The 112,105-nt window shown below is 40.9% G+C and overlaps 20 protein-coding genes, 1 long non-coding RNA gene and 1 pseudogene across 28 annotated transcripts; 8 read left to right on the top strand and 14 right to left on the bottom strand.

The window, feature by feature from the left end:
- The first annotated feature begins 2,480 nt into the window (after window positions 1-2,480).
- LOC130696831 (uncharacterized) lies at window positions 2,481-3,303 on the top strand. Its single transcript, XR_009421891.1, has 3 exons — window positions 2,481-2,730; window positions 2,801-2,984; window positions 3,047-3,303. It is a non-coding gene; the product is annotated as an uncharacterized LOC130696831 (long non-coding RNA).
- Window positions 3,304-7,404: 4,101 nt separating this feature from the next.
- Window positions 7,405-20,181, bottom strand: LOC130696860 (protein Skeletor, isoforms D/E-like). 2 transcript variants are annotated; one of them, XM_057519987.2, is made up of 16 exons: window positions 19,915-20,181; window positions 19,668-19,835; window positions 15,267-15,419; window positions 14,854-14,926; window positions 14,581-14,692; window positions 14,347-14,509; window positions 13,988-14,247; window positions 12,285-12,384; window positions 11,813-12,193; window positions 11,385-11,726; window positions 11,107-11,300; window positions 10,808-11,032; window positions 9,228-10,726; window positions 8,429-9,142; window positions 8,273-8,323; window positions 7,405-8,184 (listed from the first exon to the last, which is right to left on the bottom strand). In XM_057519987.2, the coding sequence occupies exons 2-16, from the start codon at window positions 19,711-19,713 to the stop codon at window positions 7,740-7,742; spliced, it is 4,758 nt and encodes a 1,585-aa protein (XP_057375970.1). In that variant the 5' UTR covers window positions 19,714-19,835; window positions 19,915-20,181; the 3' UTR covers window positions 7,405-7,739. The 2 variants fall into 2 exon arrangements, with proteins under 2 accessions (XP_057375970.1, XP_059351768.1); XM_059495785.1 differs by lacking the exon at window positions 19,915-20,181 and having other exon boundaries at window positions 19,668-19,871.
- Window positions 20,182-22,379: 2,198 nt separating this feature from the next.
- On the bottom strand, window positions 22,380-27,499 carry LOC130696597 (E3 ubiquitin-protein ligase NEDD4-like). Of its 4 annotated transcripts, none has more exons than XM_059495890.1 (18): window positions 27,263-27,499; window positions 27,037-27,113; window positions 26,884-26,965; window positions 26,614-26,813; window positions 26,337-26,541; window positions 26,096-26,264; window positions 25,888-26,027; window positions 25,668-25,781; window positions 25,440-25,511; window positions 25,265-25,352; window positions 25,059-25,176; window positions 24,849-24,952; window positions 24,660-24,784; window positions 24,348-24,577; window positions 23,914-24,276; window positions 23,590-23,818; window positions 23,344-23,513; window positions 22,380-23,274 (listed from the first exon to the last, which is right to left on the bottom strand). In XM_059495890.1, the coding sequence occupies exons 1-18, from the start codon at window positions 27,317-27,319 to the stop codon at window positions 23,172-23,174; spliced, it is 2,646 nt and encodes an 881-aa protein (XP_059351873.1). In that variant the 5' UTR covers window positions 27,320-27,499; the 3' UTR covers window positions 22,380-23,171. The 4 variants fall into 4 exon arrangements, with proteins under 4 accessions (XP_059351873.1, XP_059351883.1, XP_059351891.1 ...); XM_059495900.1 differs by having other exon boundaries at window positions 25,440-25,505; XM_059495908.1 differs by lacking the exon at window positions 25,668-25,781.
- A 146-nt stretch (window positions 27,500-27,645) lies between these two features.
- Window positions 27,646-30,106, bottom strand: LOC130696739 (integral membrane protein DGCR2/IDD-like). 2 transcript variants are annotated; one of them, XM_059496108.1, is made up of 7 exons: window positions 29,769-30,106; window positions 29,488-29,695; window positions 29,143-29,374; window positions 28,978-29,071; window positions 28,750-28,910; window positions 28,481-28,690; window positions 27,646-28,414 (listed from the first exon to the last, which is right to left on the bottom strand). In XM_059496108.1, the coding sequence occupies exons 2-7, from the start codon at window positions 29,692-29,694 to the stop codon at window positions 28,194-28,196; spliced, it is 1,125 nt and encodes a 374-aa protein (XP_059352091.1). In that variant the 5' UTR covers window position 29,695; window positions 29,769-30,106; the 3' UTR covers window positions 27,646-28,193. The 2 variants fall into 2 exon arrangements, with proteins under 2 accessions (XP_059352091.1, XP_057375825.1); XM_057519842.2 differs by having other exon boundaries at window positions 27,646-28,417; window positions 29,769-30,103.
- A 755-nt stretch (window positions 30,107-30,861) lies between these two features.
- LOC130696822 (integral membrane protein DGCR2/IDD-like) lies at window positions 30,862-32,092 on the bottom strand. Its single transcript, XM_057519939.2, has 5 exons — window positions 31,807-32,092; window positions 31,562-31,659; window positions 31,430-31,496; window positions 31,275-31,361; window positions 30,862-31,204 (listed from the first exon to the last, which is right to left on the bottom strand). Exons 1-5 carry the CDS (start codon window positions 31,889-31,891, stop codon window positions 31,125-31,127), a joined length of 417 nt encoding a protein of 138 aa, XP_057375922.1. The 5' UTR covers window positions 31,892-32,092; the 3' UTR covers window positions 30,862-31,124.
- Window positions 32,093-32,290: 198 nt separating this feature from the next.
- Window positions 32,291-33,631, bottom strand: LOC130696756 (tubulin polyglutamylase complex subunit 2-like). Its single transcript, XM_057519867.2, has 5 exons — window positions 33,304-33,631; window positions 33,069-33,236; window positions 32,857-32,991; window positions 32,604-32,788; window positions 32,291-32,474 (listed from the first exon to the last, which is right to left on the bottom strand). Exons 1-5 carry the CDS (start codon window positions 33,386-33,388, stop codon window positions 32,343-32,345), a joined length of 705 nt encoding a protein of 234 aa, XP_057375850.1. The 5' UTR covers window positions 33,389-33,631; the 3' UTR covers window positions 32,291-32,342.
- A 204-nt stretch (window positions 33,632-33,835) lies between these two features.
- On the bottom strand, window positions 33,836-36,441 carry LOC130696720 (E3 ubiquitin-protein ligase RNF115-like). Its single transcript, XM_057519820.2, has 8 exons — window positions 36,270-36,441; window positions 35,971-36,093; window positions 35,766-35,877; window positions 35,456-35,645; window positions 35,230-35,390; window positions 34,982-35,145; window positions 34,765-34,913; window positions 33,836-34,627 (listed from the first exon to the last, which is right to left on the bottom strand). The coding sequence occupies exons 1-8, from the start codon at window positions 36,348-36,350 to the stop codon at window positions 34,324-34,326; spliced, it is 1,284 nt and encodes a 427-aa protein (XP_057375803.1). The 5' UTR covers window positions 36,351-36,441; the 3' UTR covers window positions 33,836-34,323.
- A 1,973-nt stretch (window positions 36,442-38,414) lies between these two features.
- Window positions 38,415-39,294, bottom strand: LOC130696780 (larval cuticle protein 65Ag1-like). The gene is made up of 3 exons (XM_057519902.1): window positions 39,197-39,294; window positions 38,961-39,112; window positions 38,415-38,868 (listed from the first exon to the last, which is right to left on the bottom strand). The coding sequence occupies exons 1-3, from the start codon at window positions 39,203-39,205 to the stop codon at window positions 38,511-38,513; spliced, it is 519 nt and encodes a 172-aa protein (XP_057375885.1). The 5' UTR covers window positions 39,206-39,294; the 3' UTR covers window positions 38,415-38,510.
- An 864-nt stretch (window positions 39,295-40,158) lies between these two features.
- Window positions 40,159-41,034, bottom strand: LOC130696790 (cuticle protein CP14.6-like). The gene is made up of 3 exons (XM_057519912.2): window positions 40,909-41,034; window positions 40,640-40,791; window positions 40,159-40,553 (listed from the first exon to the last, which is right to left on the bottom strand). Exons 1-3 carry the CDS (start codon window positions 40,915-40,917, stop codon window positions 40,196-40,198), a joined length of 519 nt encoding a protein of 172 aa, XP_057375895.1. The 5' UTR covers window positions 40,918-41,034; the 3' UTR covers window positions 40,159-40,195.
- Window positions 41,035-46,526: 5,492 nt separating this feature from the next.
- On the bottom strand, window positions 46,527-48,985 carry LOC130696748 (actinia tenebrosa protease inhibitors-like). Its single transcript, XM_057519855.2, has 6 exons — window positions 48,167-48,985; window positions 47,807-48,019; window positions 47,454-47,723; window positions 47,127-47,348; window positions 46,812-47,060; window positions 46,527-46,735 (listed from the first exon to the last, which is right to left on the bottom strand). Exons 1-6 carry the CDS (start codon window positions 48,222-48,224, stop codon window positions 46,704-46,706), a joined length of 1,044 nt encoding a protein of 347 aa, XP_057375838.1. The 5' UTR covers window positions 48,225-48,985; the 3' UTR covers window positions 46,527-46,703.
- Window positions 48,986-49,394: 409 nt separating this feature from the next.
- Window positions 49,395-53,437, bottom strand: LOC130696876 (E3 ubiquitin-protein ligase Bre1-like). Of its 2 annotated transcripts, none has more exons than XM_057520010.2 (13): window positions 53,313-53,437; window positions 52,942-53,152; window positions 52,700-52,886; window positions 52,450-52,638; window positions 52,272-52,393; window positions 51,979-52,212; window positions 51,790-51,915; window positions 51,549-51,722; window positions 51,255-51,478; window positions 50,749-51,165; window positions 50,206-50,674; window positions 49,947-50,139; window positions 49,395-49,866 (listed from the first exon to the last, which is right to left on the bottom strand). In XM_057520010.2, the coding sequence occupies exons 2-13, from the start codon at window positions 53,095-53,097 to the stop codon at window positions 49,493-49,495; spliced, it is 2,865 nt and encodes a 954-aa protein (XP_057375993.1). In that variant the 5' UTR covers window positions 53,098-53,152; window positions 53,313-53,437; the 3' UTR covers window positions 49,395-49,492. The 2 variants fall into 2 exon arrangements, with proteins under 2 accessions (XP_057375993.1, XP_059352491.1); XM_059496508.1 differs by having other exon boundaries at window positions 50,749-51,162.
- Window positions 53,438-54,145: 708 nt separating this feature from the next.
- Window positions 54,146-56,537, top strand: LOC130696631 (uncharacterized). Its single transcript, XM_057519735.2, has 2 exons — window positions 54,146-54,175; window positions 54,258-56,537. Exons 1-2 carry the CDS (start codon window positions 54,146-54,148, stop codon window positions 56,529-56,531), a joined length of 2,304 nt encoding a protein of 767 aa, XP_057375718.1. The 3' UTR covers window positions 56,532-56,537.
- Window positions 56,538-57,356: 819 nt separating this feature from the next.
- LOC130696804 (larval cuticle protein 1-like) lies at window positions 57,357-58,076 on the bottom strand. The gene is made up of 3 exons (XM_057519917.2): window positions 57,968-58,076; window positions 57,770-57,885; window positions 57,357-57,704 (listed from the first exon to the last, which is right to left on the bottom strand). Exons 1-3 carry the CDS (start codon window positions 58,055-58,057, stop codon window positions 57,449-57,451), a joined length of 462 nt encoding a protein of 153 aa, XP_057375900.1. The 5' UTR covers window positions 58,058-58,076; the 3' UTR covers window positions 57,357-57,448.
- A 1,336-nt stretch (window positions 58,077-59,412) lies between these two features.
- Window positions 59,413-60,233, top strand: LOC130696763 (larval cuticle protein 65Ag1-like). The gene is made up of 3 exons (XM_057519877.2): window positions 59,413-59,458; window positions 59,587-59,738; window positions 59,834-60,233. Exons 1-3 carry the CDS (start codon window positions 59,450-59,452, stop codon window positions 60,189-60,191), a joined length of 519 nt encoding a protein of 172 aa, XP_057375860.1. The 5' UTR covers window positions 59,413-59,449; the 3' UTR covers window positions 60,192-60,233.
- Window positions 60,234-61,000: 767 nt separating this feature from the next.
- On the top strand, window positions 61,001-62,011 carry LOC130696771 (larval cuticle protein 65Ag1-like). Its single transcript, XM_057519889.1, has 3 exons — window positions 61,001-61,158; window positions 61,245-61,396; window positions 61,489-62,011. Exons 1-3 carry the CDS (start codon window positions 61,150-61,152, stop codon window positions 61,844-61,846), a joined length of 519 nt encoding a protein of 172 aa, XP_057375872.1. The 5' UTR covers window positions 61,001-61,149; the 3' UTR covers window positions 61,847-62,011.
- A 362-nt stretch (window positions 62,012-62,373) lies between these two features.
- Window positions 62,374-63,147, bottom strand: LOC130696815 (larval cuticle protein 1-like; annotated as a pseudogene).
- A 1,209-nt stretch (window positions 63,148-64,356) lies between these two features.
- Window positions 64,357-66,862, top strand: LOC130696671 (F-box only protein 21-like). The gene is made up of 8 exons (XM_057519781.2): window positions 64,357-64,651; window positions 64,725-64,979; window positions 65,055-65,448; window positions 65,513-65,646; window positions 65,714-66,071; window positions 66,152-66,277; window positions 66,356-66,593; window positions 66,655-66,862. Exons 1-8 carry the CDS (start codon window positions 64,494-64,496, stop codon window positions 66,810-66,812), a joined length of 1,821 nt encoding a protein of 606 aa, XP_057375764.1. The 5' UTR covers window positions 64,357-64,493; the 3' UTR covers window positions 66,813-66,862.
- A 941-nt stretch (window positions 66,863-67,803) lies between these two features.
- LOC130696713 (tektin-1-like) lies at window positions 67,804-69,944 on the bottom strand. The gene is made up of 8 exons (XM_057519808.2): window positions 69,731-69,944; window positions 69,545-69,649; window positions 69,336-69,480; window positions 68,913-69,201; window positions 68,714-68,836; window positions 68,284-68,643; window positions 68,131-68,212; window positions 67,804-68,047 (listed from the first exon to the last, which is right to left on the bottom strand). The coding sequence occupies exons 1-8, from the start codon at window positions 69,803-69,805 to the stop codon at window positions 67,907-67,909; spliced, it is 1,320 nt and encodes a 439-aa protein (XP_057375791.1). The 5' UTR covers window positions 69,806-69,944; the 3' UTR covers window positions 67,804-67,906.
- Window positions 69,945-79,729: 9,785 nt separating this feature from the next.
- Window positions 79,730-83,160, top strand: LOC130696682 (protein dissatisfaction-like). Of its 2 annotated transcripts, none has more exons than XM_057519787.2 (9): window positions 79,730-80,022; window positions 80,132-80,212; window positions 80,398-80,559; window positions 81,134-81,780; window positions 81,853-82,002; window positions 82,072-82,338; window positions 82,463-82,544; window positions 82,654-82,738; window positions 82,814-83,160. In XM_057519787.2, the coding sequence occupies exons 1-9, from the start codon at window positions 79,923-79,925 to the stop codon at window positions 83,001-83,003; spliced, it is 1,764 nt and encodes a 587-aa protein (XP_057375770.1). In that variant the 5' UTR covers window positions 79,730-79,922; the 3' UTR covers window positions 83,004-83,160. The 2 variants fall into 2 exon arrangements, with proteins under 2 accessions (XP_057375770.1, XP_057375768.1); XM_057519785.2 differs by having other exon boundaries at window positions 79,731-80,022; window positions 81,131-81,780.
- A 4,150-nt stretch (window positions 83,161-87,310) lies between these two features.
- On the top strand, window positions 87,311-98,148 carry LOC130696608 (adhesive plaque matrix protein-like). Its single transcript, XM_057519703.2, has 5 exons — window positions 87,311-87,680; window positions 91,982-92,229; window positions 94,853-94,929; window positions 95,021-95,118; window positions 95,261-98,148. Exons 1-5 carry the CDS (start codon window positions 87,644-87,646, stop codon window positions 97,261-97,263), a joined length of 2,463 nt encoding a protein of 820 aa, XP_057375686.1. The 5' UTR covers window positions 87,311-87,643; the 3' UTR covers window positions 97,264-98,148.
- Window positions 98,149-100,178: 2,030 nt separating this feature from the next.
- Window positions 100,179-105,137, top strand: LOC130696640 (serine/arginine repetitive matrix protein 1-like). The gene is made up of 6 exons (XM_057519747.2): window positions 100,179-100,478; window positions 100,562-100,614; window positions 100,694-100,972; window positions 102,605-102,760; window positions 102,988-104,021; window positions 104,113-105,137. The coding sequence occupies exons 1-6, from the start codon at window positions 100,448-100,450 to the stop codon at window positions 104,849-104,851; spliced, it is 2,292 nt and encodes a 763-aa protein (XP_057375730.1). The 5' UTR covers window positions 100,179-100,447; the 3' UTR covers window positions 104,852-105,137.
- Window positions 105,138-108,303: 3,166 nt separating this feature from the next.
- On the bottom strand, window positions 108,304-111,708 carry LOC130696616 (protein Son-like). The gene is made up of 7 exons (XM_057519724.2): window positions 111,622-111,708; window positions 111,218-111,383; window positions 110,081-110,985; window positions 109,441-110,016; window positions 109,275-109,376; window positions 108,589-108,942; window positions 108,304-108,517 (listed from the first exon to the last, which is right to left on the bottom strand). The coding sequence occupies exons 2-7, from the start codon at window positions 111,366-111,368 to the stop codon at window positions 108,395-108,397; spliced, it is 2,211 nt and encodes a 736-aa protein (XP_057375707.1). The 5' UTR covers window positions 111,369-111,383; window positions 111,622-111,708; the 3' UTR covers window positions 108,304-108,394.
- Window positions 111,709-112,105: the final 397 nt, after the last annotated feature.

The following is a 112,105-nucleotide window of genomic DNA, read 5'->3' as shown; positions in this document are numbered from 1 at the left end:
ACAGTGGAAAGTGGAGCTCGGTTTGGGGTATTAGGCCCCTCTGGCAATTTAGTTTTAGGCGCAGGGGGTATTGCGCGCTTGCTGGCCGTTATTATAGTAGGCCATGATTTTAACCCAAAAAAAAATTTCGGCTGTTTTTTCCTTTTTTACAGCTATGGCCATCTATCGGCCAGATTCCTATTTAGTTTTTAAAATACAACTTTGCGTATTCTAGCCATATAAATATATAATTTTTTTAATTAATAACTTTATTTGATTAAAATATAACTACACAATAATTATTTTGTTATATTCTACTTACGTTACTTAATTATTATTACTATTAACTACCTGAAAACTGAACTTTACGAACTTTGAAAGGCCCTGTTATGTTAATTTACTATAGTTTACGACTGAAACTATGCAGATCTTGTGTACCTTGTAAAGAAGAACATAGTTCATTTTTTTAATTTTCGAAATTTTAACTTTCGGTATAACTTCCGGTTTGAAAATGCTTAATAACTCACTATCTGTTTGTCTGAATGAAAAAAGAACCACATTTTCGTAATCCTCGTGAAATTTGGGATCGAATCCATGTGTCAGTAGAAAATACCCGAAAATCGTCAAAAATCGCAAATTACCCTGAACTATAGTTCAGGAAAAATCGCGATTTTGGCCAAATTGGACTTTTCGCCAAAAACAGGTCAAAATACGTCAGACACACCTTAAATTTCACGAGGATCACGAAAATCATATTTGTTTTGTTGTGGGCCCAGTATTTCTGGAGATATAGGCTACTTCTGGTCACTTTCGGTATTTTATTTTTTTCAACTTGGAAAAAAGTAAAAAATGAACATTAATATTCCCAACATTTTAAGCATTTTGATCATAAATGAAATGGGGTGGCGGCTTTTTTCGTATTTGTTTTGCTATTTCACTATTGGTTGATCGCGCGAGTTGCATATACTTATAACACTACTTCGTTAACAGAGACTACTAGCATTATGTATCACACTAATGGGAAGGTATACCTGATAAGTATAGATCATAGCATGAAGATATACCTCGTGCTATTATTATCATGCGCGGCCATCCGATGTACAGTCAGGTTTAAAAATAAGCCCAACTTTTTCTTATTTTACGCTACGGGATATTGCGGAATACTACTAGCTCTGAGGTAGAGCGTCTGACCGCGGGAATTGAAAGTCAAGAGTTCGAATCACGTCTGGATCCTCTGTGCCAGAGAGTTGAGTTACGGTTCCCACTGTAGGCAATACTTCTTTGTACAAAAAATGTATAACTCTATTGTATTTATAGGTGACATTCCGAGACGGAAAATATTGGGAAACCGAGATATTCCGAGACGGAAAAAAAACATTGGGGCTCATAACAATATTATTACAACCGCAAATAGGTTTCCTTAAAAAAACATGGAAAAATAGTTAACTAATTTACAACACTCGTGGCTCTATGGTTGAGCGTCGACGTCGCACGACGGAAATCAAGGGTTTGATCCCTTTAAGAGTCAAGATGAAAATAAACAAATATATGTAAACCAAAATGGTAAATTTTATATATAATGGATGAATACAATCGAATATCATTAACGCACCAAAAGTTCAGAAACTCCATGAAGTGCAACCCAAACAAACCCACAACAATCTTATTACAAGTGCAAATAGGTTTCCTTCAAAAGATATGGAAAAATAGCTATACAATTGACAAGACTCGTGGCTGTATGGTTGAGCATCGGCGTCGCACGCCGGAAATCAAGGGTATAATTTCCTAAACAGTCAAAATGAAAATAAACAAATATATGTAAACCAAAATGGCAAATTTTATATATAATGCATGAATACAATCGAATATCATTAACGCACCAAAAGTTCTAGAAACTCCATGAAGTGCAACCCAAACAAACCGACAACAATATTATTACAAGTGCAAATAGGTTTCCTTCAAAACATATGGAAAAATAGTAATAAAGTTGGCAAGACTCGTGGCGCTATGGTTGAGCATCGGCGTCGCACGCCGGAAATCAAGGGTTCAATTCCCTAAAGAGTCAAAATGAAATTAAACAAATATATATAAGCCAAGAAATATGACCGGTAGATATCAGTAAAACAGAGACAATGCCAATATTTTTAAATGTTCGGTAGCGTGCGATTTATAGCAATCCGTTTTACTATATGGCAATCCGTTTTACACAAAAAAAAAAAAAATATTTCGCCAAAAAAAAAAAAAAAATCACACTTTTTTCTTTTTTTCCGACACGTAGCCATCTACCGCTCAGACTCGTTATTACTGGCGTAGGCAATTTCAGTCCATTGGATGCCATTCGCAGTTAGTTCAGTAGCGTGGATGGAGAGAATAACGCGTGGCTGGAGGAACATTTGAAAAATGGATAAGATAATACAACAAAAGGATGGTAAGTATAAACATTATTATATTGGTTTTCAATTATTAATTATTGTTTATTAGATCAAATTATGAAGCTGCAGGCCCAATTATTGGAACAACACAAAATATTAGATAACAGCAAAGCTAAGGATGGTAAGGGCTTATACGTAATGATTCTATTTATTTGCTTTTATTCATTTGTGTTTTGTAGCTCAAATTTTGAGTGTACAAGCTCAGCTATTGGAAAAGAACAAATTGGAATGGAAGAGTTTCCAAACAGTGAAGGAGGTTTTTCCAAACTCATCCCTAACTGAACATGAGGATGAATTGGCATTAGGCGAACACAGTCAGGTACATAAACTTTTCAAATAAGAATTCAAAATAAGTATAGAATTTTAACAAACAATTATTTATTGCTTAGTTATTCAATCTACCACCTGACAGTGTGTTAAAGTTAAATTCTGTTAGTGCTGCACTAAAAGAATTGTTAGTAATAAGTCCATGCAGCGAAGGAATTGAACAATTGTGGGACCGTATTTGGGCTGAAAATGGGTGTGGTACGGAAACCCAGAAATAGCACGAGTTCAACATAAAACATGAATTAGGTACTTTTCGGTTTTTTGTCTATCGAAACAGTATTTTTAATGCTATTATTTTGCATTCACAGAATTCTAGTGGGGGATCAAGTCAAGTCTAGATGTGTTACAGGATGGAAGAGTGAGCCTACAGTTGAAAAACACTGAAAGTGCATTACCATTAAGGTATGAGGTAAAGTAATAGAGTATGCAAATTGTCTAATGAGAAGTACCATCTTGTGTTAATGAATCCAGTACAACAGCAATCCTTTATAGTTCTGTTATAGCTAGAAGCCTCAAATAATTCTGCTTCTCTGTCTAAAGAACAACTTGTCCTTTACGTCCAGAGTGTTGGGGAAACTGGGTACTTAAATGGCACTAAAGATGTTTTAATTTTGCTGCTATTGCAGAGATGAACATCATACATGGACTCTTTAGGTATGAAAGGATTTTTCTTCAAATAATTTTGAATTTATGACGAAGAATTTCTCCTCCTTTTTGCCAACCAGGTCTTATCTACCAAAAAAAATTTTTATCCAATAGGAAAGGATTTTCATGTACTGGGAACACAACTATCAACAATGCAACATTCTACAGGTGCTAGTTTATCATTCAAGAGCCTTATACAATGAAGTTAATCTGCAATTTGTATGTCCTTTCCCAAGCTTCCACCAGAAGTTGAATCTATGATTCATGTAAGTTCCATGATCAACAATTGATGTGTTTAACGGTGTTGTTTTTCTTTTCTCAATATAGGTTAATAGTAACATTGGATCTGAAAAGATTCTTGGTTGGGGCAAGACACTGAATAAATTGTATTGATTGGATGGATGACATGACATTGCTATACTTAATTCGGATTCCCCAGACGGTATTTGATATTAAAAAAATTGAAGTGCATATCTGGGCTCCCTTCTTTTCTGAAGCCCCGTTTCCCCTTGACTCATAATAAGCCCGTAGGGGGTCATGCCCCTACTGTACGGTATATATAAAAACAACATATACCGAGGTTTGGAGGGCTCTGGCCGGAAAGGGGACGTGGGGTGCCGCTTCGTCCGATGATGTGTTCACGGAGGGTGACGTGGCTGCCCACAAATCCGAACTAAAGGTTAATCGCTCCTGTAAAAATGTTCCAAATCTTCAGCTCTTCTTCCGGCTTCTCTTAGCCAATCACCGGGTAATCTCCCCGGTGGGTCAACAAGGCAGTGTCTCCCCCTGCCTGGGTTGACGGCAACTTTTGAAAGGGCTATTGTGCCTTTTTAAAGTTGCAAAAATAATTGTAATGTGCAGAGAATTGTCAATAAAAATTTTTTTATAAAATATTTTTTGCAAACTTCGGTTCTTTCATTGTCTGTATTCGCTGTGTTTACACGTTACACTTTTTATATTTAGCTTGCATAATTCACCTTTATTGTTTTTGTCACCTTTGATGGTAAGCATTGTTTCCATTGGTTTATCGTTTATCTGTAAGTATTATTTATTACACTCTTTGAATTCTTCAACTTAGATTTAAGTAACAATCTGGATATTTTATGAAGTAATTTTGTATTATGTTTTACTCGTATGGGAACCGATCCCCAGACATTCAGCGTGCAACGCCGATGCTCTAACATTGAGCCACAAGATATATCTAAATATTTTATTATCGCATATCATATGTTATCGTCTAGGATGTTTATGCAGTCTTTCACAACTATATGTTTATCTTTCTATTGCTTCCATAAGGTTCTTAGCTCTGTGGTAGAGGTTTTATCTGCGATACCTGTTACCCTGGGTTCAAACCTCAGTAGATGTGTAAAAATGAAGTAGAATAATGTAGAAGAGTATATTACAGAATTGCATTTCAGTTTTATTCTAAGTGTAAATGCAAGTCCACAAGTGACTAGAAAAAAAAGCCAACTTAAAATCATATGATTTGTGGCTCATTGGTAGAGCATCGGCGAGGTATGCCGAACATCCAGGGTTCGATCCCTGGATAATAATAGAATGCTTACAGATAAACGATAAACCAATACCCGTCACCTTACCATCTAATGTGACAAAAACAAATAAAGCAAAGCCAAAAAAAAATTGATAAATGCAATGTGTGAACAAAGCTAACAAAGACAATGAAAGGAACGAATTTTGCAAAAAATATTTTATAAAAAAAAATTTATTGATAATTCTCTGCACATTACAATTATTTTTGCAACTTTAAAAAGGCACAATAGCCCTTTCAAAAGTTGCCGTCAACCCAGGCAGGGGGAGACACTGCCTTGTTGACCCACCGGGGAGATTACCCGGTGATTGGCTAAGAGAAGCCGGAAGAAGAGCTGAAGATTTGGAACATTTTTACAGGAGCGATTAACCTTTAGTTCGGATTTGTGGGCAGCCACGTCACCCTCCGTGAACACATCATCGGACGAAGCGGCACCCCACGTCCCCTTTCCGGCCAGAGCCCTCCAAACCTCGGTATATGTTGTTTTTATATATACCGTACAGTAGGGGCATGACCCCCTACGGGCTTATTATGAGTCAAGGGGAAACGGGGCTTCAGAAAAGAAGGGAGCCCAGATATGCACTTCAATTTTTTTAATATCAAATACCGTCTGGGGAATCCGAATTAAGTATAGCAATGTCATGTCATCCATCCAATCAATACAATTTATTCAGTGTCTTGCCCCAACCAAGAATCTTTTCAGATCCAATGTTACTATTAACCTATATTGAGAAAAGAAAAACAACACCGTTAAACACATCAATTGTTGATCATGGAACTTACATGACTCATAGATTCAACTTCTGGCAGAAGCTCGGGAAAGGCCATACAAATTGTAGATGAAAATCATTGTATAAGGCTCTTGAAGGATAAAATAACACCCCTAGAATGTTGCATTGTTGATAGTTGTGTTCCCAGTATGCTGAAAATCCTTTCCTATTGGATAAATTTTTTTTGTAGATTAGACATGGTTGGCAAAAAGGAGGAGAAAAGCTTCATCATAAATTCAAAAATTTTTCCAGAAAATCCTTTCATACCTAAAGAGTCCATGTATGATGTTCATCTCTGCAATAGCAGTGAAGTGAAAACATCTTTAGTGCCATTTAAGTACCCAGTTTCCCAACACTCTGAGTGTAAAGGACAAGTTGTTCTTTAGAAGAGAAGCAGAATTATTTGAGGCTTCTAGCTATAACAGAACTATAAAGGATTGCTGTTACACAGGATTCATTAACACAAGATGGTACTTCTCATTAGACAATTTGCATACTCTATTACTTTACCTCATACCTTAATGGTAATGCACTTTCAGTGTTTTTCAACTGTAGGCTCACTCTTCCATCCTGTAACACATCTAGACTTGACTTGATCCCCCACTAGAATTCTGTGAATGCAAAATAATAGCATTAAAAATACTGTTTCGATAGACAAAAAACCAAAAAGTACCTAATTCATGTTTTATGTTGAACTCGTGCTATTTCTGGGTTTCCGTACCACACCCATTTTCAGCCCAAATACGGTCCCACAATTGTTCAATTCCTTCGCTGCATGGACTTATTACTAACCATTCTTTTAGTGCAGCACTAACAGAATTTAACTTTAACACACTGTCAGGTGGTAGACTAATAACTAAACAATAAATAATGGTTTTTTAAAATTCTATACTTATTTTGAATTCTTATTTGAAAAGTTTAGGTACCTGACTGTGTTCGCCTAATGCCAATTCATCCTCATGTTCAGTTAGGGATGAGTTTGGAAAAACCTCCTTCACTGTTTGGAAACTCTTCCATTCCAATTTGTTCTTTTCCCCTAGCTGAGCTTGTACACTCAAAATTTGAGCTACAAAACACAAATGAATAAAAGCAAATAAATAGAATCATTACGTATAAGGCCTTACCATCCTTAGATTTGCTGTTATCTAATATTTTGTGTTGTTCCAATAATTGGGCCTGCAGCTTCATAATTTGATCTAATAAACAATAATTAATAATTGAAAACCAATATAATAATGTTTATACTTACCATCCTTTTGTTGTATTATCTTATCCATTTTTCATTTGTTCCTCCATTCACGCGTTATTCTCTCATCCACGCTACTGAACTAACTGCGAATGGCATCCAATGGACTGAAATTGCCTACGCCAGTAATAACGAGTCTGAGCGGTAGATGGCTACGTGTCGGAAAAAAAGAAAAAAGTCCGATTTTTTTTTTTTTTTCCGCCATTTTTTTTTTTTTTTTTTATGTAAAACGGATTGCCATACACTAGAAGCTTTGATGATAGGGCCAACCGCGACTACTTGTGGGCTGTGGCTGCCTACAGGTAGCTGTTTCTTATCAACGAGAATCACGAAAATTGACTTTGAATTTTACTCTAATTCCAAGAAAAATAATTAAGATCTAATTAAGAGTTGCCTGGCTACTATACGTACTGCCATTTGATTTTGTTTCTGGGTTGCAGTTGAAATAGAAACCTGAAAGTTCCCAATTGTGTGTATTGCCACTTAATGAATTCCATCAGAAATCAGGTAGTTTTGCAAGAAGGATGTGCACAAAAACACAAACTGCAAAACAAGACATCCCTTATAGCAGTTATCTAATACCAAATTTCGAACCAGGACAAAAGAATATAAATAAGCGAATAAATTAAAGTTGCAGATTATAAAAAAAACTCATTTTTTTTGGATCTGTTATGCAAAAAGTGAAACCCAACCATTTTTGTTTGCAATCCAAGCTGAGCTATTTGCTCTAATCAGTCGGTTGCTTATTGGCAATTATTTACAACAAGGAAGTTGGGAAGACGAAGATCTCATCAAAAATGATTCAAGTGAAATCTGGTAAAGCCAACAAACAAGAGCAGTGCCGAAGACAACGAGAACCAGGAAGCGAAAGTAGTTGAGCCGTTCTTTTCATTTTGCTGATCTTGGACATCCTCCTCGTCGTCCAATCCGCGGTGTTCAACCGGTAGCTGGCTAGAATCCAACTCCTGGGGTAGTTGATCTAAGTGTTGGTTATCATTTCGATGATCACTGTCGTCGACTTGTCGCTTTCTTCTCTCTGATTCGCTACCAACTGGTTTGACTCCCTCATGGTCAGCTTCAGCATCAGACAAAACATTGTGCGATTTTTCATCGGCGGATGCTACATCTCCATCCTCGGTCGTTGATACATCGGTTGAAAGCTCTGGTTCTGCTGTGCTATCTTCTTCGGCAGCTGTGTCAGTCGAAGCTTCACGGGACAACACCTCAGCGATTTTACTACAAAGATCAAAACCAAAAATGTCAACACCTTTTCGAATAACAAGTCAGTGAAAAAGAAAAAACTGATGTCTCTCATTGTTCTTACCTCAGCAGCATTTCTGATGGAGCTTCACCTGATAGCCAATCCTCGAAGTTGCTTCAAGGATTATAAAAAAAAAACGAATAGATTATAGTAATAATAAAACACATGCGTTGCTCGGTAAGAGACGTGAAGCTTATAAACCATAATGAATTTTCTTACCTCAATAAAGATTCAGAAGAGAATGATCGCGGTGTGTACTGTTCTGACGGGCCAAATAGAAATCTTTCTAATTGAGCTCTTTCAGCATCGCTGATGACGGGCTTTCCAGCAGTACCAAGAACCGAACCACCGCCTATAATCGAAGCTGAAAAAGGATCTAAAACGTTCAGTTTCTTATTCAGCGGTCGCTCGGAACGTCGCACGCCTTCAAAGTTAGGACGAGTGGCGGCTTGCACCTTCGAGATGATAATGGGCGGAACTGATCCTTGGAAGCTCACTTCAGGTGGGAATGGCAAATCTGCTTTACCATTTATCGCAACAGGGGGAGGACCTTTGTGTACGGCATGAGGAATGTCTGATTTGCTGTCGGACTGTGGCCGAGTGTTATCTTTGCGACGATCGCCACCGTTGCCGAGGAATCGTTGAAGAAGACCCGTTAAGCCTTGACTCGGCTTCGAATGCGGTTGTGAAGACGGCCGGTTTTGTGCTGGATTATTCCGGTTCCTTAATTTCTCCTCTTGTTGTTGGCGTTGCTGTAGAGATAGCGGTTGTTCACCTGCACGGCTTTGTCCGGCGCCAGGAAACGGTCTTTGAAAATGTGCACCTTGCTGAGGTTGCTGATGAGACGGCTGCTGTTCTCGGGTCCATCCAGCTTGTGGAACTGGATGTCTCTGAAGCACTGGACCATTCTGTGGTTGCCAACTAAATGAAGGCCTGTTACAAAAAGCACGATAATTAAAATCAATTCTATCGGTTTTGACAAGTTATTTGATCGCTCGAGGTCAAGGAACCCTCTTACCTGTTAACTGAAGGAGATCCGGCAGTAGCGATCGGTGTGGCCAAAGGAGGAACATTCTGTTCCTTACGGCGATTGCCACCAAAGTTGAAGAACGCAGCTAATCCAGAAGATTTCTTGCGGGCAGGAGGAGGAACAGGAGGTGAATGAGGACGTGCGTTCGCCTCCTGTCCGCTAAACTGAGGAGGACGGGGTTGCGGACGTTGTGCGGGAAGCGTTGGAGGCGTCGGGTGCGGTTTAAATTGCTGCGGACTGGGATGATTCACTTGATGATTGGCTTCGTGGTGCGGAGGGAACCTCGGAGCTGGCATAGACGGTCCTGGGACAACTGGAACAACAGCCTTTGGTAATGTAATCGGTACGGGTTCCTTCGGTCTGCGGTGATCTTGTTCGGATGCGACGAAAACTGGATCCAACGTGACTAGACTAGGTGATTCGCTGGTGACCCTCGGATCTTCAGCGCCGATGCCTTTCCCTTCCACGTTCTGAGGTTCGACGTCAAATCCTAGCGGAGGTATAGGTCCATCCACGTTACGTATAGGTTTGAATCCGCTCTCCAGGATGATAGTATTCGGGTTGAAAACACCTCCGGCTTGCGGATTGAACGAGTAAGACTGAACAGGTGGTGGATTAATTCTTGTAGGAATAACTTCCTTGGCATTGAAATTATTATTATGCTGTTCGTTTGACGGCGGGCTCCACGCTGGCCTTTCTGATTGCGCCGACCTATCTTGCTGCCTATCGGGAATCAACGGACGGGGTTCGGCAGGTTCTTGATTAGGCAATGGTTCTCTCTGGTGATGTTGCAAATTGGGTCGCTGGCGGAAATTGGACGTGTGTTGGATTAGCTTAGTCAGCTGCTTCACCGGCCCAGGGATGGGAATATTGATGTGGGGTTTCTGTTCTTCTGCCTTAACGGCGACCTGCGGTGCAATCTGGCGAGGTGGTTCGGTTGGTCTCACAACGGCAGGTGCTGGTTTAGTTGGTTTAACTGGAGGTAATGTTGGCGGTGCTGTAGGAGGCGCAGTTGGTGCTTGAGTTGAATAATATCGTTGCGGTACTGTGGGACGTGTTGGTGCTGTGGGACGCGGCGGCGGCGCTGTAGGACGCTGCGGCGGTACCGTAGTCCGTTGTGGAACAGGTCTGCCCTCATCTCTGCTGCCAAAACCTGAATCTCTGAAAAAATCTTCGAACTCAGATGGGAAGTGGCTACCGAACGCATTTTCCGGAAAGAATTCGCTTTCAGGTGCTCGATATTCCGGCGCGAAATCCATCGTGTTTGAAGGTTCGACGTTATCGATTTTTTTAATCTCGGGAATTCGAGGTACATCGTCCTCGTAGTAATCTGGATATTCTCTCTGTTCGTCTTCTGAAGGTCGTTTGGAAGCTGGACTGAACGCATCGGATGGTTGCCCTGAGGTTCCAGCTTTGCGATTGTTATGGTCCAGGTCGCAGCTGTCAACAACTCGGATTTTCCAGCCCAAATATCGGTGGACGTAAGACTGTAAGGAATGACGAAACATACAGGTTATCGATACGACATTCTCAGTGAAATAATAGTAAAAAAACAAAAACAAACAAACCTGATAGTAAACCGTGTCAGGTGTGTTTACGTCCGGCTTAAATTGCATAATGGCTGGTTCACCTTCTTCACAATGAAGTTTCAATGTTCTCTGATAAGCTCCGAACGAGGTGAACTTGTCGGCCGGTTGGGTAGGATCTTCGACCCATTCACACAGGCGGCCCTGGGCCGATGAAACGGGATTGCCATCACGGTCGTAAGTTACACCAGCAAATATTCTGATTTTCTGCAAACGGAGAGTATAATCAGTTTTGATTTTATTATTTGTGTCTTTGATGTTTCTAATGGCAAGTCGCTTACAGATCTCTCGTCGGGTGTTTTGAATTCATAACCACCTTCAGGATCATCTGTAATGTAGAATGGATGATAACGAGACGGGCGATCTGGGTCTTGGCCACCTTCTACCACAAATGTGTAAGTCTCGCCACGAACGACAGTCACTTCGGGAATGAGTAATCCGTTAATGAACCACGAAACTCCCCAGCCAAGATTGCCTGTCATCGTTAAATCAATGAAATATTCAACACGCTCATTTTGATAATGTGATCTATCTCACGATTCAGTTAACTGGTTTATACCTGTAATGGCGTTGTAACCTTGGCTGCCACCGTTCGGACCAAGATGAGCGTAATAGACGTGATTCTCAGGTTCGTTACATTCGATAGCTGGGATATACCAAGGTACTTTGTTAGACACGGCGGGTGGAGAAGGTTGGGAAGGTGGTTGAGGTGGTTGGTACTTGGCCAACAATTGGGTATTGGGTGCGACTGAATTGCCATCTAAAGAAGACCAGCGATTGTCTTCTGTGGTCGGTCGTCGTTGAACAGATGGAACGGTAACCGAACCAGACGTTGCTGACGGATCTTCCGGAGCCGGACAGTTCCAGAAAGGTGACCGTCCAAAATCGATTAATAAATCACCTGGAAATGAAAAAAACAAAAACAAAAAAAAACAAAATTAATGTAACGGTCAACACAAGACTATTAGCATACAAATGAATGCTTACCTTTATTCCTGAGTTTATGGTAAGTGGGTTCATTGTCTGAACTGAGTGGTCCAACAGCCCAAATGACGGCCTGGGTTCCATTGGTGATGATGCTTTTGTCCTGTTCATCCTGTGCCTTGAGGGGCCTTTGGTAAGTCAGCATGACGTAATCATTGACGAGTGCAGCATTGAGCAGTCGGATATTGTTGGTTCCACGAGCGGACTGGGTATCCTGACACACTCCCTTTCCGGCCGTACAAGCCGATTTCGATGTCATGTAATGATCGTGAACAAAGCCTTTGCCACTCTCACGATCCAACCAACCAACAGCCACGTCAGCACCGATCATCCTAGTTCTTTTTGAATCGCCACTGGGTCCGAACGCCACATATTGTCCGTCATCTATACGGAAATAGTCAAAACAAAATTTATTTTCATGAAAAAAGCCTAAAAAAAAAAAGAAATAAATCGAGAGCAACAGAAAGAGGTGTACCAATTTTGCCGACCAATTGCAGGACGATAGTCTCTCCGGCCACCGCCCAGCGGACCTCGAGCGCCAAGTCATCCCAGAGCACTTCACAATTGAGCTTCGCCTAAATTCACGTAAATCAAGACAAGGTCGACCAATGAACCAAAAAAAAAAGAGAAAAAATTTACAGTTAGAGGTGACCGGGTGAATTTCTTAAACAAAAAAGAAAAAGAAAATGAACACACAACAACAACAAAAATGTAAACGGAACCGATGGGCTGGGCGAGTTGTGGAACAGTTGGCAACGTAAATCTTGAAAAAAAAAAAAAAAAAGGAAAAGAACAGGTTGACGAAGAAACAAACAGGTTGGAAAAAAAGACCAGCTTTATTTCAGCTTCAAAGTGTGTCTTTCTTCTTTCTTTTACAAACACACACACACGCACACGTACAAAGTGGATAGCGAGTGAAGAAGGATGAGAATAATAACAAGCTAACGGAAACAAAGAAAAAACCTCTTCGCTAAACATTTCTCGATTATTATTATTTTTTTTTTAGTATTTTTTTTTATTTATATAAAGTACTTAATAACTCTATGCTGTTGGAAAACTGAGTAAAGCGTGTGAAGGTAAAAAAAAAAAAAAAAACTAATAGAGAAGATCGTAACGTTCGGGTGTTACTCTAAACGGCTCTGTTGAAGTGACGGACAGGAACGGAGCGTGAATAGAATGCGGGAAAAGATTGCAGTCGGTTGGCAGGTGCTACAATTTTTGTTGGTGCTGGACCTACTGGACGACGCGTATCGCGCTGCTGAAGAGGGCGTGCATTCTGTTGCGGTTGATTGGTGTACTGAGGCGCTCTTCGTCGAGCTAACGGAGCCGTTCGTGGCTTATTACCATCACCGATCAGCACTTTGTTGTAGATGTCGTCGTCCGGCTGGTGCATAACGTGCGTGTAAAAAAAAAAAAAAACGGGAGCAGAAAGAAGAAGACGAGAGAAATGATAGGTAGTAGAAGGAGGTGCGGACGACTCATCCGTTCGTTAGACAGAATTATTTGAAGGAAGTTATTTTCATTTGCCTTACCACATAAAGAATACGTTAGCGGTAAAATGGAATTTAATTTAAATAATGTCACACAATAACCGGTTCACGGAATGGTTCACCTTGTTAGGAATAGTAGTTCAGGATTGTAACACTTCGCTAAGCGGGGAGAGAAGAATAATGTCAAGCGTGACGTGTTATATAGACTCTATTAACAATCAAATAGAAAGGGACCGCTTACGATATCCAACGCATTAACGCAAAATAATAATTATTTATTTATTTATTATTTTTTTTAAATTATTGCCGTTGTTATTAGTGGTGCGGATACAGCCAAGCCACGAGTGCCGCTGGCAAGGCATTCAAAAACCTCTTCCGTGTTTAACTAGCGTAAATCCTTCACTACTGGCCCATTGCATTATTTTATGCAAGAAAAGAAAATGGGGACTTTTGAATGCCATTGTTTTCGGGGGTCTGTTATTTTTAGTAAGAGGAGGGGAGGTATAGCTGGTCTCGGTCTATTTTCTGCTAATTTAGCGGGCGGATGAACGAAAATCCGGTTTAGTGAGGAACATATGCATAGTAGGTTAACACGCACACACACATGCATGTGTAAATACCGTACGCCAGAACCCGCAAACGACTGACAGATTTTCTTTTTTCGTATTTAAAGCGGAAAGGATCTTACCTGAGGTGCGACGCCGAGCATTTTCAGCGATGGAGGCACATTGAGGTTCTTGGGGATGCGGATGTGGCCGAAATCGATGCCGTAAGCCCTACACCAGATACTCAGCCATTCAACGTCGAAAACGGTCAAATCGCCGGGCAGAGTCAGAACGAGCGTTTTAGTGTCGTAGCGACGAAGCGGGTCAGTTTTGCCGTTCTCATCGGGCACTTGCGCTCCCTCCTGGCTCGGCTTGGGGCCCGTACCCACCCAGAAAAAGGCATCTGAAATATGTTGCAACAAACGATTCGTTTTTACTCGACCACCGTGTTTTTTTTATAATTTATTATTAAAAACTTTGTTTCTTTTTTTCACGACCCTACCAGGAGCTTGTCCGTCGTACGTGAAATTGGGCAACAGGAAAGTCTGAGCGTCGACGACGTAGATACGATCTGAAGCGACTTGATGAATGCCGGAGAGCGGCGTCAGTCGTTGGGGACGCGGGTAATCAAAACCGGCTGGTACTTTAACTTCGCCAAAAGCCTCCTGTTATTATGGAAAAGGATTATGACGTAATTTTGAACTCTTGAGTAGATTCTTATGCTGAATGTACGCACCGAAAAGGATCGACTCCATACAGTCAACCAACGGATTTCTTTGATGGTTTTGCCTTCGGGTAACGTCAGCGTTAAGTCTTGGTCTTCATAAGCTCTAGAAAGGCTTTCCGTTCTATGAAAAGACAAAAAAAAAAGGGCAGATATGTAACGCTTAACCAAACATAACGTTGCGACCGTCTGTTGCGTCGCTGGTAAGAATTCAAGACGAAAAAAAAAAAAAAAAAAAAAAAAGGAGGAAACATAACTGATCTTTTTTGAAAAATGAAAACTTACGAGCCGTCTTCGTTGGGAACGACGAAGCCATCCGTTCCGACTCTGGATGAAGATCCGGCGTAGAATAGCGCATCTATTCGACAACGAGGAAAAAGAAAAAGTTCTGTTACGTCACGATGTTTCGTTAAAACGAATGCAAATTAAAAACGGGATTATTCAATAGGGAATTTTTTGAATGATAAACAGATAGCATGAGAGCTCTCCTTCTCCGCATTTTTTTTTTGTAATGGAATTAAGATTCAATCCCGTTGGCGATCACGACGACCTTTTGAACCGGGTTTGATGAAATTATACCGAGACCATGTTATTATTCTGATTGACCAGGACTTGATCGAGTCATCGCGTTTTTTTTTTTTTTAAGTAAAAAAAAAAAAAAAAAGAAGAAGAAAATCAAACGAAGCAGCACGAGTTACCTTGTCCTTTGCCGTCGTAGGAGAAGCCCTTGATGAAGAGGGTCCTGGCGTCTACGGCGTAGACATCGCCTCGGATTCCGTGATACTGCGATTCCAGCGAACCAATCAAGCGGCCATAATAAGTGTTGGCACCCGTGTCGGCTTTGCATACACCTAGAAATCGTGAAAAGAGAAATGAAACAAAAGAATTGTGAACATTCAAAAGGAACGAAATCTCGGAGCAGAATGAAAGAAGAAAAAAAAAAAAAATCAATGGCTCTAATTAGAGCGGTTTTTAATTCTTTGCGTGAGTACACGAAGTCGATCATTGGCTGAGTGTTTCAATTACAGTAATAACTACCGCAACTAGAGCCTCTTTCAAAAGACCCTAAAAATTCACGCCGACAAATGATATGCAACGCTATGCTTTCGTCGAAAGGAACTGAACAATTGGACAAAGTCTTGGATCAAAAGAAATGTCAAATAACGGCTTCCCACTGTTTGTGTTGAGAAGAATCTTGTAACGAACCATTGGTTAGGTAACCCAACCATTTGCCAATCATTCAAAAATGCCATTCTTTGCAAGGCGTTTTGATTGCTGTGAAATTGCTCCGATTTGCAGTGAATGACAGGCACGAAAGTAACTGGCGCTGATACATAAGCAATTTTAAAATCAACCAACCCACCCACCCCCGAATTCGTAGGAAAGTGGAAAGATGGCAGAATGATGAAAGATCATCAACTCGTTATTGTTCGGCCAATGCATCTAGGGCAGTAGCGCTTTGGGGCTGATGGACCAGTGCAACGTCTTTCTTTTTCTTTCACGGGATAACCCGGATGTACTCGGGAAAAAAAAAAAAAAGATAATAAATAATACCAAAAGGATAAGAAAAGCGCTGCCAGTTTGATTCGCACGAAACAGTTTTCCTAAAACGTAATAGATAAGTAGGTGACAATGACGGGAAAAATGGCAACAAGAAAGAAGGTTAATGCGCCACTTCTTGAATTTTTCCAATTCATCTTGCTCCGTGAAAGCCAGCAACGCTCATTTTAAATTCAATAAGGTGAAAATAGAGAAATTTTTAAGCTTAAAAAAATGATGACATTTATATCTTCAGAAAAAAAAAAGAAAGGAAAGAGAACCATCGCGCCATAGAAAGTTGCTACAAGCCGTTGCTTTGTTGTCTGGTGTCTAGCACCGCGTGTGGGCTCTCCCCACAGCGTGAGCGGGATCACGCGTTTCAGAACGAGGAGAGAGAAAGCTTACGTATATCTAATACGAGAACGGAAAGAAATCAAAATCGCGCCATCACATTTCCAATTCTCTCTCTCTCTCTTTTAAAGCGCATCGGGCGGCCGCGGTCCGTCGTCCCGCTGGCCTTAATCTCAAACCTTTCTCGCGGTCTTGCTTTTTGCTTGTTAAGTTGTAGATAAATTCTCTTGTTTTATGGCTACGCTATGCATCGATCGCATGTATGGATTCCCGATTTTCGCCCAGACTTTAAGTACCGCAACGGGTTCGTGCGCTCGGGACTGACCCAATTTCGATTGCTACAAAAACCCTGCTCAAGTTTTGTTTCTTTCTTTCGGTATAAAAATGTATATAACAGCGTACTATTGTCGTTGTGATGACCGACATATTCCAATTGGTCACTTTGCTGTTTCACGATCCGTGAGCCTGTAAATCCTGTTTCATCATCATCCGGTCCATCAATTTTTCATTGAATCCGTTCCGTTTCTCTTGGTCGGGTTTTCTTTTTCTTTTTTTTTTTTTTTTTTTTTGGCGGGCGGGAATTGGTTAAATTCACCGTTTCAGTTATTCGTTGACGACCAGCCGTTTGCTTTGGCATTACAGACCTGAATGAAGTTTGCGATCCATTGGAATACGGCGGTTCGGTAACTATACATATAAATGAAATAGTAAAATTTCATTTAATGTTGCAATAACGGTGAGCTGCGGCAACCCGTTGCGTTTTTCTTAATTTCTTTTTAAAAAATGTATTCCCGAAGCGGAATGTTCACTTGAACAGCGTGTACGATAAAGAAAGTGATAGCGTGTGAATTCCTCGACAGTTATTATCGTTACACGTTAGTTGTTCCTTTTTTTTTTTTTTGTCTCGTTTGCTCTTGTCCCCATGTTTTATTATCCGAAAAAAAAAAGAAGAAGAAAGAACACAGCTGACTTCCGTATTAAAGGCCAATTTCGCCGATAACATCTGTTTTTCGATCTCCGTATAGCGGCTTGAGATATCCCTTTACATAGAACAACCACTAGTATTGCCTGAGAATGGCGACGAGTGAGGAAGTACACAGAGCCTGTCCCTACTGTTTTTTTTTTTTTCTTTAATCTTTTCAAGAAAGATTATCACCGTTATGTTGCAACCGGTAGTTGCAACAACACAGCGCGACAGCAATTTTAACAGTTTGTCGTTTGGCAATAAGAAATGTGTGCGCGCACTCCCTTCTAATTCCTCGACACACGTTTTATTTGTTTCTTGCTGGGTTTTAATAATCAAAACAAGCACGGGAAATTGTTTTCTATTTACTTTTCTTTTGATTAAAAAGGGAAAAATAAAAAAAAAAACGTGCGAGAGAAAAGAGACGGACATTACAAAATCATATAGAAATGGAAAAAAAAAGGGCGAAGCTAAGCCAGCCGCGGGGTCGACAAAAAAAAAAGAGAAAGAGGAATCTAACTAAGCACCTAAACATAACGGCACTTTTAGTGTTACAGAGCAGAGGGGGGGGGGGGGATTGAATGTATAAATCTTTCGCCCTATTTTTCTTTCTATAGGATCTTTACACTTAGCGAAAGAAAAATGGTGTCGTCATTCCTCATTCTCATACCAACTACGGCAATTGCCAACGCAATTTCGTGAATAAAAAGAAACAAAGTTGTTTTCGTTTTATGATTGCGCAAGGTTGTGCTCCACTTCGCAATTTTCAAAGCCGCACAAAATAATTTTTTTTACCTATAAATCTTCTACTATAGAACTAAGAGAGTGGGGAGATTGAATACCAGGGCCATATCCAAGTAGGACTTAAAAATATTTTACGGCTTATGATTTGGTACAGGTAACCCCTTAGCATCACATCTCCCCTCCCCAACTAGATAACAACAACAACAAAAAATAGTGTTAAAGAAAAAAAAAAAAAAAAAAAAAAACCCTGAAGAAAACCTTAAAATCCGTTCCGGTCAGTGCTCCACCACCCTATTCCTTCCAGGTTCAACCATCGGCGCTATCCTTCTTCAGCAAATACCTTGTTATACCGTTAGGTTAACGAGAACGCTGTTTCTCTAAACCTTATAGCGTGCGCGTGTAACATCCCGCAGCACCTTCTGCTGGTATTTTTTCTTACGTTAAAAGAAACATCCCTTCTAAACTCTTCCCAGATGGTTTCTGAGTGGGGAGGGAGAGAGGAAGCTCTTCCCTACACTTTAACATGCTTCGTCTGATGCTTTGATAACGTACACAAATGTTAACTTCCTATGGAAAAAAAACAAAAAAAAAACAGGCAATATCGCTTTTGTTCGTACAGCCGGGACGGGCACCTGCAAGCTCACAGAGCAGAGAGCCGTTAACCTACATATTCAAGAGTCGTAATCAACGCAAGATTATTTCTTTCCTACTCCCAAAAAGCTTAATCAGTTTCTTTTTCTTTCTCAAACTCTCTCGATTGTAACACGGAAGACCACCTTCACTACCCCCCCCCCCTGTTGCGACGGATTTCCGTTAGGCCGTTGTCCACCGGCGGGCGAGCCACATCTCGTGTGAAACCGAAACTGAAAGGCCATCTGTTTGCGATGGGCAGTGGCTTTGCGAGCCCGTCTGTTTCCATCCAAACGTTAGATAGGGGCTTATAAAAAAAACAAAAATGCATGTCAGCAACCTTGCGCGTACTGCGTGAAAACAATTACGACGAAAAAGAATTTTACTTTTTCTTTTCCTCATTCGTCTTGTATTGTGTCTGATTTTGCTGTTATTCAAACCTTTCCCTCAACCATCTGACTTGGTGGTAGCTCAATACAATTAAGCCTTTTTTTTTTCTCGCATCTTTCCCCATCGAGTTTGTAACGAAGGCGGGTTACAGATCCATGCACACTTAGCAAAGTAATGCATTACATGTCTTTACTGTTACTTTTCACGTTCGTGCATTTAAACGACGTGCGCATATCGGCGATTGGACACGTCCCATCGCTTCCGTTATTTCGACGAGTCATCTCGTCCCGCACAATCTCTTTTTCAATACACAGTAAAGCTCTTAATTTTCCTATCCGATCGAAATGTTCAATTCTTAGAGCTACCGCTTAAAAAAAAAAAAAAAAATGAGGAACCGAAATATTTATTTAGCACACCATACGCTATTCGTGTGTGCTTAATAATTATTTGGTTTCAATAAAAGAGTGCATGTTTGACTCACCAGCGATGAGAAGGACCAGCATACAGGCAATCGAAGAGTTCCCCATTGTCGGACCGATCTCTGAGGATTTTCTTACTGGCCAAAAAAAGAATGTGGACGTCTTCTTGCTGTTGCTTTGTCGGCCGTGTTTCACTTTTTTCCAACGTTATCGTCTCAGATAATAAAGCACTATTGGTAAAATAAAAATATAAAACGTTTTTTTTTTTCAATATTTAAATTTTTGAATTTTCCTTTTGATTATTATTACGTTTTTTTTTTTTCTTTCTTTTTCTTGACTTGAGCTCCACTCGGCCCCACTGTCAAAAGTGGAATGACCGTACAGGAACCGTAGTGGCTTTTATATATGGCCCGCGCCCCGCTAGTTGGTGTGCAGGTACGTTCGTACCTTCTCTTCTGTCTACGCATCTGCTTTACCTGATTCTCTCCTTTCTTCTTCTTCTTTTTTTTCTGTCTCTGCTTCTTCGTTTTTCATTTTTCCCACTCACCAGTGGCACGTGACCAGGAACAGTTTTACTTCAAATTTTCTTCTTGTCTTCTCTTCCCTGAGTTCTTCTTCGCCTCTCCACAAGACATAACGCAGATTTTTCATTTTGGGTTTTTTACCGAAATGCCGGCGAAATCATTTTTTTTTTCGGCGAATGACGGGAAAAAAAAGCGGACGAGGTTCCAGTAACACCGGGATGTGAATTTTTTTTTCTTCTTCTCATAATCTTCTCTATTTTTTTTTTTTTTTCATTGCAGCCTCTACGTAATCCGTGCTCATTGCGTCCGCTATTATCTTCCGACTTTGATGGCCTCCACTTGGAACGCATAACAGTTTTCTCAAATAGGAAGAAGAAGACGAATAAAATGACGGCCACCGTCAGCCTGTTCGGCCCAGCCGAATTCCAAAACATCTGATGAAGCGGAAGCTCAACGGCTGGGATCACAATCTCGTTATTCTCGTTTTCTTTCTCGATCGGTTTTCACGACCACGGGGGGAACGAAGACGACGACTGGTCGCGACTACTGGTCTACTACCGTTACACGGTATGGCATCTTCTTTGATAGTCGTGATCACCCATTAGCAATGCTCTACTTTTCAGATCTGCAATTTCTCATTAAAATTTTTCTTGATTTGATTTTTTTTTCTCTGTGGTTCCAAAGGCAAAAAAAAAAAATAATCTCGAGGTAAGGTTTTTTTTTTTTTTGTCTGTACGCATCGTAGGGTGTAACAGTGATGGCTGGTTGCGTACGAGGACTCACGCACAGATCCCACATTGGCGTCTTGTGTAACAAGTTTGTTTCCATAACGGACAGGTTTCCAGTGCGCACACCATCTCTGGAAAAACATTTCCTGACAAACACACAAAAACACAATATTATAGTTTCTTGATATTTTTTTCATGATGTGTTTCACCTAGATGAGTAAAATATGCATCCGTTGGGTGGCAATAATGACGGCGTTCGACATTTGATCATTCCGACAATCGCCAAGCTTTGGAATTATAAAGGTCTTGTAAAAGAATGAAGAAGACCATTGCAACCTTTCTCCCTGTCAATGAGAAAGTAATCACTTATCTAGTTTAAAACAACGCTTTTGAGTATGTTTTATTACCATTTTTTACAGCCGATGCGATCACGAAAAGTCAATGCGATGCTTGATTGGGTGAAACAGACTGCGGAAACCGTGTTAAGTCCGACACGATGGAGCGTTTCGTTTCCGGTATCATTGCGGTCGCAGTTCCTTTGGAGTAATTTCAAAATGAGTTCCGACTCAATGCGTATCATTTATAGGTGTCAGGCATCCAGGCATGCAGCAGGAATCCAGCGCCAGCTTTATGCAGTGTACTTTTCAATTTTCTAGACTGGAAAATGCTGAAACTCAAGTTCTTTTTAATCAATTAATCAAACACATTCCATGTCATAATGAGTTTCAACAGTTGTGAAAAGATTCGAAATGATAAATCGTACGCACGTCTTACTCACGGAGGTAAACGAAAGCGTGAAGCGCAAATGTACGTTGATGTACACTATCGTGCAAATTGGATACGAAAATGTGCGTCTTTGCTGGACTCACCTACTTTTAAGGTAGAGACCTGGGCATCGCGCACGATTTGTCGTATCCTTGACTGATATTATGTACAATTGGATTTTAACTGACCCATCAACTACTCACCTCAAGTGTAACCTAGAAAATCTTTGACTGTAAACTTACATAATTAAGCATTCAAAGAAATAATTTTTCGGATACGCACACATGGTTTGAGACCTAAAATGAGAATGAACAAGCCCAGGGGAAGTGGTACAAATCAGACAATATAGAACTAGATCGTCTTCAATTACAAAAGCGAACTGAAAAAAAAAAGAAGAGAAAAGGTCCCAAACCCCATCGTTTTTAACGCAAGTGGCAGCCATATGGTACTTCAAAAGAAGATGGAAGCATATTAATGGCACGGTTTCGTTTAGCTGCTTGAATTTGGTATTCTTTATATTCAACCGTTTCTTTTTTGTGCTCCATTAGCCGTCAATAGAATCCTTTCCGAAGAAAGTAAATGGGCCGAGCGCCATTACATATTGAGTAAATAGCTCTCATGTATTGATTTGGGAAGATTTTTTTTTTTTTTTTTTTTTTTTAAATCTTCTTACGAACGCATAAAAAGTCGGAAAGGGCTGTTATTGCTGCAAAAACGTAAGGGAGAAAAAAACCCAAAGAAAAACAGAATGTAAAAATGATGTGAATATGAATCTTTTTAATTATTTTTGTTTGTTTCGTTGACCGGGAAGGAAGTAGATTTAAAAAATTATAATAATAATGAAGAGGGTATACTGTATAATAATATGTATCACACTGCGTAGAATAGCCGCGACAAACTAGGCCGGAAAGAAAAAAAAAACAAAAAAAAACAATGCACGCGGGCAAATGTCGGGGTTGCGTCGACGCGAGCGGGCCAAAATTAGGTGACGTGATTAATAATATTGCATCAATAGTACCAAACACGGGTTGGATGGAAAATAGAAAAAAAAGAATGGAAATGCTTCCTTCTTCGTTTCAACTCTTAGGTGATGCTCGAAATGGCAGAAGTCGAAACCCCAGAATGAAACTCCATACGCTCTGCTCATTGGACACACATGAGCACGCATGTCGGAGTTAAACGTTTTGTTTGTTTTTTTTTTTAAAGAGAAAGAGAGAGAGGCAGAAGAAGAGAAAAAGATAGGAAAAAAAAGAGAGATAGGGGGAAAAAAAAAATACCAACTGTACACTACCCAAGGAAGGGGGAAGGATGAGCCAGCCCTAGGAATCGGAAACAAACAGCATCGTGCGGGGCAAAAGGGGTAGAAATCGACTATACGATACGAACCATCGGTGGAATGAATGACCTTACACATCTTACAGTGAGAGGGAAGGAGAATATTAATTGAAACCAGAAAAAAAACTCTACAGGAAAAAAAAACAAAAAAAACAAAAAACAACCAAAAAAAAAATACGTGCAACCAATCCCTTTCCAATAGATGAGCGGCAGTTTAATCTACGCCAGCGAATCCTTCGGATCCTTCAATGGCTTTGATCAACTTCTCTCTTAACTGTTGGTAACTCTCATAGGGTGGCAAGTCCAAACGATTGAAACTGAATTGGAGAAACAGAAGCTTTCTCATTTCAATTTCATGTCAAAGAATAAATGGGTTTGGGACTTACCATGTGTGAGCACGAGGAAAATTGTTTGGCGTACCCCACTTCTCGATGGTAAATGGCTGTGGGCCGTTGCTTCCATACAACTCTTTAAATCCATTCATCGGAACGCGAGACGTCCCCGTAACGAATTGTAGGACACGAGAACGCATTTCGGGATTGAACGATAAAACCACCTGCAAAAGAAATGTCGAGAATTAGGCTTCTATGACGCTAATAAAATGAAGAACACGGCATATTAGCGACACTTACTCTCCAGAACCATTGCACAACCATGTGGTTGGCATTGTAATCTCCTTTGTAGTTAGTATGCTCCCTCCAGTCTTTGACATCGATTGTTCCAATGCCGCACATTAGTAGTTCGAGCTCGTTCTCATCAAAGATCTTGAGCATCGATAAAGGAATCAAATCCTTGAAACCGTCCAAGAAAGCGCGCATTTGAGCTTCAACGCGCGACACAAACCTCCATTGGATCACCAAGCTGTAAAATTAACCAGTAATACAACAATTAATAATTGGTAAGTGATTAAACATGGGATGGAAAGACAAATAATGATTTTAAAAACATCCACTTACTTAATATATTCATGTTTGTTGTCGTTCGTGACAGGAATGTTCGTCCCGTTGGGCTTTAGTTCGCGCTGAATAGTTTTGCCGAAGCTTTCTTCGTCGACAGCAAAATTTAGATCCAACTCACTCGGGTCGTTTTCTTTGATCCACACCAAAGAGTTGAAATATTCGGTGTCGACAGATTCCATGTCTTTCAGCTCGATGGGCTTTTCCAACATCATTTTGTAAAATGGGCGGATGAAAAAACCGTCAAGTAGTTTGCCATGGTAAACAGCCATGCCAGCAACCCGACCGATAAACTTAAAATAGGAAAGATGGTCTTCGCAGCACAATCCTGACATTGGATTGATCTGCAGTGTATAGTTATCCCTGCAGACATCAGGATACATGATGACGTCTCAATTAACATTCGAATGTGTTGCGAGGTATTCGAAACTTACATTGCAGAATATTCGAAGAGTCCGTAGTAAGGGTTAAACATTTCTTTAGAGAGGAGGAAGAACCATTCACGAGCCACGCCACCATAATCGAGTCCAACTTCACCATCAAATTCGACCCAGAGTTTCGTCTTGAGCAGCTCCGGTCGAGCGACAGTGTTGATGATCCGATAAGAGTCTTCGAGGATAGATACTCGATGTACTTTGATTTCAAACTTGTTGGGAATGTTAGCCTGAAGACGCAATAAAAGAAGATTACGAACCAAAAATCAAAAATTCAACAACCACATATTTTCTAAACAGTTGTTAATTTACTGGTTTCTTAAGTTGCGATTTGAAGAAGTCGTATTTTCGTTTATAGTCGCGCGAATAAGGAACTGCCGGCCCAGCAATATTTGGGTTTGACATACGCGGGTCTTCCCATTGGGTAATTCGTGTATCTGCGTGTCAGAAACGTTTTACGTCAGCCGTTCGAATACCACCTGACGGCCAGTTTCTACTTACTGTGATCGATGTAGAAGATTCTTCCATCGGAATGGATTCGTTCCTCCCAGCCTTCTGGAAGTGGCCCAAGCGCTTCTTCTTGGAAACTTTTGTTTCCAGGACTCCTGCACGAATTAAGGTTCATTAAACTTGTTATTACTATCCACTGTTTTTTTATTTTGTTTAAATGTTTTTTTTTTAGAAACCCTACGAAAAAACCATTGAACGTACTGGTTCTGACGAGGTAGTGTTGATGGCCTGCCTGATCTTGGATCCACCCAAGTGGTGGCTCGTTTGTTATGGTCGATGAAGAATAGTCTTCCATTTGGAGCCACCTGCACCGTCCAACCTTATGTTGCCGAACAACGTAAATGATGAGTATTGCTACTAGTTTTTACTATTACTGTTTTTCTCGTAATGTAAATCTTCCAATGTACCTGGGGGTAAGCCATCACTATTAGGCACAACTGCAGGTCTAGTTGGAGTGGATGACGTACCATTTGCAACCTGTTCTCCTTCAATGGTCTAAAAAGAATTGAAAAGCACGCCATGAGCAGGATCAACCCTTCTCCTGAAAGTGGGAAAAATAGGTAACTGGTTTTCTATGCTTACCGTTACGGAGTGACGAGGTGACGCCGGACTAGGTCTTGGACTTCCGTTAATTTGGACCTCTCTTAACTGAAACTTTAAAGAAAAAAAAAACAAATAAAAACAAAACAGGATCAAGTAAATAAAAAGCTCGTCACGCTCCATACGACTATGTCTATTAGATCGCCAATCTACGCCGCAATAATCTAGCTGTTTCTACGACTGTAGCAACGCACAGAGAAGTTGGTAAACCTGTTCATCGCCCTCTGCAGTTTCATCCCAATACTCATCGTATTCATCGTCATCATCTAGTTCATCGTCGTCATCAAAATAATCATCAAGTTCATCATCTTCATACTCATCCTCCTCAAAGTGTTCCATTATTTTTCGAAGAAGCATGCAGAAGAAGGGCCAGATTTTATAATTCCATGCAAATATAAATGGTCAACCAAGAAGAACGAGATTACTGTACCTGATCAGCAATACCGGCGGCTGCATCTAATCCAGCTTGAAGTGGATGGGCATCGTCCGATATGTGATAGCGACGTTGCATATCTGACCCAGCTGTTTCGAGGTTGCGTTCGCGTGCCAATTGCTGCTCTTGAATCACGGCTTTTATGAAGAAGAAAAATTCATGGTGATTTTCGTGACATAACAAGCTTTACATGCGTCTCGCTTACCCGGCTGGATAGACGGTCTCTCCCACTGAGTGGTGCGAGCAATATGATTTACGTAATAGGTTCGCCCGTTAGCATCTTGACGTTCTTCCCAACCAGAAGGTAGAGGGGTAGACTGCGTCGTGGAGTTAGCTACTTCTGCAGTGGAAGAACTTCCCTGAACGTAAATGGGCTGGATTGCATAAATGGATTAGATAGGCAGCCAAGTACCAGTAGACATATTGTATAAAGAAATCACATTTACCCTGGCGGGCTGCTCTACTTGTGCCTGACCAACACTGCTGCTCCCATCTGCCGAGTCTACCATTTCCCAACCGGGCTCGGGATCCTGGCTTTGCGGTTCCGTGGCAGCGGGTAAAGCGGTGGCTACTGTACTTTCCGAGACTTCATCTGGATCAGGCATGTATGCATGATATAGTTGGAGATGTCCTTTGACTTTAGAGCGAGCGCTTTGAAAATAAACACAAGAAGATAATGTAGGTGGGATGCAAAACGTAACAAGTACGTCAATGTAAACGAACCTTCGTGGTCGTAAAATGTAATATTTTCTGGGTATACTTGCTTCTGGAAGTTCTTTGGGAAGTCCAACTAATGGGAGTTCCACCATGCCCAGAAAGTCATCTCGAGTCAGCCGATTCTCATCAAACACTTCCATGACCAGCTTGTGCTCTGTGGGTTTGACCCGGAATATGAATTCTTCATCCCATTTTGGATTTAATGTCTGCAAGAATAAATTTTTAACCTTAAAATAAAACACTTGAAAGTCCTTCTTCATTGCAACATATATATACCCTCTTTTTCGTTTTTGTTAACACTGAATCAATGACTTGATCTCCATTAGTTGCTACCAAATCAATTCTCACATAAGGATCACTAAATTTCAAAGAAATTTCTGAGTCAACACAATTTGAAAAATAGAAGAATATTTCACATCCAAATTTTACCTTGCTCCAAATATGTCTTTTTTGCAAAGGTTGTGTCCAGCAATCACACGTAAACGAAGTAAACTTGTAGGTTCAGGCTGAAATAAACAAACAAAATTATGTACAAACTACCAAACAAATACAAATTCTTTGAAAACAAAAACGACAGTACACAAATCTGCATCCGACCAGATCTGTCCGGCGCAAAAAATTTCTTTTTTCAGAATCACTACATGTACTTACGTACCATTGCGTTATTAAGCCCACTATTAGGCTCATAACCATAGACACGAGTTTCGGCCATACAAACTTTTCATATCTTTTTACTTTACGATGATAAAACTTTTCGTAGCTTCGACAACTTTTCTGATTTTAATATTGCACCAATTTTACGAAAAATGTAATCTTCACGCCCAACACACAAAGCACAGAACAAGAACAGGAGAGCAGACAAACTGACTGACGACAAGTCGTCCGCGGAGAATTGATGAAAATCAGCTGGTCAAAGTCACGTGACTCATCGATTGCGACGAAGCGACAAAAAAGCTTCGGTTACAAGCGCTTACAAACCATCTTAAATGAAAACGAAAGTAAAAAAAAAAAAATAAAAATAAAAAAAACAAAACAATATACGCTTCAAGTCAATTTATTTATTTGTTCGAAAGTGGTCGACAGTAGACTACCATTACAAATTTGAAATTAGGGGCGTGATTAAATAGCACGAGAAATCTGCTCTACAAGCACCTACCGTCACCGGCGGGATTGCCACGAGGATTATTAATGACGTCTGTGCGCATCAATAGATGACTGCTATTTTCGAATCCCTATTCTACGTACTTCCTTTACATAATCGAAACGTTGTAACGAATATCAGTCAACAATGTTTCGGAAAAGAAAACCTTATAAATCATAATTAATGAAAAATTTTCAAGTAGATAATTACTTAAATGACAATCAAAGGTTAACTATGTGAAGGCAGTTGAAAAGAAAATACATGGAGAAGCCCCACAAAGTCAAGTAAAAAAGAGAAGCGAGTAAAAGGAGACACAACGAGAGCAGAATCAATATATCGAACAGTCGAACGAGATCTTCTAGACTGAATAGCTGATTTTCTTTTTGTTTTACTAAATTCTGCGTTAGGTAGATACTTGATGCTGCTATAAGATTAGTAGACAAAATCAATGGGAGCCAAGATGGACAATTGACGTGGCAGATGAAGAGGAAGAAGTGCTCAAAGTCCCAGGCTGGACGTGGCTCGAACTGCTTGTGCAACTGCTTGTGTCTGAGCAGTCCAGGGCAAGTTGTAGGCTGAATCGTTGGATGGCAACTTCGGCTGGGGAACGTTCTCTTGGTAGGTTCAAACTGTTCCTCCATTGAGCAGAAGGAAGCACGTCCTCGTCTTCTGTTAAGATTGTATAAAATTGAACGATTGTATCGTTTTCTAGGCTTAAAAAACTGATCTTACCTCTGACTGGTGAGAAGTTTTCTTCGATCTCGTTTATAGCTGGAGTGGAAATAGAGGCAAGTACTTCGGCATAGCTAGGCGGAGGAGTACCAGCTTCCAAAAAATCGCCGGAATCTAATGTATCATTGCTCCGTCGCACCAACGACACCTGACTGATCGGCACGTCGTTCATCAAATCATTTGACGGGGCCGATGGAACAGCCAAAAGACCTATAAATATATAGTGTTTAAATAATGTCACCGATTATGCTTTCTTTGCATTTGTTCACTTGTTGTTTCACGAATCGTTTCATGATCTTCAATTGTTAGACGGTTCATTGGATTTTCAGAGTATGGTGGCGGATAATCTGTGGCAGATGAACTAGGTAGCTTCCACATCACACACAATGGAGATTGATGCTCCCCAAGATTTATCAGTGGCTGGGGTTGCCTTTTTGAGAGTAATGAGTCATTAATTGGAGATGGATTCATGTGTAAGGCATGCCTAATTACACTACCTGCTCAAATGCCCAGTACTGCTTGTCAGGTCTCCATGGTCATAACTCACTATGCTACTAGATGGAATTGTGTCCCCTTCCATCTCATGGCAGGCTAATGTGGTAGACATAACATTTTGCTTTGAAAAATATTTTAAAAGTCTAGAAATCAATCATTTTAATTACCTGAGTGCCTCCGTGCGCGTCGTCTTTTTAAACGATAAAAAAGGAAAACTAGAAGAGCCAGGGAAAGTACAGCAGTGACTGCTGTGGCTACTAAACGCAATCCTAAGTCACCCCCAACCCAATTTTCATCACCCCAGGTAACATCAGTTGACCCTTCATCGTTTACTCCATCTGAGTTATCCAAGCAAATAAATTCACAACAAGAACTACCAATTCTGAAGGATTTGCAATCCTGGAAAATAGTTGTACAGAAGAGTTGAATATTAAAGAATGTTGTTAGGCAAAAGTTAGTCTTATATTATTTTATATAAAATTTCCAATTCTAATCGCCTTGGTCACAGATACCTTTGGAGCAGCACACAAAACAGCCTGGCACCATTTTGGTTTTCCTCCATCACACAGACAGACTGTACATGAATCAGGACCTGGAACATAATGATTCCCACCAGTGATTGTCCTTCCATTAATATCTTGGCAGCTTTCTCCAAAAATACCAATTTCATCTTCCTGTGAGCTATCAGGAGTGGCAACTAGGAACCTTTCACCAGGCATTCTAAAGTTGTTGTGTGTGAATATTTATTAAAACCACTAGTTTCCTCTATGAATTAATTGGCAAAGCAGTTTACCTGGGAATCGCGTCACGTCAAGTCACGAAAAAAATAGGATAACAATATTTTCCTGTTTGTCAATTTATCCAGTTTTCAAATAGCAGGTCGACTCGGGAACTTGACTTTGAAAAGCCAGATAGTAACAAAGCCATATAGAGTGTTAAGGTGCCCTATCTTGTAAATAAACGGCCTCGTGCGAAAGAAAAAATCCAAAAATTATTTTTGGCGGTGATAGCAAGCACTTCGATAAGAACACTTTATCGTACGACAGGTAGAATCCAGATAAACACGAGTATAACGCAGCGTTCAGCTAACTAAAACGACTGACACTGCCTATTAAGAAATGGAACTGGGTAGATAAACAAATGCAAGACCTGACGACTGACCTGCCACCTAGATGGTACAGATGCTAGATCTACACCACAGGAAGTCGTGGGTTGGTCATGAGTATGGCTCTATGGCAATGTTTTTTTACCCCATAAAGCCATCAAACTTTTTGTATACGAAGATGGAAAGGAATGCAAAGGCAATAAACACGTTTCTAGATCTAAAAATTCAAACCTTCCCTCGAAAAAGGCAAAACCAACTTTTTTACACACTTGTATTGTTTGTTTCTTTCTAAGATGCCTGTAGCCATGGTTCCGGCGTTAGTAGATCGATGTTTTCTTCTCCCTCATACTAATTAATTATGTCATACATATTGTGCTCTTATATAATAACTTTTTTTTTTACATTTTAGATATTCTTTTTTGACCAAGTATGAGGATTGCTGGTAGTGGGATCAGAATGATAGGATAGATATCACATACAAGTCATATGATTTTTTCATACAGACTAAAACCGTTTCCGTTTATTCATTTTGTTTGTTTGTTTGTTTTTAGTTCGGCGCCGTAAAGGTGCGTGCCAAGCTTGGCAAAATTTTATGGCTGCGTACTAGATGTAAACAATACGCACCAGACCATTTTCAGTGGTGTCTACATTTACTTTGCCTCCGACCTTTGAAGCCGATGTTCGAAGAAAGTTTATCCTTTCACGCTTTCAGTGGTGGGTGTATTATATTTTTGGGTCTCGTATTTCGTAACGCCTAAAATATTAAAGCAGTAACCCCAAATCTAGCTATACGAAGTTTATTGAAAACGGATATATAATAACGGAGCTACACACCATTTGACGCTCTTCATATCGTCGTTATTCCCTAAGGAACACAATACGCCCAACAGAAGGATACAGAGACCGTATTTTTCTAGAAACGTGATAAATAGTATAATAGGACAATCATAATGATTATAATAATTATCGAGTAATAGATTGGCTTAAAATATTCAAAATTAACGGGAACGAGATTCATGCAAACTTAATTATTTAACACATCGATTATATTTTCACTTTCTTGTCGTAGATGGACGAGTGGTCGACTAACGCGACATCTGCGTCGGACTTGTTCAGCGATATGCCTAAAGTTTTGCATAAATAGTTATTGTATGGATGAGATATGACAAAGTTGTTTTTTCACAGAACTGTCACCTGTTGCCATTTTACGGTTTTTCTTGTGTAGGTAATAAACAAATACACCAATCATCAAAAGGGAGAGTAAACAGAACCCACATATGACTAGATGCCAATAATAACATTAGTTCTTGTGTTTTCACATAAAGCTTAATGTTTTTCATCAAACTGACCTTCCACAACTCTATCCATGCATATGAATTCACAGCAGGATTTTCCTGTTGTGTAGAACAAGCAATCCTGGAAAATTTACCAAGATAAGAGATTAATTATTGAAAATTAGTGAAGGTAACAGAAAATGTTACCTCTGATGCTGCACAGCGAACAGCTTGACACCAAAGGTTCTTTCCATGTTCACAAAGACATAATACACAAGGATCTGAACCGGGAATGTAAGTGCTTCCTGTAGTTTCAGGAGAAAGATTTAGGAAAACATACATATCTATACATAGTATATATAAACAATAATAAAGTAAACAAACTACGAGACGCGCAAAAATACGCAAAGCCAAGCTTTAGGCGTAATGAATAAATACTCTTAGTTACGTACCTGACGGGATAGTCACGTTTTGGAAATCTAGGCAGTGATCGTCTACATGGTTTAAGTTTTTATGTCCGTCCATCACTGTAATCATCCTGTAAATCCGATTTTTTAGTTGCGTTAATTAAACAAACTGTCGAGGGAGACAACAATAACCTCCATTTTGCTGTGCTTACTGCCTATGCCATCTAACTGCGTGAATCTGTACTACGCAATCTAGAACAACGTGTTATCACTACGCAACACACACATATCTCGGGCTACGATGTTCATTGTAGCACAGTTCCTCCCTCCTTTCCCCCTACAAACCCAGTGGCCTACTGCGCACTTGCGGATATGGTCTAAACTAATGCCTAAATACTGGTGTCTGCGCAGACGGTCAATGGATTTTGATGTTAAATATTTATGCAACGGTTTTTTATGAAAACAACCAATCGTCCTGCTCCTCTTCATTAAGCGTAAATCAAATATACCGGTCTGCGATTGGGGAGAGTTATGGCGATATCCAGTTTATTGCTACGTCCTTCGTCCACGTTTACAAATAATTACCTTGGTGTTTTATTTGCTTTAAAAATGCTCTTATCGAGCACGTTGACTGGATAAGCGGTCTGATTTTCCGTTTCCTCTGATTTCCAGTTGGGATGGGAAAGGTATGGTGCGAAGTATGCATATAATTGCTGTAATAAAAATTAAAGTTAACATTAATAATACAATATTACAAATGGAATCGAAGAAAAGTAAAGCCTGAATGGAAACTACAAGCCCCACGTCTTGTTAATAGTAAAGTTCATGAAAGTCGTTGATACTTTGTTCCAGTATGACAGTTCCATTTTCAGGTGGACAAGAGGCCAGTCAGGCAAACCCATGTAGAGTAACATAAGACGGAGATACGCAGTTAGACTATCTGCTATTTGGTGCAATTGCCCTTGACTACTCAGGTAATGAACTGAGCTGTTCATCGTGCCTTTCGTTATCAGCAGAACGACACTTCCTATTTCAGTACAACAATCTCATAATCTGACATTTTCTTAATTTCTTTTTCGTTTCGAGCGGGTTTACCTTGAGAAAAATTGGTATCAATTACAAACAAACGCGTAATTCCATCATATTTATCAGGGCTTTTAAAAGGCTCATTGACCGGGCACAACTCCGTCAGTACGTTGATGTGCATTTTTCCTACAGGATAATTGTGATCTGAACAGAACGTTGATTACAGTAATTCAACAAAAAACGCATTTTTTTTTTCCAAATGAACTTTTCACTTTACCCACCAGCTATGCGAAATTTCCAAGTAAATTCAAATCCGTTGGAAGCTAAGTAAAAATTTTTAACCTCGTCGGGCAATAAAATGGAATGTAACTGCTCCCAATGTAGCAAAGCGAGTGTCTCGCAGCCATATTTCTCGTCCAATTTCAAATCGACTATCCCTTGTATTGACTCTATTGTAATGGGTAGAAAAACAGAGGTAAAAGATATTACAGATTTTGGTTTAAAGCGATTACTTACGCAAATGTGTACTCAAGTCCAATGTCAAATAGCGATAAAAATCACTTCGTAACTGATCGTTGAAATTTGCAACCGGATAAGCCATCCCACTAACAGAGGTATCAACAGTTTCAGGTGTCCATGGTAACCTAGTGTGAAACAAATGCGTAGCCTACAATGAATTGACAAATTCACAGTTGTATTTTTTTCCCCCGCTCCTTGCTTCAACGGAACACACTCATATAAACTGATCTGGTTAGAGACCGACACGACTCGATAATTTGTTTTCTCTTACTAATTTCAACAACGGAAGGGGTTAGATAAAAAGAAAGTTCAACGGAAATCGTGAGGCTCTACGCGTTATTAATTTCCCTTATTAATTAACCCCTCATTCCAATCACCACTACTTTTTATTTTCGGTAGCTTGATTTCTAAGAAAAATGGGAGAGTTAGCCTCGGCTGCATCAAAATTTACCCAGTGAAGCGATTTTTTCTTTAAAATAAAAAAATAAATAATAATAATAATAATAATAGAAAAAAAAATCGTAATAGGTAAAGGGGAAACGATAGTTAACTTCACCACTAATCAAAAAGATACACATTTTACATGGGCCAAGTCAAATAAATCGTGACTGAGTTAATTCAAAGAAAAACCTAGGTTCTTTCACTCGCAAATTTGACGAATTTTAACAGGGTGAAAATGCGCACAATCCACTAATTATGAAAACTGAAGAATAAACAATCCGGTGCCACGTAATCGCGACACAGCTCTAAACTGGAGATGACAGTTTTCTCTCCTTTCGTTTTCAGTAAACTGGAAATTCGTGTTGTATACGGAGTGTTTCTATATGCAAAACACATTCAGTCTGTAGTCTCATTTTACAATATGTTGGGCGCCGGTGTCACTGCCTTGACAAATGCAAGATTTATCCGTACAGCGTGCGAGTTTCTCCAAGGGGTTCAAAAAGTGAAGGGAATTTGGGTAGAGAAGAGCTATGGTCTTGTTGTTTCTTGTAGACGTCGCTTATTCCAATCACCGATTTAATCATATTCATCTTCAAATGGATTCGGGTGGCCACGGTCTCTTCCCGTTGGGCGATGGTGAGCCCGCTGATGAGCACTTGCACCGTTGCTGGAATCTTCGTCTTCGTCATTGCTTTCCTGACCTCCCGGTCGATCTCTGCTGCTGCGTAGATTGTATGAATGCTGTCGAGCAAAGGGCGAGAGAGGACTACTTGAATTTTCACGACCCTGCTGCTGTTGGGACGACGAAGCCGCTGTAGAGGATGAATGATACGAGGAATTGGACGACGACTGTCCTCCGCTAAGCGCATTGGTGATTGATCTAAAATGTTAAGCCATAACTTGGTTAACTTTTTTCAATTACGGGAAAACTGAGACATTACTAATAAATTTGTGGAACAATGTTATAAAGTAGAAAGCTCTCCAAGTAAAGTTGAAACTTAGACGTAGTTTTCGTACCCAATCAAGGAAGAAATGACAGATCCGGCTCCTGTTTGGGCGTGTCTGGCACTGTTCAACCACGAAATTCCGCTGGAACTGTTGGTGCTATTGCTGCTGTTAGATGACGTACTTGGTTCTGGGGCAGATGCACTTTCGCTTTCCGCTGACTTTAAAAATTGAAAAATTAAAAATTAAGACAGAGAGTTTCTTAGGGTTTTTTGTAAGATGAACCTACCCCTGAGTCATCGTTGAGAGCTTTCCTACATATTGGGCATGTTCCGTGTAATTGCAGCCATGGCACAATGCATTGTGTGTGATAATAATGCTCGCATACTAGTTTTCTGACTGGTTCAGCAAGTTTAAAATCTTCCCAACAAACTGAGCATTGCAAACTTTGTTCTGTGATCGTTGAATAAAACGTAAGTTTTCGTCCTGGTATATGTAATATGTACACAGCATATTTGGAAATTGCTTAGAACTAACCGATTTGTTGTTGGTCGATCTCAACAGTGGGGATCTGGGAGATTTTATCTTTGGCCATAGGTGGTGGACCAGTGCCATCCATTTGATTCAATAACTGCGTGATAATAGCATCCAAGCCTGCGCGGCCGAAGGCGTAATCGCCAGGATTGCCATACATGAACCTATGACAACGTTCAGGGATTAGCAATATTGGATCTTAGTCACACTCTTCATTCAAACTACTTACATAGGTGATCCTTGGGCTTGTAACGCTGCAGGGTCAAACTCAAATCCCGATAGGTTTATAATGAATTCCTGAATAATGTTTTCCAAGGGAGCCATTTGACGATCGCTGTTGGTCCTCCGTCGAGTTGACCGTACAGGCAGGTTAAAAGCGACATGCTGTCTTCTTCGTCGTGTGGCTGTACCATTACCAGCTAAACAAAATAAGTTGGTAAGATTAAAATAACAATTGTGGCTTTAACAGTAGTACAAACAAAGCAATAAAAACACAAAATGCAGCTACTACAAGTTCCAACTTGGAAATATTGGTATACCTCCAGAAGATGTGGACAAAGACTCTTCATCTTCCCTTTCACCATTACTGGCAGCTTGTGGTGTAGCATGGTGGGCATCACGTAAACTACCGAGGAAGTTATGAGTGAAGAGCTGAATAAAAGGAGAAACAATGAGTATGTACAGTATTTTTTGAATTATAAAATCAGATATAAAAATATGCAGTTGTTAAACAAAACAACTTACTTCTCCTATTGATGTGACCATTTCTGCATCACCTTCGTCACTAGATTCATCGCTGAAAGATTGTTGTGGTGGAAGTTCCATCTCCTCAATAAAACCACTGTTACATCTTGGGCATTTGAATCCCTAGTTAAGATCAGATTAAAATATACTCCTAGTATTCTTCTTTGGTACTATGCAATGCTTCACTTTCTTGACACGTCCCAAATTAGTCTCCCTTCCCCTTTTTTATAACCAAGGGAACAAGAGACCAGCTGGGAATACAATAAAACACAATTCGGTAATTGCCTATGTATTCTTACCGGAAGAACATGCGGAATTTCCACGTTACATCGATGGCAAAAGAACCGGTTGGATGAGTTTGGCTCTGAAACAGCCGCCATTCTTGCAGAAAATTGAAACAAATAGTCCTATCTAAGCGAACGACAAACGAACACCTAACAGACGGACTTGCACTCGAGACAAAATACCAGATTGGAACTGATACGATTTCGTCATGACTTTTGTACATAAGTTTGTTCGTAGATGGCGTGGCGGAATGCGGAATAACCCATAACTCATTTCGCAACAAACAAAAATAGAGGTAATTATTAAAATTTTTATTTTATGGTTTAAAAATATTCTAATAATTTCTTTTCCAACCGAGCACGCTTTAAAAGGCCCTTACTCTAAGTGTCACATGGTAGATAAGCCCTTCATAGTCCAATCCTTTGTGAAAAGAAAAAAAAAAAAATCTTAATTTGTAATGTTTACTCAGTTTGACTTTTGTTGTAGTATTAATAATTTCTTGGTTGATTTTTAATTTAAAAGAATATTTAATTTTTTAGTAAAATCGTATCCGTACCAGTAAATAGAAGAAATATGCGAGCGCCGCACCCCTCCGTCCTAGCAACGGTCGCCTTGACAATTTAAATAAACGCGACACGTAACGTAATTGAAATACCAATAAACGAACAATGACGGTAAAATTATAACGCAGCTAAAACATACTTTAAAAATTTTGTTATGTCATCTTCTTCGAAGATTCAAATACATTACCTGGCGAAAGCTAACTTACGGGATCAAACCATGCTTGTAGCTATGCATAAATTTCATCGATTCCCCATTCTCCTATTATACGTTGGAACCTATTAACTCGATAGCCACAAAAATGTCTCCATATTTCTCGCTTTGCAAGAAAGTAATGATTCGTTCGAAAGAATTTGAGTTTTACTACAAACAGGACGCGAGCCATGGGGCCATTCTGAAGATTGCCGAAAAAGCAATAGCTGCTAACCGGATCTATGTCTCTCTTGATGTCGCCATAGAACTTTGCGAGCGACTGGAATTGCTGGAACAACTTTATCAAGAGTTCAGACCCCTACCGGAGAATGGTCAGCTCGGCTATCAGGAGATTGTGGAACCGGAATCGACATACGAATTGGAATTGAGCGTCCGTAGATATCGGCAACACTTGAAGATTACGCAGAGCAAAAAGAGATTGACCCGCGGGCCACCTGATAACATTAACATACCGGACATGAGCGATTTCCGTCGAGAACTGGTTGAGCTTGTGGAAAACTTGTCAACCAATTGTTTGGAATTACTTGTCGAAACGGATGAATCCGGACTGTCGAAGATGGTTCGGGGTAATCGGGTCGCTGTTATCTACTGCCCTGTCCGCCCGTGGCCATGGACGCATTCGTATCAAAGACAACAACTCCTCCATGATCCTCAGCTGGTGGGACTAATTCTTTTCGACCGTAACGTCGACCGAATTCGTCACTACTGCGAGCGTGTCTATCCTGATTTGATGGTGGATACTTATGTGGACATTGACTACGATCATGACGAATGGAGAGTTTTTTACGAAAATCTGAAAGTCCGCTGGATACGTCGCGGACAACAATTCCGCATCAACGCACGACCTGGAACACTGTCTCTGAAACAAGAAGACCAATGGTTTACTGCATAAGTGCAAACCAAATGCTTGTCTTGATTGATCTTGATTCCGTTCTGATAATAAACATTTGATAAGATTCAAATAATTTTTTTTGCTTTTTTTCATTTGGTTTCACTACTCGGCAAGCAAAGCTGAGCTACTCTCTAGTTAGAGTTTTAAAAATTTCTAATTACCTACCAATCGGAACACACAAATTTCAGCTACTAAATAATAACGCGAAGTTGTGTAATTACCTTAAAGCGACACTAATACCTCGCCGAACGTTGTCTTTCGTGAAACTGTTAACTCGGAAATTGGTAACACTCAGAGTTTAGATCTGATTGACCTTCGGACGTCGATAAAGCATTGCCGCACATTTGGTATCCTGTGGCTCTGATGAACTGATTACACGAATACAAGAGCTGTACTGGTTAACAAATTGAAGGTATTTACTACGATTGTTGACATAGGTAATGTTTCCTTAAAACCTTGTGTTGCCGGATCGCCGACTAAAATTCATAGCGTGTAAGATATGCTATGTTTTATTTACAACGATGCATTCCATACATAATGCACAGAAGACATTGAAATAATTTACGTTCTTCAATCAAAGAATTATTCTTTAATAGATTTTGAAGCCCTTTCCGTTGAAGGGAATGTGGACTGGGGCAACAGGGAGAACGTATTCGTGGACGGGAGCAACAGGGAGTTCGTACTCGTGGACGGGAGCAACTGGGAGTTCGTAAACGTGGACGGGAGCAACCGGCAAGTGGTCACCCTTGGGTTGGAAACCAGCCTCATCGGCAGCCCAGGTCAAAGTGAACTTGTCGCCTTCGGGGGAGATCCAGTAGGAAGATCCCTTGTTGGTGTTGCCGAAGACATCCGCGGTGTATTCTTTGCCATAATCATCGACGGTAGTGACAGTGAATTTCTTTTGCTCCTGGGCTTCCTCACGAGTGGTGTAGTCAGACTGGGCGTAGCTATGGTAAGCAAATTACGAGGTTTCTTTTAGCATTTTGCGGAGGTTTGAATGGCAACAGAGAGAGCTGTAAGTGAAAACGTAAAAACATACTTCCACTTTCCGCTGCCATCAACGTTACGCTCATCGGATTGACCGGTGACGGTGATCTCGGGATATTTGTAGTCCTTCTCGTACGTCTTTTCGTACGGCTTGTAGCTGGATGGAGCGGCGGCAGCAACGGCCAACACAGCAGCGATAATAAACTGAAGAAAAATTACAAAGTTTTCTATTTTATCAATCTGAAATGCAATTTGCTATTTAACATTAGCTAACAAGTTACTCTTTACCAGCTTCATGTTGAATTCGGTAAGTTTGTAGGATAACTGATGCTTCTGGTGAAGCAAACGTGTGCTTATATAGGCCGGTGAAGGGAACAATCTACGCGATCGACTGACCCAATTGTACTAGACAAATCACAAGATATAGTTTCGCCCGGCGAGGTCTAAAAAACCCCTTCTCTTTGTCACTCCCGTCTCTCCAAAGCGTCGTGCATATCGTGAAGTCTAACATAGATCTTGATTTTCAAATGAGGTAATAGCCTAGTTTTGCTTCGAAATTACGTAGATCTATTGTTTTGTATATCTATCGTATGATATAATGCCTACCTTAATTATTCACGCAAAATTTGTGTTAAATTCCCGAAATATAAAATTTACAAATGGGCTCCTCAAGTTTTTGAATACGAATTTATTTTGGGAAGCATGGTCCGCTACCTATTTGCTTATGCCTTGTTCTTAACGGATAAATTAAACTAACAGCGGCCTTGCGCAATGGCTTTAAAATGTCCGTCAATGCGGCAATGTTAGATTGCAATAAAAACTAACTTCATTCATAACTGGGCGATAGTACCATAATTGCCTTTTTGTTATTGTAGTTTGCGAAATTACATTAATAAGTGTGATTTTTAAACTTGATTCTCTGTTTACTTATTATCTATTTTTGTTAGTCGTGTTCCAGCTGTTTTTACTATTACAAAGTACTGAATATTCAAAATTTTGCGATACGTATCTCTTTTATACGTGCCTCAAAGACGCTTTGTGCCAGCTTATCACATATAATACTTTAGAACAGAGTTTCACATATTTTGAATTTCTCACACATTTCATCATCTGGCAGTTGGTATATTACGATTTATTATTACCTTATCTCTGACTGTCTCTTGAACTGTAGGACAATGTTCCTTTAAATAGGATACACTGTGTATTTATCTATAGCAACGCGTTTCATAAATACGAAGCATAGAGTGCGCTGAAATAATTTATTGCTTTCAATAAAAAATTTATAGTTTAATAGATTTTGAAGCCCTTTCCGTTGAAAGGAATGTGGACTGGGGCAACTGGGAGAACATATTCGTGGACGGGAGCAACTGGGAGAACGTACTCGTGGACGGGAGCAACTGGGAGTTCGTAAACGTGGACGGGAGCAACCGGCAAGTGGTCACCCTTGGGTTGGAAACCAGCCTCATCGGCAGCCCAGGTCAAAGTGAACTTGTCGCCTTCGGGGGAGATCCAGTAGGAAGATCCCTTGTTGGTGTTGCCGAAGACATCCGCTGTGTATTCTTTGCCGTAGTCATCGACGGTAGTGACAGTGAATTTCTTTTGCTCCTGGGCTTCCTCACGGGTGGTGTAGTCAGACTGGGCGTAGCTATGGTAAGCAAATTACGAGGTTTCTTTTAGCATTTTGCGGAGGTTTGAATGGCAACAGAGAGAGCTGAAAACGTAAAAACATACTTCCACTTTCCGCTGCCATCAACGTTACGCTCGTCGGATTGACCGGTGACGGTGATTTCGGGGTATTTATAGTCTTTCTCGTATGTCTTTTCATACGATTTGTAGCTGGATGGAACTGCGACTGCAGTGGCGATGAGGACGGCGACGATAAACTTTAGAGATCAAGTTAGAGAGGTTATTTTCTTTTGATCGAAAATTTAAAAGTCAGTTATTTGATGTAAATTTTGGATTTTGAGAACCAGGTTTAGTAATAGACATGAGTGACTTACGAGTTTCATGGTTGGATACTTCGAATAGCTGCAAGTAACTGATGCCTTTTACTTTGGATAACTTTTTATTTATACCTAGATCAAAGCCGTAACGCACGCTCTAGTTTTGGCTGACACACACCCTATTTAATGCCCTTTCGAATGCGAATGTTCTCCGTGATTAAATGCTAATGAGTTTCACGGAAAAACCACTTGGAATCTTTCCTACTGACCATAACCTTATTCCACCAATACTTTCAGACACGATAGTAACACTATGCCCCTGACCGTCATATCCCAGCTTTCTATTGATTTCTTTTTACTATTGTAAAACTCGTTACTGTTCGGCTTGTAGAGGTTGGGATACTTTTCTTTTTCTTGCTTCAAGAAAATGTTAATCAGCATGTTAACAAACTTCAGAGGTACCCATTTCTTTCATGAGGCTTCTCGTTTGACAATAATTCATTCACTCATCCAGTCTCAACCATTTTTCCAGAAAATAGAAATCATTTCTCTGAAATCTATTCCAATAAACTTGTATAGGCTATCTTTGTAATACCAAAATGAATACGAATTTAAAGAGCTACAAAAATTTGAATCAATTTAAAAGTTATGGCATCGATCTTTAACAGTTATGATAAATACGTGGCATTCTAAATTCTGATGCTAAAAATCATGTTAGCTGTCTGTTGCGTAAAAAAGCTAGTAATTAAAAGCTACGCTTTATTTAATACAATTTTGGTACTCACACCAAGTACGAAAGAAAGCAAGAAGGAAATCATTTGTTTAAAGTATTAAATGGATAACGAATAGAATTACCTTGCCATTCACTTGCTGAAGGTATTTCTCCTTGAAGCACACACGATCCACCACACACGAGTCAGACTAACTATTTTCACAAGAACACTCGACGATAATCACTTCCGACATGACCTTCAATTAAACAATTCCATTGGAGAAAATATTGGACTCGTATACCCATACTCTCTTGCCACACATGACACATATCACATCAAGAGAACAACACTACACATGGACCGTCTTTGACATTCGATATCCTGAGACGATCGAAACGCACTGAGATGACGTAAACGATGTTTTCATTCCATGGACTTCGTTCGTTCCATACCTCTCAATTTCCACTTCAGTGACAACGCAACGTCGCAAGATAGAAATGAAATGAGAATGGAGGAGAGGACACCATTTGCTGTAAAAATGGGGGCGTTAAAAGGCAAAGGTTGGGTTAGAAAAATAAACGGTACTTAAGATCTTACAAGGGTAAGTGAATAAATACTCACTGTCAGAAACATCTTCTGTCTTCTTTACAACATAAGTATGCCCAAAAACGCGTTATTAAAATGGCACTGAATAACTTAATGTTAACAATGTTACATAAATAGAAATCGGTGTATAATAAATATTTTTAAAGTGCTGAGGGTGTGTATAGTTTGTACGCTATCTCAAATACGCTAACGATGCAAGTGTGCTCAGTCACCTTTCTAAAAGGTGTGGCATTACCTTTTTGTTGGGTTTTGCTTTCAAGTTTCCGTTGCTTTTCTGTAATAACTTTACATTGAACGAATAACACCTAAACTTTACCCAGTGACACAAACGAGTGTATAAAAACGATGCAAACACCTATTTCAAAAGTGTGGCGTTTCAAACAACCGGAGACAAACAGCCAATGGTGACGACTCAGAAACATGTGGCAGAAATTAAATGCGCATCTGTTAAAGTTCAGCGAACGATAGAGTTCTAGAACGAAACCCGGCTGCTCAGACTGTATCGTACGCATAATACACACAAAAAAAATTTTTAATGTCCGTTTCCGCAAAATTCTATAAAAAGATTTTGATAACAGTTTTGACACTGTGGTGTCCAAAAATCAGGAATGAGAATGGCGATACCGTCGAATGAAAATAGAGGCAAGAATATTTCTAAGTTATTGCAGTTCGACTGGTGCAGCGTGGCGTACTGCTGATATTCAAACAGATATCATATCTCCTGCACGTTGCCGCTGGCTTTAGGTCTAATATCCGTGTAGCTGCTCATCGTATCACAAATTCGCCGTATAAACAAATTCAGCGAAAGACGTCGTTCCACCTTGCAGTACATATGGCGTGCTGAAGTTCATCAATAGGCCATGCAATGGTAATGAATTAACTAATAGCAGGTTGGAATGTTAAGCATTGAAGAAAAATTGAAATGCAAGTATTTTCATACTTAGATCCAAATTCATGCATATTACAATAGATTTTTATTACACGTTCGAGGCGACGGCGTTAATATGTGATACAAACGCACCTAGTAAATGTTGGGGTTTTCCTTGAAGGGGACTTTTTTGGGTAAGAGACATATATGAATTGAAATTCTAGTTGGATTGAATACCAGCATCCTTCCGAAAAAGAAAGAAAAACCTCATACGATCGGCCATTGTGGGAACAATAGGCAGATGGTTACCGGTGGATTGGAAACCGTTCTCATCAGCGACCCGTTAACAGTGATAGCAGAGCGATCGCGAGCATCGGGGGGAGATGTAGGAGTAGAATCCCTTGGAGACAGTACCGATATCTTCTGGTTTAGGTTCAACTTCCTGCTGGCTACCGCTTTCGGAGACCTTGATACCATCGGCGTTCTCAAAGCTGGAGAAGGGAAATTTGAGAATTCAGTTTGCTTTATCAAACTTGGCATTTAAAGCATGCTTACGTGGAATAGGAACTTCTATCACCGTCCGTCTGCCAGCTGGATGGCACAATTTCAAAGGACTTCATACCCCTTCGATGTGCGACAATATCTGGGCTCATGCTGCCGCTGTTCCCGAGTAAAACATAATTGTCAAGTGTGCCAGGTTTATTCCGGGAAATACGGGGGTACGAGACTCTGCTTGCTCCGTTTGACCTTTTGTAGCTTAACAAGTAACCGAAATAATTACAATTCGATGCCGAAAAATAGATCCGACGTAACGTGATACGCTGCATATAATTTTAATTAATTCATATATTTCCAAAGTATAGCTTTTACGAGCTACTAGCGTGTCACGAGGCTTCGTCGAATAAGTCGATAACAAATTGGTACGTCGAAACATTCAAAGAATTTCAAATAGAATTGTTTTCATACTTAGATCTTTGTGCAGATATTGGAGGACAGATTTTCAATCCTTGCAATATAGCTGAGAAACTTCATACGTTCGTTCATGGAGGGAGAAGGAGGCAGATGGTCACCGGTAGCTTGGAGACCGTTCTCATCAACGGTCCAGTCAACAGCGAGAATAACGACATCGGGGGAGGTGTAGGAATAGGATCCGTTCACGACGGTATCGGTATCCTCTGGTTTAGATTCAAATTGTTGTTAGCTGTCGCTTTCGGAGACCATGGTGCCATCGGCTCTCTCAAAGCTGGGGAAGGTAAATTTCAGCATTAAATTTTGGTTTGTCAAACTTGACATTTAAAGCATGCTTACGCGTTATCGTAGCTGCCATCCCCGCCCGTTTGTCGTCTGTATGGCACAATTGCAAAGGACATCGTACCACATGCGAAGACTAGAAGACTCAGAAAAATGCTCAGCCTACCGTACTAGAGCCAGTGAAAGAATCTTTATTAAAAATGCTTTTTGTGCGTACATTTAAACAAAGTAATGGTGCAATAAAGTTGAGGTATAATTATGGAGTATGTCATGCTACAAGACTTACCATCTTACTTAATATTTAACCCAAAACTCTATTTCACGTGTGTAGTGGTGGCGATGCTGGAAGCTTCTGTTTCCGCTACCGATTTGTCCTTCGTTTCATATACAGATTCTGTTCCGAAGAAGTGACGTACAGACTATACCCACTGACAGAAAGGTGTGAGTGCAGAACGATACAAATGTGTACAGTCACCTGTCTGAAACGTGTGGCGGTACCGACGAACGATAGCTGGCGGTGACGAATCAAACATTGCGCGAGGCATGAGGTTACATCTGTTGATGTGAGGTGAACGACACATTTCCGGAATGATGTCCAGTTCAAGAGTGCACTGTGTTTAATAAAATCTTTGAGATAAATAGAACATTCCCGAACACATTTGGTAGGTGACTGTGCTACACTCCGTCGGCTTCACTGTCCAAATTTTATAAGTCAGTTAATCACGTAAAACCTGGCTAAGTGTTCTGGTCGATTTCCGTACTTGCGTGCGTTGCATTGACGCACGGGTTGGCGACAAAGCGTTTCAGCTGCGCCAAGCTGCGTTAGCTGAGACTTAAGGACCTACTCAGCTTACCTGTATTGCGTTGAGCGTAAGACGTTTTATCTAACACTTAACAATTATCACATCCTATATGACCTTTTTCAACTAAACAATTATGTTTCAAGAAACTTTGTACTAGGATTATAGTAAATTATATCCTCTTCGCAGAAATTACACCTTTCACTTAACGAGAACAGGACTAGACACAAAACACGCATTGGCCTGTATCCTGAGACGATCGGAACATACTGAGGTGACGTAAGCGGCTTTTACTCCATGGATTTTTTCGTTCTCTACCCCCCATTTCCACTTCCATGACAACGCAACGTGGCAACATACAAAGAAAATGTGTGTTGGGGATAGGAGACCATTTGCTCTAAAAATGGAGGCATAGAGACGCAAAGGCTAAGTTTGAAACAAAAACGTTATTAACATGCTATTCATTTAAGTTCGAAGTGCCTACGAAAAGTTCTACTGATCGTTAGATTAATCTCGATAATGTCTTTGCGATCAATTTCTTTACAAGGATAGGTGTCGAAATTGCACAATATACATAAAAGAAAAGGGTTTACTGGTTACCTGTTTGCTGACGTAGACTGACATCCGTCTTGCTATGCAACATAGCACCGTCTTTTTCACCATTTTAAGGACACTGATTTTTTAAACAACACATCCAATATGCCATCTTAAAAATCCTCTTTAACGGATAGAAAACAGGCTAAATTACAAAAAATATGCTTATCGCAATAGAATTAGTTTTTACACCGGAGAAAAGCTCGAAAAAGTGGAAAGGCACACGTTCAATGTTATGTAACGATGAAAACGTACTGGGATGGGAGAGAAAACATCCCATTTCAGCCAACAGCCTGAAAGAGACCCTTTGCAGTCCTTGGAATTTTTTGTTCCACCACCCCAAACTTTTTTTCTGTGCCTGCAACAACGTAACGTCGCGCCAAGAAAAGAAAATGAAATAGAGGAGAGGAGATCACCTGCGGTAAGAATAGCGGTGTAGGGAGGCAAAGGGTGAATTTGGTTAAATAAAATTTAAGTTCCTATAAATGGCGTAAATACTCTACCATTCACTGGCGGAAGCGTATGTAGTATTCCAGTACCAAAATGCTCAAAATAAAGAACAACGTTCAACGAGTTCTAGCCGTTATGTGTCCATCCGACTGTATGATCTCATGAGCCTTTTTTTCGTGTTTGAATATCGGAGTTAGTTTAGTGACATTTACCTATTAATCAAACTAAATTATCTACTTCAACTTAAGATGGTGGCTGATTACTTATGCCTATAAGTTCATTACTAATCAGCCAGCAATACAAGTTTTATGCAATCGCTCGGTAAAGTCATCCAGCCTTATAAGAATACATTTATCAAAGAAAGTATAATTTCCGACAATTACGATTTAACAGATATAAAAAATATTACAAGTTATTGTATATAATGAGAAATATGCTAACGACCTGCAAGTTCATGGTTTTTTTCTTCCAGTCTAAAGCATAGTCGTTTTCATCAATCACTTGGGTTCCTGGAAAAATAACTGCAACCGGAGACTTAACGAAGATGCCATCAAGGAAAGCCCGGCATGATCAAGCTTCAAGGACTTCAACATTACCTGTACCTAGAAAGTGAAAAACCAGAGGTGATTCAAAATCTAACGTACTGTAGTTGTGGACTTTTAATTTACGAAATAGTACCTGCAGCATAATTGACCGTAACTGAGTCAGATTCTTCTAGTGAGCCATTATTGTTACACTTGAGATAACATTCCTCTTGCGACTTGAAGTTATTGTCGTTACCACCGCAACCGGTGTATACGAACGATTCGCACTTTCCAGTTTGCTTATCAAAGAAGAATCTAGGAATGAAAAGACGGCAATTGCCGGCAGTTTTTGGCTGCATACAGGGCGACGAAGGATCACTTGAATCAATCAGCTTCTTTAGTCCTAAATGGTTTGCCAAATTCTAAAAATATTTATCACCCAAAATGATTTAAACTACGAGAGGTGTACCTTGTTCATTGCATCTGGCCAAACAAGCGAATTCATTTAAGAATAAATTCGGTGGATCAACGCTGGAACAAGGTATGTACTCGAACTGATCGCATCTTCCTGTTTTGCTGTTGTACGTCCAACGCCCTTGAGTATTGATTTTACATCTTTTTGGCCCTGGATTTACAACTCGTAGCGAGCAAACGTCCAGCTTTTCACCATGGACGTCTTTGTTGTCGCTACCTAAAAGCAAATCAAAAACAAGAAAATGAAAACAGCTGAATGTGTTGGTGTAGCGTAAGCCATTCAGACTAGTGAAATTGACGAAAATTAAAACATTTAATGTACCTAAATCAGTTACTCCGGTAGAAGTAATAGTTGAAAGAGGATTGCCGGTGTCTTGCCAATAGATTGGGTAGTGGTAACATGCCTGCTCGCATTCCTCTTCCGTGGCGAATCTGTTGTCATTTCCGTGACAGCCGCTGAAATCGAAAAGCGTGCACTTGCCAGTTTGCACGTCAAAATAGAAACTCGGAATGACTGCCCGACAAAGACCTTCGGCTTTTGGTTGCATGCACCGTGAAGTAGGATCACTTTGTTTGATAAGCTTCTCCAGTCCTTTAAAAAAGTTTGAAATTGAAACGGAAGTTAATGATTAATAGTGTTAAAGTAGCAAACGAAGCACCGATGTCACTGCTTACCCTGTTGATTGCATCTTGCCAGACAGGCGAATTCGCTTAGGAACAAATTATCCGTGCCTCCGCAACCGCCATACAAGAACCCCGTACAGGATTTTGTTTCGGCGTTGTAAGTCCAGCGTGGGAAGAAACCCCGGCATTTCTTCGTGCCCTGGCTGACTGGGGGCAGCGAACAAATGGACACATCGTTCTCTGATCCTTCCGGAACGTTTGGACCTGACAATGATCGGACATTCGCGATAAGTTAGATCCCCCCAATTGTTGTTGAATTATCAATTGCTTCGTATTAAAGCAAAGTTGCACAAACAAAATATACATCAGGTGTACATTGGGAAATAGCACACACAAAAAAAAATTACTTACGAGGAATGGCTAGAGAGGTTGGCACCAGGCAGATCAGAAGTGCAATTTTCCGTAACATTATAGACTATTATCTAGGTCGACAGAAGGCTAAAATCAAATTTGATGAAAACCGATTTTTTTTTCCTTTACGGATGCTGAAGCTCGTGATATTCTCCTTTTGTGTGTGTTTGAGGAAGACAAGTGACTAACGTGACCGGTGCATTGGGTTGCTTAGCACGACACTCGCCTTTTAGCAATATCTATAGCCTGTCAAAGCCAATAACACTGAAAAAAAACAGGAAAAACTAAGAAGGAGGTCACATTGCTGTCCCATCAAATAACTAGAAAGAGGTTAAGTGAAAATCGTGACGCTTTTTCTAGAAGAGTACCCGTCGAACTCATTTATGCAACGTCCCTTTTCTTTGATTCCTGTGGACTTGAAGAAACTTTGACCAAGGGGGACATTGTTTGTCTTGGCCGTTGAATAAGTTGAACTTTGGTATCTCACATTTTGGTGTTTCACATTGTACCTTCGTGCATTCAAAATACACCGGGTAGGTTTACAGATCGCTTCAGTTGAATTAACATGAATCATTTTACACGGTTGACTGTAGAACTGGATACTACAGACTGCCTTTCAGACGTACGATTAACCCAAATAATTTGCCACGTCGTATTGCAGACGAAAATTATGAGGTTTCCCACCCCACTTTAGCTTTGGAACTGATTGCTCTAAAAAGGAACAACACTTTCGATGGTCAAATTCTTCTCTTGGGCTGTTCTACGACTAGTGGGGAAGATCCTTGTTTTCACTAATAGAAAAAAATTGTTTAATTAATTACAATTTGGCCATTCTATTCACAATCGATAATTTATTTAAAACTTAGCCTTCTTGTCTTCTAGACGTCTTTCCTATGGCGATACAAGTCGGTGTAGTAGAACCTGTTTGATTGGTTTCTCAACAAAATTGGAGTTTGAAAAAAAAAGATTAAGACGAACTAAAAACCCCAAAAACAAACAAAAAACAACGTTAACGTGTGGCACATGTCCAACTTGTGACAACAGCAGAGGCATTAACACAAAGTAAAGTTTCACTTAGTACCATTCCACTTGACATCAGTCATTTAAACAACTGCTACAGTTGACCAATAACCATTTCGATGCATAGCAGAAAAATGGTAAGATTTTTAACCTAGTTCCCTAAAAATCCCTTTTTCTTTTTGGTAAACTATCTTCGCCAGGGAACGTATTCTAGAATGAAACGTCAATGTATTTTTATTTTCTAGCAAAGAAACAAAATTGGACATGACAAAAGTGGAACGGTGCATTTTAAATCCTCTGGTTTTATCACGACAAATAAAGTCTGTGATAGTCATTTGCTCCAAAAGCTGCATTGCATTTGGGACATTTCCTTTGCCTCGTTTCGTACCGTGTGCGGAGACAGTCGAAGCAAAAAACATGGAAACATTTGGTTAGGACGGCGTCTTTACGCGTCACCTTACACGAAGGACACGTAAGTGTATCCTTGTATTCGCGTAGTTCTTCACGAAGAACTTCGTCCGCGGTTCCGGCCGCTTCAATCTTCTTGAGTCGCTCAACGCGGCGCTTCAATTGCGCTAGCTCTTCATGCAACCGGCGCGTCTTGTAAGCCTCCGCCTCAAGTGTGCCCGTCTTTTCAGCCACTACTTGTTGGGCCTCCTTCATCTGGGAGTGATATTTTTCTATAGGCAGAAGATACAAAAGTAAATAACACGAATAGCAAGATGGTCTTCAATTTAAACAGAATATCAACGGTTAGTACCTAAATGAAGTTTAAGATCAGCGGCTGATTGGGCACTCTCGATAGCCTTACGTTTGTGCATCTCCATGGCCTGTTGTCTAAGCATCAGCTCTTTTTCGGCACAGGAAATGCTACTCTGGAGCAGACGTTCTTTTTCTTCTAGCCGTCGAACGACTTGGTTTTGAGCCTCCACTTGCATATTCAACGTCGAAACCTTTAGAACAAATAGTGCTACTAATTAAGATTAAATTTTTTAAAATCAATTTTTAACGAAACCAACCTGTTCAACGAGCATGTCTTTCTCTTCTCTTTGCAATTTGTGAACTTGTTGGGCTTTAATGCGCTCCGACATCAGTTTAAAGTTGGCGTCATCTTTTTCGCGCAACTGTTGAATAAGTCGAGAGTTTTGTTCCTGCATGTCCTCAAATGCCTGCCCAGTTACTTCCATTTCATTCAAAAGAGCTTCTTCTTCCTGTTTCTGGGCCGCCACTTGCTTTTGCAACTGGTGAACCACTTCTTCAAGTGAACGAATTTTACGAACAGCCTCGTCATCGGCTAGACGTTTCCGTTCTTCGCGTTTACTTTCAGAGCTGGCTTGCATCTTTTTCAACTGTTGTTTCAGATCATCGATTTCGAGACGAGCTTTTCGCTCGGCCGCCATCAGCTGTGTTTTATCTCGAGTCTCTTTACCAACACCTTTATACATATCAAGAAGAAGCTTCATTTCCCTTTGATCAATGTGCGCTTTTCTGCAGAGTAGACAGCAAGAAAATAATAAAAACCAGACGTAATTTTGAACTTCACTAAATATTAATCAACATACTTAAGCTGGGCTTTAAGATCGCGAACGACTTCAGCTTCGGCATTTTTCTGTTCTTTGATCTTGGCCGCAGCTGCAGCCAAAACAGCTGGATCTGGTTTGGTGTCGGACAAATCTTTTTTAATGTCACATTTTTCCTTTTTAATGTCACCAATGTCATCTTTTATATCGTCTGCGGCAGAGTCATCATCTGGTTCTCTTTTGATTTCCGGGTCATCTTTGACGAGACTTGGGTCAATCACATCGCCAGGTAGACCCATGGAATCTGAGGCATCAGCGTTTTCGGCTGCTTCTCGTTGCGCGGCAGCGTCGGCGTCACGGGCATCGCGAATTTCTTGAAGTGCTTGAACCTTGGCCTGGGTTTCTTCTAATTCTCGTTTAGTTTTGGCTAGTTCTCCGCTCGTTTCTCTATATTTCCTTCTCAAAAGACACCATGATTGGTGGAGAATTCAAGGTTAGACGGCAAGACCCTGTTTGATTTTATGTGTCTATACATCCCGCATACTGACCTCCTGTACCGGTGAACTTCGCCTTTCAGCTGTTGGTTGTGGTTTTGCAAAGATGTGATGAGATGACGCATTTCGCGGTTAATGGGTCCCGTTTGCTCATTGGCCGCCAATTGTTGTTCAAACTCGATGCGTAACATCTCGTATTCCTTGCGCACCTGGGCCAGCATGTCCTCTAGTTGAATGACTTCCGTTCGCAACTGCTTCTGCCTCAATAACTCGTCACTCTGCGAGGAATAACAGAGCATATTTAGTAAAAGGAATTAGGATGGTAAACACGGTATGGTTAAAAATTACCTCCATCAATTCGATTTGACGAAGATGAGCATTTTTCGCTGTGTGCCACTGCTGACGAGCCTCGTCCAACTGCGTTTTGAGGCCCATGGAATCATTATAGAGCACTGAAAACTGCGACTGCAGGCACTTGTATTCGGTGGTCTCTACAACGACGGACTCAGGCAACTGGCGAATCTGAAATATAACGAATTTTTAATTTTTGCCAATTTTTTATGTTAAAATGGATAATTAGCGGTATTACATCCATCTTGAGGTGTTCTAGTTGCTGTAATACGTCTCTGTGATTCTGATGAAGACGATCGAGTTCAGCTAAACGATTTGTGGCCATTTCTCTCTGTTCTTCCAATTCTTTATGTTGATCTTCCATCTGTTTTTAATATAACTTCGGTATTGATTGCCAACTCACTTTTCAAACAAAATAATTCAGTACCTTTTTCTGGGACACCGAGACCACTTTGCTACCGGAAGATTTTTCAGCTTCCACTTGAACACCAGGTTGTTGCTGAAGAACTTTAATCTTTTCCAACGCTTCTGCCAAGTGATTTTCCAACGAGTCGGCTCGTTGTCTTCGTTTTTGCAGTTCGTAATCCAAATCATCTACTCTGTTTTGCAGCTCCGCCGCTTCGGTTTCTTTCGCTGTGAGTTGCTCTTGCATCTCTTTCAACTAAAGCACAAATGGATGTGGTGGGAAATGCAAAAAGTTAGAAATGGAATAAATTTTACCTTCAGAGAAATGGCATGGTTTTTTTCATGAAGTGAAGTATTCAGTACATGGAGATTGCTGTTTTCGGCTTGAATTTCGGTATTAACCTGCTTGATGGCTTCTTCTAGATTGGCAACTTCACCTATTTAAAAAAATATATCAGCCACTTGAAAAATAATCTGCTAACCTATAGCTGACCATTATCAGATTCTCCTTTTAGAGCTTGTGTAACTTTTTCGTTTCTTTGCAGCAGTCTGTCAAAAGCCCTAATTAGCTTTGCAACAGCCCGTTGCGATACTAAAACTCGATTGGCAAGTTTTTCGTCGAGTTCATCCTTGTCCCAGGTGGAAAGCAATGCAAGAAAAGATGTTGTCGCTTCACTTTCATCTAGAATGTAGCCATATGAATTCTGAGTATCTGAGAACTATAAAACTGCCATGTTTTGTACTTTTGCTTTCATTTTCATCAGCAGTTTCAGCATCAAATCTTTGTAAAAGAATTCTGACATCTTCATTCAGTTGATTCCAATAACGGTTAATGACATTAAGCACAGCATCATCTTGCATCTGGCGCTTCTCCAGCTGCTCAATCCTTTGTCTCAACTCTGCTTCGGTTCTTTGCCTCAGTTCCAAACGCTATGACAGGTAAACATTATAGTGCAAACTAAAGCAATTATATTTTATTTGTTACCTGTGAGAGTTTTTTGTTCTGAAACTGAAGAACTTTCATGTCCATTTCCTCCAATGAAGAAATTGCACCAAGCCTAATAGGTTCAAACTGAACCTTTTTACATTGAGGACCTGAGCTGGCTCCAGTCTGTGACTCTTCCGAAGGTCGTTTTGACATTTTTGAGATTACTTAGCAGTTAATTTCTGCTTTTGTAAACTCTAACAGCAACAGCCTGCAACAAAAACAAAAAAAATCTTATGACCAAATGAAGAAGCTTCGAGGTAATGACAGTTCTGTCAGAAGTAAAAGCAATTAATTCGCTGCGCAAAGTGCATTCAGTCTCGAATTTTGTTGTTTAAAAAGAAGATTGATAATTTTTTTACAAAACTTACTTGACAATAAACGAGCTAACTGTCTTGTCAAGTGTTTATCTCAATATGTTTGGTCATTAATGAATAAAAGACGAACAAAGTTGAGACGCCAAAACTATACGGCAGCCATTAAGCTAGATTTAAGAACTCGGGCTACAATCAATAAAAATAGGATAAACAGCATCCTAACAAGTTTTACAGTTTGTGTATTTGGCCAGATTTGGCTTGTCTCTTGTTGGCGACTAGCTGGCTAACAAACCTTTGCTAGTTGCGGTGCTTATGATATTCATTGAACTTGCACCGTAAATTTGGAAATGCCAATAGTACTTCGTTCGCAAAGATTAAAATAAAAATACCTATAATAACATACTTTTGCCAACATTTTAAATTAGACTGGTCACCAGTGAACAGACATCAAGAGCAACACTATTATTTTCATTCAACACAGAAATGTTTTATCGAGTAAAACTTGGAAACGAAAAAATTATAACGAAGAAAAAGAATAAAGCGTTTCTTATGTAGCTTATACTACGATGCAAGTTTATTACTTGTTCTGATAAAAACTCTGAATAAGCACCGTATCAAGTGTTTTTTGCGTCGATTCTTTTTAATGCTCCTGCATACTGTGATGCAAATGTACGTCACTTGTAGATAACTACAACGGCTTAAGCTATGGGTAAATACTCACGATATGCGATAATTACCTAAAATTTATAATTTTATTATGAAACAACTGACAAGTCGTCCGACACCACGAAAGTGCGCTTGGCTCTCTAAACGGGTAAGAACTCTAACTTGGCATTGAAATCTAAGGTTATCTTGTTGCTAGTGTAAATCTCAGTTAAGCTAATGCAATGGCCGCAGCTCAGCAACCACAAAACAAGGTACAGTGATTTTTTTTTTTTTTTTTTTACAATACCAACAAAACGTTGAAATATGTTATTACAAACTTTGTCAAAAATTTAGAAAGACGTCGAATTATGGTCGCTGTGCAAGAAATCGGCTCACGAGGCTGTCAGTTTTAACCGGGTGGCAAATCTGCTTCGTGGTGGTGCAGACGTGAACATCCGTAGCAACGGATGGACTGTACTTCTTTGGGTGTGCTGGAAGAACCAAAACGATTCGTTGGCCAAACTGATCCGTCTTTTTTTGATATATGGAGCCAATGCCAACGATACCGATGCCAATGGCAACAGAGCTTTGCATATTCTGTGCCGTTTCAATCAGACACCTAGTTTAATTCGTTCAATCAAGGCCCTGACTGACAGCAAAGTGGATTTGAACGTAACCGACCGCAAACGATGGGGAGTGTTACATTATTTAGCGCGATTTAACCAGTCAAAAGAATTATTGCCAATCATGGAATTGCTTTTGGAAAATGGAGCGAACGTTCAAGCCACCGACTTAGAAGGTTGGAATGTTCTTCACTATCTGGCTCGATTCTATCAGGGTACCGATCTCATTCAATTTTTTCACCTGATGATTCGTCACAAGATCAACTTGGAAGCCAGAGATTTAGAAGGCTGGAACGTCCTTCATATTCTGTGTCGCTATTACAGTCAACGTGGAAAATTGCTGCCCATTTTCCAGTTACTCGTCGAGAATGGTGTTGACATCCACTGTCAAACTTACAAAAAACTCCACGCATTAGAACTAATGCTTTTCAATCCTTGCGGAGATTTCCATTCGGCCTGTACGTGGATGATGTCCCATCGCCATTCAGACTGGAAAAGTTTAGTGTGGAACGATGAATCCGTGTTGAACATGGCCAAGCTCGGGTGTCAGGAATGGACGTACTATTTTAGTGAAATAAGTTCTTATCAGTGCCACAGCGATAAAGGCAAATCAGCTACGGATTACCTGAATGAAGTGTGTTACAATTCAACAACGTTGTGTCCACAATGTCAGCCAACATGGCAATTCGACAAATTCTTTGTTTACAACCAAAATGAATCCGAAACCATCTCCAAACCAATCCGACGGGTGAAATTCACAAAATTCGTACCATCTATCCATGAGAAACTCATGCCTCTTCGGTCTTGCTCGATAGTATCGTCAGAACACGACCTGAAACCAGTTCCAGAACCAGATAATTGGCGATGGATGGCCAGTGCTTGGCAAAAAGATAAACTCAGTTTGGATGAAGTGGAATTTTACCTGAGCGAACATTCTCACTGGCAGTGCCTTCATTCTTGCCGTTGGTGCATCATCTTTCGCCATGTTCGCAAGTATTTGAACAGTCTAATCGACACCATACGAGAGCTAGACGACCGTTTCGAAAGCGGGCCACTGATCGAATACGGTAGTTGGGCTGAACGAAGTGATATCCTTGCGGCTAATGAATTTGATTTCGGTATTCCGTTGAAACATTTTTCAGCGCTAGCACAAGAATCAGGCAGCAGTACAGACGTCGGTGTCGTTTTTGCTAAAGAAAATGCAGAAGTTGATGCATTTTACACCGACTACTTTATCAGCTCGGGCCGTCTATTGTTCTATTACAAATCGCTTATCGAAGAAGCTAGCAGTCGAATATGGAACGTCCGGTTTTTCCATCCAGTCGTTTCTCTTTCTGAGACGTGCGTGACGTTGACGTTTGTCTATCGCGGGCGACGAGAAAAACCGATGAAAATCAGTATCGATTTGAGTTTGGTTGTTACGTTGACTGGTATTAACGGTGGTCCCTTTCAAGATACTGGAGCACCTCATTTACCCGACGTGTTGTGCAAATTAAATGCTCAGCAAAACGAGGTACGAGAGCGACATTTGGTCCCATACAGGCGCAATGAACGAGGTCGATGGAAAGTGTCGCATTTCGCTTTAGAACGTGACGTCTTCCTCCATCAGTCGTGTTTCCCGGATGTCTCTCGAGTACTCCGTCTCCTTAAATTCTTCGTTCTGATGGCTAACCATCGAAAGAATCCTCATCGAGATGGTGTGGAACATACCATCCAACGAAAGACCAGTCCATCGTCTTATGCGCTGAAGACCTGTTTGTTTCATTACATGAAAAATTGTCGACCACCTTGGGATCCAGCTGATAGAATAAACCACTGCATCGGCGTGCTTCAGACGTATTTAGCACAGGGCCCTCAAATCAAGTCTTTCTTCGCCAAAAACGTGGCAGCGTGTGATATCAGTCACGACAGCAGGTTGATAGTCATGGAAATCTTGACCAAGTTGGATATCATGAAGAAACAGCAAGGCTACAGCCTTTCCTTCGATCAGGACGTTTCGCTGTGATTTGTTCGCAAAGAACATGCCTGGATAACTAATAAATACACTGTGTTATTAAATCGCTTAGTGTTATAAGAATAAATTAGCCTACCTACCTACTAACCTGCTAGCCACACTACTGTACGCCCTACTGGTGTTAGACACAGTAAAGAAAACAAAACGGTATCGAAGGGGGTCACATACCCCGATGATTAGCTGCCTGCATGCATGAACCTAGTGGCCATGGGGAGACTTACGAACAACCTACGACCTACGAGTTTATGGGTAGATCTTCAATGTAGTGAACGGTACTACAGATCGATTTTTTCTTCTGCCATTTTTAGCCCCTTTTTTAGTAGGCATGGCTCTTCTTTTTTCTTGAAGGGATATCCAGCGTTGGTGTAGATGATGTCCGAAGCGATGAGAATGTAGAATCTTGCTAATCAGATGCAAGGAAGTAGCTGAATGTTGTGTAGTAATCCGATGAGATGAAGAATCTTGAATGATGGTATGGAGGGGTGGGAGGGAGGAGAGCATTGGAGGGAAGTGAGGACTTGGAATATCCATTCAAATAGGCAGCTTATATATATAAAAATAGACTGAAGGAAGGCGCTTAGGCATAGTTTGCGGCTGCCATGCTGACATCACAGGTTCGAATCTTTGTTATTATATAACATGTTTAAAAAAAAAAGTAAAAGTAACATTAAATAATATTTAAAATAGACAAAATTATTTTGCAAAGCCGCTGCTATCCCTGCCCGTCGGCTTACGTACCGACGGACAAACAAAACTCCTCCCCATTTCTTCTTGTTTTTTTTATAGAGTAGAGAAAATTGTTGTATGACACAAGGATGACAAAATTTATGCTGTATTTTCAGGGAAGTGTAAGAAATCGTGGGCAGTATGGACATACGTACAAAATTGAAAAACTGAAATTGAATTGTTTACAAAGCACCGGCAGCTTTCAAGTCAGCAAGGAGCTTGACGACGTGAGCGGGCATCGGGGGAGGAGTGGGCAAATGGTCACCGGTAGCCTGGAAACCGTTCTCATCTGCAACCCAGTTGACGGTGATGACGACGCCATCAGGGGAAGTGTAGGAATAAGATCCCTTGGAAACGGTGCCGATATCCTCGGGTTTAGGTCCAACTTGTTTCTGGCTTCCACTTTCTTGAACCTTAGTTCCGTCAGCGCTTTCGAAACTGGTGAAGCATAAGTTTGACCATTGAATTGGGTCTATCATACTTGGCATTGAATGTTTACTTACTTGAAGGAGTAACTGCCATCGGCGTTCATTTCGCTGTTGGATGACACAATTTCGATGGGCTTCTTATCTCCTTGAGGTGCAGCAAGTGCCACGGCCAAGAAAGCAAGAGCGATGATCTGTCATTGTAAATAAAATATAAATTGCAAATATCAAAAGAAGGTATAATTTTAACTATTACAAAACTGAATTGCAACTTACGAATTTCATTTTTTTAGATATTGGAAGGTTCTGCTGCTTAACTGGAGACAGAGAAGAGACGAGAGTGAAGATGTTTCCAACTCGACCCATCTTTTATATTTTACAAAGCCACACGAAAGGTGGTTGCGAGACCTCCACTGCATACGTTCTCTTCTTTAGTTGGAGGCGTTGCATCATATGGAGATGAGCGAAAGGAGAAATTTATGGCCAGCAACAGCAATATCTTCCTCAAGAAGAATCTTATTTTAGGCCACGAAGATGGGAAGACGTTGCTTATTGTAATTGTAAATTCCACGACTTTCAGGGTCGACTTGTACTTTTACTGACTTCGACTTATCGCCAGTTGTCCATGGAGAACAGCAATAAACAATGCACGTCTATAACACTGTTATAGCAATTCCTGGAAGACTCAATACACTACGTGTCAAAAGGAATGTCCATGTATGGCAAGAATTCAGCCAATACAAACACGTCAAGAAAAAAAAAATGAAAATCAAAGGTGTTTAAAATCTATGCACGTCATTTTCTAAAAGTAAAAGGTCATATCCAAATCGTTCTATACCTCTACCAATAATTTCAAGCGAAATGTCTTTATGCTGTGATTTACAATAAACTGGGTTACAATAAAATTCACTTTCGCTCAAACAGTTCTACGTGATCCAGCCATTTGTTCTTTAGTTCACTTCCAAAAATTAAAATCAAGTTGCGCTGCAAAATTTCCATCATTGGAACTTGGCCCGTACTAGCCCATCTATCACGGCCAGCGTACTAAAAAAAAATTGCCTTACTTTCTGACGGGTTAATGCGGTTTCATTCTATGTCATTCGATCGAGCCCTTGTTTGAAAAATCACCGACAATTTTCTTGGACTTGAAAAAATAGTATGCCAAGTGAAAGGGTCGTGGCATTGAATAAAATGGTAATTTCTAACTAGGTTGTTCTACTTTTCAAAGTGCTCGCTCTATCTCTAATAAAGTCGACCAACTTTTATTTTCCCGTCCACGACAAGAAACTACAGTATGCCCTTACTTTACTTACTACAAACCTAGGCGTGGATTACTGGCAATGTACTTATCGGGCAATACCAAGAATGGATACCCTTTCCTCATCAAGAATTGATTCCTATATTCTGGAAAATAATGCGAAGAACAAGTTCAAAGACAAACATTTCTAAACAGCTCTCTCCAAAAACTATGTGTGTATGATGAGTCAAGGGAAAGCTAGGATTTACAGCGTCTAGTAATATTGTTTGAAGGTAACAGTGGCATGAGGGTTATGGCCTGTAGGAAATACCTTGGGTGGTTATCTAATAAATCTAGTCAACATGTAGTCACGGAGAATGTTCGAATTCCTACGAGAAAGTACCTCATATTCAAGTGTGTATATCAAAACTAGAACGCAGGTTATTGGTTCCAAAAGTATAAATAAAAAATTTATCAAGCAAAAGGTATCAGTTGCTCACAGCCAATCGAACAATCCCAACATGAAATTCGTAAGTTAGACTCTATGCTGATTCTCAATATAGAATTTCTTACTATCAAGTTTTGGAAGATGTATTAGCCTACATTTGTTTTCTTAAGTTCTTATCAAGATTGTTTTCTGCAACTCGATTTTGTATAGTTCATCGTCGTCGTCCTCATCGCCGCTGCTGCAGCAGCTCCGTCCAGCTACAAGCCGTACGAAAAGACGTACGAGAAGGACTACAAATACCCAGAGATCACCGTCACCGGTCAATCCGACGAGCGTAATGTTGATGGCAGCGGAAAGTGGAAGTATGTTTTCACGTTTTCACCTACAGCTCTCTCTGTTGTCATTCATACCTCCGCAAAATGCTAAAAGAAATCGCGTAATTTGCATGATATTATAGCTACGCCCAGTCTGACTACACCACCCGTGAGGAAGCCCAGGAGCAAAAGAAATTCACCGTCACTACTGTCGATGACTACGGCAAGGAATACACCGCAGAGGTCTTTGGCAACACCAACAAGGGATCTTCTTACTGGGTTTCTCCTGAAGGCGAGAAATTCACTTTGACATGGGTCGCTGATAACGCTGGATTCCACCCCAAGGGTGACCACTTGCCCGTTGCTCCCGTCCACGTCTACGAACTTCCAGTGGCCCCAGTCCATGAGTACGTTCTCCCCGTCGCACCCGTCCACGAATACGTTCTCCCAGTTGCTCCCGACCATATTCCCTTCAATGGAAAGGGCTTCAAGATCTATTAGACCATACCTTTTTAACTGTGGATAATAAATTATTTCAATGTATTCTATCTTAAGTATTTATAGAATGCGCTGTTGTAAATAAACATGACATATCTCTTATATAACTTATCTTTTTTGTACATTACAAGAACAATTAGAGAGTGCTACATTCGCAACGTGCAAAATTCCAAATGATAAACACAGGACGATAAAATTAACATGTAAAATCCATTTTAAAGTACGTGGGCGGTAAGTTGATAAAAAAATGTGTTCATCACGTTCAAGGGTAACTACAGAAAAGCAAAACTCAAAATGACAACATGAATGATAATATAACACACTGGACCAGAAAAAATGAAAACAGGTACATGGAAAGCTCAAATTGCGACATTGAATAATAAGATAACTTTAAAATTACAATAGAAATTGGTAATAACCTTACAAGGGTTGGTAATGAATTGGTTAACGGTTTTCGTAACAACACATAATTGCGTCAGGGGCGGATATTTTTAATCCATTACACTTATGGCTTATGATCGTATAACGTCCCCGATAAGAATTCAGTCATAAGCCATTGGTTTCCGATCGCCCCTCTGACGTTAAATTTTATGAGGAAACGTAATGATTTAATTTCTTTACATGCTTAACTTTCTGAATTCAAAACTAAGTATGCATGAATGATTAAAGAAAGCTTTTAGTAAACGTTATCTGGAAAAAAGAAATAAGCCTTGTTGGGCTATGACCTAATGTGAAAATCAAGAAACTGCGTTTCGCCTCACGATATCATGACGCTTTAACAAAACTGGCCTGACAAAGAGAAGGGTTTATTCGGATCTAGTCGAACGAAACTATATCTTGTGATTTGTCGAGAACAATTGGGTCAGCCGATTGCAGTAAATTGTGCCCTTCACTCGACTATATAAGCATCCCTTGGACACATCAAAAGCATCAGTTATTCTGCAAACTAACCAAATTCAACATGAAGCTGGTAAAAAATAACACTCTTAGCTCCTGTTTAACTGCAGTATGCGATTCATACTGGTTAACTAAAATATCTTTATAATTTTCCCATAGTTTGTTATCGCCGCCGTGTTGGCCATCGCTGCCGCCGCTCCATCCAGTTACAAGCCGTACGAAAAATCGTACGAGAAGGACTACAAATACCCCGAGATCACAGTTACTGGTCAATCCGACGAGCGTAACGTTGATGGCAGCGGAAAGTGGAAGTATGTTTTTATGTTTTCACTTACAGCTCTCTCTGTTGCCATTCAAACCTCCGCAAAATTCTAAAAGAAACATGGTAATTTTCTTGCCATAGCTACGCCCAGTCTGACTACACCACCCGTGAGGAAGCCCAGGAGCAAAAGAAATTCACTGTCACTACCGTCGATGATTATGGCAAAGAATACACCGCGGAAGTCTTTGGCAACACCAACAAGGGATCTTCCTACTGGATTTCCCCTGAGGGCCAGAAGTTCACTTTGACCTGGGTTGCTGATGAGGCCGGTTTCCAACCCAAGGGTGACCACTTGCCGGTTGCCCCCGTCCACGTCTACGAGCTCCCAGTCGCTCCCGTCCACGAATACGTTCTCCCCGTCGCCCCCGTCCACGAATACGTTCTCCCAGTTGCCCCAGTCCACATTCCCTTCAACGGAAAGGGCTTCAAAATCTATTAAAGTATGATTCTTGGTTGACGGCTTAAATTATTTCAATGTATCTCCAGCTATATTTATGGAACACAAAGTTTTAACATTGTAAAAACATCTTAATTCAGACGTGTGATGTTTTATGTTATGGATTGAATATGTTGGTGTAAATAAAGAATGTATTATCTACCATCACTCACAAGTCGTACTATTTATGTATTCTAGTGTTTGTAATGCAAAGGCCGAAGTTTTCTCCCTATACTACAAGCTTACTTAATTTCTATTAACACCGAAGACTCGAATGGCGTTACGATAACCAACTCAGTGAGGATGAATGTCACTACAAAAAAAAACAGTTTAGTTTGTTTAACTAAAATGTAAAGCCATAGACGAAACGATGCCAATCCCATTTATTTGCTTTGTCTCAAAATTCCTGGTGGCTTTCAATATAATTAGAAATAGAGTTTTAAAAAGACACGCTTGATATGCTAGACCATTAATTGTTCAGAAGGGAGGTATAACGGCACTAATAATTATCTGATATAAGTCATGAAACGTTTTATGAAATACAAATTTTTATTTCTCAATCGCGTACAAGGGAATTGGTATATGATACAAGCGCAACTAGCTGATGTTGGGTGTTTGCTCGACGAAGACTTTTTTTGGCGTTATGTACATACGAAGCGAGACTCTAGTTGAATTGCTTACAGAACACCGGCAGCCTTCAAGTCAGCGAGCATCTTTACGACGTGCTCGGGCATTGGGGGAGGAGTGGGCAAATGATCTCCAGTAGCTTGGAAACCGTTTTCATCAGCAACCCAGTTTACAGTGATGACGACGCCTTCCGGAGATGTGTAGGAGTAAGATCCCTTGGAAACGGTGCCAATATCCTCTGGTTTAGGTCCAACCTGCTTCTGGCTTCCGCTTTCTTGTATCTTGGTTCCATCAGCGCTCTCGAAACTGATGAAGCATAAATTTGACTATTGAGTTGGGTCTATCAAACATGGCATTGAATGTTTACTTACTTGAAGGAATAACTGCCATCGGCGTTCATTTCGCTGTTGGATGACACAATCTCGATGGGCTTCTTATCTCCTTGAGGTGCAGCAAGTGCCACGGCCAAGAAAGCAAGAGCGACGATCTGGTCGTGCAGCGAACGTACAGTAAGTTAGTGTTACTAGTACACGTTAGAAACAATTTGATTTTTACTTAAATCTAAGTCACACTTACGAATTTCATTTTACAAGTTGGGATTGTTGTGCTGCTCTTCTGAATACAGTTGAGAGAAGTGTGAAGATGATTCCAAGAATGGCCATCTTTTATACACGCACGCAGGCTGCCGATGAAAGTGAATCCTAGTAGGTGACCTTTATTCCCCCTGTAACATTCTCTTCTTCAGCTGGAGGCGTCGTCTTATTATATAGAAATGAGAGAAAGGAGAAACTACTAGACACTAGCAGCAATTCTTCCTCATAAAGAACCTGATTGAGGTAGAAAAGGCGGCCTCTATGGCTACGAGAAGAGTACATCAATTGTAAATGGCACGACCGTCAGGGTCGTCTGATACTTTTACTCTTTCTTCATAGCTCATCAGCTCCCGCCTTTACTGATAGATGCGCGTGCACAGTGTTATCTGCTCTTCGGTATGAAGCGGGTACAGCAACAGCGTACTGAGTGCATCCGGCAGGCATACACGACGAAGGTCACCGATTTCCTCAAAATCGTGATGTCATCTCAGTTGAATGGATGCCACATTACACCGCCAGGTTAAAGCAATCTTTACGGAATGCGAGAAGGTTTAAACTACTATGCTCTTTTGAAAACGGGCGTACAAAGATCAGTCGGCATTGTTGAAGTGTTCACTATAATAGCGAAATGAAAACCGTTTGCCAAATTTTGCAATTTTTGACACTCTCAAAAACGAAAACTTTCTAGTCTTATGTTCACCTGAATGGTACCTGAGTATCACAACAGCCCCGTATTGTTATTTTGGAAATTCTTCACCCTTAAAAAGAAACCTGTATTTAGGTAACGTAGCCCGCATCGATAGCTGTATATACTACGGAAAAAGTTTCTCCAAACTAAGCCCAGCCCATCTCTTTGTATTTTTCCTTATTAAGGGAAGAAGGAAGATCGGCAAGTTCAACACGAAATCTGTGCCGCTTTGCTAAAGAGTGTTCTAAAGTATTAACAGGGTGGACAACTTGTAAGCAAAAATTTTCGATTCTTTCTAGGAACATTATTAGATTTTTAGAAAAATGTCTATCCTTTCATACAAACATATGTTAATTACAATGCGTGACAACGAATCATAAAGGTTATAAAATCGCAGAACTTGGTCACCGGCACCTCCCATCGCGGGATTAATATAGTTATAACCTATTCTGAACCGACTAAAGAACTTTCTTTTCTGGAAAGCGTATCTGACCTGTTTTTCGTTTTCCATAGCGTAATATATTGAAATCGCTAGAATTCTAGAAACTTTCGTTTTCGTTTCTTAGTAGCGCAAATCTGGCAACGACCGAAAACAGCTGATCAAATATGTAAACAAGAGACAAGTCGAAAAAGCAGGTATTTTTAGCATCATATTGTCCATCTCCATAACAGTTGGCATAAAGAGAAAGCTTCTTTGTTGTGGTTTTTCTGTCGATAATAAAATTAAGAGTTGTCAACTCAAATGGATATAATTTCGTTTCCAAACGAAGTGTTATGTCAGATATTGCTGTACAATAATATTGAAATCTCAGATTTGCATCACCTAATGCTTACATGTCATCGTTTCCACAACCTCATACGAAATTCTAATGAAATATGGCGACAGAAGTTCATGATAAGGTAAGAAGACAAATGTTTTTTCATGTTTATTATGTAGTTTTTAGTTTATGTAATATAATCCATGCTTTGACAGGTGGCCAAGGTTACACAATGAATTAAGAAATAAGGAAAATGAAATGCCATGGTTGGACGTGGTAGCTCTACGACTAAAAGTGGTTAAAGATGTAGAAAAAGCTCTTGAGAACTTCTCAGCTGTTTCTTATCCAATAGGCCAGCCACCTATTAAATTGATGGATAAGCTCATTTTGGGAGACTCATCTTTTGTTTTGTCAAGTCAGTTTGTTGAAGATGAGCTTCTGAAACTCATTTATCATCCCACGGATATGCAGTGAGTGTCTGGACATTGAACATTGTGATGTCATAATAATCTTTATATACAATTAAAGTACTTTTTCCCGTTCAGGAAGCAAAATTTGACATCCAAATTCTATGCCAACCAAGCACTTGGATATGTAAGGAGATGTAGACTACAAACAATGTGGCAAAAATTCAAGGCAAAACCAGAATCTGAAATATCCTTATTGGAAGGAGCTATGCTGATTTCCCAATGGGGTCAAATAGACCAAGAACATTTAACCAGTTTAAGAGAAGTTGAAACAATTCTAGAAGATATTGCACAGAGAGTGAGACAGCTTGCTGACATGAAGAGTAGTGCAATAGATGCGAAGACAGCCACAGATGACCCAAGAACTGTTAGAAAAATCTTGAATTGCTTAAACCAAGTACTGTATGAGGAAAAGGGTTTTCAGGGCAACAAGGAAGATTACTACGCACACGATAATTCCTATATCGATAAGGTAAGCTAAATGGCTTACGTTTTCTTCGCACCGTATTTGAACTCTGTTGCTGTAATCACTAAAGGTTCTTCAAACAAAAAAAGGCATACCCATAACATTATGCATCATCTACCACGAAGTCGCAAAACGATTAGGAATCCAATGCGAGCCCGTTTCGTTCCCTCAACATTTCCTTCTTAGATGGCGGGAACACCCTCAGTAAGGAATAGTAACCTAACGCACATATCAATATTTGGCATATTCAAAATGTTCTTTCTTTTTAAAGTCGTGAATCTGCTGATAGTTATACTTTCATCGATGCCTTCAATAACGGCGCATCACATCAGCCTCGTTCCTGTCCGGCTTTAATTGGCCAACCACGTCCAAACATTCACCGTGAAGCCTACGCAGCTGTTCCGGCCGAACAAGTTTTCCAGCGAATGGTGAACAATTTGATCCAATGCTCTAGAGTACACGATGATAGACCAGATAGCCGACGTGACGACCAAAGATTACGAAACCAATTGCACTTCTCACGATTGGCTTGCGTCATTTCGCCTGGCCAAACTCCCTCTGTCGTTGCGTACGCTGAGTTATGCGCCTTTCTTGGAGTTCAGCTTGAAGAAGCTATCCAGCTCCTTCTGGTAATTGGGTGCTAGTTTCCTCGAGATTGAAACTTTTAAATTCTGTGCAAAGCTGACTATGATTTTTGCTTGATTGACAGTCGGATGAATTTTCTGATGAATGGACTAGAGTGGATTTCGAGCCTGGTCATTGGGAGCGTGTCCGTCAAATCACTTATACTAAGTGTGCCAGGAAACTGAGTGAGCAACAATCTCAAACAAAGAATGTTAGAAATTCTCTTCGTTTTTTTTTTTATCAAAGAAAGCCTTTCTTTATATTTGTCATGGTTTTTATTTTCCGCCAGACAGCTGCCTGTCATCGGCCATCATCGATGAGATACGCTGTCGGCCTCGTCATGAAATATAGCGTTGGCGAAGAATTATTGCGCCGTTCGTACACTTGCGTTATCGTGTCATGGGACGCCAAATGCCAAGCATCTGATGAGTGGATAAGTCGAATGACGCGGAATTTAATTCGTGGCCGAGATCAGCCGTTTTATTACGTTCTGACTGAGGATGGCAACGCAGGATATGTGGCAGAAGGTACATGTTGGATGCTTATTCATAACAAAACGCTCGTCTAAATAAATTTTACATCTTGAAGATCATTTGGAGCTCCATCCTGGCGGTGCTATTATCAATCATGCAGATGTCGGCCTCCACTTTGAATATTTTGACGGTCGTCGATATATCCCCAACAACGCGAAACGGGCTGAATACCCAGAAGATGAGGCAATTGCACTTTCGTTGCTCGAACAATAATCCAACATCTGGTGCGTTATCCTTATTGTTACATTGGCTTTCAAGTTTTACAGACATTTATCGTGTGTTGTCAATCGGTTTAAGTAAAGAAAGTTGGTTGAAATTGTTTAGAGGCATTCATAGGCAAATGCACGTCTTCCCGTCAAAGGGTTTCTAAGCCACACTCCTTTATGTTCCCTTGTGTCCAACGGTTTACGTCGATTCCTAGGTCGACATTTTTTACTGATCAAGGAGTGATGCGGAAACTTGACGTAACGTTTATAATATTGTATTTTCCTTACCTGTTGAATCGGTTGTTTACATTAATCAATTATATCGTCTTAACGGAGTAACCCCCTTCGTCAATCTTATTTACCTTGCGGGTATTTTGAGTAAGATTTCCAACAATTCACTTAAAGGGAATCAGCTAAGAGACGATGAAGATAAACAAGATCAAATAAGTGAAATCGTAAAGTTCCTTTATATTTAATGAAAGTTCGTAACGATAAGATTTTTTCATCGGTTGTTAATTCTAGTTTGATCAACAAGCAAAAATTACTCAAAGTTTTTTCTGTATTCCAAAACAAACCATGTTCAAGAATACACTTGTTTCTGTATCGCTTATTCATGGAATCAAATAAAATTCAATACATAATTGAAATCGTTACCCGTTCGTTCATTTTTAGCGAAGCTCTTTCAATAAACGTTCAAGTTTTGTATAGCATTTTTCACGCTGAGTCAGCCGGGACGATGCCATCACTTAAAAGTTTGCTAAGGGAAACTCTTTCTTTTTGTTAGGATTAAACAAACTAACGGGGATCTGTAACTTATTCATTTGCCTGGTGTCTAAACTCGTGACCATCAATCTTACGCACATTTCCTTGGTCAAACACTTTCATGTTTTCAAAGTGCTACTCGCAATTTTCGGTGAACTCCTTTCAGATAGTAAAACTAAATTAGTTTAGCTGTCTATTACATTGTTACAAAATGTGTTTGAAGCGTTTTCGTGCTGTGTATTATTTTGTGATTTACTCTTGAGTGAGAGTTGATGATGATAATGCCAAACGACAACAAGTGTGAAATTGAGAATCGTACTATTTAGGTGAGCTGACCTTTCACGGTTGTGGAAGGACCATATTTCTGCGCAACGCATTCATGCAATGATCTGCGTCAATCCTTAGCGTCGCCTCCTTCACGGCGATCTCCTGCTCCAGGTCGAATTTGGATTGACGTAGCCGACGTAGTGACGCCTCAGCCTTTGATTGGTTTTCATGCGACAAACATCCAAAAAGAAAGTCAGAAGTCGTTAAATTCCAAAATCATGTTAAACATCACTCACCTGACTAAGTTTTTCCTGGAGTTGACGTAACGAAGTCCTGACTACGTCCACCCGAGTTTCCAGGCAATCCTGGACGCCGTCGCTGTTATTATAAACAGAACAAATGATCAGTAATGCGGACAGCGTTCTGTAATACGTCACGCATGGACTTACCGACAGAATTCGACGTTGGGACGGGCAGTTCTCCGGGCCAGCTGTTGGATGGCGCTGCCGAGCGGAGCGTCTTGAGCGCCGATGGCGGCGCGCAGTCCGGAGGCCGTCTCTTCCGTGTCTTGGATTTGCTGGCAGACGGCGTTGTGCTCCGATTTCAGGGCTCCCAACGCTTTCCTCGTCCGGTCGATGACGTCATGGAATAGCTGGTCCACCTGATTGGCGTGAGAGCGCGTGTCACGGATGATATCCTGCATAACAGCCATTGACGTGACTCGCAACTGTAAGGAGCGATGTACTTGTTCGGACGCTTCTTGTACGTTTCTCTCTGTAAAACTTTGCCATTCAGTCGGAGTTGTTTGCCTGTTGGCCAATGAAGAAAAAAATTAATTAGCAAAAAAAATTCACTTCAAAAATAAAAAAATGTACGAACCTGTTGGCTTTGGTTATGGCTCCGGCATTACGATCGTTTCCACCCAAATCCGCACCGGGAGTGCTCCAAGGGAAATGGACCGTTGCGTTTACTTGGCTCGAATGGACGAGATCCGATAGCAATCTATGAAAATAAGGGAAATTAAATTTTTATAAAGTCAATTTTTCCTTTACATTCTTGTCTGTTTAAAATGTCATGCCGTGGAGTACGGCCGTCGCCCACAACAGAGTCGGCCAATCCGGCAGTTGTTGAATCAATCTCGCTGGCTTTGGATTTGTCGGCTAGGTCACGGTCCAACTGAAATTTAGCGCTTCGCAAGAGTCTGAGCTGTTCGTTCGCTTCAATGACCGTCCTTCCAAGCACCATCTCCCCTTGGCGTAAAGTACGCAGCTCATCGTGCAGAGAACTTTGAACTTCATCAAGACATCGATCAACATGAGAACGGCGTTCCCGCAATTGCAGACATTGTTCAACAACAGCGATCGGGTCTGCGTGTATAACAAATAGATAGCGCTCATATACGCAGTTTAATCAATAAATTGTCAGGTTTTATTATTATTTATTAGATAGTGCTGTACTTAGGATAGAAGCTAAATTAGCTATTATAGAAACAAGGACGGACCTCCGCAGGCGTGATGCATTCGTTGCAATTGCGATTGGCATTGCAACAGAGCGTCTATCTCTGAGCCAACTTCTGCCGTCTTGGATTCCAAGTTGGTAGACCAGTACTGCAAATCTCTAATCCTCGTCGAGAATTGCTGACTCACCTGTCGTTTGTTTACTGGTTAACACAGTGAAATACAAGATTATCATAATTTAGTTGAAACATACCTCACGACGACTTGAAGTAACGCGGGTACCGACATCATCACGAAGCCTTTTGCTTTCGGCGTCAAGACGTTCGGCTGTCAGCCGTTCAAATTGGCTTTGACTCAACTGGAAAAAAGCCAAACATGTCAATCAACCAAAAACGATTATCATAATAGACCTTGCGTAAAACGCATGGGTTATTTAAACCTTCGTTTGATTCCATAGCTTCCATTCAGTAGGTGTTGTATAAGCTCCTTCTCCGCCTACACTTCTGGTCCCCATTTCCGATCGTCAAACTCCGATATCTTGACGACGATTGTGCGACAGCAAATGATAAATTTAAGACTACCCGACAACTCTTTTACTCCGCGCTACCTGGGCAAACGCAAACGGCTAACTGACGTAGATTTCGAGCTGTCGGGCATCGAAGAAGTCCGAACGATAACCCCCCTCCTATAACAGCTATATGGAACCGTGTGTTTTGTCATGCTAATTGATACAGCAGCGTCATGGCAACCCAAATGCTTGCAGCATTGGCAACCATATGCTGGAAAATGAAAACTGAAAGGGCGGAAAAAAAGGGAAGTTGAAGACCCGCTTCGCTACGGATGGATTCCCACACGAAAAATTGGCCCCTATATAAAGCCTTCCGTTGTTATTTTGTTCAACCTACCTCTTATAGAAGACGACGTACACGTAGTTACATTGCCCTATAGGCCTGTACTATACAGTGTCGTTATTGCGTGTAGGGTCCATCATCCATCAGCTCACGCAAATAAAGACAGCAGACCTGGGCTAGTCACATCAAGCCAGCCGAATAAATAACAAAAAGGAAACAAAACAAAAGAGCGTAGAGGCAAGCAAAGGACCAACCAACTTGAATGGAACGAGAGAAATAAAAACAAAAGAGCAATATAAAGCATCACGAACGTGTAGTACCATATGACTGGTTCGTTTTTCATCAGATTCGCAGCGTGAGTCACGCCATCGTTTTGACGAATCCATCAGCAGTGGCCCTATTTTGTACGCGCATTGCCACGAGTCTCACAAGTTCTTCCAGAAAGTTCTTGTTTCCAGCAAGATGATGGCTCACAGCGGTGACCCCATCAGCTCGATCTACTGCAATCTAACGACCTCACGTTTTGCTGTGCATAAATCATGAGTCCATTAGCAGGTTACTTTCTGCTAGGGACATAATGGCCGCTCGATCGACCGCATAGTACGTGGACAAGCAGAGACCGCTCATTTTCAATGGTAGAATCACGATGAGCTCAAGCGTTGCTTTAATAATGGAATTGAAATCGATCAAACTGCTTGACCCTACGTACAGTTTGGCTTTCGCTCTATGCATGTTTTGTTTTCTATTTCTGGATTTTTGATGATCTCATTGTTCCAGCACTAAAATAAATCGCAGACGTTCCGGATCGATTTCAGCGCTTGTGTAGTTGAATACGTGCTCAGAAGTAGGTCATAGCGATTTCAGCAGAATATATATATGTGCATTCTAGTTATGATTTACATGGATAGATTGTGTCATAAAATGTGGGTAGTCAACTTACGTCAGATTCAGTAGTGAAGCAGTTTAATTTAGTCCATGACGTAAAAAAAGGGTCCGTTCATGCACGGGCAAAGACCGTGCGTTAAGTCGTAAGATATCATGATGTGCTACCAAGAACTATTATGAATGTCAAGAATTTCTGTACAATAGCGTGTTATCTAGAATTCGTGGATTGAAGCTATGACCAGGCGTGCCACATCATGTTAAGCCCGCTTTTACACAGCATGTTAGTTTATGCAGTGCCACCGCATTGTGAAAATAAAAGAGGCTCTAATTCTTAAACAGGCAACACACAAATTGTATTGCCACATATCGTAGATGGTGCAGACTTGATAATGTGAAGATAGCACGACTGCTGGACTTGGCCAGCTACGTAACAAGGTAGACGACAGTTTAAAATATCGATCGTAAACGTGCTCAGCTCTGCGAAAACGGAGCTGAACGCATCTATTATGGAAAAGGATGATTGTGTACTAGTCTGCATGCCAAGCCTTTTCTTCTACCTGTACTCTGCGGGTATTTTACAGGGCTCGTAAGAAGGTGTTGCTACGTAGTTTTCCACCTGGACTGTCAATGGTGATTGTCTACCGTTGGACTTGCTAAAACGGTATGAAACAAACTGTCAGTAAAATCTATACTTTAGCTGAATAATAGAGATGACAGAATTCAATCAGAATAAACTGTAATAATTGCGAAATATTTTCCCGCAAAATGAATTCAAAATGATTGTGTCCTTGGCGTTTTCAAGCGCCTTTGGTAAAATGGCGCGTTCTTGAGGGGTGGCAGTAAATTTGCATGTCATTGCCCCCGATTCGTACCTTATTACAAGTTGTTCTCTTTTTTTCTAGACTAAAACAAAAGCAACGATTGTCACCCTTCCCTCCGTTACAGGCATCCTTGAAAAAGTAATATGTAAATTCATGATTGTTTTTTTTTCGACTAAAAGAAAGGGAAAGGTAAGCATTTTTTCAGAGTTTTTTGGACAATGCGGTGGATGTTTCGATAATTTAGCTGCGGGGTACATAGAGCAGGAAGGGTACGCTAGCAGTTTTCGGGTGAAAAACAATCCTGTCGATTCACCTTGAAGATTTTGAATCTTAAAATGCGCACCACTCCCCTTAGCCGAAACACGTGACGCTATGGGATTGTTTTCTTTTCAACTTTGGTTTGCTTTGTGCAATTTGATGATTCATTCTAATTCCCCATCATGTGTCTTATGATATGTCTCATAAAATTTAATAAAATTTTAAAACATTTGCTTGATTATCAGGATCGGTTAAACGGTCACAGTCTAAACGTCACACTTCTGTTTCTTTCACAGTGCTTTAGCATCAAAATTATCTCATTTTTGTTGGCAAATATTTACAGCCGAATTTACGGAACAACAGCCACGAAAACAAGTTTGTGGATCGTAATCGATGACATGAATGCATCAAGTGTTGGACAGTTTGTTTATTTCCTCTACACAGGCGAGCCGATTACTCCAATGCTAGACAATAAAGAGCTGTTCAAGTTAGCTGAATGTTATCGAATAGTACATCTCACAATGGTGTGTGAGATTTCGGTTAAGAAAATCGATACCGGTGGAGATAGCCAATTTTGTGCCGAGCCTTTATTCTGAAAACGTTGCCTCGTTTCCTTTCGAAATTAGGTTAAAATTATGAATAACCACTGTGCATGATTTTGTATGCAATATGTTTAATTTCTATTTCAGTTGATTACACGAAAACAATTACTTTTGCGTTGTCTGTGTGAGTAACTTTGCTGAAGTTGTAGAGATATCATAGATTTACGTTGGCTGTTATATTAAATGACAAGGTTCAATAATATCCAGTTTTTGCGAAAACTAACACACGGCAAGTTTCGTTCTGTTTAAGTTGTAGCGTCGCAAATATTTAATATTAGCAGAATCACAGGTATACCACGTGCACCAAGATTCCAGACGGCCAATACCAGTTTAGGTCACAAGTAACGAACGACAAAAGCTGAACACTGTTCATCAGGCTATTAGTTACTTTAATCTATTTACATGATACGAATGAGGTTAAATCGCGCATTCTGCGCACTAAGCATTTAAGCGATCATTTGACAACAAATTATTGAATAGATGACATCGCAAGCGTCGTCATACAGGGGGACGCATTAAATCAACTATTTAGGGCATTGGTATAGGTCTGAGCCCAGTATTGTAGTTGTTGCCTATACAAATGGCCTTTAAGCTTCTGTTTCTGTATACCAAACATGTCATGACCATCAAAACGGGGAACTAGCTGGACAAACTGATTCTTGGGAGTTCCTCTGCTGCTCCTGTAATACGTTCTCTTGATGTGTTGAACATCGTCCACGATATTACGCTGTCATTTTTTCTGCGTGTGCCAGAAGATTGCCTATTCCACTCGCGCGACAAAGACAGCGGGAAAAAAAAAAGAGGAGACAGCTTTATAGTGATGGCCTATTGAGAAGCGACGAGCGCCATCAGCGGGGCCAGAGATCGCCAGACAGGTGACCATTTTCCCACGCGGCCATCGCAAACGGCAGGGAGAAAAGAGTGGCGACCTCCCTCCGCCGTCAACCGGATCGCCCAAAGTGAAAAGGCGAAAAAGAGACAAAAAATGTACGCATTACATATATACGAGGCCTGCTCTACTTTTTTTTATTTCTTACAAGCCCAGTCGCCCAAATGAAAGTTGTACGATGATGTTTCTAGCTGGCCAAAAATGTATAGAGGACAACTCGACCGCGATAAGCGTCGAGTAGTGTCACACCGAGGATTACACACTGGGAACACGGCGCAAGTCGTGTAAAAAAATACACGTCATCCCGTTTGTACTATATAAGCCTCTTGATGGGTTGAACGGCACACAATGGATGCTGATATATGTAGGGTGCGGTCGCGAGATCAAACAGCGTATACATGTATAATGGGGCTGAACGATTTGCTAGGCGGAAGGTATGCAGTTAAGGGAAATAAAGAGGTGTGTGTAGTATAGGAGATGAGGAATGTGTGGCAAGGCTCTAAGACGTAGACGAAAGGATCAAATGATGGTTCAGTATCTTCTAGACATGTATATGCTTTTGTAGATAATGGTTTGTCTTTTAATCGAGAACTCGATTTCATCCCATCTTCGGTCCTTCAGAATTGGATGGCTGACGCCGTGAAAAATGCAGCAATGATATTGGTTAAACACATGTCTAATACTTTAATAGGTTGATAAAACACGGCACGAGTTGACGTTGGGCCAGTGTGTAAAGCCTTAATACTCAAAGTTTCTACGCCGCTCTAAATGTTATACATCAGGCATTTAGTAAAAGTTGGCAGCCAATGGGAACGGATGAGCAAATGTAGCAACAACATCGTCAATATTCATGTGTGTATATAATAGGCATGCTGATAGACACACCCCAAATAACGTGAATACGTACTACCAGATGTTTCTCGGGATCTTGTTCATGTTCTACTAATCCTTGTTGCACAACCTAAATAGATCGTCATTGAGAAAAATCAGATCCTGTATGGAATCAAACCCTTCCAACAAAACATCCTGAATTGCTTTAAACTTGATTTAGTTTCGTTGTCATCACAGCATTAACATTTAGTGTAGGACGGGCAAATGACTGTCCGAAACGTGCAATACTTTTGAAAACTGTGTAAACTGTGGCATGGCCGCGTGAATGCAAAAAAAAACTCGACTTAATGTTGTGCAGAGCTCGACTTGCGTCGGGATTGGTCGATTTCTTGGCTGTCACCGTTTCTCGGGAGTCGGAGGCTGGAAGGGCGGGAGTTCGGCGGGAGCGGTGGACGTTCCTATCGAGCCAATCCGCGCTCCCGGCTCAGCTTCTCACCTCTTCTTCCCTTCTGTGTGTGCAATGATAGTATATACCATACACTGGGGTTGGCATCTCGCTCCCATTGTCCTTCTTGCAATTCCGGCCATCCCCTTTTAGCTCCTCCCAAAAGCTATCGCTGCGTCCAGCGACAGCAAGCTACGTAACTTACTGCCCCTAATCTCACACAAAAGGCCATCAGTGATATGCTCTTTTTCTTTTATTTCCCTCTCTCTCTCTCTCTGTTTCTGCTTTGGGTATTATCAGTTGAACATGTGTAAATAAGATTTTTTTAAACTAATTGTTTAAACTGTCAGACTAAACCATTTATATCGACATAAGGCACTACGTCTATATGACCGCTTTGAATAGCCGTTCGGTTCTGCCCGTTACTCCACGCGTCTGATGTTTCGTATAAACCAACGTCATTCGCTCTTTTCGCTCCTGGATAGGTTAAACATCTGCAACAGTTCCCATCACTACATCGGCATGGCCAGCAGAAAATAGCCCACTCTTTTATTCCCCATTCTCAATTCTTTGGGTAGTTTCTCCCTTTTTTTGTTGCGTGTGTGCCATAGACGACGATTCTTTTAGCTGGCCAGCATCAATTACCTTGCAGCAAGTCATCAAGTATATGACACGGGTCCACTTACATCGCACACCATGTTCTTGATGAGATCATGACTGGCGAAAAGGTTTGACGTGTCTATACAACGAACAAGACATTTGAAGATTGTGAGGTAAAATAACACAATTAAACAAAATGTGATTTCATGGCGTCGTAGGCATGTTAACATTGAAATATCATTATCACCTTTTGAGCTCTTCTTCGCTCTGCAGGACTTGCTCAGTTCGTTATAATAGGCCAACGAACTAGACTAATGCAAATGAATTGTTCATAGAAGCGCAGAAATTCGATAATTTACTTTGCCACACGGATGTGTGTATCGCCTTTTTTGTGGGGGAAGGGGAAGTAATTCCAAAACGGAGATCTGCAAAACCCCCTCATCATTTTCATTGTTGTGCCTCTTATACGCAGATCGAAAGGCCATGGACCGCGGGCGCTTGACGAGCCAGCGGCTTTCAGCAAACCCCCCAAAAGGCTTACACCATCCACATGTGTGTAAGGCGATTGGCCTCCTACCCCCTACCCTACCCTTTCCATGTATATACACATGTCAGCATCAGCTGAAATTGAAAACTCTTCCGCTCGGCTGGATGATGATTACGTCTCTTACCTCTCTCCCCTACTCGTTCGACTAATAGGCTATTTGGCCCCGGGAAATCAAGCGGCCATTATACATCAAAAGATGTGACAAGGTTATTAAATATGAATACAAAAACCGCAAGTCAAAACTGATAGACGAGTCCGAATGCATCCGTCGGTTGTCAAAATGTAGGCAAAATGCGTTTAGAAAGGCGAGTCGGCGTTTCTAGGTACGTGAGTATTTTCCAAATGCATATACAAGTCATCAACGGGAGTGATGTGTAAATGATGGTCTCAACCGTTTTCCGTCTGACGACCTGACAAATCATTTTGGCTAACATCAGCCAGCAAAGGATGATACGTGTACGACATGGAAGAGGACGGGGATTAGCCAGATGACTGATCCCACGTATATAACAGCCAGCAAGTAGAGAACCGCAGTTGCTTTCATATTCAAAAACTCGTTACCGCCACAGCTAAAAACTCCACTATACACGCGCTAAATAACTTTTGCTTCATTTTCTATTAGACGGCACGTGCGCATTCCAAGAATCGTTTGTGACTAGCCATTTTTTTCGTTCTCGTTTGTTTCCCGTGACCTAACGGGTTCGTGTTACAAAGGACGTGCGTTCATCGACACTCCCACCGCATACTCATTCAAGAGGGAACGATTCCTGAGTAACACACAATAGTGTCAAAGCACGCGATCATTTGTACAAAGGCCGTGTAACACCTCATTTTGTTGTTGCCGAACCCACAAATTCAATCTTCTTCCAGCGGCTGCAACAAACACCTGAACAAAATGAAAGCAACAGCTATAGAGGGAAGTAACGTAAGAAGAGGTAAAAGAAAAATAAGGATATACCATTTACAAGGGTCCGTGCCATCGTATGACGAAGGGGAAAGTTCCTTTCCTTTTTTTTATGGAAGGATCCAGCTGTTGGCTTTGACGCTTGTTCACATCGCCCTTCCAGCCAATGTAACTATACAGGGCTATACTATTAGTACTAGCTGCGTGCAAAATGCTGTTGGAGGTGATGATCCATCCGACTGCTCTATGATGGGCTCGGATCACATGCTGTGGTCTTTGCGTCAGCTGGAGATTCTTTTCATTTTTTCCCGTCTCTATAGAACCTATCATTTTGGACCGTCTTTCGGCTCGACGTATACACGACCAAATTTAGACGATACAAAAGCATGTCGTTTTTCCCCGCTTGAACTTTCCTTCTTTTGGTGTCAGTGCTTCTCTTTTATCCTCGTGCTTCTTTGTTGCCATCAGTACACAGTGGATCTACGTTGATCGATTTGTTTCACGTTAGATTATTTTGATATGAACAAAAATCAAAATACATTCGTCGATCCTGAGAACGGGGGGGCTACGACCTGTTGATGGGAACTCTTCAACTCGTGTTTCAAACACTTTTGTCAGTTCACAGATCCTTGAAAAATGTTTTTTTTTTCAAATTCACGATATGCTTCGAGTTTGAAATCATAACGTCGATTAAACAACGTGTACTCGAACTCACTTGAGGAATACGACGTCGAACAAAAGATACAATACGTTTTTCAATGTGTTTATACATAGAGGGAAAGAGAGAGAGAGAGGGGGGTGAAGTTGAGTATATAAAACTTATTCAAGTAGTGCTGCGGGTGGCCGGGAAAAAGGCCATCAGCTTTGCAGAAGGCGAGCGTCGGTGGGATTGGCCACGAGGGTTTTTTAAAACGAGGGGGAATCATCAAGCTGCTTTTGTCACAGATCGTCAACTTGTGGCTCTCTCATCACTTCGGGGCTAATGGACTCGAAACAATTACAAGTTTTCTAATTTGCTTTCTTCATTTTGCTATTTGCCAGAAACTCGTCCAACTTTGCACTGCCAACTCTGACGTTATACCGTTAAATAGCATCAATTATACGTTTGCATAGCCTACACATGAAAGCTACAAGCACACTGAAAGTTTTATTTTTTTCCAAAAATGCAAAATTGAATAAAAAGCTGTTGTTGCTTGGAGCAACAGAACGCTTCCGGTTAAATCACTGGATGGCTGTTTTCCCGAATGGGTCCGATTTGAATATCACTTCAGGCAAGCATCGTAATGCCCTATTGACTCAAACATATCTTTTAAGTGATTATCAATGAGGCAGCCGAATATTTATCCAGAAAAAATCGGAGCATCGGTTTTATCCATAAGTTTCTTTACATCCATCGGATGCCGGAAAGAAAAACACTCTTTTGATTTCTTTTCTTTCCTTTTCATTCTCTAATCGAATGTAAATAACTGCTGGTTATATTCTTCTTTTTCTTTGCACATAAGAGCATATGTATGCACAAGCATATCGACACAAGCCCGGTGGTGTCAAAGTGTTTGGCTACGTGCCGACAAGTCGATCCATCGGCTATGCATTTTCTATCCATCTACCGTACATATTTGTAACGCGTGCAATATAAGACCTCTGGTTGGCCTGTGCGCTATGGATGCAACGGTAGGCCCTACTTTACGCTATTTGGTTTCCAACATTTGAAGGATTCTCTCTGTGACGATTTTCTTAAAAAGGGATTCACCCTGTACCACCGGCAGCTCTTGCATCTCTTTTTAAAGAGGTGGGGTTGTTCAAATGTAAAGAGGGTGGTGGCCACCGCAAATCCTTTTCTCAACTGACGTGTGCGTATAAGTGTTATGCGATGCCACGTGCCATCACTTAACTACTTACTACGGCCTTTGTACTCTTGTTGACTCAATCCCGTCCTTCAATAGAATCTTTGCAACACCGCAACCATTAAATAAAGACACCCGTTTGCTTTCAAACAATAACAACTCTGTGATTTTTTAATTTAAAAATATCTGAACTATTTCAATCGGATTTTGCTAAGCGTTTGATTCAAACTCAAACTATTTTTATTTTTCGCCGTACGTTGGGGGTGTAATGGAATTTGTGGCCCATGGCGTCCACTACATCCATCAAATGGCTAGCAGCGAAACGGAGTGAACACGGACACAACAGCTTGTGAAGAAAATAGAAAGCAACAACTAACTTTTAAGCGATCTAAAGGGGATCAAATACTTTTTCTCTTGTACGCTACATCCATTGGATAGTGGTAGAAGAAAAGCTGCTGGGGGAGTCATTTTTTACATACACACTCAGACGTATATACACACATGCGAGATAGATACACGTAGGCTATATAATATCGAGTTGTCTATGTGATGCAGCTAAAGCGACTAAGATGTGCTGTTGGCTGGCTCCTTTAGCTGCTTTTCGCTCCCGGCCGACGCACCTGGGATCGTTCCCACAGCCGACGACCAACAAGAGCAAATGTCTGTGTGCCACCAGGATTCACCGGGAATGGGAGGGTCGCAACATGATACACTATATTACACACAGACACACTTTCAACTTTTCCCGCCTCTCTCCCCACCCACCGTAGACCTTTTCTCCACCCATTTAACTGACAAAATGGCCACAGCAGCAGAGCAGCATCACTTTGCAGCTCTTCTCTTTTCTCTCTGCTGTATATCGCCCCCCCCCCCCCCCTTCGAGGGGGATCCTGATGCGAGTTGCGGAGGAAACAAGAGCTATCCTTCGCGCCGACACGGTGTGGATGACGCGGTTCCTGATGTGTGTGTGTGTCCCCCTATTGGCTCTGGTGATGCTGACTCTCTTGATATTCGACGCCACAACGACAAAGAGCTGGCACTCTTCGGTCAACCACCCAACCGATCTGACCTTTTACCCTACATCACTTGCTCGCTTTTCATATAGTCAAAGTCATCAACACCCCTCAGTTGTTGTTCTTTTACACGGTTGAAACATGGAAGACTTGGTCATGATGAAGTCCGTCGGGGTCGGTAGCGCTGGATCCACAATGATTAACAGCGTTAGATCATTACCGGACAAACCGCGTCGAACAGGTAAATATGTTAATTCATGCGATGGGTGTTGATTAGAATTGAGAATTTTATTTCCAGTTAAAAAGAATATTGTATACATCAATTTTCAAATGGTATTGCTCTAACTCAGGTGATAGATTACTGGATATTCCGTGTAAAGTTTGCGGCGATCGAAGTTCGGGCAAACATTACGGTATCTTCAGCTGCGATGGTAAGTTTCTTTATAATCAATGTTTTGTCTTCTATTTTTGATTAAATTATTAGACCTATTTAATCTGCATGATTTTTACGGAATTTTGAACAATAATTTCTTTAAATGCTATACCTTGAATAAGGTAGAAGGTTATTTGAAATTATGTTGTGTTAATAATTTGGTTATTGGATGATCGAAAAAAGGTTGTTCGGGATTTTTTAAGCGGAGTATTCATCGCGCAAGCGTCTATACGTGCAAGGCCCAGGGCGATTTGAAAAACTGCTGCCCAGTGGACAAGACGCACCGCAATCAATGCCGCGCTTGCCGTCTCCACAAATGCTTCGCCGCCAACATGAACAAAGATGGTAACGTGGGTTTATTTGTTGATTAATATCTTCTAGTTAAATGTATCGATGATTCAATTCCAATGCCGAACGCGTATCACGAGTTTGTCATTTAAATTCCCCGCCTTGCGTTCAATTTCTCTCGCGTGAATGCGCGTGAGCTCGCAACCGTATAGCATAGACCATCTAGCGGTGAACGACCCAACAAATTATGTAACAGTTGGCCATATGTATCACAAAAGCCTAAAAAGGCAGCCAACTGAAAATCACAGCTTTACTCGTCATTTGAATTTTAGCTCTGAAAAACAAGAGAGAAGCATAAAACACGGAGAAAAGGTAATAGCAGTAATACACGCACGTTTACTTGGAAAACATGATGGAAGTAGATCGACCACAAACCGACAAACTGATTTATAAATATGCGCCAAAAAAAAAAAGTGTGTCACAAAATTCATCGAGGATTTTGCTTTAGGGAATCGTTCCATGAACCACATCCGTTAAAGCAATAAAATAAACAAGGACTGATTCATTTGTATGCTAATGCTAACGTTTGCCCCACATTATTACATTAACGATTTTATTTGTAATGTAGCAGTTCAACACGAACGGGGACCTCGCAAGCCGCGTTTGAAAGATTCGCTCATGGCCGCCGAACGTTCGAACGTTCACCACCCCTTTGGCGGGGTGGTGCCCATATCAGCATCCAGTTGCTTGCCCATGTCCAGCAACAACAACAACATTCAACAACAGCATCAAATAACAGCTTCTTCTTCATCATCGATGGTGACCAGCACGACCAGCAGCAACCCAATCAAACTGTTGTCTGCCCATCGCAATAATCCTAACGTGGACATCATGTCGTCTCCTACACCCGGTTGCTGTTCACCTTCTTCTTCCTCTTGTACACCTCCTCCTCCTCCTCCTCCGCCTCCAGCTATGAATCTATCATCATCTTCAAGCACGACGTCGTCCATCATTTCAACTTCGTTCGCCCCGACTTCATCGTATTCATTACATCACCATCACTTACCTTTGCTCCAGTTGCATCCGCCTCCTCCGCCATCTTCGACGCTTAAAGGAAATCCTTCCACCGACGTTGGAATCTTATCCAGCAGTTGCCACGTTCCACCTTCTTCTTTGCCCAGTTCGTTCCTCCTCAACGCGGCTGTCCAGCATTTACCGGCTCTTCATCTGTGGCCGACGCTTCATTTGCCGGACGTTGCCAAGAATCACATTAACGCTGTAAACATTGAATTTCTATTCACTATTTAAAAATTCAATTCGATTCTAATTATAAGAAATTTCTCAAATCAGGATGCGATGCTGGGATCGAGTCATTTCGCACGGACTCCCCCTTTATTCGATTCGGCTAATTTAATGCTCCATCCGGCCATGATGGCATTAGGAAATTCGTTTCCTTTCGGCAACAGCGCAACGTCACCGGGCTCTTACGAGCTGCTCCAAGTGAGTGTGTTACTTAACAAACAAACAACATCACGTTTCACTTAATTTAATTATTTTTTATGACAACAGGAGACGTCGGCCAGATTGCTGTTCATGGCGGTGCGTTGGGTCCGCTGGCTGACGCCATTTCAGACTCTGTCGCGAGCCGATCAGCAGCTTTTGCTGCAGGAATCGTGGAAGGAATTGTTCCTATTGTACTTGGCTCAATGGTCGTCTCCGTGGGATTTGGGAGCGCTTTTGACGCAGCGGCTGATGAGTCGTCAACAACAGCACGGTGGAATGCGGATGATGCAAGCCGACGATCTCCTACTGGCGACGGAAATCAAAACCATTCACGTACATAGATCTATTTCTATTTGGGTTTTGCGACTCTTTTTTTTTTTTTTTGAAACCGCCAACAACAACTTTCTCATGGAATATTGATCCAATTTTCGTATTTGTGTGCTATCACAAAATATAGGAATTGATGACCAGATACAGACAACTTTCCCCCGACGGAAGCGAATGCGGTTGCCTCAAAGCTATCGCCGTATTCAGACCAGGTAATATAATTGCGGTGATGTTGATCGATTGCTCGTTATTTATTTACAGTTTGAAAAAGCTCTCTAAGAATACATAATCACCGTTGGGTTTTTTTTTTTTTTCTAAAAGAAACGGCAGGATTGTCTGAGGTCCGACCAGTCGAACTGATGCAAGATCAAGCCCAGTGCATCTTGGCCGACTACGTCCGTCATCGGTACATTTCACAAGCTTTGGTTTTAACTACTTCTTGTTATTTATGATTTCTAACTGGAATTTTTTTTTTTTTCAGGTATCCAAAACAGTTGACACGATTTGGACGGTTGTTACTTCTGCTACCTTGTCTACGTCTAGTCCGTTCGTCCACTGTCGAGTTGCTCTTCTTCAAGGATACACTGGGAGAAGTGGCCATTAACCGCGTACTCGATGACATCTACTCGGGTGACCAGCACGGCCTCAACAACAACAACAGTGGAAAATAACATATATGTTTCCAAACTAAACACCATAACGCAATATGACATCATCTAGTCTATAGTTATAACGTAAACATCATCATTACAAACGGTATCACTTGCGTTATTTATACTTTTAAATTGTTGTATGTGGGTGTGCCCCCTCCTCTCGCGTGTAAGCAAATACCGGTGTCTCTGTTGTGTTAATTTTTTTTTTTATTTTTAGATTTAATTCTTTACGTGCTACATACACCATCGTCGTTCTTCTCTAAAACGACCTTCTTTTTTAAACCGTTCGATATGGCCGCCTTCCAGGCCTACAGAATTGTGGCCTCTGTGAAGATCGATCGAAAAGAAAACGCCTATAGTTAGTTACGATGGCCAAAGTAAGGGCCTCTTTCTTTCGAACGTAATGGTAATAATTCTTCCCTACCATAAAATGCTGGATCCTCATATATACTTCTGTTGTATGAGCGTCGTGCAATACTGGTGCTGTTTAAAAAGAAAAAAAGAGAAACGAAGGAAAAGAATTGACGTATAGTGATGGAGCTTTTGTTGTGTATAAGTCGGTTGACTCTTTATGGCCCATGGCCTGGCTCCGGACCTATAGTCTCTAATTGACCGCAAAGACATGGTCAGCATTACCACGCTTGCTTTAGAGATAGAAAGAAGAAAAAAGAAGGGCGAACAGGTCAATCTTGATCTATACGTAGCCGATCGGTCAGCCAATTACACGGTAATAACCTCCGCTCCGTGGCTTCTTGTTATAACATTCAGAAGCCATAACATGAAATTCTTTTAACATTAACAGCCACTGCGTTGTAATTCGTTCCATTTCATTGAATTTGTTAGATGCACTGTCTAAAGAGTGAAATTGTAGAGGTGCTGTAGATCCCATTTCGAAATTGCAAACGAGGCTAAAGAAAACGAGCCCGTTCACATCGATGATTGGCTCTATGGTTAACGTCGTGGTAATTACCTTCACCGATCTAGAGCCGCGTACAGATAGAGAGAAAGTTATTACCGCAACGATTACACACAGCTAAGATATTGGTAACGATGATGACAGATAAAACCGTGTGTAACATGTCCTCTTCGAAAATCAACGGGTGACGATGAGGAGGGACATCACGTAGTCTTATCGACTTTCTATACGCTTGCAACATAACGACCCAATAAGAACAAAATGTCTTCGCTTTTTTCTTTTGGTTCTGATGATCCACTGTTGATTTTTCTTGGCTTATTGAGTTTGAACAGCCACCCCAAAAAAGCAACGAAATAGAAAATGAATTGCAGCACGGATTAACAATAAACAACATTCTTACAGACTTGTGTTGGATGTTTAGAGTCAGTAGAACAACGTAATGAGAAAAAAAAAAAAAAGAACGGCTAATGAGAATAAGAGAGCCATGCATAGTAGACCGAAGCTGCGTTAGGTATTCTTGATTGCTAAAGCTAGAAAAACGAAGCCAGCCAGGAGAAAATGAAGGTGAAGCCGGGCGTGACGACGATTGACGATGACTCGACCATCAACTGGAAAAAGAAAAACCGCACAAACCGCCCTCCTCTTGTGTTATATATTAGAGTGATTCCAATCTAGGACGCGCTTGAAATATATATACACGCATCGCTATACTTTTAATCAACATTATCCATCCTCGGTTTCCTAGAAAACGAAGAGACAAAAAAAAAAAAGAAGGTCGCGGTACTAAAACAAGAAATCAATGAAACGAACGTTGCTTTTTTTTTCTTGTGAAAGATGAACGAAAGAAACAGCGAAATGGTAAATAACACGCCTGAAGCGTCAAGCAAAAAGAAGCAGAAAGAAAACAAAAACAACAGATGCTCGCACTTTGAATTCGTATAATAGCGGCGCGGCAGCACTTAACATGCTCAACTCGCTATGCTTGATGTGCATGATGGACCATTCCGAATAACACACCCACACACACGTACAAGCATCCGTCTATTCTCTTGTCTCTCTCTTTTTAGACTCAATCTTTTAGTCATCATCCGGTACCAATTTTGCTTTTCTTTTCTACTGGCAATATCATTCGATGCAATTTTGATCCCCATCCCCCCTATTTTATTATTGAGAAGATTAAGATCTTGTACATATCGCAAAAGGTATTTGTTCATAAACAAGCACAGATGGGAGCGGAGAAATCGAGAAAGAGCGCGGGCATTTCGAATAATCATTTAAACTTCAAATCCAAAAAAAAGCAAAAATTCTTTTTGTTTATTACGTATTGCAGCTGTTCTATCAGCAGATCATTTGATCTACATCTCTACATATAGAAAACAATTCAAATTTTTTAATACGAACGATGGGCACCAAGAAGAAAATTTTCTTCTCCCTCTTCGCTACCCGGATCTGGGAAAGGGGCGGGTAATGGCACAAGCTGGTGATGATTCGACCCACATACGGAAGAGTTATACCCCATAACTTTATTTTTATTTTTTTAAAAGACTCGTGTGGCTCTCGAGAAAATCCTTCAAGTGTACCGCCGAGAGTACTATCCCAGTGCCTTTGGGGGTGTACAGTACCATACAATCAAATGATATGTATATGTTTTTCGGTCAGCTAAACACATCAACTGCAGGAGCCATTCTTCTCTTTGTGTGCCATCCTCATAATAGAGGACAGCTTCATCACATGCTGATGTTGATGGAAGCCCTTTCTGTAAGGAGTTCCAGGCGCGTAACATGCCAACAGCACCAAGCCACCATCAAGATTTCAGGTTACTTCTCTCTACTCAATTCACAAAAAATCTATGCCTACATACTTAACCCACCTCTTGTGCTCACAATACATATGCGGGATCTTTCTTTTGTAATCTATAATAACGAATATCGACGAACAACCTGCAGCGGGAAAACCGCACGGTGGCATGCGGTGCGGCTCTTCCGTCTTTAATTTTCGTTTTTTTTTTAAATTTTACTTTGGCTGTGGTGATTTCTCCGTGACGTGGCGGTGGGTACATTCGCAATAAACAGCAACGCGTACACGCGTGTGCGATGTAAATCAATTCGAAAGTGACGACGAGAGGGAAGGCGCACGTGAAGAAAACGGCGAGAGCTGTTGGTAACTTTTTCTTGACCAGAAGAGAAAATCCGGAAGAGCGGATCTGTAACGCTTCATCAAACTTTATCGACTAGTTGTTTACTAGACCGGCCAGTGCATACAGCAAGAAACAAAAGAAAAACTGTAGACGTGCATATACGTAACCTGTAACAGTGCATCAACTTTGTTGTTGTTGTTGCTTATGGAATCTACAGCCGCTGGGATGTCGCCTACAATGCGGATTGCTGGAAGGCCTTATTATGTGACGTAACTCAGATTGATGGCGATAGATGATAAGCGAATAACAAGAAAAACTTCCTTGATTTCCCTGACATGCTTTTCCTCACAATCTTCCGCTGATGGAGAAGAGATGCGATGACTGTCAAAGCTTCCTCTATTTTGAGCGTTTCATCTGGCGGATGACTCCGGACTTTCCCACGCTTCCATGGGATTGACTTGAAGTAAGAGTCTTAGCTGTCAGGGAAAAGTCCATCTAAGAATATATATCCCCCGAATCAAAACTCGTGTATTTAAATGTATTAATGATAAAACAATAACAACAACTTGATCTCGCACAGGACGCAGTGCTTTATAGCCGATACTTTCAAATCATTTTTTTAAGTTTTATTTTTTAATTTTTAACGACATTTTTTTTCTAGCTGAACGAAACGATAGTTCGAACGACAGTTGCTAATACCACACACAGATTCCGTGAAAGAGTATAAAGAAGAAAAAAAAACTAGTTTTTTCGTTTCTCTATCCTAGCAGTCCGACGACTTATTTTCTCATCCGAAAAAAAGTTGTGTGTGTTTGTGCGTGTGTGTCAACTGTATACATATATCAAACGATTGGTCGCCTATATGCTGCACAATCAGCGTCCAGACAACTTTTCTGTCCCGCTCTTTTTACCCCACACGCCACCAATCATCTCTACAACATTTTTATAGAGAACACGAAAAAAGCGGGGGACCTTTTTTTCATAAACGATTTTCCCTGTGGTGACTACATGGTTCAGCAGTCGCCCATGTAGCGTTCGAAAAAGAAAAAAAAAGTTTTTTGTTTAAAGTTAGAGTCTCATACTCCGTGTAGACACACACTACTGCCCTATAATACAATGGAGCACGGAGAACACAACCAGCCAGTGGGAGTGGTTTCAAGCCCTACTACTACTGCTGCTGCTCGACAGTACCGACTATACGTACGATTGAGAGGAGAGATAGTATAAAAAGAGCTGCGAGTAACTGTGTCGTCCGCCACTCTCTCGCTTGCTCCCATCCGTCCCTCGCCTATATGTGTGCTGCAGCTTCCTGCGCTCTCTCTGCATACAACGGCTAAAGACTTAACACGGTGTGATTGTTGCTTTTTGTGAAAAATTCGGTATAGTATACCCCATCACCCTCTTGTTCACTTGTTTTTTTTTTTGGCGGTGGATTAAAAACAAAAGAAAAAAAGGGAACCTCCCTTCCCCCGCAAAAAAAAAAATAATTCCGGAAATCCGAGACTTCACCTTCTTGACATCGGGAGCGAGAAAAAGAAAACAAAACAAACAATTGAGTGTCACGAGAGTTCATTTTTTGTTCCAACTTTCGGAGCTGCCAAGTCCATGGCACGTTGTCGTCCACATCCGCAAGACTTTGTCCGTAAGTGTTTCGAGAAATTGTAATTAAAAATATTTTGAGTCCAGCCATTCGACGCGTTTCGTGAGTGACGAGTTTCGGAGAGGAAACATTTGAAACTAGTTCAAATTTGAGTTGTGCAAACAACAATTGACAGCAAAAGTCAACTTTATTCCCCCTATTCAATGGATGGTTGGGTTTCGCTTGATACGGGGGGGGGGGGGGGGGGGGGGGGGGGGGGGGGGGGGGGGGGGGTCCCTCCTTATTTATTGTGAATACTTTCAAATTGCGCGCGCTCAGCTCCATTAACAGTCCATAACGAACCGGTCTTGAACTGCTCTTAATGTAGCTATATAATTTTTTTTTTCTCATTCTTTTTTAATGTACACTGAGCAATTTATGTGGCTCTTACGGCATTATCTCTCTCTAATAGTTCGGCCGTTAAAGGCATAATTTTGCTGATTGTTTCGAAAGCCATCGGCATTTCGTTGGGGTTGGTAGAAGCTCAATTTTCCCGGTCACCGCAAATTATTAGCCTTGCGTAACGGAGACGTATATAGACGTAAGATGATGTTGTGTGACTATAACGTAAACCAAGACGACGGTTATCCCAAGTTACATTCAAAACTTCTATGGCCGTGTGTGAGTGTGCGCTGAAGAGTCTTCGTACGTCTGATCCTCCCCATCAAGTCGCGCTCTCCCTGCATGCAATTCAGAGTTCTATATTTGACCAATCGATGTCATATATAGAAGAGAGCTGAAAGATCTATAAACAAAAAAGAAAAAGGGTGGCAAAAAAATAAGACGGGAATCAAAAACTATAAAGTAAGATATGAAGGCCCCCCCCCCCTCATTCTTTTTCTTTCCCCGTTCGGGATATATTTTATGTTTGTTCCAGCAAAAGAGCTAAATCCGACAGCAGCAGCTAAAGTCATCCAAGCCCTTTTTCCATCGGATGCGCAACTGTATATCTCTCTTCTTATATCTATAAGACCGTACTTTAGCTCTGATGTGTGCTATATGCGCGCGGGAAAAACGTGTGTACCGAAAAGGAAAGGATAGAGAGAAAAAAAAAGGGGGGAAATGTATGAGGAAGTAAAAGAAGATGCGGAAGAAGGAAGAAAAAGGAAAAAAAAAAGGAAAGAACATCTAACACCAACCCCCCACCCTCCCACTAGCGATCAATCTCGTCCGGGTGGATGGATCCAGTACACCAAAGCATATACACACGGGCTCTCCCTTCGCTCTTTCTGTGTCTAACAGTGTATAAAGCCTATCTCCCCTCCTTGCCGTTCCTTACCGTTCCACTCGGATTGAATATATTTATAAAACAAAAAAAAAAAAAGGGAAAAAGTTTTATGGGACGAGGGATTTCTTTTCTTGCCCGAGTACCGAGGGGATAAAAACTAGTATAGCGCCAAAAGGCGAGACAATCGGCAAGGGAGAGTAGATATACAAATCACTGCTGTCGTGTCACCAAAGCGCAGGAGAGCAAATAAAAAAACAAAACAAACATCTTTAGTCGTAAGTTGGTTGACGGCTGGATACATAGTGAATACGCTTTGTTAGTTGAAACACTTGTGCCTATACATTTGGAGACCGACATCATCAAATGAATGCACACAAAGAAAAAGAGATACTAAGGCTGACGAGAACAATATCATCGTGACATGGAAAAAAAAAAGGAATGTCCTTGTTTGTTAACTGGTTCGTGTCTTATTATTTCTTCCACTCACGAGTGTCCTCAACAGTAAGGCATACTCGGTCATCATCTTTCTATTTTTTTTGCCTGTTAACGCAGTCTCACAGGGCCCACTCCGTTAAGTAAGAAACAAAGAAATTTAACGTAATTCTAGTGGCCGTGTTTGACACTGTTTCCGCAAACAAAATCCACACGCCAGGCAAAAAAAAAAAAGTTGCGTATGTTATCGGTTATGCACAGCCAAGTAGCGCGTCTCTCCCTTCTATTCGTGTTCAGTTGGCGTCTCGAGCTCACGGCTTCGTTCGTGTGTAAATTTTTAATCAAAAGCTTCTCGCCGTCCGCACTCGTTCACCCTCTCTATTCCTAGCTCTTTATTCATCTCCTTCTCGTTACCATTTCCTTTTAGAGTCTATATATTTATTGCACTCCCCTCCCTTTTTATTTTTTACCCCGTCGGCAGAAGTGTCTTGCCAACGAGCCCACGCAGACAAGTTGGCAAGAAGGTCGAATTACAAAACAGAACATGAGCTTCGTTATTTCGTCGTCAATCTTATTTTACAGGCTGCGATGGCTATTACATTTTTTTTTTGTATCAAATGGAATAAAATTGTAATAAGGACAAGGGTAGAAAGCGATTGAAAGATGATCAAAATTTAGAGAAAAAAAAGAAGATTAAACATGCGAATATTTTGTTTTAATGTTACGTGAAAGCTGAACGAACTGCTAAATTGATAAATTCTTTCTTTATTTAATGCACAAGACATTTCTGAAAAAAAAAATCCCATCTCTCTTCATTTAATCAAACATCTTCCGTTTGCGTGTAATGCGTGCGCATTTGTATGGTACATCACCAGTTTATCTCTTACGTAATGCTGGGCTCACACCTGCGCTCAGAGCGAGAGAATAATGAGGTTAGGCTGTGTCGTCGGGACAACAACTGAGAGAACGCGGGATGAGCTTTCCCTTCAAACATCCAGCAGGAACACGACAGATGGTCTCTCCCATCACACAACCGTCCCACAATTGCGTTTTCTTTTTTGTTTGTCTTTAGCCCTTTTTCTCTAATCATCGCGGTACAGCCTCTTTTTTTGCGTGTTGATGGCCACGTCTGCATATATCCGAGATAATAGGGTTTTACGTTCGTATTCAGGAATTAAGTGGATAAAGAGTTCTAAACCGACAAGAGTACGTACAGCTTACGTACAAAGAAACTTTTTGTAGCTCAAAAGACGGAAGTTTTGCGGCTACGTTTACGAAGCGCTTCAATTGTTTTTATGTTAAAAAAAAAAAAAAAGATAAACTAAAGGGGGGGGGGGGGAATGGGTGCGGTAGTTTCTCCTCCGATTGCGTTTCGAATCATTTCACACGACCAAACCTATTTCACGTGCAAAGATAATGGAATCTTTCGTGTACATTCCCTCTCCCTTTAGTGATTATGCAATTGAATCTTGTACTCGAACGAAAAACAATAACAACAGCTATGTCTGCTCTTGTACAAGAGACGTGGGTGCGTGAAATTTGTGTCTTTTTTTTTCCTCCCCACATCACCAAAGAAAGACAAAGATTCACATGCAGCCACACGAAAACGCCCCCTGCGTACGTGCGCCCGATGGTCGTGGCCAAATCATCTCCGCATAATAAACGTGAGAGATTTGGTCTGTCTCTCTCTGTATATAATTACTATTAGTTCTCTCTATCTCTTAAAAAAAAACACACAGCAGCAACGAAAGAAACAGTCGACATTATGGGAGAGAATGCGGGATTGTATCTCACACTTATGAGCTGCTGGCTGCCAAGTGGGTCGAATAAATACACACAGCACACAGAGTCTGCGGAATAATAATAATAAAAAAAAAGAAAAATGTTTTCGGCTTTGCCGAGGAGGCTTGTTGTTTCACTAGCAAATAACATCATCCGAGCATAACGGGTCCTGCTGCTGCGCGTCCGGCGTTATGTGTTTTCAGCGCATCACCATAAGTCGCTGTATATGCTCCTCTGTGGGTCACTAGTACTAGGCTCGTTCCAGCACGCAAATATAGACCACGGTCAGGGCTGGGCATAGCTAAAAGAAGACAGAGAATATAGCCATCTGTTGAATGTTTGTTTCCATCCATCCATTAGTGGAGACAGGAAGTCTCATCAGCCGCAGCTGAATTTTTGTTCTTTGAACGCAAGGCATTGCGCAGTGTATACGCACACCTCTCAAGAAAAAAGCGGGATAATAAGGAACATTAGTGAGAATGGCATACAGCAATTTGTGTATTAACATCCTTCATGTACTATTGGGGTTTTTGAAGCCTGTAGGCGCACAAAATGATGGAAGGCGCGTTCCGCTTTTCCATTTACGGAGAAATGAGAGACAATTAATGATCATTACATTCAGTCTGTAACTATAAAAGATGACCTCTTCTTCTTTCCCCATAAAAGGAAGTCCAACAGCACGGCACGCCCCAAGTATCTTGCGATTGATTTCTCCGAACGTGTTGCTTTTCTCAGCATTTTTTTTTTATCATTTCATTCGTTGTTCGTTAAAGAATAATGTTTTTTAAATCTCATTTTTTCTACTGCCTTTGCATTATTTATTTTGATGATCCGGATTGCGGGTGGTTCATTGTTTATTTAGGTCTGAAGCCAGACACATGTCCAACAATGATGCGGCTGCAGTTGTTGCTGATCTCCATTGCCCTAATCGGATCCAGCCAAGCAGCCGGAACGAGGACGACATTTGCCGGTAACCGATTGCCTGACATCGTTCCCGGCATCGCTGGCGTTGACTATCCGGTGGCTTCGCGAGTCCCCACTACGCTTCGATTCCGCTGCGACCAACAAGATTACCCGGGATTCTTCGCTGACGTAGAAACTGGTTGCCAGGTAATTAGACGATCCCTTCTCGCTATCTCTATTGCCCTCTCTTTCCACTATTTTATTCGTTTTTCCTTTTTTTTTTTTTTTTTTTTAACTTCATACTAAGTTCCGATGACTGGAACTATTAAAAGTCAGTGAACATAAAACTATTGATTATTTAGGATCCTCTTAAAAAAAAAAAAAATAATAATTTGCAGTTTGAAACTTCAGCGTATGTTTAGCAAGTCTGCGTCACTATCGCTGCCTGGGGAGGGGGGGACGTACGATGCCCATAATATTCTTTTTTTTTAAATTTTAATAAAAATTTAACTATTTTGTTATCGTTAAAAAGGGAAAAAAAAGAGAAATTTTTAAGCTTAGGCAGAATAGTAAAGGGTATGTAGGTTACGTGTTATCCTCCCGGAGAGTTTGATGAGTTTTGTTTTTCTACTTGAATGCAGCGGCAGTCAACTATTTGCGCATAAAAGATGAGATTATATTATTCGAAAAAAGGGAAATACCAAGCTTTTTTTTGCATGGACGACCTATTACCATTCCGTTGTTTTGTACAAAACATCGACAAGGGACGTCATTTTGATGTCGTCACCAAGCAACGATGCATACGCGTATGTAATGTTCAGCCGAGCGAATGAAACTTAACATGGGTCCTCTTCTTCTTTTTTTTATTTCTTTCAAATTGGACATGACTTTATAGTGAAGGGAAGGGCCGCGTGACTTTCCAAATGGGAAACGACACAGATAAAAATAAAAAGTTAAGAGAGACATGCCAGTTGTGTCGTTTTCCGTCCCTTTGATCTTTTCCTTCTTTGGAGGAAACGTCAGGGAAAAATGTCATGTCAAACATCGTTTCCCCGTCAACTGCTACTGGGTATATATAACGAGGGACAATATGTATGGGAAACGAATAATGCAGTTGTGTACATATATCCACGAAACAACGTCATAACAAATATGCTCTTGTTTCCCTTTGTTGTTAGGCTCATGTTGACACAAGTTTGCAACGACAGCCATCGATCGTGCAGCTTTTTGACCATTCGGCCCATTGCGCTCATGGCATTCCATTCTGTTCGTTTCACAGTGTCTTTATCTTGCACATCCGTAAATCGAAACGATCTAAAATCATCGCAGACAGGAGCCATAGAAAAAGAGGAATTGGAATTGATTAGATAAAAAAGGATCATGTACGTTTAAAAAAAAAAATCAATTTCCTCGATCGAAAGTGGGACGTAAGATGACCACCATGTATAGAGGTCATCGCAAACTATAAACCAATTTCAGTTCCATTTTCAGTTGACCAGAGCTCGACGTATACAAGAAAAGGGAACAAAAAAATTGGAATTTAATCTTCTTTTTTTTCAGCCTTTGTCGCTAAAGTCGGTATAGCTTTTTTATGTAAACGCCATAGAGCAATGGGCACTACAGCAATAGCTTCGTATACATTTTGACTTGTATACCATGTAGATCCTGAAAAGAAGAAGAAGAAGAAGAAAAAAAAAAAAAATGAGCCCTTGAGCTTTCAATAGCGGGAGACCTATTACTTTTTTGATCCAATTTTGATTCCTTTCGTTGTGCCAAAGGGGGGGGGGGGGGGGGGGGGGCTACTTTTTTTTTTTTTTTTCAATAACGATATGGTATTATTATTACTAGAGCATATAGATGCAGAGAATAGAGAATGTTGCTATTATGTAGCCATCTTACATCGCTGAATAGACGGCCGTCGTATTAGTAGAATAGGGACCCGATGCGAATGAGACAGGAAGGGTGTGTCTCTATCCATTCGGCGATCTTTTCGCTTCGCTTTTTCACTGGCCCGATACACATCCGGACGTAACATCCACTCCTGTACATATGGCGATGCTTTATCGATCCAAGTAAAAAAAAAAAAATACTCTTGAGTCGCCTGTTATTTTATTCCATTTCCGCTGACCCACAACACAAATAAGAAATTCAATTTGAAAAAAAAAAAATAAAAATTGAATAGGTATATACCCTCGAATGAAATCGATCTACCGCTGCATAAATCTACATCTAATAAATAGAAATACAGCGTCGTAATGTATTGTTGTGCATACGCTGTCAGGAAAAAAATCCCTTCGGCTACATCATGCCCACCCGATTGCGTTTTCCAAACCGTTGGCGCAAATGCAGAGATAGCGAAATAGGCATGAGGATAACAGCAAACTGTCTGATGATACCCACGTCCATAAACTTGTGTGAGCCGTGATGTTTTCTCGCCTTCATTAACGACGAACAGATAAAGCTGTTGGTGACTTCCTAGAAGTCATCGGGCCGACATCACGCAGAGATCCCATGAATCTTGGCTAACACAATGACGGTCCGGAGCACGTCCATCCACTAATAAAAGCTAGATAGGCCTCCCCCTTATTTATTTTTATTTTAGACAACAGAGGCTGTATCACGTGCGTTCGTTTAAGCGGAACGTGATACGGATACGCCCATTACTTTGTCGAAAATAAGGCGGAATTTATTAAGTCAAATATCATCAGAGAAATTCTATTACGAAGCTTTTATCTAATTATTCGCAATTGGTTTAACGCAAACGCGGACTACGTGTGCGGAATGCATTTTAAAATCATGTCCTTTTTTTTTCTTGTTGCCCACTTTGCAGGTGTTTCACGTCTGCCGCGACAATAGGAAAACATCTTTCTTGTGTCCCAATGGAACTCTCTATCACCAGCGATTTTTGTAAGGTTCTTCCGTATGGCAAACAACAAGTTAAAAGTCTAAATAATTTTTTTTTTTTCTTTTATTAATATGTCTCATCGAAAATAATAAGCGTTTGCGATTGGTGGTTCAATGTCGACTGTTCCAAATCCGCCGGCCTTTATCCACTCAACAAGGATTACATGCAGCGGCACGAGCCATCCCCTCAAGGTTTGTGTATGACCATTGTATAATAAAGAGCTTCCTACCCCCTAAAGTGTAGCCTTAATTCTGGCCGTTTGGGTTATTACAATAAAAACCCTAATTGCTTGATTGCCATGACACATGTACATATATATATCTCTCTCTCTAGATCGGCAAGCGGAAGCATCTCAACCGCAAGCCGCCGCTGTGCGCAGCAGCAGTCCGTATTTCCAAGAACCTACGCCAACACCATCTTTTGCCAAGTTCGATAAACGCGAGATTGTCGAACCGACATTTCACGAATGGGCATCGCGGCACATCCCGCTTTCCAATCCGGCCGATACGGCCAACTTCAAAACGACACGATCCGCCGCTGCTCGTTCGCGTGCGGCTGACGTCACAGTTCCGTTTTTTGAACCGCCTTTCAAGTCGCTCAGCTCGACGTTGGGACCGCAGGTCAGTGAATTCCGAAATTCCCTCCTTTCGGATGAAAAGAAGAACAGGGAACGAACGCCATGGGCAGCGAGTATAACGTCATCAAGTTACACTACAAATAACCCAGACGTCTCATCGCCATACAATCGTGGTACTACAAAAATTGATGGTGAATATCCGGTGTCATCTTTGCCATCGTCCACATTGCCGGACAAATGGTTCCTGCTGGCCCAAGATCCCGACTTTCTCAACAACATCGCTTGGGGCGCTCAATTGCAAATTATCAACAAGACTCGCGGCACGGGTTACTTGCGAAACAAACCCAATAACCGCAGGCCAATCAGTGAACAAGAATTGGACAATCATCCATTCCAGGGTTTCCGGTCGAACCCTGAGGAACAGAGTCCATCGGTCGACCGCTCTAGCATACGTACCCAGGAGCCTAGCGTCCGAGAGCCGCAACGACAACCAGACCAACGACGGCAAGTCGAGCCTCCGAGACCTACTTTCGTGCCGAGCCCTCTGTTGAGCCAATCGAAAGAACAGCAAAGAGATGAGAAGAGCGGCACCTACTGGAAACCTTATTCCAGTCCAAGTAACGCGAACGCCCTCGTTCCTTCAACCACCACCAGCCGGCCAGTCCAGCAGACTGTGACTAGCTACACCGTTCGATACAGTAACCCCCCGATTAAACCAGTCCAGCAAAAGACAACTTATCCTACACCGACTAAACCGAAACCGACAATTCGCCCCACATCAGCTAAACCGGTGGCAACGAGTTACCCAACGGCACAACGACAACAAACGAGTTCACCGCCGTCGTACAGAGTTACGGCCGGACAGACTGTCTATATCAAGAAGCCATGGATAACAACTCCGGCCGGACAGAAACCGCAACAACAGCAATTGAAGAAACAACCGTATTACAAACCAACTGGATTGAACGTGGCCGCAGCTTCATCTCCCAATCCAGCCTACCAGACGCCGGCCTATCAAGTGGTCCTAACAGGCGGTTCGGATTATCAGGTGACTAATCTCCAAACTCGAGCGACGCCTTTAGCGTCGTCGCGTCCACCTGCGCCAACGACGCGGGCTCAACCGTTACAAGCCGCAACGTTGCGGTCGCAGCCGCAATTGCGTCCGCAGAGGTTAATTCCGCAATCTATTTTGCTACCCCTCGAGCCACATCCATCGACCAATCAGCCGATCATTTTTAAGAATCAGCGAAACCAGCAGCAGCCGGTTCGGCAACAACCAACTACTCGGCCAGCACAACAAAGACAACAACTTCGGACTCAAGCGACGACACCTGTGCGTCAGAATAGCAGGAGTGATACGCAGCATCCATTATTCCGGCCATCCGAAATGGAGAAAATGTCCATTCCTATCCGACCTTCCCTTTTGCTTTCGACGACCGGACCTTCCTCTCGGTCGCCTTTCGAGTTTGAGCCGACCAGTCGTGAATGGGTGTCTCCTGCCCAGCTTCCAGCGCCATCACCGACGAACAATTACACGCCGACCAGCACCAAAGGCAACAACAATTTGGATACGTTTCCATTGACGCCATACCAGCGACAAGACGACCAGATTACAAATATCATCCGCGGTAAATTAGTTCCGGCTAATGTGTTTCCTACTCAACCGACTAATTACCAGGCCAGCAGCAGCAATAATGACGAGGTCCGTTCGTTCGTCGTCCGGCCGAGGAACCCCATCACGATGACGTCCTCCCGTTGATGCGCCGACAATGTCCCTGATCGCTGCGCATTGGAATGAAACTGCTATGCGCCATGACTGAATTGTGTATACGTCGCGCATCCAATATCACGTAATAAGCCATACTTTTCGACACACATAATCACCCAGATCCCCATTTGGCAGGGTACATATATGAATATAATAGCGAATGAGCATTCGTCTTTGTCGTCGTTACTTCACAATTAGATATTCCACCCCTTCGAAATTTTTTTTCCCAACTTGAAATTGATATGTTTGTAATGCAAATTTGCTGCTTAGTGGATGAACAATGGCTTTCTGATACGTATATACCAATAGATTAATTAGTATTCCAATACTTACCAAGTACAGCCTCTAATGATAATAGATTCAGCTCTTACAATCAATCCGCAATTACAAAAATAAAACAAAAAAAAAGTCATTTACTCTCTACATATAAATACATTATGTATACTACGTGTAATACCTGTGTGTGTCTGTGCGTCTGGTTCTGTACTATACCTTTGAATGGCGTTTTTGAAATCTCTCGCGGTCGCTTTTCCCTCTTTCCATAACGTTCATATAACAGCACAACAGATGACTTTTTCCTCCTTAGTTTTGTTTCATTTCTCTTTCCTTCTTTCACCTGAGTAAAATTCGTTTTTCTACTCTGATTTTTCGTTGTTATTATTTTTTTTTTTGAAAGTTACGCACACGTTATTATTGAGAGAGTTGTAGACCGACTACTCACACGTATATATATATATATATACAGTATAAACACACTGACACGCAGACCTATCCCATAACCTATGGCAGACGGTACACGGTCTGTTCTATATCCATTATATTATATCCCATCATAAATGCAAGCCGAGGATGAGTAAATACACACATTTTTCCGAACCAGTTGTTTATGTATCCTTTGTTTGCAGCACTATTGCCTTACTTTTCCCTCGTTTGAAATTTTTGTTTTTGTTCGTTTTTAGGGTACGCTTTTTGCATTTGCACTGATTACGTCGGTTCCTGTTGTTGTGATAAGTTTTGCTCTATACTTTCTCCCTTTGAGAAACTAAAGAAAGTGTGCTTGTATACCTATTCGTAAACCCGCTGCTATGTCCAAACCGCAGACAGCTACTCAAGCGAGCGTGTCAGCTGTCGTTGAATATGTAAATTCTTGAGTTTTTTTTTTTTTATACTAAACGACCTGTCGTAGAGAAATTTCAGATTTGTTTTCCTTTTTGTTTCGTACAGAAAGAAACGCGGTTAAGGATGACGGAACAGAATTTGTATCTTTCATTCTGCCCCGTTGCTGATTCAATAGTGTCTGCGATTTGTCAGAACTATTCGAGCTGGTTAAATCTGAATTTTTCTTTCCAGCATTTGCTATTTATTGATATAATGTTTTAGCAAGATCCGGCCAAATGATGCGTTCGATTAAAAACCGTCTCGTCTGGAACATTTAAATTCAACAACAACACAAAACAAAAATAAAACAACAACAAGCGGACTATGATATTCGTTGCGCTTTACGATACACTTAACGCAGAGCACAGAATTCCAGAATTTTTTAACGAAAATATGTGCACCTTAATTGCGACTATATATAGATTAAGCTTTCTGGTTCTCTTCTTCTTTTTTGTAGAGCGTGAAAAAATGGCACTCCCGTCGGAAAGCGCCAGGTGTAATTAATGGACTTTCACGGTGATTTCCGGTTGTTGAATGCTGCACCTTACACAGTGAGAAAAATAGTTTTTTTTTGTTTCTACTTTGCGCAGAGGAAAAAAAAAATTTACGCAGGGACAACAATAAACAGTTTAACATCAAGGGGGGCTAAAGATCGTGTGCTTGCAGCTCACGAATCATTTTCTCTCTTCCAAATTGTGCACGTCCGAGAAAACAGAATTATGAAAGTCGCTTTTGTATAAAATAAACATAGACGAAGACGAAGACATTTTTATCTTGCCTTTTAATTTTTGAAAACAAAATGGAAAAGTTGCGCATTCGCACGCTATCTGCATTTTAATCTGACATTTCTCTCGAGCGGAAAAAAGACGCACATAAATCAAATGTAAATACATGCGGTAAAACATAACTTTCCCCAGCGCGTCAGAAGAGCAGTCCCGTCCACGAGTTCTGCAATGCAATAATGCAGTGAATATCGTTTTGTCCATCGCAGGGCACACAAGGAAGCGCTCTCTCTCGTTGCCTCGTTGCTTTTCACCAGAGGTTTCCATTCGTGGACGAATTTTTGTTCCTTTTAATAACTCGAGCATCATCGGCAATTAAAAGATAGCAAGTGAAAGAGAGATCGCCAACCACATCGAGCCAGTAGGCTGCAATATGGTCATCTATTTTAATGGGTCGTTTGCGTTACACTCCCGTTCTTCTTCCTCCTTTCCAGTCGTTTTTCAAAGCGAGGAAACTCAGATGTTGATCAGGTCGTTATCGGCTGTAACCACGGCCATTGTGTTGACTTTCCTGTCGTCAATATTTGCTTGAGATTTCGTAAACATATTGAAAATTGATCGCTATAAAAAATGGGTGAACGTAATGTCTGCTGTTGAATTCCAGAGCTAAAACATAGCAGTGTATGTTAGATTTAGCTCTAATTTAACAGCGTCAAGTCCAGGCCAAATAGCTCGATTCGAGAGCTCATATTCTTTTTACCTTCCAAGTGGATTATAGCTCCATAAACAAGGGCCCTCAGGTGCTAAACTGAAATAAGAAGATGGAAACGGAGTGGAGGAAAAGAAATGATAGCATAAATTATAACCTGGGTGGTAAGTATATTTGATGAAGAAGGGGAGAAAGACGATGAAGTGTTGGCGAAAAGAGGAAATGAAAAAGAGCGCCACGTACGGTACGAGTCATACATGCGCCTGCAGGCTCGTGTCGGTATAAATACAAGTCAGTGGAACTAGGTCTGATCAACCGCAGTCTTCCGCTGGCCATCAGGACGTTCAAATAGTTTTGCTGTGCTCAACGTCCAATACACTCGCACTAACGCGAGCGCGGCCAGGCCCAGTCTATGGTTTTAGATTTATAATTTTTTTCGCCTCATACTGTGCGATTTCGTCAATTGTTTTCAACTAGCGTGTTCAATTGCGTTCCGAAGCTACATATAGCTTATCCAGAACAGCCACGCCAGCTAAAGAAATTGAGATATAGCTATAGCGCTCTCGCAGTCGAGTGCCATTCGACCATGAGGATCGTCGCCTTGTACCTTGCCTGCCGTAAGTTGAACTTACCACACACTTGCGGAATTTAGTACATTTCATTATGCAAAAATTCTAACGGTCCCCGCCATTATTTACAGTTTGGTCGTCTTTGGTCTGTCCCACCTTCGAGATGGAACAGCCTCACCGCCAGGTATAATAATTAGGAAAACATGTCTATTGATTGCGTGACGTCATAAGACACTGACGATATGCAAATTGGATAAATTCAGAAACGCCAGCTGGACTGGAATAGTGGCGGTAGGATTTATCATTTCGATCATCTGGCGATGAGCTCTGACATCAGCCCCGAACACAGGGCGTCCGGAGAAGAAAGTTCTAGCTCATCCGAAGAGGATCCGAATCCAGTTCAATCAACTGCATTGCCAAAGTCTGGATTACCGGGAGACCCAGGCATTGACTACCCCATTTTACCGTCCATTCCACTGACTGATTTCCACTGTCGAGGTCGTGCGCCCGGTTTCTATGGCGATACTCAAACGGCTTGTCAAGTAAGTCCTCTTTGTTTTAAAAACCTAGAAATTATTCGATCATTTCACTTCTATTAAAACGACAGGATTTCATTGTTGTTCTCGGCTAATGTTTTGTCTCTGGCCATTTACATATTTTGTAATGCAAGCCAGCGTAGTAGATTGTCTTTACTAGTTTACGTTTTTCCTCAGTCAACTTTCTTTGCGCTGTTTAAAAAGGCACATTCGTTTGCCAAGCAGAACGACACAGATTTTTTTTTACAGATACCAAAACAAAACGTTTTTAACTTGTCGATGAACATTCGACAAAAAAAAAAGATATGATATTAGAAGGAAGACTTAGAAGCTTCACGTGGCCTTATTTTCCTTGGTATTTATTTTCGTTTTACGTGCGTACGGCGAAACAACAGCCAAAGCTTTGGCAAACTATAGCGTATTGAGCTCGGCAGGAAACAAAATGTATGTAAAGTAGTACAGAATTTTTAGCTTCTCATGCCTATCGTAACCATCATACCTGTGCTGCAACAGCCGCTTTAGTGGCCCCACACAACGTAAACATTCTTTGGATCTACCTTTTTTTTTGTTTCCCTTCAATTACGACCGTAGGTGGTAAATGTTCGTGCAAGATTATGCCCACCTGTTTTTCAAGCCTTTGTTCTTTTCTTCTATCGTTCTGTTTCTCTATATCCTGATGGCAGTGATGGCTAAAATGCTTGTGATTTCTGAACATCTTCTTAAGCTCGGAGTTAACTTGGTAAAAAAAAAATAGTTAGCCATTTTGACAATGAAAGTCACGACACTCGAAACTAGGCTTGCCGTGACTTCCGTCCTACAAAAGTAGCATTTTTGCATTTGCTCTCATTCAAATCCTCGTTTTGGCGACGCCATTCCGGTGAAACAAAAGAATAGGTAATAGAATCGACCATTGGAATAAGATTGTTTCCTGGAATTTTGCTCATCTATTCGTTTTTCCTTGTGTTTCGACTTATCAGCCTAGCGTACAATTACCCTCGCCGAATGGCAAAAAGAAATTTAGAACATTTGAAAAAGTTAGAGCAAAGCGAAATGAGCGGGGTGGTGCTATATAACCAAAATCTCCAAAGAAAACTTTATAGAATAATCTGAAAACTTGTAATCTACTTAGCTGAATGAAGAGGAAATGAAATGGTCCATTGACATAGAACGAAATATTTTCGTGAGTTTCGTCGCCTTTTATTTTCCCCAACGATTTTCCTTTTTCTCCCCAATTTTTTTTTCTTCTTCATTGTTTCTCGTAACTGGGAAACTGTCCGCCATAACTACAAACCAATTAGAACATTTCCCTTCGGCTACTTTCTCCAATAACGGCGTGGGATGCGACACACATGGGCTCGATCATCTTCAACAATTTAAGGACGATAGCATCTGCCTTGGCTTCCTTTCCACTGCATAGATGCAACAACAACAACAAAATAGACTTTCAATACATAAAAAAAATAATGAGTGCTATGTTCGGCGTATTAAACGATCTCCTTCCTTCCTCTATTAAACTTCAAGCGATTTCTTTTCTATCTGTATTGCGTTCGTTTCCAGCAGATACTAAGCTGAGCTTGTTGTTTGCGATGACGGTTTGTTCATCTTCGACGTTGTTTGCCATTCTTCTTTTTTAAACAGGTGTTTCACGTTTGCGACATGAGCGGCCGACAGGATTCTTTCCTCTGTCCTAATGGCACCATCTTTAGCCAGCAGCTCTTCGCCTGCGATTGGTGGTACAATGTCAAGTGCTCCGCCACCCGCCAGCATTACCAACTCAACAGCAACCTCTTCAAGGTAATACCTCGTTTCCACTTCTATTCGATTCCTCTTCCGCTTTACTGTTTACCGTACTTTCGGCTCAATGGGTTCGTTCCAATTTATTTTCTTGTTTGGCACATTGTTTTCCGTCGGTCGTTTAAATTCCGCGCTGCTTACTCTGCTCGATGAAAAATCAAACATCTAGCAAAATGAGAGTTAGCTTTAACATTTTCACTAAATTTTGATCTTCTTCTTTTCCAAAGGGAGGTGATGTCAATCTATATGGGACGCCATCGTTCTGGAACTGGTTGAGCGAATCGGAAGAGGTCCAATCTAACACCCCATCACCGAAAGACAAAGGAAGATCCCATCAGAAAGCAGCAACCCGGCCTAACAAGTACGTTGAAACTCCATCACCCGCTGCTCGTGGGCCATCCGTACAACTTCAGAAGTTCACTGAACCTACGACACAGCAACTAGAAATAGAACAATTGCCAGAACCCGCTCCACTGGTCCAGTCCCAACCAGCTGAGCAGTTATCAGAGCCCGTAGTGGATTCCGCCGAGCTGCAACCGATCGGTCCTCCGAAGGTGGAAACTGCCCGCCCATCGCAATGGGAATCCTTCGTTCCTCTATCCCGACCTGCTCCTCAGGTTGCGGCCACACTGCCACCATCATTATCCGATGATCATGTAGCTTCCCAAGGATTCACGACCGATTATCAAAACCACTATTTTAATTGGATTAACGAAGCTATTCATCCAGGCCCCGACATGGCTCCCGAACTCAGCTGGTCTGACTTGGGTCCAAACGGTCCACTAATGACTGGCCATCGTAGTCAGGTGGCTGATGAGCAATCAACTGGGCAGCAATCACCGCCAGTCGATCGACGCCGCAAAGCTAAACCTGCGGTTCGTCATACTCAGAAACCCGTTGCTGTTAAGAAACAAACTTTACCTAGGCAGGCGGCTGCCTTGACACCGCCTACTCAACCACCTGCTTATGTTTCAAAAGCTACTTCGTTTAAGAAACAGAATACATCCCCATCTAAGCAGGTTGCTACGTTACCACCCATAAAGCCTTCTTCAAAACCAGTATCTAAACCAGGTGTTTCCAAGGCATCTCCATCCCTGAAAGCGACACCGACTTCCACCCCAAAATCAAAGCCTAGTAAAACCAAACCCAAAGAGAGATCTTCAACAGTGACTGAGACGTTTGACAGACCTACGGCAAAGAACGACTACTTTAACGAAGACGAAGACGTAGCCCACTATGATGACACCTCAAACAAATCAACGTAATCTCTTTATTTCTTAATTGTTTTCTTCTCCTTATTTTTTTTTTCTTCCTTGACCCAAGTTGCTCAATTAGTCTATATGTTTGAGTAGGAATCAAAGAATACGTGAAGTGATTGCAAGACAAACCAGCCGCTTCGGTAGCAAACTAAAAAAAGCCGGGAGAACGCAACAAACAGAGTCTCAAGAAACAACGTATCACGCACAAAGAGAGAAGAAATTCGTGCCTAGTCCCAAACTGATGCCGATCGTGCCCAGCCCACAAATAATACCCAACAGATCGGATGCTGTAGTAACCAATCCGTTCACTTGGGTAGTCTCACCTAGCCAGCCGGTGTCATCTCACAGAACGGAGCCGTTTTGGGGCCATTCGCCTGCCCGAAATTTTGCCTACTACCAGCCTCCTACGAGTTCTCCAGTATCCAGAGCCCAGCAACCGACTCCCGCCGCAAACTGGCTAGTTGGTCCGTCGGTTTTCGAAAACGCGTATACCGAAAGACGGTCTTCGAAAACGCCAGAGGTATACCGTCCTTCGGAAGCCAGATCGCTGGATCAATCCTCCCCATCACTTAGAAAAACACTCGCTTTGGAGCGCATCCAACCAGCCTTCCGCCCGAGCCAGCCCATCCCGGCCATCACTTCAAACAGCCACCAACCGAGGGTAAGAACCCTACGAGCGCATCCATCGCCCAAAGGTCGTTCTGCTGGCGTGAAACGAAAACGAAACTCCAAATCGAAGGCTATTACTGCTTATGATCCAAGGCTGGACCGGCCTTACGGGCAAAACCATCCCATCTGGAAGCTGCAAAACTGGGAATCGACCAAGATTTGATGAAACTATTTTATCTGTTTTTTTGTTTTTTTTTCTTTTTCCCCAGACCTGATCCGTCTCTGTTTTGTTTTACCACAAGTTGTTTTACCTACCATGGTTTTTAGTTATTTCGACCACTTTTCACACGTTTTTTCATCGTACTTGTTTCAAACTACCACAAATCACAGAAAGTTTGTTTTTTATCATTACAAAAAAATTTTGTACGTTCAAAGAAGCCCATCTAAAGATTAGTCCTACAAAATTATTTCGATCAAACGATGCGTGGGTTGATAAATATAACTAAATAATAAATAAAAATATAATATAAATATAAATAATATAACTAATTGCTTAATCCCAGAATTTTGAAATACAGCGAATAATAACCACAATGCTAGCGCGCCAGTACGCTACAGCTCTAGCGCGATGCAGCACGAATATTCAATGTATTTCAAAAGCGGTTGATCTAACCGAAAAAGAACGACACATTTATGATTTTCGTTTAATTTAGAATCAAATTCATGTATTTTTATAACTAAACCACGATGTTTCGAGGAAAAAAATTATATGGGTGAAAAAGTCGGGCTTATTTTGTCGGGCTTAATTTTGAGCATGGCAGAAATTCAGGGTTGTAATTTTGACATTAAATTTGTGAAAAAAAATTATAAATGTGTCGTTCTTTTTCGATTAGATCAACCGCTTTTGAAATACACTGAATATTCGTGCTGCATCGCGCTAGCGCTGTAGCGTACTGGCGTGCTAGTGTTGTGGTTAATATTCCGTGTATTTAAAAAACGATTGATTTGACGGAAAAACAAACCACTTTATCGAAATTAACGTTTAAATTTGCTTCTTCATTGTGATTTTTAAGGGAATCTAAGCGCTTTCATATTTTGCGGATTTTGGCAAAAGTGGGAAGGCTATAGCCTTCTCACTTTTTCATTTTTGGCCAAAATTTAGATTTGATTTAAAATACATGATTCCGATTCAAAATTGAACGAGAATCATAAAAATGAAGTTTATTTTTACTTTGGGCTTATAGCTTTTTTAATAAACGGAAAATACGGGTGATAAATGCTTGCGCGCCAGCAGCGCGCTAGTTTACACACCGTTAGTTTACAATTTCAAAACCAAAACAAGTTTCATGTTTTGCACATTTTTCAACTCGTTTCCAAAATCAACAAAAAGAACAGAAAGAACAAACAGACAAACGTGAAACGTGCATGTATGCTCTCTTATATCCTATCTACCACGAGATATCATAAAAGTTGATATGTATATTTACGTGATACCTTTCTCAAATACACACACGTGAAAAGGTGTACGTATTCTGTTTACTCTGGCTATAAGTCGAAAACTACGGAAGACACCCCCACGCCCGAAATACAGCGAATATTTGATGAAGGTAGCGCGCCAGTACGCTACGGCGCAAAACATAAAGTGCATCTACTTTTACGTTTAAGATTACTTAAAACGTATATATTCTACGTAAAAACTAAGCTCATTTTCGTGATCCTTGTTAAATTTTGAACGTAAATCATATATAGTTATCGAAATTTATTGATATATATATAAAAAAAGAAAAATCGGGCTTATTTTCTTGGGCTTATTTTTTCGGGCTTAAAATTTCTATCACTCCTCTTTCACACTCACTGTAATTGGTTCAATCTCAAAGAATATACTCAAAATGGAATGCTGATTCCGGGAAACTTGTTCTTTTTTTCATTAAAACAATCGTTTTCGAAATACAGCGAATATTTGACGGCGCTAGCGCTCCAGTACGCTATGGCGCAAAAAGTGTTGTTAACAGTACTTTGTTTTCGTTTACTTTAAAAACGGCTGGTTTAAAGAGAAAACCAATAGCTGAATCAAAATCAGCGTTCAATGTTCATTATATTGGGTAAGCTTCGTGGAATTCCAAGAGATGTCGTTTTTGGCCGATTTTGACAAAAGTGGGAAGGCTATAGCCTTCTCACTTTTTCATTTTTGGCCAAATTTCAAGTTCGGCTAAAAATACATGATTTCGATTCAGAATTAAATGCTGATCATGGAAATCAAATTTTTTTTTCAATTACCCTTATAGTTTTTAAATTAATCGTCAAAAACACAAGGCCGGGCTAATTTTGTCGGGCTTAAAATTTGTAACTGTAAAAACTGACATTCATTAGAATTGGTTGAAAATCACAGGATATAGTCAAAATTTAATGCTGATTACTGTGAAATTGTTATTTTTTTTCCTAAGTCAATCGTTTTTTGAATACCGACTATTTCTACTAAGTCAATCGTTTTTGTGAATATTCGGACGATTGATATGACGCAAAAACAAACCACTTTATCGAAATCAGCGTTTAATTTCGAATGTTTTGTGTGATTTTTATCTATGTAGCATTTTTTGCTAGTCCTATAGCGTACTAGCGCGCAAAATTGAACACACAAATTGTGTCGAATAAACGGAAAAAACGTATTTAAAAAATTCCATTGATTACAAAAACGGCTAAATGGACGGGAAAACAAATATTTTTACAATTAGCGTCTTATTTTATCGAAATCAGCCATGTTTAATTTTTCGAATGTTTTTTTTCCTCGTCGTGATTTTTATAAACATACATGAATTTGATTCTAAATTAAACGAAAATCATAAATGTGCCGTTCTTTTTCGATTAGATCAAACGCTTTTGAGATGCACTGATTATTCGTGCTTCATCGCGCTAGCGCTGTAGCGTACTGGCGCACTAGCATTGTGGTTATTATTCGCTGTATTTCAAAACCATTGATTTGACGGAAAAACAAACCACTTTATCGAAATTAACGTTTAAATTTGCTTCTTCATTGTGATTTTTAAGGGAATCTAAGCGCTTTAGGGAATCTAAGTGCTTTCATTTTGCGGATTTTGGCAAGGCTATAGCCTCACTTTTTCATTTTTGGCCAAAATTTAGATTTGATTTAAAATACATGATTTTGATTCAGAATTGAATGAAAATCACGGAAATCAATTTCGTTTTTCAATTTGCCTTATAGTTTTTGGATTAAACGTCAAAAACAATAAATACAGTGTCGCTAACAGCACTTTGTTTTCTGTTATTTTCAAACGGCTTTTTCCTTAAATGAACCAACCAGCACTGGAAGTGCGCTACTGCTGATACATCTGAGCAAGCATTCTTCTTTTTCTTATTTATTAATAATTGGATTTACACCCAGACCATGCGAGTATTCAGACTTACCCACAAAACATCTTATGGATGCATGTTTAACATCTAACTTATGCGGTAGGAAATTTCATAATTATCAGGTGAAGGCGTTGCAGCGGACGGCCAAGTGGGAAGAAAGACGTACAGCTTATTTTTTCGGATTTGTTTTAAAGCCCATCTTGACGAAAAAAGTATAGGACTTAAAAATTATACTCGCTACAGCATTGACTATAGCAATACGGTAGACAGGGCCGTTTAAAAAAAAAAGTCTATAGATTAATCCAATAATGTTGTACTTGGTCACCTGGACCATAGGTTTATTATTGCACCATATCGAATGAAAGAAATAAGTAATTCGTCGTTATAAGACAGACCATCAAGGCCCAGGTGGTGCGAAGACGCCAAGCGCCTGGAGGCAGGCTGCTGCTGACTGGGCCTTGGCCTCTTTTTTGGTAGTGCTGGCCAAACAGGCCTGGTATTCGATACCGTTCACTGTGACCTACATAAAAAAGATTGCGTCGATACAAGTTATACAAGACGTGAGAGAATTTTCATTTTCTAACTCCGTACTTTGAAGAGGAAATGTTTGAGATGGTCAGGCCCAATGTCGAGTATTTGCTCAAATACCGGTGGCTCCCAGTGCTGTTTCGTGCAAAGCTCGTGCAGGATTGAGACGGGGTGTTTCCCTTGAAACTCTTGGATAAGTTTGACAGCCGGCGTGGCTCGAATGGGTCCCATCATTTCCTCTTTGCACAAGAGACCCTTTTTGTCCATCTTGATGTCCAGCGACAAAGGTTCTAATGTGCCTTCTTTGTTGCGGCCGAGCCCTTCGCCCGGCTGCCAACCCATTTTCTGCAGCAACTTCATGCCCACTCCGCCGGCCACTGGCGCAGCACTGCTGAACTGGTCTTTCCTCACCCAAGCCTGATTATACTCACGATAGACATAACGTTAAACAAAAAAGGAAAAAAGAAACAGGTTGTATTTCTTAGTTACGATTTAATTTCACAAGACGACATGACCAATCATCACATCGTATTTCTTACTACTATACATTTGATTTTACGTGAGCGCAAGTTCGTTTTTAAAACAATTATTTGTTTTTTTTTTTCGCTGCTGGAACGAAACCTCTTATCCTCCAGTAATGGACGCTTCGAGTTCGTGCTACTTGACTTCTTGTTTTTGAGGCGACTGCATAGGCAATTCACCAAGAAACCAATGAGTTTACATCTACACGGCTCTTAAGTATTATTTACCTGGGGTGCTCCAGACCAGTTGATCAACTCCGGAATGGGTTCCCCCGTCATTGGATTTGTATGATGAAACGTGGCCCAATTTTGCGTCATTGATTCCGCTTCCTGAACTAAGCCAAGTCAATAGTTAGATGGTTAACATACACAATATAGCGGTATAGTTTACGACCTCAAGTTCCAGACGGGCTTGAACATCGAACTGATTTTCTTGTAGTTTGCGTATGGAAGAAATACGTTGGGCAACGATAGACCCTATGTCAGCTGAAGGAGGTTCAGCAACTGGGAGTGGGATCCTTGGGGTGGGCGCTACAGACGCTGTGATCGCTTTCGGGGCCTGTTTGGGACCGCTGCTATTATTTAATTCTTTCGCAACGGGTGACGGTGTGACTGGGACCCATTCCAGTTCCAAGTGTTGCTGGCCACTTGAAACGGGGAATTGCTGTTTCAACTGTGCCTGAGCCACTACACGCTCTTCCGGCTTGCGGACGGGCAACGCTACTGCATTGCGGATATTCATGACGATGGTATCCGAACGCGGTTTGATTTGGAACGGATGGCGAGTGAATGTTGACTCGGACTCTTTCTTCCCCGATTTTTCATCGTCTTCACCCGACCGGTCAGCCATGAGGTGTTTGCAATAATCAGTCAGTTCGGCCACAGTTTTTCCCGTAAATTGTGTAGATGCCAGAGTCACTTCAGTTGGCTGATTTGGTACAGCCACGCCAGCTGGCAATGATCCCGTTTCCTAACGAATCGAAACAGACAAGTATTAATTACTAGTCGGTTTTTCTAACGTTAAAATCCAATACCTGCATTCGCTTCAAGTTCTGCCGAGCAAACTCAAGAAGTTGGGCTTTATCGATCCGTGGCGATTTTGGTGGGGTTGGTGGACGTTTCTGGACGGCTGGTGATCTGGAACGTTTACGATGATGGGAAAGAGATCTAGCAGGAGATCGTGACCTTGGCCGAACTCGCGCCCGGCGCTGAGGAGACCGAGATCGGGAGCGACGCAATGTTGGCCGTCGGGTAATTGGAGATCGAGATCGAGATCTACTTCTACTTCTACTTCTTCGTCTCTTGGGCGATGGATGACTTCTCCTTGATTCATTCCTCTTTCGCCGACCATCGCCATGGGCCTTGGTATCTGACTGGTGCTTGACATTTCCATCTACTTTAATATCCGTTCTACTAATTTTTTTGGGTTCATCTTTGGCACGGAGCTTCGACTCGGTTTTGTCATCTTTTTTTACCTTCGATTCAACCCTGTCTTCTTTTTTTATTTTCGGTTCAATTTTGTCTTCCTTTTTCGTTCCTTCTGTGGTGTTCGGTTTTAATTCCAGTTTATAGTCTTTTTGAGACGACTCATTGGGCTGAGTTTTAGAAACGATTTTGTCGTGTTTCTTGGTTTCCTCTTTAACTTTTGGACTCGTCCCTAAACTGATATCATCTTTCTTGGCTTCCTTTTTGATCACTGATCCACTAATTTTGGCTTCGCAATCAGGATTGTGCTTTGATTCCTTAGTCGATTTTTTAGATGAAATTAGAACATCTTTCTTTTTCTTCTTTTCTTTGCCATGCTTTCTGTTGTCTTTATCATTTTCATCATCCTTTTTTCGCTTTTTCTTTTTTGTTTTCTTCTTCTCTTTCTTCTTTTTTTTCTTCTTATCTGGGATTGTCAAGTTTTCACTTATTTCTGGATTCAGCTCAGTTGTAACTGAAATATAAAAAATCATTGTTAAATGAAATTATACAATTTTCCTTATCTGGATTCCAAATCAGAATTTTGTATATTTCTTAGCACATCTCTTTTCTTTAAATTGAAGACTAACTTTGAAAGGTGTGGTGACTATTACAGTAATAGTGCCAACACATGTTTCATATTCTCTAAAATTGTACAACCGAAAGAAGAGCTCTGACATTTATTTTATTAAACTTTTGACACTTACTTGTAGCTGCTTTAGACGGAGGAGATTCATTACTAGGCAAAATGGGAGAATCACTTGAAATTTCAGTTTTTCTGACTGGGTCACTCACCAGTGTAGAAAAGATTTCTTCAAGAATTTGATCAGCCGATTTTTTTATAGCATTATCCGTCATGTCCTGAAATTTTCTCTGGGCAACAAATAAAAAAACATTTAAAGTAAAGTAAATTTAAAGTGTACAAGAACAATGATGTAAAAGGGTTAAAAATAGTATGTAAAATGTTATGTGATTTAAATGCAATCCTTGCTGATCTCATCCAATGATAGCATTAGCACAAAAGCTGTATTTAGACACAACTAAGAGTGAGTACAATTCATATAAAACGCCACCGTGGAAGAAAAAAAAACTATAATTCCTGCAGACTTACGAAAATAGCGTCTTAGCTACACTTGTAGATCAAACAAACATTCTATTTTACGTCTTCGATTTCAAGAGACATGTTGACATTACTAGGATCCAGCTTGACGGACGGGCATTGCCAGTTCGCCAAATCACGTAATCCAATCACATGATTCATGATTGATGTTTTGATAATTTGATATGATCCAACTCACAAGAATTGTCTTCTAATGCCTTTTATGGACACTATCCACGTCACGAATTAGATTATTACGATCTACATGAGATGTTTAGATCACAAAAGGCTGGTTTTATTTCACAGCGTCAAAAGAACCGAAATATCAATGCTGATACGCGAGCACTGTGTGAACGCTGACGTATGCAGATCGAACTGACAGGTTTGGAATTTGGATGGATCATTTTGGGGTGCTGACGTGGGAAATCGTTTGATTAAATTTGATTAAACATACAGTATAAGTAAAACTCCTAACTGTCAATGTTGCCGCAAAAAA

This window comes from Daphnia carinata, chromosome 1, assembly GCF_022539665.2.
Source record: "Daphnia carinata strain CSIRO-1 chromosome 1, CSIRO_AGI_Dcar_HiC_V3, whole genome shotgun sequence".
Lineage (NCBI taxonomy): Eukaryota > Metazoa > Arthropoda > Branchiopoda > Diplostraca > Daphniidae > Daphnia > Daphnia carinata.
The sequence above is the reverse complement of the archived record's forward strand: the minus strand, read 5'-3'. Positions and strand labels throughout refer to the sequence as shown.

What these genes read in the sequence shown, in the direction of transcription:
- LOC130696631 (XM_057519735.2), top strand. Translation starts at nt 54,146, where the DNA reads ATGGCCGCAGCTCAGCAACCACAAAACAAG. An exon ending in CTCAGCAACCACAAAACAAG is followed by an intron (nt 54,176 to 54,257) that starts GTACAGTGATTT and finishes TCAAAAATTTAG; the next exon opens with AAAGACGTCGAATTATGGTC.
- LOC130696616 (XM_057519724.2), bottom strand. Translation starts at nt 111,368, where the DNA reads ATGACGGATAATGCTATAAAAAAATCGGCTGATCAAATTCTTGAAGAA. An exon ending in ACTGGTCTGGAGCACCCCAG is followed by an intron (nt 108,943 to 109,274) that starts GTAAATAATACT and finishes GAGTATAATCAG; the next exon opens with GCTTGGGTGAGGAAAGACCA. An exon ending in TCAAACATTTCCTCTTCAAA is followed by an intron (nt 108,518 to 108,588) that starts GTACGGAGTTAG and finishes TTTTTTATGTAG; the next exon opens with GTCACAGTGAACGGTATCGA.
- LOC130696822 (XM_057519939.2), bottom strand. Translation starts at nt 31,891, where the DNA reads ATGATTACAGTGATGGACGGACATAAAAACTTAAACCATGTAGACGAT. An exon ending in AAACGTGACTATCCCGTCAG is followed by an intron (nt 31,660 to 31,806) that starts GTACGTAACTAA and finishes CTGAAACTACAG; the next exon opens with GAAGCACTTACATTCCCGGT. An exon ending in CATGGATAGAGTTGTGGAAG is followed by an intron (nt 31,362 to 31,429) that starts GTCAGTTTGATG and finishes ATTGGCATCTAG; the next exon opens with TCATATGTGGGTTCTGTTTA.
- LOC130696763 (XM_057519877.2), top strand. An exon ending in GATGGCAGCGGAAAGTGGAA is followed by an intron (nt 59,739 to 59,833) that starts GTATGTTTTCAC and finishes ATGATATTATAG; the next exon opens with CTACGCCCAGTCTGACTACA.
- LOC130696780 (XM_057519902.1), bottom strand. An exon ending in GATGGCAGCGGAAAGTGGAA is followed by an intron (nt 38,869 to 38,960) that starts GTATGTTTTTAC and finishes TGCTTACCATAG; the next exon opens with CTACGCCCAGTCTGACTACA.
- LOC130696860 (XM_057519987.2), bottom strand. Translation starts at nt 19,713, where the DNA reads ATGGGGAACTCTTCGATTGCCTGTATGCTGGTCCTTCTCATCGCTG. An exon ending in TGCTCGGCGTCGCACCTCAG is followed by an intron (nt 12,385 to 13,987) that starts GTAAGATCCTTT and finishes ACGTGAATTTAG; the next exon opens with GCGAAGCTCAATTGTGAAGT. An exon ending in AAACACCCGACGAGAGATCT is followed by an intron (nt 11,033 to 11,106) that starts GTAAGCGACTTG and finishes CTCCGTTTGCAG; the next exon opens with AAAATCAGAATATTTGCTGG.
- LOC130696671 (XM_057519781.2), top strand. Translation starts at nt 64,494, where the DNA reads ATGGATATAATTTCGTTTCCAAACGAAGTGTTATGTCAGATATTGCTG. An exon ending in ATAATTCCTATATCGATAAG is followed by an intron (nt 65,449 to 65,512) that starts GTAAGCTAAATG and finishes TAATCACTAAAG; the next exon opens with GTTCTTCAAACAAAAAAAGG. An exon ending in CGCAGGATATGTGGCAGAAG is followed by an intron (nt 66,594 to 66,654) that starts GTACATGTTGGA and finishes TACATCTTGAAG; the next exon opens with ATCATTTGGAGCTCCATCCT.
- LOC130696748 (XM_057519855.2), bottom strand. Translation starts at nt 48,224, where the DNA reads ATGTTACGGAAAATTGCACTTCTGATCTGCCTGGTGCCAACCTCTCTA. An exon ending in AACCTCTCTAGCCATTCCTC is followed by an intron (nt 48,020 to 48,166) that starts GTAAGTAATTTT and finishes GATCATTGTCAG; the next exon opens with GTCCAAACGTTCCGGAAGGA. An exon ending in TACGGTCAATTATGCTGCAG is followed by an intron (nt 46,736 to 46,811) that starts GTACTATTTCGT and finishes TTCACTTTCTAG; the next exon opens with GTACAGGTAATGTTGAAGTC.
- LOC130696739 (XM_057519842.2), bottom strand. Translation starts at nt 29,694, where the DNA reads ATGCCTGGTGAAAGGTTCCTAGTTGCCACTCCTGATAGCTCACAGGAA. An exon ending in ACGCGCACGGAGGCACTCAG is followed by an intron (nt 29,072 to 29,142) that starts GTAATTAAAATG and finishes CTACCACATTAG; the next exon opens with CCTGCCATGAGATGGAAGGG. An exon ending in AACGATTCGTGAAACAACAA is followed by an intron (nt 28,691 to 28,749) that starts GTGAACAAATGC and finishes ATATATTTATAG; the next exon opens with GTCTTTTGGCTGTTCCATCG.
- LOC130696756 (XM_057519867.2), bottom strand. Translation starts at nt 33,388, where the DNA reads ATGGCTTATCCGGTTGCAAATTTCAACGATCAGTTACGAAGTGATTTT. An exon ending in GGACTTGAGTACACATTTGC is followed by an intron (nt 33,237 to 33,303) that starts GTAAGTAATCGC and finishes CCATTACAATAG; the next exon opens with AGTCAATACAAGGGATAGTC. An exon ending in TGATACCAATTTTTCTCAAG is followed by an intron (nt 32,789 to 32,856) that starts GTAAACCCGCTC and finishes GTACTGAAATAG; the next exon opens with GAAGTGTCGTTCTGCTGATA.
- LOC130696640 (XM_057519747.2), top strand. Translation starts at nt 100,448, where the DNA reads ATGAGGATCGTCGCCTTGTACCTTGCCTGCC. An exon ending in TCAACAGCAACCTCTTCAAG is followed by an intron (nt 102,761 to 102,987) that starts GTAATACCTCGT and finishes TCTTTTCCAAAG; the next exon opens with GGAGGTGATGTCAATCTATA. An exon ending in GACACCTCAAACAAATCAAC is followed by an intron (nt 104,022 to 104,112) that starts GTAATCTCTTTA and finishes ATGTTTGAGTAG; the next exon opens with GAATCAAAGAATACGTGAAG.
- LOC130696713 (XM_057519808.2), bottom strand. Translation starts at nt 69,805, where the DNA reads ATGGGGACCAGAAGTGTAGGCGGAGAAGGAGCTTATACAACACCTACT. An exon ending in AGCTATGGAATCAAACGAAG is followed by an intron (nt 69,650 to 69,730) that starts GTTTAAATAACC and finishes GCTTTTTTCCAG; the next exon opens with TTGAGTCAAAGCCAATTTGA. An exon ending in CCCAACGTCGAATTCTGTCG is followed by an intron (nt 68,213 to 68,283) that starts GTAAGTCCATGC and finishes TTATAATAACAG; the next exon opens with CGACGGCGTCCAGGATTGCC.
- LOC130696790 (XM_057519912.2), bottom strand. An exon ending in GATGGCAGCGGAAAGTGGAA is followed by an intron (nt 40,554 to 40,639) that starts GTATGTTTTTAC and finishes TGCTTACCATAG; the next exon opens with CTACGCCCAGTCTGACTACA.
- LOC130696804 (XM_057519917.2), bottom strand. Translation starts at nt 58,057, where the DNA reads ATGGGTCGAGTTGGAAACATCTTCACTCTCGTCTCTTCTCTGTCTCCA. An exon ending in TATCTAAAAAAATGAAATTC is followed by an intron (nt 57,886 to 57,967) that starts GTAAGTTGCAAT and finishes TTACAATGACAG; the next exon opens with ATCATCGCTCTTGCTTTCTT. An exon ending in GATGGCAGTTACTCCTTCAA is followed by an intron (nt 57,705 to 57,769) that starts GTAAGTAAACAT and finishes ATGCTTCACCAG; the next exon opens with TTTCGAAAGCGCTGACGGAA.
- LOC130696597 (XM_059495890.1), bottom strand. Translation starts at nt 27,319, where the DNA reads ATGGCCGAAACTCGTGTCTATGGTTATGAGCCTAATAGTGGGCTTAAT. An exon ending in TACATTTTACGACCACGAAG is followed by an intron (nt 26,542 to 26,613) that starts GTTCGTTTACAT and finishes TTATTTTCAAAG; the next exon opens with CGCTCGCTCTAAAGTCAAAG. An exon ending in AATCTTCTACATCGATCACA is followed by an intron (nt 24,785 to 24,848) that starts GTAAGTAGAAAC and finishes TCTGACACGCAG; the next exon opens with ATACACGAATTACCCAATGG.
- LOC130696771 (XM_057519889.1), top strand. An exon ending in GATGGCAGCGGAAAGTGGAA is followed by an intron (nt 61,397 to 61,488) that starts GTATGTTTTTAT and finishes TTCTTGCCATAG; the next exon opens with CTACGCCCAGTCTGACTACA.
- LOC130696608 (XM_057519703.2), top strand. Translation starts at nt 87,644, where the DNA reads ATGGCACGTTGTCGTCCACATCCGCAAGACTTTGTCC. An exon ending in CTCTATCACCAGCGATTTTT is followed by an intron (nt 94,930 to 95,020) that starts GTAAGGTTCTTC and finishes GAAAATAATAAG; the next exon opens with CGTTTGCGATTGGTGGTTCA. An exon ending in GCACGAGCCATCCCCTCAAG is followed by an intron (nt 95,119 to 95,260) that starts GTTTGTGTATGA and finishes CTCTCTCTCTAG; the next exon opens with ATCGGCAAGCGGAAGCATCT.
- LOC130696876 (XM_057520010.2), bottom strand. Translation starts at nt 53,097, where the DNA reads ATGTCAAAACGACCTTCGGAAGAGTCACAGACTGGAGCCAGCTCAGGT. An exon ending in ACCATGCCATTTCTCTGAAG is followed by an intron (nt 52,213 to 52,271) that starts GTAAAATTTATT and finishes TTTGTGCTTTAG; the next exon opens with TTGAAAGAGATGCAAGAGCA. An exon ending in GTCAAATCGAATTGATGGAG is followed by an intron (nt 51,479 to 51,548) that starts GTAATTTTTAAC and finishes TATTCCTCGCAG; the next exon opens with AGTGACGAGTTATTGAGGCA.
- LOC130696720 (XM_057519820.2), bottom strand. Translation starts at nt 36,350, where the DNA reads ATGGCGGCTGTTTCAGAGCCAAACTCATCCAACCGGTTCTTTTGCCAT. An exon ending in TTTGTCCACATCTTCTGGAG is followed by an intron (nt 35,646 to 35,765) that starts GTATACCAATAT and finishes TATTTTGTTTAG; the next exon opens with CTGGTAATGGTACAGCCACA. An exon ending in CTCTCAACGATGACTCAGGG is followed by an intron (nt 34,914 to 34,981) that starts GTAGGTTCATCT and finishes CAATTTTTAAAG; the next exon opens with TCAGCGGAAAGCGAAAGTGC.
- LOC130696682 (XM_057519785.2), top strand. Translation starts at nt 79,923, where the DNA reads ATGGAAGACTTGGTCATGATGAAGTCCGTCGGGGTCGGTAGCGCTGGA. An exon ending in TATCGCCGTATTCAGACCAG is followed by an intron (nt 82,545 to 82,653) that starts GTAATATAATTG and finishes TTTTTCTAAAAG; the next exon opens with AAACGGCAGGATTGTCTGAG. An exon ending in GCCGACTACGTCCGTCATCG is followed by an intron (nt 82,739 to 82,813) that starts GTACATTTCACA and finishes TTTTTTTTTCAG; the next exon opens with GTATCCAAAACAGTTGACAC.